Below are 138,611 nucleotides of genomic sequence, written 5' to 3'. Positions count from 1 at the left end.
CGGGTTGTTCCTCAAGATGTAGGAAAGCGGTGGAACCACGTTACTGTAGAAACGGCCTTGTTCTGCTCCTCATACCCCCAGAAAAGTCGTGAACGCTGAAGTCTGAACTCGGCTCCATCCGTTCGGTCTGACGTCGTCACCTCCTGAGATTTTGAACGTTTCCGTGACGAGTTCAGCTGGAGAGAAGCGACTTTAAACCACTGACTCACAGTGCGAGTCGTGACGGGATCACTTGGAGGTAAATCTAGAAATCAGAATAATCGGGGTTCCTTATGATGAAAAGACTCTACAGATACAACATGCAAGATTTAAGAGCCCTAAATTTAAAAAAAAAAACTCAAGTTTTTTTCAGCAGGATAAACATTGGCTGTTTTTTTTCTTCCACTGTTGAAATCCTTTCAGCTGTGTTTATCTGCTGCTATCACTGTTATAGTGACTCTGTGCCCCATCTGGTGGTCTGATCTGGTATTACAAGTCCAGGCTAGCTTCAAAAAAAAATCTCTGAATTTTGTTCAATCCTTCATTATTTGAGTTTCTTTCTAAATCTTTGAACCCTTTAATGTCCCGACGAGAAGAAAAGACCAGCATTCCTTGTCTGTTGGAGCTTTTACCGTCCAGAAATAAAGCAGGACACTGAAGGGTTCAAGTCAAATCAAATCTCACATGTTGGACCTTTTGAAAGTGACGAGGAAACTACCAGAGATGAGACAAAGACTGGCACAAAGAAGAACAAAGGTTTGGGAAGACAAAGCTGACTGTGCATCACAAAGTTATCAGAAAATAAGAAAAACATATTTTCTTTATTGAACAATAATCCAAATTCACGAAAGTCGGAGCATTTATCTGCTTCTTTGTGCTGTTTAAGGTCTTATTAGACGGATCATTTGTGTCCTCTGAGAGAAATATTGGAGGTTTTATACCTCTGTGAAATACTGAGGTCTCGCTGTGAGAAAATAAATCGGCTTTAAATTCCATTTTTTGAAGCATTATCAAAGACGTTCCAATGTAACTACTATATTTCATGGAATATAAGTCACAATTTAAGTTCTCACTTAAATTAAAAGGCAAATTATTTCCCAAAATAAATATAACTGAACTAATACTGAGAGAAAAAATGAAATCACCAAACGGAAAAAAGCATTTCATTCATCGGATCAGAGAAATACTCTGAAGTTTAGAATATTTTTAGTCATTATATGTTTCAGACTGTTTAAAAGTCTTTAAAAAATGAGATGGAATGTTAATATAGCTTGAAATATGTTTAAAACAGATCAAAATAACAGTAGTTTACAAAATTATAGTTTTGTATGGTCAGTTGCCCTATAAAGGGTTAATAATGTAAACAAAAACACTTCCATTCTGTAACAGAAAATATAGTTTCATTAAATAAAGCTAAAAATAAAAAATAAAATATTACATAAATATTAATAAAATAAAAATATTTCTTTAAAACTGATTTTATTGCTACTCTAACAGCTGCATCAGTCAGAGCGCTAATTAGAAATAGTTCCTGTGTATTAAAAATACTAAACATCTCACTGGCTGTCAAAGATGAGGCCTGTGGGCCAAATCGGGCCATCACAAGTTCCAAAAACAAAGGTTCTTTTCCAAAGACCAGTGTGGTATTTTGTTATTTACCTGACGGTTTCGGCAGCTGTCAGCTGTCTTCTTCAGAGAGTCACGTGATGTTGTTGTGACGTATCTTGTCAGCTGATTTATACAGGTTTTGGCGCTATTCTCCCAGCTGACAGCTGCCGAAAACCGTCAGGTAAATAACAAAATACCTCCCTGGTCTTTGGAAAAGAACCTTTGTTTTTGGATTATAACTTGGAAAGACCAATGAACCTTTTTGGACTATCACAAGTTCCAGTCCGGCCCTGGGATGAGCGAAGTGAGAACACGGGAGAACTAACTTTAAATTCTTAATGATTCATGACGTCCCAGTCAGCCGATCCCTAAACTCTCCTGACGTGATTCTCAGGTCGTTTCTCTAAACCTGACCTGCGGAGTGAATGAGCGAATGAGTCCAGGGTGAGCAGAGTTAATTCATACACAAACAATTCAAGTTTTTAAAAAACTATTTACAAATCAGTCAGTTCTCACACGGAGATTTGACTTGTTTCACTCTGTCACTCCTCCTGTTGTCCACCAGGAGGCAGCACTGGACCCTCTCTGTACTCTATTTATGTGACGGGTGAGAGAAATATTCTGTACTTAGGTTTCTCACTAAATGATCAGAATAGCTACAGATGTCGCGTGTCTTCTAAAAGCCTCAAACGTCCAATGTTTAACCGAAGAGGACACAGCTCATCGCCTGATGCACAGACTCCTGTGGTGAGAATGGAGGGAAAGGAAAACCAGACAAAGACATGAGGAGGAGGAAAGGCGTGAGGAGAAGGTGAAGGAGGGGGGGAAACGGTGCAGCAGTGATTTACCTCATGCAAAAGAAAGCCTAACAGTAGTTCTCAATGGTGTCAAAGAATGAAAAGTTTACAGGGAACTCTGGGCGGGTCAGAAAACACAGCAGGAGGGAGAAGAAACAGAGAGAAAGAAAATTAATTCACTTCAGCAGTTAGCAGCACGAAAGGCCGTTAGTGGCGCGGGCGGCGGGCGGCGGCCGGCTCGGGGTCGCGACCCTACCTTGCGTGGTGTTTCTGTCGTTCAGCAGCTTGGTCTGACTGTTGGGGAGGATCTTGATCTCGGGGGGGTCGGGGCTCTGGCCGACGCGAGACGCCATGAGGGCGTTCAGATACTGCAGACGGGTCACCTGCAACGCACAGGACGCCGTGACCGACCGCGTTGTTACGCTAATGGTCATGCTAACCCTGACGTTTACAATCCTCACTGACAGTGAGAAGTTTAGCTTATTACTTTACTGATTGTCGAAGATGTAGAACATATAAAAAAGATACAAAGTCAAACCAAATTCCAGATTTTAAAAGTCAAATCTTGGCATGTTCACAGCTTTTCTAGAGGTATAAGAAGCAGAATGAAGAGTGTTCTTTACAGCAGCTTGGCTCCTGGGCTGTGTCAGTTTGCTCAACTGTAGCAGAATCAGAACGATCGTTTCTACACTCACAGCTCTGATACAGATATAAAGCCGAGAAGAGTTCACAGCTTTTCTAGAGCTATGAGGAGCAGGAAAGAGGGTGTTACAGCTTTTCTACTGACATGAGGAGAATGACGCATATAAAAAGAAGACAACAGAGTTGGACAATCAAATCTTATAACAGAGGTAATACGAAAAGAAGAAAAACTCCTTAAAGTGGAGATTGCTATAAATTTAAACAGCCGTCACTGTAAAACTGAAAAACCACTTTCTTAGTTCTGTGGCTAGACGTTTAGACAGTGTTCACTATAAAACTACTTCCTACGTTCTGCTACTTCTAAGCTGAACTTACAGTGGAGCCATCACTGCACTTTTAGTTATTTTTTGCATATTATGGTGAATACAATCTCCAAGCAAGACTCTTAAGATCCCTGCAGCTCTCTGACGGATGTAACCATGGTGACAGAGTTGACAGACCCGTATCAGCTGAAGGTCGGTCAGCGCTCGGACGGTGTAGTCGGGACAGTAGCTGGACGGGCTGGTGGCCTCGCCGGACTCGAACGGGTCCCTGGGGGAGTGACGCTGGGTCGACACCGGAGACTGATGCACTGAAACCCATCAATCCATCCATCAACGCCCACACACTACGGTTCCTACCACTGCACGGGTCACGCGGGTCTGACGTTACACAAGTGTCAAAATTCATACAGCACATCTCGCTGTGTGAGCAGAGTTGTAAAAACTGAGCGTAATTTCATTTTATCATTGAGTGAAGTAAAAACACACACAAGGAAAATCTGAATTATCTTTCGAGATTTGTGGCTGCAGTTCATGAACTCACCTGAAGATGGCAGCGTCAGCGCCGACACGCCGTAGTACGTAAAAGCGCCGTTCTCAAACTTCAGCCCCTCCTTGCCGATCTCCACCTCCACGCGACCCTGAAGACGCACAAACCGCAGCACGATTTACAAAATAAAAACACTTTTGAATTATTCTGGGAGGATTCGCAGATTTCTGGAATCATTCCAACAATTAATGTTTACGTTATGATTGTGTTCGTGTTGGATTCACTTTGAAAATGATGCTTTCTTAGTTGTGCTTTCTTAATTCCGCTGCTTTAAGACAGTTACTCTGAACCCGACCGGACAGAAAAATTAGCGATGCTGTTGAACTCTGAGCCAGCGTGAAGCTCCTCCTCCCCCCCCCCCGCCCCCGCCATGACCCGGCCCGGCCCCTCCCCTCGTACCTGCAGCAGCAGGATGAAGTAGTCCACCGGGTGGTTGCGGGTGTACAGGTAGTGGCCCGCGCTCAGCCGGTTGCTGGGGTCAAAGTGGACTTCCTGGTTGACGCTGGGGTGACGCAGCAGGTGGAAGAGGACTTTCTCCGACACTCGGGCCGGACTGAAGTGCTCCACCTCTGCAGAAACAGAAGTAATGTTAAACAGCAAATCTCTCTAAAGTCTGTCTGATCACAATCAGAATCGGGTTTTAACTATAAAATGGCAAATCGTCGATATAAGCATTATCGGCACTGAAGCGACTCTGAACCGTGAGATAACGTAGCGTGTTAAATGGTCAGAAAGCGACCTCTGGAGAGGAAGCGGTGCGTGGCCAGCAGCAGCTGCGGTGACGTCCGGATCTTTGGTTCTCCTTCCGGGGGCTTGAAGAGCGAGAACTCCTCGTGGGCGCTGCGCGGCTCCAGCGGGATCTCCAGAGGGGTGAGGGGGCGCTTCACCTTCCGGTCCACTGCGGGGCGCCAGAGGAGGCGGGGTTAAAGAGGAAGAAAAGGAGGGGGCGGGGCCAAAGCCGGGGGAACAGCGGACGCTCACGGTATCCGTCGGACTCGTCCAGGATCTCCGATTTAATGATCTCCTCGATGACGTCCTCCAGGGTGACCAGACCCAGAACCTCGTAGAACGGGTCGCCCTCGCCCTCGTTGTTCACTTTCTGCACGATGGCCATGTGAGAGTTACCTGTTCAAGGTCAAAGGTCACATGCAGGATTGGTCTGGCGGTTTGATAAAGAGAAGGCGTCTCTGTTCGGGTCTTCACCGACGGCGCCGGTTCGGCTCCCACCTTTCTTGAACTCCTCCAGCATGGCGTCCAGCTTGGTGTCGTTGAAGACGAAGTGCAGCGGGTGGTTGTAGAACTTGGTGATGGTCGTCATGGGGGTGCAGTCCTCCGGATCCACCAGCGCCAAATCCTTCACGTACAGGATCTCCACAATGTTTGACCTGGAAGGAGAGGGACGGCACGGGTAGCTGCTAATCTAAAACAAGATATCTGAGGTTTAAAAATGTGCTTTTAAGAAGAAAAACAGAGGATGACAAATCTTAGCCTGAACGATTGTTATCAGCTCTTATCAGCCCCAGAGAGAGAAAAGCCCGACTGCCCTATCATCATGTGCCTCAGGCTGAAGTCTGGAAGAGACGTCATGGACCTTCACAATCAATAAGACGGACTGAATTCAGGAAGGCTGGTGAAAAACATTCCTATAAATCAATACAAGCAGTGTATGTGTTTCCCCGGCCCCGCCCCCACCAGCGGGAAACTTCACAGTGAAGCCAAACACTGAAGGATTCAGGTTCTCTGCCATGTTTATAGCAAAACATGTGTGTGTTTATTCAATACAAAAACAACCAACAACGCCAACTCGTAACCTGACATGCTAACTACATCATTCATTCCTGCATAAACCTGGAACGTTCAAGAAAAGAAATGATGCGTTTTCACTTGAAATGTGGTGAACGAAGCTTAAGTTACAAAACTTTCTCTTCTTCGCTTGTGGTGCGTCTGGACAGAACCTTCCTTTTGTCTTTGGTGTTAATTTGGTTCATTTCCGCTGAATTAAACAGTAATACCACTATTAACCTGTGGGGGCAGTGTTGCGCGGAACAGCTCACAGTAGGAATAGGAGGATCGAACACATTTTTGGGTTTTTTTTTGGTTGTTCCTGGGGGAAAGCGATGCCACCCACCTCTCCTCCTCGTAGATGGGCACCCGGGTGTATCCGCTCTGCATGATCTCGGACATGGTGGAGAAGTCGAGGACGGCCGAGCTGGGCAGCATGAAGCAGTCCTTGAGCGGCGTCAGGATGTCCTCCACCGTCTTGCTGCGCAGCGCCCCCCGGCTGAACTCCTCCTTCACGAACTCGCTGCGGGAAGCGGGACTCGTTACGTACGGAATGACTGCCGCCAACGTTTCCTCCTCTGATGCGTTTATTTAGAGATGCGACAAATCAGGCCAGGCCGAGTTCAGCCTCCTGGTTAACAACAACTCTTTCCCCTCCGCTAATGTTTAGCAGCCTGGGCAGCGACAGACCCGAAGCTCCGGTTAATATAAACAAGACGTTTAAAGTCCACTTTAACAGGACATTCAAAACTGATCCGGAGCCGGAGACGGCAGATAAAGCAGGACCGGAGCGGATCCTGAAGTCACGTCTTCCAGCAGGCCTGGTGGCTCCGGGAGGAGGAAGAACATGGAGTTCTGCTCATGTGATCTGACTGAACACATGAGGCTCAGTGTGAATTAAAAGCAGAGAACGTTTCCATCAGATCGACTGATATTTAGCTGCTCATCTATCTAAAGATGTCACAGAGAGAGAAAACAGGAACATCTGGAGGCTGGATGATGACTGTCACTGGTCATTTAGAGAGATTAGCTCACTGGGTCAGGTTCTGACGAAGACTGAAGGTATTTCTAGGAGTGTCTGTCCTGAGCCTTCCTCAGCTGCTCCTAACAGTCATCAAGGAGATCAACCAGGCTGGATCTGGCTATATTCAGAAGAGAAAAGCTCACTGTGTTAAGATGTGAAGGTCAAGGGTCAGTGTTTGTACCTGTAGGGGTCGTTGACGCTGGTGCGGATCATCTCCATGGTCCTCTCCCGGATCCCGCAGGTGCTGATGTCCCTCCTCAGGCCCAGGTCCAGGATGAGGCCCAGAGGGCAGGACAGGGGGCAGGTGAGCACCATGCAGACCTGGGCCAGCCAGGTCAGCGCCGGGGCCAGCTGGAAGCCGTAGCCGGAGCACAGGACGTGGGGGGCCAGCTCGGCCAGGAAGAAGATCAGGACGCCGCTGGTGAAGACGGCGGACAGGATGGAGCCCAGCGCCCGGTAGAGCAGGACGCCGAGGACCGAGTGTCCCAGAGCGCAGAGGAAGAGCAGGGAGCAGGCCTGGGGGGGCCGAGACAGACCACCGGGGTTTAACACCGACATCACAATAACCAGAAATCACTGAAGTCAAAGACTCTAAAAATGAGGTCTAGATGCCGAATGATAATGTCAAGTTAGGAATGAGCTCAAAGTGTCAATGAAACTGAAATAATGTCTATTTAATTTGTCATATTTAAGTGAAAATGTTGAGATTGAAGTTATACTGCTAATAAGTCTCTCTGAAAGAAAAATATAATAAATTAAATATCAATTACAATAAACCCTTGGAATGAAAGTAATGCAACTGTAATAAATTGATAGGTTTACAGCAAATTCAGTTTCAAAAATATTTTTATAACAAACTCAAAAAACTAAATAATTGACTTTAATTTAACTTATTTGCTCCAAGTAATTAACTAAACTATCAAACTTTAACTGTTAATATATAGAAGTCGAGTCCAGATGTAACAAATAACGTTGGCGTGTGAGATTTAGCTGTAAGCCAAAACCATTATTTATAAATGAATAAATAAATAAATAAATAAATAAATAAATGAAGTGAAAAAAGTAGAAGTATTGAAGTATCATGACTGAGGTTTGATCTGAATGTTATAGTTTTAGATTTTTACTTTCTCTGTGAATTACTCATTTAATTTAAGATGAAAAAAGGAAACTATTTTTCTTCCCTTAGGAAGGATGTACACCGTGATGGCCTGATCAACCCCCTGTGCTGTTACCCCCCTGTGCCGATGCCCCCCTGCACCCACCATGAAGTTGCCCCTCCTCCGGATGGGCTCCAGGCGCTTGGCGGCCCTCTTCTCCTCCTCGGAGCCGCAGCTGTGCAGCACGTACAGCTCCACCGGGTCGAGCCACAGCAGGCTGAGGTTCACGGTCCTCAGCACGGCGCACAGCAGCAGCAGCAGCACCACCAGCACGGCCAGCCCCCACGGCGGGATGTGGTCCGGGGGCGGCCCCCCGTCAGGGCTGATCCGCAGCCGGTCCGAGCCCACGGACTCCCACCTGTCTCCCCTCCGCGCGCACAGGTGGTGGTAGGTCTGCACGCCCCCCGCCGCGGGGACCCTCCCCCGCGCGACCACCACCGTCAGCAGCCCGCTGTGCGGCTCGTCCGGCACGAAGTTGCCCGTCACCCGGAAGGCGGACTCCTTGCGCGCGGACTCGTCCTCGCACGGGTCGGGCGCATCTCCGACCCCCGCGGCCGCCCCGCCGGGCGCCCCAGAGAACGCCACCCACGGCCAGCTTTCATTCAGATCCGCCACGAAGAGACGGAGCTTGAACGTGGCTCCTTCTGGCGCAGAGATGATCCGGTCCTTCATGCACACCGGACCCGCCGGGTCCTCCAGCCGCAGCCCGAGGACCTGGGTGGCCTCCTGGCCGCAGGAGCCGTACCTGATCCCGCACAACAACAATACCATCAACAGGAACCGTAGACCTGCCAAGCTGGCCACCATATTGGAATTGGTCAGCCTGGCTCCGCGCGGGTCATGTGACTGCGAGCCCAGCAGCGGGCCACGCCCACAAGGGGGCGGGACGGACACGCAACTTTGCCCGACGCTGCAACTGAGCTGCTGTGGCAGCCATTTTGGGTCAAAGCTCACCAAGCTCCCAGCGCTCGAGACGCGCCACGGTCCTCCATTTTGGGGCAGGACTGTGAATGTTTTTCTTTTTTCTGCGCCGCCTTTTCTCTAAAAGCAGCGAATCGGCGTAAAAAGCAACGATTACCGAGGAGGAGCTTAACGCCCATCTTTGTTGGAGATCACAAAAAACAAGTCATTCATCAACTCAGACCACGGCTGGAGAAACTAAAGAATTAAACCCTGATACAGTTACGGCCTGTCAGATAGAAACATTCAGTTTATTCCAAGTCAACAATCTGAATCTTAGTTTCCTCAAAAACAGAAAGCTTTGAGGGTGACACTGCCTGAATGAAACTATTATAGCTGCTATTTACTCAAACAACTAGAGGTCAAAGTGAGGTCCATATTTTTTCCATTTAAAAGAACCATGTTTATATCCACCAAATAATGCTGCATTCTGATACATCCTCAAAAATAAGATTTAACATTTCAGGTGCTCAATAATCTCAATGTCATATGAAGATCTGTCACTTATTGGGAGCTAAACATGTCATCTTTAGCACAGCTTGACTGTGCATGAAATAATAAACAGCTCATGGAAAGTAAGCTGTGGAGAGAAAAGAGCACCTATGCATGGAAATGCTCTTCCATGTCTGAACAAACCCTGTAAAGAAGAAAAGAAAAGACTTTACAGCAGGGCCACGGTGTTAAAAACAAACTATACTGTAATCTCATAATAAAAATGGAAAACAGTGTAGAATTGTTTCATTTCATAGTTAAAATACAGAATGTCCTTGCATGTGCAGTCACATTTGTCAGATCTCCCTCTGAACACTGTTTTTTCTGCTTGCCCCCCTCCTAAACAAAATACCCGAAGGAGTGGAAACTGTGAATGAATCACAGCATGGAAAATCACTAAATCTTTAACCTTCACTCAGGAGTAATCATCACACTGCAGTCCAGCCGAGAGGAGCAGCAACTCTCCAGAGAGACGAAAACAGCGTCTTCTTATCCTCAGTGAATGTCTGAGCTTATGTCATCATTTTCATTTTACAGTTATAAGAAATCCACTGGTAAAAATGTATGTTTAGTTTAAACAAATAATTTTGATATTTTTGAAAGCAGGATTTCTTCTTGAAAAAGTACAAATTCTGAAAGACAAAAGCTGTGTTGTTGTTTTTTTAATTTTAACATAACAGTCAGAAGAAATAAATTTAGGGGAAAATGCTTTTCATAAAGCACTTCATGTTTTTTCTTTCATCTTTCTTTTTTAATCAAGACTTTCTGTCAAATTATTAAATAAATGTCCCCTGAAGGTTTTTCTGAGCTCTCTGGCGCCCTCCAGAGGACTTAAATTTGAACATTTAAATGTTGTATTTCTAAGAAATTCTGTTATAAAAATGTGTTTTGATTAAGTAATTAACAGTTTTGATCTTATGTCTTCATTCATCAAGATTTCTTCTAAAAAAGCCCAACAAGGTTTGGGAAAAGGCAGCCCCCTGTCCCCCAGCACATGCTTTTTGAAGCTCTTTGGCGCACCCCAGAGGACTTTTATCATCTTCACATCACATTGATGAGTAATCAATCGGTTTTATCACATACATGTTTTATCTTCATTTGTGCCTTTTTTCCTTAATGTAAATGTTGGAAAAGAGCCAGCCCTCCATTCATGAAGAACAAAACGGCTTATCAGGTGCAGGAATTTCATTAGTTTGACTCTGCGTGAGAGACGAGGTGAGACAGAGCTGGAAGCAAGAAAGAAGCAGGAGATCGGAGGAGGAAAGTCTCACTGAGGTCCACTCTGTGCAATATTTATTGCTATGCCATGTTTCCAATGGGAATCGAACACTGTTTCCAGTTCAGCACAGTGTTTGTGGCTCCATGAAGCCACCAGGAGCTGCGTCTCACAGCTGGAAGCCCGTTTCCAACCAACTACAAACACAGTGATTCAGAAATAACACTTTACTAAGTTGGTTTTGTTTTGTTTTTTCTTTCTCTCTTCAACCGAACCAGCAGAACTTAACACTGCACCAGAGCGCCGGGCCAGCAGGCAGGTCGGAGCGCCACGGAAAACCAGGGCCACATTCACAAAACTCTGTACAACTCGGGATTTCCCAGGAAAATTCCTAAAACAAACCTTATGAAAACAGTTTTCTTTCATTTTTTACTCAAAATTTTTGTCTGTATTCATGAAAACAAAACAAATTTTTTAGAATAAAGAATAAAATTGAAAGTTGAGAGTGAAAAAGGAGTAAACTAAATTTAAAGTGAAGTGTAAATGTCTCAAATGAAAATTTAAGAAAACTTTATATTCATACTAAAAATAAAAATTTTTGAGAATAAAGCCAAATAATTACAATAAAACAACAAAAACTGATTTAAATATGATCGTAAAGTTCATTATCCCAGTTTGATTCCATTCTGTAAAACTTGTTTTGCCTCCAGCTTCCCGGTTGTATTTTGGTTTTCTGTGAATGAAGCCCTGACGTGGTTGCAATATTTGCAGCGACAGTTTTAATCCTGAAGGTAAAAAACAAATCCTGTCTCTTGTGGTTTTGGTTGGAACGATACACAAAATTCTCTGAAATCCACTGGTTGGTTAAACTGTTCTGGACATTTTTAGTTCACACAGCATTTTTAGCAGACCAGATTAAAGTTTAAAAATAAAGATTTTCACAAATGTTTATTGACTCACTGAAGTCTCCGGTGGTGACATGTAGTACTGCACCAGAAACACACAAAGTATTTTTATGTAGATTAAAAAAGAACCTTTAACTCAGTGCATTAAGCCATTCTTGCCTCAAGAGAGTTTTTTGTATCGTTACAACCGTTAGTTTAGTGTTTCGGCTCGCTGTGAGCCAATAAATCAGATTTGAAATGAGAAGTTAGCCTTCAGACGTTAACCTCAGGCGTTAACCTCCAGATGTTAGCTGCAGCGGAGCACCGATCAGCTCGATCGGTTTAATCCAGTCGCGCTGAAATCCTCATGGAAGGAGAACCTGCTTTGGAAGAGTGTCAGACTGGCGCTACGCTAACTCACAGGATCAGTGCTACAGCTTATACAGCAGTGTCTCTTCAAATAAATATCTCTCAACTGCATCGACGGCAAAATAGTTTCTTTTCTTTACAGTCACTTCAAAAATAAATAAATAAATAAATAAGGACGGGGTTTGGGGGGGTGGAGGGGGTGGGGGGTGGGGGTCAACATGCTAGCAGCTTCGTTCGTCCTCCGGCTGGATCGCTTTAGATCCGTCGCCCACTGATCGTCCTCCCAGCGCGGTCCGAGGTCCACGTGTGGAGTTCAAAGTTCAAACCCCCGGTCTGGAATAGCCGAGTGAACGAGCAGTCTGTTGAATCCAAACCGGTTTGTGCTGTGTTGGGTGGAGGTGGGGGTGGTGGGGGTGGCGGGGGTCAGCGTCCGCTTCAGCTGTCAACTGTCCGACAGTCCAGAGCGGACAGTGAAGGCAGCACAGTTCCCGGGTAAAGAGTGCCACCAGTTTCCTTCAGAGAGCAGCGGATCAGTCGATGTGGACGAAATCAGTCCGATAAAAACAAACATTCAAGACCAGACGGGCCTTTAAATTAGGTCTGAGTCACGGTCATCAAAATCCAATAAAGGCTCATTTAAGCTCAACTGAACAAAACGCTGAGCTGATCTAATGGACATGACCACCAGAGGGCGACGCTCTGGACCGGCACACTGACAAAATGCCAAAAAGAACAGTTCCTTTCCTCAGAAACAACAACAAAGTCAGATTAAACTAGAACAGGTGAGATCAGGATGTCAACACTGCCCCCCACTGACTCTGGCAGGTACTGTAATGCTACCAGGAAATGAACAGAAATACAGGCAAAGTGAGCAGAATATCGTCGAACAGATTACATTTTCTGTGCGTAATTAATCTGGAGCTTAAATGAGCCTTCACTCACAGTTCACACATTATTCCAGTAACGACAGATCATGTGCACTTCACATCTTTCAGCCCACAATCAGACTTATTTTGGAGTTTGCAGACAGGTAGTGACAACACTCAACCCTCCGGGAGGTCTTTTATTGTCACTGACGTGGTTAGCGTTAGCCGAGTTAGCATGGGAACTAGTACATGCTATAATGTTCATGTTAGCATGGGAGCTAGCAGATGTTAGCATTAGCGCTATGTTATGGAAGCAAGTGGAAGCCACAGTCTTAGCGTTAGCCATCATACTTCGGGAGCTAATACATGTTGTGACTTCAGCATTAACTGTGCTATTATGGAAGCTAGAGGATGCTACATTCTTAGCATGAACAATTTTATTATGGAAGCTCATGGATGCTACAGTCTTAGCGTTAACTGCTCTAACATGGAAGCTAGTGGATGCTACAGTCACAGTGTTATTCATCTTAATGTGAGAGCCAGTTGATTTCATGATCTTAGCATTAGCTGTTTTATCATGAGAGCTCGGAGTGTTAAGCCATCTAAATATGGAAGCTAGCGGATGTTGGGATTAGCTTGAGCGTTTGCGTCGTTGAATTTCATTTTTCATGAAATTACTCCCCGCTTCACTACAGAAGTGCTTCTTTTTCAGCTTTGCTTCATGTCATGGCTTTAGTCTCTTGTCTTCCATCACATTGTGACTTTACTTCTGTTTTCTACACATTATTTTTGGAACGCATGCAGAAAAGAATAGAATTCAGAGAACGCTCAAGAACAGATGTCGCTCAGTTATAAACTCCGGCAGCCTCTTCGCGTTCATTATTAACACTTTGAACTCAGTAGAAAATAAAGCAGTATAATGTGTAACCGGGAATTTCACTACGTGTCAGTGAACGCAGCACGCCACACGCCGCTCCTTGGGGTCGATTCTAAAGCAGTTCGACTCACAGTGAAAAAACTGATTTGGTTCGCTCCAAAGTGGAAGACATTTGTTCATAACAGCATCAAACTTTACAAAAGTAAAGGAATAAATAAACACTAAAATAGATTAAAAACAACAAACCAACACATGAGAACTCACATTTCACAAAATGAACTGACATCACTCTGAAAGTGATTTAAACCACAGCGCCCTCTGGAGGCGGAGCACCACCATCACATCTTTACCAGATAGGTTTTTTTTTTCCTTTCTTTTTTTACATTTCCGTGACATTTCTAGTGACAACCACTGGCTTTTATGCATTTCTGAAAGGTTACACGCAGACACACTGCAAAAGTGTGTCTGTGAGAAAAATAGAACAGAGTAGTGTGTGTAAAAGTATATACACATCCTCAAAAGAATTTTTAAAAAATATTTATAACATTTAAAATATCTAATTTTCCCCACAACATACAAATAATATTAGATATTTTGCAATAACAAAACTAATAATTTTTATTGATATATTTGTTTGTTTTTTTAAATATCTAAACATGTATGAGGTATTCTATAAGATATTAATGTAATAAAAAATTAACTTTTCTTTGAAGAAAATTCTTAAACGCTGGGGTTAAAAGAGTTGCTTTAACTTTCATTGCACTTCTCCCAAAATTAAATTCAAATATATTTCTATATTCTTTGTCTTAAAAAGATCGAGATTTATCCATATATACAATATTTAAAAACACATATACATTTGAAAATACTCAACAAAAAAAGTGAAATAAAGGAAAATATTTATCTTTCTGTAAAAAGTTTGACAAATTTTACTGGAAGTTTCCCAAATGTACAGAAATGAATGAAAGTCAATGGCTGTCGGAGACTTGAGGAAAACTTCTCTTTTTCCATCGGATGGATAAAAATGAGCATCATTTACCGTTAGAACATTTTGCTGGTGGCTGAAAAACGTCTAAACGCCATCACAGGTTTCAATCTTTGGAAAAAATAATACGAAGAAGAAAAAAAATAACTTCTCCTCACAGTAAACCGAGCAGCTTCAGTCGTCGTCCATTTCCATTACCGTCATCTTAAAAAGAGATACAAACAAAAAACACAAGAAGGTAGTTTCGCGTTGGTGTGCAAATAGATACTACAGCTCCAACTCAGAAATACAGTGGAGGTAAAGGGAATCCCATCGCTAATAACATGGAAAAATAGAAGAATTCAAAGAGTTTTTATGAAAGAAAAAAAAAACAGTGGAAATCATTGAATCTGTGTTAATAAAAAATTTTAAACTCAATTTTGGTCTCTAAACTAAACCAAACTCAAAATTTTCCATAAAAAATGTCAACGTTTGCAGTGTTTCAAGTTGACATCCGATGTATTTTTAAAGCAGTATTTCCAAAATACTGACTCAAAAGACCGTCGTCCTAGTGGTCAGGTGTGGTACTGCAAAGGGACGTAACACTTAGCGTTACAAATTAAATGCATGAACTATTTGAGTATTCATTTTCAACTCCAAAATAACCTTGATTTTGATACTCTCTATAATAGAATATTCACTATCTAGTTTCTTAAAAAAAATTTTTTTAAATGTAGTAACTTGAGTTTCTAAAAATCTGAGCAAATTCAAAATATTTTCTTCAATTTATACTGACTTGTTCAAGTTTTTCCTTTGCTTCTGCGTAGAATTAAAAGAAAACAGCAAGCAAACTATGACATTATTGGTGTCGGTATAACCATAAATGTAGTGTTTCGGCTTGTTTTGACCCAACTTCATTCATCAATTTCCATTAATGTCAACAAGAAATACAAAAAGGAAGTAAAAACTACAACTGTGCCTCAGAAATACAAATGGAGGTAAAGGGAAATTCATGACTAGTAATATTTAAACAAATATCAATATGGAGCCAAAGAATTTTGGAAGGGTTTTGCTGACTTTGGTCCACGGTTTCAAGAAAATGATTGCTGTGCAAAAAAGTTGGAAGCTAATAGAATTGTATATTTGTCCACTAAATGTTACTTTTAAAAGAGCAGAAGCAAACAATGTGTTTAAATAGTTGTAAATAGCAGAAAACAAAGTTTGTCAGTTCGTTTGAATTCTGCTGAATTTGGATGAGACAATGAAGGCCAATGGAATTTGATTGTAATAGCTTTAAAATAACAGAAAAGTTCAATGCCTTTTGAAAGTTCGTGTCATTTTTGCTAACAGACATTAGAAAAAGATTAACCTGAAAAACAGTGGAAACAATGTACTTGAAAACACAAAGTTTCGAGCTTATAGTGTGTGTTCTACTCAATGTTTTCAGTGAAACTGAAGTTGGATTTCTGTTTGGCGGCGTAAACTTTTGTTATTAAAGTGAATTGATACCTTTAAACCGTAGAAGTAAATGTAATTATGTCTGTCTCCTTCAAATAATACAAAATTAAACATCTAAAACTTTGGAAACCACAGAAAAAAAAACATTAAACTTGATTAGAATTCGACTGACTTTGGTCTCTGAGCTGATAGTAAAAGTGAAAAATCAATGGAGGTAAAAAGAATTCCGTTCGGTTAGGTAAGTCTACAAAAAACACTTTCAATTCTGACTTTCATCTACAAATTAAAAAAAGACAGTGGGAGTAAATGGAATTTGTGTTTGTGTCCTGAATACTTGGAAATATTAAAAAATATATATATTGAAAACTTTTTCAAACAGATAAATACTTTTTAAATAATGAATAAATAAATTTAAAATATGAATACAATAAAGTGGCTAAATTAATTAAAATAAATTAAATAGAAATTAAATACATTTAATACAGTAACTGTATTTAAATAAAATTAAATAAATGAAGTCAAAGGATTTATATTTGTGTCTTGAAAAATGCTTCTAAACATATATATTAAAAAAACAAAGAAACTTTAATTTGTAAATAAATTCAATTTTATATTCACTGTAGAATTTAGTTTTTAAGGGTTTTTTTTAAAAATAATGATTATTGAACTGGGAATACTCCTAAAAGGAGGATTTTTGTACAAATTAAACCATATTAACTAATGTAAAAGGGCCATATTATGCATTTTTCACTTTGTGAAGCGTTTCTAATAGTAGCATGTGCTGCCGTAGCCTCACTATGAGGTTCAAATTTGAAAACTGTCCGTTTCCTCCCTACCTTGCTGCACTTCATTTTGTGAAAAAGCCTACTGACACCGTCGAGTTTGAGTTTGGTCCGCTTATCCTGAAATAAGCGGACTGAACTCCTCCCCCTGACTGTGCCCCACCCTGTGTGTGTGTGTGTGTGTGTGTGTGTGAGAGAGTGGGCGTGGCCAGACGCGTTCAAGTGCATACCGGAAAGCAGGCTCAGAAACAGCCTGTTCTGAGGACGACTCGTCAGAGCCACTTTTTAGACCGCTGAAACTCCAAACAAGGGATGAATATGGGGCGAAAAAATTTAAATCCTATGTTTTCGGGCTTCTGAGTCCTATATGACGTGACTGAAAAACAGCATCATATGGGACCTTTAAGAGAAATTAATGAATTCTCCTTTATCTCCACTGCACTGAGGACATGTGAAGGTCGTTCGAACCCAGGTCCCTCTCTCACTCTGCTGGGGTCTCTGTGTGGGGGGGGGTGGGGGTGTCATGCAGGCAGGGTTTGGGTGGTCTGTGACCTGTGCTGACCCTCACACTGACAGGAACAGGAAGTTAGATGGTGCTCTCGGTGTGGGCGTGGCTGATGGTGTGTACGTGGGGGAGGGGGTGCGGGTGGGGGAGGGGGTGGCTGGGCCGGCGGGGGCCCACACAGTTCTGCTGCTCGCCGAGCAGCGAGGCGGACTCTCCGGGCCCGTTCTCGGGGCCCCCGGCAGGCTGCTGGGACTTGGAGGAGCCCAGGGGCGGGTGGGGGTTGGCGGCGCCGGCGGTGGGCGGGGCCTGGGAGAGCGCCATGTGGTTGCTGGGAGGAGCGGGAGGCGCGGCCTGCGGGAGCGACTGGCTGGGGCGGCGGGCCGAGGAGCCCGGCGGCGGGGCGGCGCGGCCGCTCGGCGGCGTCGGCTGGGCACCGGAGGGCGGGCGTTTCACAGGGGGCGTGGCCAGCGGCAGCGGGACGCGCGTCCCCGGCGGCGTCACCGGCGGCAGGGAGATGGACATGTCCAGGCGGGGGTGGCTGCCCTCGGGGGACTGCGGCGTGCTGTCCAGCCGCGACGCCAGCAGACCGTTCTGGTACTGAGCACGAGTGATCTGAGGAGGGAGAGACCACCGGAGACCTCTGACCTCTGACAGGGTTCCACCAGAAACACTGAGGCACAGAGCTCATGTCCCACATGTGATGGGGACACTTTCAATAACAAATCAATGGAAGTTAATGGTAATAACGATTAATATCAATTTATTAGTGAAAAATGTTCAATGTTACTTACATCACAGTAACTCCACTTTAAAGAACGAGCTGACGTTACCTTGACGAACTGCAGGTCGGACAGCGCCCGGACGCAGAAGTCAGGGATGTACTGGAACGGCGTTCCCGGGATCTGCGTGTTGCTCCCGCCCACCGAGCCGCTTTCCGGGCCGCGCTCGGTGCAGCTGAGCGACGCCGAGCGGTTCAGGTTCCCGCCGTGAGACGGAGAGCGGAACTCTGGGGGACGAGACAGAGCGGGGGGGGGGACGACAGCGAGACAATGAGCCGGAGCGATCACAGGAGACGCTTCACCACGGCGGAGAAACAAAGATGGAGGAAGCACCAGGCGAGTCGAGAAGAGTGCAGAAAACACGCGCCGCGGCGGCGGGTTCGGCATCTTCTGATTGGCTGCTTCCAGTGATGACATGTGGGGGGGGCGTGGCCTGTTTGAGGAGGTGTGGTCAGCTTTTAGGGGCATGATCTGTTTGAGGGGGCGTGGTCTGTTTCAGGGGGAGGAGGTTAAGTGTATTCAGTGATGTCATGTGAAGGGGGCGTGGCCTGATTGACAGGGACTATCTTAAGCGGAAACAGCCAGTCTGAAGATTCACAGCTGGGCCACCAGGGGGAGCTCATTGAACTATTATCAAACGTGAGTTTATCGTGGTCGTTTGAGCTTAAATTCAAACCTCCGAGTACATTTCATCAAATATATCAAAAGTCAACCTTTTAGGCATTTTTGCTAAAATAGATTTAAGAAAAAAAAAAGTAAGCCATTTTCAATTATTTTGTGGAATTATTTAAAATGATTTATTCTCACTTTATTATTTGTAATAATTTCTTTCATTTATTTTAATGTATAAAATAATCATTTAATAATAATAATCATAATCCTTTTCTGACAGACTCAGGAAATAATCATAATAATAGTAATTTCTGGCAGAACCCTGCAGATCAGAGAGGACTGGATATTTGCTCTTGATTACATCTGTCTGGAGATGGAGTGAGATCGTGATTAATGATGAGCATAACTCTGTGAAAGGTGAAGGCATGAGGAGGCGACAGGCTGTTTCTGTTTCCTGTGTGAAAAGAGAAAACAAACCGGCATTCTGAAGATGAGAAGTGATGATCAGAGGTCAGAGGTCAGAGGTGAAAGAGAGGTGGAAGTGACAGGATAGACAGCAGAGGGTGCTGCTCCCATCCAGCAAGTTTACAGCTTGAACTAATGTTTAAGTTACACAAACATGAACACTGATAAACTATTTTATTTTTCAAATTTATCATTGTATGATACATTCCGTTGTCTATTTATAAAAGGATTTTTGAAGTTTTTCATTATTATTTTTATTTCTTTTGATAAAGTAATTTTCAGAAAATATTTTTTTCTTTTATCTAATTATCTTATAAAGTATATTTTTATTATTTCATTGTTTTATTAAATTTTTAGAAGATCTAATTCATACACATTTTTAATACATTATTTAATCATTCTTTATTACTTAGCAAAACACTGAAAGCTATGTAACTAGCATGCTAGGCTATGACATTCACAATGGAGAACAAGGACATTCGGATGGAGATACGGTGATATAACACTGGAGTCCAGGAGAACCGGGACCAGAAGAACCTGGACTGCAGTTTGTGACACTCTGGAGGAAAATCTTGTCCTTACTGTCCATCCACTGAGCATGTGCAGAAGAACCGTTTACTACTCCCATGGTGTGCATGCGCAGCAGCAGTTTCTGAGAAGCTGCATTTTACCCCGTTTCCAAGGAGACACAGTCTGTCCCAGAAGTTCCACCTCGGGAGCTGTTTTAATAAAGTTTGCACACACAATGGAAGTTTTGCGTTTTCACCTGGAACCGCTGTGTGAACGGCGTCTCAGACTTTTGATCTTTTTGTGAAACTTGCTGGATCAGGAGAGTGAAGATGATGAGGGGAAAAAAAAGGAGGACAGGTGAGTAAATCAGACCCCTCGGAACCCCCCCACCCCTCCCCAGGGCCCCCCCGGTTTGGTTACCTGGGAAACGAGAGAAGAGAGAGAACCTCTTTAGAGAGAGGCGTCGTGGAGGGGGGGACGCCACTGAGGGGGAGAGGGGAGGGGTGACGGCTAGGGGGAGGGATCAGGTCAGGGTGGGGCACAGAGAGAAAGAGTGAGAGAGAGAGAGAGAGAGAGAGAGAGAGAGAGAGAGAGAGAGAGAGAGAGAGAGAGAGAGAGAGAGGTTTATTTGGAGGGGTTGCTTTTTTCTGCTCCAATTCAATCTTAAAATGACCTTCTCCGTCTGTTCTACTCCACATATCTGTAGAAAAACTGCGAACACTTAAAGGACAACGACTGCAGGCTCTTTCTGCTCCTCATATTTCTGGAAAAGCTGTAGATGTCACAACTTTGTTTCCCTCTAAAAATGACAGCTAATAGCAGCTCAGTTTCTGTAAGATTCACATATTTCATCAAATGCGGATTTGCATAAAGTGTCCTAATTTTAGCTAAAGTTGTTCTAATGAAGCTTGGCTTAGCATAATGTGTCCCGAGTAAGTAAAACCATTCAGATTAGTACAGAGAAAATGTGATTTAGCCAAGTTTAGAGAAGTTTTTCAGAACTTAAAGTAGCTTAGCGAAACATAATATTGCTCAATATAGCTTAACAAAATATATCCTAATATAGCTTAATCTATGGAAGCAGACCTAACATAACAACACTACAGACCTAATTTAACATAGCTTAGTTTTACTTACCATAAATCAGCTAAATTTTCTACAATTTAGCTAAAAAATAACTTAGCTTAACTTGTAGCATAGCTTAACTTAACATAGCTAATGCAAGACCTAATGACTTTCGCTTTTCTAAGCTAGGTGCTAAGCTATATAATAAGTTGAGCCATTTTCCATCCTTGTGAATCGTGCTACATCACTTTATGGAAAGTGAAGCTATGAGACTGAGCTAATATCATCCAATCTCTAATATGAGGTTTAACACAGCTAAGCTACGTAGCCTAGCATCCAGAGTTTCTCACCCAGTGACGGTGTGCTCAGAGCCATCACGCCGTAGTACGAAAACGGACCCGTTTCAAACTTCATGTTCTCGTTTCCAGCTTCCACTTCCACCCGACCCTGAAAAACACACACACACACACAGACACACACACACACAAATTCACATATATTTAAATTCTCTTTTTGAGTGACTTATTGATTACCATTAGCTGTTGTAGCTAAGTACTTACTGTTAACTATTGTAACTAACCATGTCAGCCATTGTTTTAGCTAGCTAGTGTTAGTTTGTTTTTCCCCCGTCGTGTTTAAGCCACTGTTTTATCTGAATTTTGGGGTCGGGCAGCTTCAGGTAACAGAAACACTTTGAGGTGATGTAAATAAAACATGAAGCTCCAGCTGATCTGTTTACACACACGCGCACACACACACACACACAGACACACACACACACACTGTGTAAAGGTGAAACAGGAGCGATGCGCTCAGGTTCCACTCTGAGTGTCAGCACTGACATCGTCCACACCTCGGGTGTCAACCAGCTCAGCCAACTTCTATTCCCTCCAACATACAAACATTTTACACTTGTACTGTTAAATTATCCAAAGTTACCCATTTAATGTTTTATTTATTGCAATTTATTGCATTTATAGCTCAGATTTAATGTTAGTTTTGTAGACTCATCAATGACTACAGTTATCTGAAGTTACCAAGTCTGTTAGCATGACGTTTAGTATGAACGTTAACTCACCTGCAGGATGAGCACAAAGTAGTCGACAGACTTCCCTCGCTGGTACAGGAAGTGCTGTGGCGAACGCTTGTCGTTCTCGTTGAATTTGAGCTCCTGGATGACGTCGGGATGCCGGAGGATCCTCAGCAGAACTTTCTCCGTGATGTAGAACGGCCCAAACAGGCTCACCTCTGCAGGGAATCGGGCCACGAGTGGAGCAGCGACATGAGGAAGGCACCAATATCACCAACAGCAGCAACATCAGCACTGCCACTATCCAGAGCTAGCATTAACGAAGGCTGGCTTTGTTGAGGTTAGCGTTGTTGTTTGTCCCGTGATAGCCATGCAGCGATGTAGCTAAGCTAACATAGCATGCAGCATTGCTAGTGGTGTTAGCTGACCTGTAGCCAGGAAGCGGTGGGCAGCGAGCATGAGCTGAGGAGAAATCTTCACTTTACTATCGGCGTCGTGTTTGAAGGCGGAGAAGTCGCGCTTGCTCTTGTTCGGGTCCACTTTCTTCCTGTTTCTGTTGTCAGCTGCAGGGGGAGACAGAGACGGGGCATTCAACAAGAGGCAACACTCAGGAAAGAATAACCGAGAGGGAACATTCCAGAAAATAACAATCGAGAGGACATGTTCCAGAAAAGAACAAACAAGAGGAAACGATCCAGAAAAGAACAGCTGAGAGGGATCGGCAAAGAAAATGAATCAACACAGCAGAACATTTTCATTCAGTCTGAGTTAAACTCCACCGCAGTCTGATGAAGACAAGTTACTCAAGTTCTCTCTTACTCTATTACAATGTTACTTTTCCCTATGTGATACTTTACTTTGTTACTTTATATTTCATCTTTTGTTGCTTTGTGTTGCTTTGCATTGCTTTAATTTGTGACATTATGTTTTGCTACTTTAACTTGTTATTGTTATTTTGTTACCATTTCTGTGTTACTGTTCCTGTGTAACTGTTCCCGTGTTACTGTTCCCGTGTGGCTGCAGCTGTAGCAGTAACAGTAATCTCAGTGATGGTATTTCTGTGCGTATGAGCCCCGCCGACTCACTGTAGAGGTCGGACTCGTCCAGGATTTCTGATTTGATGATCTCCTCGATCACGTCTTCCAAAGTGACCAATCCCAGAACCTCGTAGAACGGATCTCCCTCCCCCTCGTTGTTCACCTTCTGCACGATGGCCAGATGGGATTTACCTGGGGGAGGACACACAAACACAAACACGGGTTACCATGACAACGCCACCAGATCCAAAGGGGGTGGGTACCGCCGAAAGCCCAACTTCCCATCCTCTTTTATGTCCTTTTAAGACACACCAGGTCAATTCTCACAGTGATTGACATGGTTTAGAACCAATGAGGACAGGCTTTGGGGGGGGGGGGGGGGGCGTAATCAGATTAGCTCCGCCCCCTGATGCTTCCTGGCTGTGGATTTACAGGAAGGGCAGACTGTCGTCTTAATGCGGCGCAGGCTAGACAAGGAGCTTTAGAGAGGAACAGTCAGGGCGGGGTAAAAATAAACTCCTGAGCGCTCTCTAAACTGCCCCCCCACCTTCACCGGAGCACGGCGAGGTCAGCGGGACGGACGGCACCTGACAGCTACTTTAGTCTCCTCTGTGCCAGCACAAGCGTGCAACGGACACAATCAGACGATTTCAGCATTCACAGTTTTTCTACTGATGCGTGGAGCAGAAAAGAGTTTATTCCAACAGTAACTGGCCCAGTTGCACCTCCGAGACATCGGACATCATTTGCTCTTTTAGCCTCCCTGGAGCTGGAGCTGTGTTAGCAAACACACATTTTAACAACTAAAGAAGATTTAGACATCCACTGCTTTTCTGGAGATATGTGGAGCAGAAGAGAGTTTAGAACAACAGCAACTTGTGGACAACATATAGAAGTCACTATTTTTATTCTCCTGAGAGCTATGTTAGCAAACGCAGAAGCTGACAATAAACAAAGGTTTTCAGGGAGAAGATTTAGCCGATCGCAGCTTTTCCAGAGGTATGACTAGCAGAAAAGCTTGTATGAATTCCACAAACTAACAAGAGAAGATGTTTCCAGGCTGAAAGAAGCACCGACACAAGCTGCAGCATCATTAATTCATGAGCCGATCCATCTGCCGAAAGATGACTCAGCGTTTTTTCACCCACTGGGCATTATGACTCCGAGTGCACCTTCAGGAAAAAGTCTTGGGTGGGTAAAGACTAAATCAATATCCTTCTGTTTATATGTGTCTCAATATTTCCCACGCTGTTCGAGGAATTTGAGGACACTAGAATATGTTTGTGTGGAAACACTTTGGGAATAATGTTAATATTATAAGGAACGCTATAAGAGATTATAGGACTTTTACTTTAGTGTATCGGGGACAGCAGTGAGGCGTGTAGCGTTCTTTCACTGTCCCTTTAACTGTCATGTTCAGGTGTTTTATCCGAGGCGTTCACAGTATTTCAAAAGATGTCAAGAGCCCGTCGAGAGCCGTGTGTGAAGAACGAGGATGGGTTTGAGAGAAAGGCTGGTTTCTGTAGAGCGAGATTGGTTTGCAGAATGAGGCCCGTTTAAGTAGAACGAAGCTGGTTTTAGTAGAAGAAGGTTTGTTTTAGTTGAACGAGGCTGGTTTTAGGTGAATAAGGTTGGCATTAGCGTGAGGGCGGTTTCAGTGATACTGGTTTCTGGAGAGCAAGGCTGTTTTCATAAAAGTCTGGTTCCTGAAAACGAAGGCCAGTTTCTACAGAGCAGAGCTCAGTTTGGAGAGAGAGGCTGGTGTCTGTAGACCGTGGCTGGTTTTAGAGAAAAGCTGTTGTTAGAGCTGGGCTGGTACCAGTAGAATGAGGCTGGTGCAGAGTGAGCTTTGTTTTTTTGACAGAACAAGGCTGCTTTCTTCAGAGAGACTGGTTTTTATAGTCAGGCTGGTTTCTGCAGAGTGAGGCTGGTTTTATAGCGAGGCTGTTTTTGCAGAGCGAGGCTGGTTTTAGAGCAAGACAGTTTTCTGAAGAGTGAGGCTAGTTTTATAGCGAGGCTGGTTTCTGCAGAGCAAGGGTGTTTTCTACAGAGTGAGCCTGGTTTTTAGAGTGAGGTTGTTTTCTACAGAGTGAGGCTGGTTTTTAGAGTGAGGTTGTTTTCTGCAGAGTGAGGCTGTTTTCTGCAGAGTGAGGCTGTTTTCTGCAGCTATAAAAAGCCTGGGCTGCAGGTGATGCTCATTCACACTGACAGGTGAAGTTTCACTGGACCTTCTGCAGGTTTTAAGGACGCTCGCTGAGCCTCATGCACCAGCATCCTCGTGCGCCAGCATGCAGGAGCCACCCGGCAGCGGCTCTCGCATTAGCTGGGCTTCCCAGGTGTGGATGTCAGCGCTCAGATTTCCTGCATTAATCCGGCGCGCCCGAACGTGCGGCGGCTGATTCCTGCGATTAGATCCTGAAATCCTGCACACGAGCGTCGGCCACAACAAAAAGCTGGCAGCAGATTAAAGCCGACACTGAGGGAGCCACTCCACCACATCCAGCACAGAGCGGCTTCACACCACCTATCAGAGGCTCAGAACACTCAATCTGCACTTCTGAAAGCATCTCCTCCCATCTGTACATCTATTGAAGATAGTGCCTCGGTGTTGGTAGAAACTGAACTTATTAAGGATCTGGATGGGATATAATGACAGAAAACCACATTACCACCATTAAGATGTTGAAATCTGTAGATAGTTTGTATTTTATTGCTTAAAAAAAGTTGTGTTTTTAATCACATTTGAGCCTCTTAAAATGAAACACAGTATTAATATTGTATTAATTTTCTTTTTTTGTAGAAATTAAACTTAACATTAAAACAATTTTTTGGGGGGGGTTACAACATTTTGATTATAAATACATGGATTTTGAATATAATTTAAGCCTATTCTAGAACAGATCTTTAAATAGTACTTTCAAAAAAAAATAACAAAATGACACTTCTAGACGTCAAAGGTGGGAAACTTGAGTTACTGTGTCAATACAAACGTTCATAATACAAACTTTCTCTGGATCTTAGATGAAGAAATGTTTGTTTTTTCAATCAGACTTGAGCTCCTGGTGAAAAAGATTTGCTTCTTTTTTGTAGAAATTTTCTGAATCGTTTAATCTACATTAACACGCTCACTTTCATTGTGAAGACATGCTTTTAAAATCAGATTACAGTAGATTTTATTCTGTTGGAGTAAAAACTAAAGTTAAAACAGGACATAGAGCGGAAACATCGAAAGGAAAATAGATTTCTGATTTTGTAGAAATTAAATTCAATTTTATCAGAAATAATGATCAACGAAAAAAAAGGAAAAAGAGAATAATTGCAGATTTGAACTTGTTATGTGGAGGAGTTTAATTCAGACAATAAAAGAGCCGTGGATTAAAGTTAGTTTTAGTTCGATGCTGCTAGAAGACGAAAGCAAGTTGAGAAGGTTTAGTGAGGAGGAAACAGACTGGCTCCGCTCTGCTGCTCATCCCACAAATGCAGGATCCTCTCAAATCAATCAAACTACTTTCATGCTTTGGAAGATTCAATAAAGAGAACCTTCATGAACACACGACACACTTTTTCAGCGTAGTTTACTAATTTACTTATAATTGTGCATTTACAGTGTATTTTTATTTATATGATTAAATAAGTGCAGAGTTAATCTTTCATCTGTATATTGATTTACTCATTTGTATGTAACAGCTTGATTACAGAGAAAGATTATATTTTAATGTTTCTTGGAGCTGTAATTAAGAGTTTATCTCTTTCTAAAGGAAGACAATAAAAACAGCATGACTGTTCTACAGCCTTCTATTGGATTCATTCAACTAATGGTTTATTGTTTATTATTTTCTGTGCAGCTAGAAACGCTTTTCCCAGGAGGTAATTGTTTTAAATAAATAATTGATTTCCAATCTGCAATTTACACTCTACACTCAAACAATAGATGGAATCAGCCTACAGATTAAAGAGGAGTCGGATACATGCTTCATACATCCCTACATGTGGATACAGTTCCTCTGAGTTTTACGCGTGAGTCAAGTTGCGCCACCGAAGCGCTAATATAATGTTTTCTAACCACAAAAACAACAGGCGGGAATTTGAAATTCAAGGAGTATAGTTGCATATATGTAAAAGAAAAGTAAACATTAGTCCTGAACTAAAAAAAAAAAAAAGAAAAGCCCTGGATTTCAATCAATTCTCGTGCGCACATGTTAGTTTCGGTCGTTTCTTGCGTTTTTTCCAGCTTTAACCGCGCGTGGTGTCATTACTGTGCACGTGAGACGGAGGATGCAGAGTTATTAAACCCACAGAAACATTTTCCGAGCGACACTTTTGCATCGGGAGGCTGAAACGTGCGTTCCCGGCTCACAGCGCTGCGCGTAAAAGGCGCCGCCGGCTGTCGTGCGTGCGTAAAAGTGGACTGCTATGTTTCCACTGATCGATGCGTTCTGATCGATACTGATGCAGACGGGAGGGAGAGAGGGTGGAGATGGGTGGAGATGGGGGAGGGGGGGGGGGTGTTGGAGACAGGTGCACGCGGAAGAGGTTGTGGCGGGGTAAGTTGGACGCACCTTTCTTGAACTCCTCCAGCATGGCGTCCAGCTTGGTGTCGTGGAAGACGAAGTGCACCGGGTGGTTGTAGAACTTGGTGATGGTCTTCAGGGTGGTGCAGTCGTCCGGGTCCACGAAGGCCAGGTCCTTCACGTACAGGATGTCCACGATGTTGGAGCGCTCGTCGTCGTAGACCGGGATGCGCGTGTAGCCGCTCTCCATGATCTCCGACATGGTGTTGAAGTCCAGCACGGCGTCCGCCTGGATCATGAAGCAGTTGTTGAGGGGCGTCATCACGTCCTCCACGGTCTTGGTGCGCAGCTCCAGCGCGCCCTGGATCATGTTGAGCTCCTCCTTCACCAGGTCGTTGTAGGGCTCCGTCACCTTCAGCATCTCCACCAGCTTCTCCCGGTTGTACACGGTGCCGATCTCCTGGCCCAGCAGGACGTCCAGCAGCTTGCTGACCGGGTAGGACAGCGGGAAGGTGAGCAGCATGAACAGCTTGGTCACCACGATGGTGTTGGCGCCCACGGCCAGCCCGTGGCGCGAGCACAGCGCCTGGGGCACGATCTCCCCGAAGATGACGATGCCGATGGTGGAGGCGACCACGGCGCCCAGCCCGGAGCCGATCAGGTCGTCCAGCAGGATGGTGAGCGTGGTGTTGACCAGCACGTTCCCCAGCAGCAGCGAGCACAGCAGGTAGTTCCCCTTGCTGCGGATGGGCTCGATCTTCCGCGCGTACTTCTTCTCCTTGTCGGTGCCGCAGCTCTGCACGATGCGCAGCTCCATGGGGTCCAGCGCCATCAGCCCCAGGTTGAGCCCGCTGAACATGCCGGACAGCACGAGCAGGCAGGAGATGAGGATGGCCTGCAGCCACACGGGCAGGAAGGACTTCTTCTCCTCCAGCACCAGCAGCCGCCCGTCCGAGTCCCCCAGCAGCACCCAGCGCCCGCCGCCCTCCGCGCTCCGCGTGCACACCGCGTACTCCTTCCGCGGCTCGCTCTTGCGCAGCGGCTTGACGCGCAGGCTGAGCAGCCCCGACGTGCCGCGGCTGCTCACGTTCATGAACGTGCCCACCACGATGTCCTTGGTGAAGTCGGTACAAGTCCTCCCGTCCGGCGCGTCCGTCATGCCGCCGCTGCCGCCCCTGGAAGCCGCCGCAGCCTCCTCATCCTCCTCCTCCTCCTCCTCCTCTCCCTCCGTCACCTCCGAGAAGCGGATCTGCGTCCAGGCGCCCGCGTGCAGCCGCAGCCCGTAGAAGCGGAGCTGCACGGTGCTCTCCTCGGTCACCTGGATGACTCCGTCGTCATTGGTGCTGGCCGGCTTGTCGCTGCGCTCCAGCCGCATGCCGAGCACCTGACTCCCGGCGCCGCCTCTGCCGCCACCGCCGCCGCCTCCGCCTCCGCCGGACCCCGCCGCTGCCGCAGCGGCCGCCGCCGCCGCCGCCGCCCCGGCCGTCTCCGAGCGGCCGCCGACGGCGCTCCACAGGCAGATGATGACGGTGAGAGCGTAACCCTGCTGCCCGCTCCATTCTGTCGCCATGTTTGTTTCTCTGCTCGGCGACCTGGGAGCTGACGTCATTTACTCATGTCCGAGCGGCCCCGCCCCCCCGGCCGCCGCACAAACACACCCCCGGTAACCCCGCCCACCGCGCAGCGACAGGTAGGGCTAATAAACGAACACACCGCACCTCTGACGTCACCACACAAACAACTGATTATTCATTAATAATTAAGGAAAAACATCTGGAAATGAAGCTAAAGCACGATGGAATGTATTGATTCAGGACAGAAAAATACAGAAAAAGCCCGAATGATGAAATCACATTCATTCAACTTTTCTTGTAAAATGCCTAAAAAAATAAAACAAATAAAAAAAAGAAATTGAACAAATTAAAGAAAAATTTATAAAGATCAGTAAAAAAAAAAATTCACAAGTACTTAAAATATTTAAAATATAACTACAAGTAAATAAAATCTTTAGAATCATTAGAATTTACCTCCGATCAAAACTGAACTGCATGAATGTTAATATAAAAATTAAATATAAAAATACTAAAAACATGAAACAGATCTAAATGATATTAAAAAGTGATGAAACACTTTCTGACGATGAAGTTTATTTGAGATCATTTTCAGTTATTACTGTCAATAAAAATAGATATGTTATTTAGGATCACATTGTATAAATTGTTATTTATGATTGATTAAAAACAGATTCATTGTTTTGTTTGAGAAAACAAAAAGGTCACACAAAGGTCACGATGAGCTCTTTTGATCAGGACATATTAGAACATTAAATATTTCATAATTGTAATAAAAATCAGGAAAAACATGTTCACGTGTGAATAAATGAATAAATGTGGATGTGGAGAACAGCTTGGCAGAAAAAAATGACTTGAGCATCTTTTTAAGTATCCCTCCTCATCCCTCATCCTCCTTCCTCATCTTCCCTCCATCCTGCTCTTCCTCCTCCCTCCTTCATCCTCATTCCTCCTCCTCCTTCTCTTCCTCCTCCTCCCTCCTTCCCCTTGTTATTCTCTGCTGGGCACTGCGGCACACAGCAGGACGGACTCTGCTGCTGCTCCAGCGGTTTTTCATCCAATTGTGTCCGCAGCCAGCTGCTGTTATGTAAAGGCATCACGGCCCCCTCCACCCCCTCCACCCCTCCGGCCTTCATCCCTCCTCATCCTCACGCTGTCCCGGCCTGCACGCGGCTGGCAGCCGGCCGGTCTGCCGTCAGTCTCAGTGCTTTTTATTTGCAGCATTAATAATGATGAGGTGTGTTGTTGTTGTTGTTGTTGTTGTTGTTGTTGTTGTTGTTGTTGTTGTTGTTGATGATGCACAGTGAGCAGAGCTGCTGGGATGTTTTCTCACTTCACCTCACCTCACTGTGACTCTGCTCTTTGTTATTGGCTCCAACAAACTCTGATCAGCTCTTATGTAACAGCAGCAGGTTCATGACAGCGCCCCCCAGCGGACAACACACACTATACACACTGCAGAATACACAAGAAATACACAACACGTGCTCACGAGTCACACAGTTATGGTAGTTTTTTCATTTCACTTCTTAATTTGAGCCTATTTTAAAATGAAGTTTGTTTTTATTATCCTAATTCAATGTTTGTGATTTATTTTAACTATTATCATGAATTTTAGGACTTTGTGCCTTTTAACTCACAATAAAACATTGAAAAACATTTCTTTTAAATGTGTTCCTCATTTTGTTCAATATTTGTTAAATTATGTGATTTTTTAAAGCTAACTGAACATCAAAATCTCCTGTTTTACTTTTTCCCCTCACCTTAGTGGAAAAAGCTAATTTATGAGGAATAAAAAATAACACAAGGATTTTTTTAGGGGAAATATCTACTTATACACAAAAAAGTGAAGAAGGGAGAAAAACATGAAATCACATGTTTATCTTTATTACAATATTATTGTAGAAAATGAACATTACAGACAATTGTCCATAAATTAAAACAATAATCAGAATTAAACATTATTCTACATATTTGTACATAAGTCAGGCAGAATTTAAATAATCACAGTTTTAAACACAAGAAATATTTTCCTTTGAAACATCTTGTGTTTTCGATACATGTTTTTAAGCCCATTTGGCGCCATTACAGCTCAATTTGAGCTGATAAAGTGCAGTGGCTGATTTACATGTCAGTTTGTGCCTTGAATTCCTGTTTTTTTTATTACATAAAATGTTCCGCTGAGTTGGAAAATGCTCAGAGCTTTGAAGCGTTCGCAGCTTTTCTAGATGTATATGGAGGAGAAAACCAAGGGTCAGCTTAACGCTGCTCCTGAGACGTCTGCTAACAGTCCAGTGTGGAGAGTGTCGGTTCAGCTTCAGCTTGTGTTGAAAATCGGAGAAGGTGAGTTGATGTGCTGATGTTAGCATGCTAACCGGCTAGCCTCAGGCGTTGTAAACTGGTGTCTAGATGGGATTATTTCATTGAACGGACTGCGGTGCCTCACTGGCGCCACCTCATGCACAGAAGTGGTTCTGCATCACTCTGACATGCTGCACTTTCCTGAACTCAAACTGAATTCCTGTCACAATTAACCTGGATTTTATGTGTAATATAATCACACATAATCGCACACAGATCAGTCAGGCGATGTGAGGATTCATCTCGGGTTTTTTTCTTTTCTTCTTTTGAATGTTTTTGTGTTTTGGGGTCACTGCCGCCGACCGTCTCCCCGACTGCGAGCGCTCTGCGAGGCCTCGTCCACCGGGGGAAGAAGCTCCACGTTGTAGCTCACCTTCTTCGACTGCAGGATGCTGTAGCTGTTATCGAAACACAGCACGTCTGTCAGACACACACACACACACACACACACACACACACACACACACACACACACACACACACACACACACACACACACACAAACACAATTATTTTTACTTTTTGTAGCAGTTTTACTAATTATGTGAATCTAGTTGATCTAGCAGTGACCAGGTGGTGGCGCTGTGGCGCAGACTCACACACTCCGGGCTCGGTGCAGGTGAGGCAGTTATCTTCAGGGACCAGGTGAGCGTTGTAGCGCTCGCTCGGAAGAACCTGCTGCATGTCGCTCAGCTTCTGAGCGCCGCCGTCTCCGGTCCGCCGATACACCCCGAAGCCGATGTCTGCCCCGTCACTGCAGAACTGCCATCTGGGAAGGGGGCGGGGCCACACAGGTGAGGAAACGGACACTCTGCACAACGACATGTTTCCGTGTGTGAGTGTGTGTGTGTGTTGGTACCTCAGCAGGCTTCTTGCTGCCGTCACGTCGAACTCCAGCTGGAAGACGGATCCTCGGCTGATGGTCACGCTGCTGTCGTACTGAATCTTCACCGAGTCCCGAACGTAGAACGAACGGGGAACCGTGCCGCCATAGTTTATCTGCAACCACAGCAGGCTGTGAAAAACTGTGGTAAAACTCTGTAAAATGTGGTAAAACTGTGGTAAAACTGGTAACACTGAAAGTAAAATGGTAAAAAGGGTTAAGCTGTTAGTAAATCTGACTAATGGTGAAACTGGTTAAAATGTGATAAAACAGCAGGTAAGCTGTGGGTAAATGAGTCAAGCTGCAGCGGTGCGGGGTTCGAACCATGGTTCTGCAGCGGGGGTCTCCGTCCGGGTCGGTCAGCGTTCCCCCATAAGCCACCGGGAGCTGCTCAGGCTCGATGTGCTCACGCAGAACGTCCTGCCAGTTACCTGCACACGTCAAATAAATGTTAGAAAATATCAACTAAACCATCTGAAATTGGTTTAAAATGAGTAAAAATGGCTACAAAAACACATTAAACGACGCATTAATGGAAAATGAGATATAAAATGTTCAAATTTGAGGGTAAAAACAGAAAACTTGCTCTCACTTCCTAAAACGAGGATCTTGCGTCGTGTTTCGTCACACAGGAAGTGTTTGATGAGGCTGTACGCCATCGGAAATATTTTGGGAGCTGTGAAGAAAAACAGAAAAAAATGGGAAATTAACTGGAAACTAAAACCAAAAAGATTATTCAAATATCGAATAATATGATAATAGTCAAACGTATCTGCAGGATTCACCTTTGATGACAAACACACGTTTCAGCCCTTCAGGGTAGTTATCTTCAAACATGGTGAGGATCTGCAGGAGAACAGACGTAACGTTAACATACAGGTGAGTGCAGGTGTGTGTAGCAGGCAGGTGTGTGACACAGGTGTGTGTAGCGGGCAGGTGTGTGACCTCTCCATAAGTTTCTACTGCTGGTTTCCACATGTGCTTCAGTCCAAGTCCTTCACAGTCATAGATCAGAGTGATGGCCTCGATATTCTTTCCCAGCTGGCAAGAGAAGGAGGAAGAGAAGGAGGAGGAAGAAGAGGAGGAGGTGGAGGTGCAAAGAGAAGGAAAGGATAAGTTAAAAAAAAAACACATAAGTAGGATCAAATGAAGCAGTTTGACTGCGGGAACGAGGAAATGAGGAACCTTCTCCGACTGCCTCTGACACTCCCGCCGCAGCAGCTCCGTGTGGCGGATCTTGGACTTCATGAAGTCCTGCTTGGTGGACGACAGCAGGAGGCCTTTCGGGTCCAGAGGACCAATCACATCGTACCAGACGGGGCTGCCCTCGCGGTCGTAACCGCACATCCCTCCGGACACGTACTTCTCGATCACCTGAGGAAGAGGAAGAGGGGGAGTGACGAAGGCCAGACACACCGCTGAGCCCGACGCCCGGAGCACGCCGTCTCACCTCCGGAGGCTTCCAGTCCGATACGAGGGTGTCCACCTTCATCTGCCGCCTGAACTCTGCGTGCTGCGGAGAACCGAAGAGGAGCGCCATCATTTGAAAGTTCAACTGGAGCTAATCTATCAAACACGAATGATATGAGCTCAGCTGGAATCGAACACGGACAATTATGGCCCACCTGTTCATGCTAGCTAGGTTAGCATGCCATCAGCTAGTCAATGTTACGTTGTATTGATCATAAATATGTGGCCACACGGTTGATCTTTGGTGAGAAGCTGCGACAATGGAACCGTTTGAGTATTGACGGTATGTACGGCACTGAGCTGTTGCCATGGCGATGGTAATAGAAACCAGGTTAACGTCACGGCTCAGGTTCAGCAGGTCATTGACGACGACCGCTGGTCATTGTTCTGGAGCTTTGTCGTCATGGTAACAGCAGATGCAGTGCAACAGCAGCTAATGGTTTCAGTCACACCACGCCCCGGTTGCCATGGCGCCAGTGTATACTACGCCTCCCCTGTCCAACAGTGTGCACTCAGATTTGTATGTTTCAGTGTTCTGGGAGCTCAGGAGGAAAAAGTGAAATCCTGGTTAAGCACAAGGTCAAAAGTCTTCAAACAAGATGGCCGCCCCCATTAAAGCTGATCCTGTTAGCGGTCTCCGATTAGAAACACAAAGTTTTTATCGTCCTTCGTTCATAAAAACACACGGGTGTCACATCGAAAACGCGACACCATTTTTATGTCTCTACTGACGGTTTTCATTTTAAGGGGGTTCGACTTTAAAAAGTTACATTCCAGGAATCTGAACGTAAAGTTAGCACACTTGGCTAACAAAAGCCAGACGGACTGGCAGAGCACCGGCCATCAAAGTGCTCAAAAATAAATGCAATCAAAACGAGAAAACGCTGTTTATGCTCTCTGGAGCTTCAACTCTGTGCCGTCAGTCTGAAAACAACTCCGATCGACAAGGATTAAATATTAACTGTTATCTGGCTGCTGACTACGAACTGGCAGCGTAGCAGTTTTATAGTTTTCACTCTGGCAGCACATTTCCGGCTGAGACAGAATATGTCCGAATAGTTTTATAAAAATCAAACTGCAGGCAGTTAGTTTCAGTGTTCGAGCGGGGAGCTGAATGTGCTTCCTTCTTTGACCGCCAGGGGTCAGAGGTCAAGGTGTGTTCACTGAACAGATCTCACCTTTCTGATCATGGCCTCGGCTTTCTCCACATTGAAGTTCCGAGCTGGGAAAAAAAAGAAGATGCATATTTTTATATTTGAGTGAACTTCTCAGATTCAAATGATGCCAAAACTACGTTTAAAGAATAAAAAAAAAAAAAAAAGAAATGGTTAATTTAAAAGAAATGACATCTGTTTAATTCTTAATTCTTCACTGAGCTGTTGCTGGCTGAAGAAATGTTGAATTTGGTTTAAAGTTCCTTTCAAATCGATTGACAGATGTTTTGAACGAGAAGTCGTCCGGTAAAAGTTCAAACCCGCATCGATCAGAAGTTCCCTGAATGCTGGACCAGTCCACAGCTGGAACTCTGCCCCACCTGGAAAACCCTCCGACCTGAACCCGCCGCATCAGTTCCACCAGATTCTGAGTCCCTGCAGGGAACCGCCGTCAAGATTCAACGCTTCTCTTCACATTTAAAGCAGAGAGAGGAACTTTCACAGGCTCTTATTTTAAAACTTCATTTTTCTGGACTAAATGTGTTTAATATCCCTTAAAATACTTTTATCTTTTGCAGTAAATCCCTTCTTTAACTTATTTTATAGACATGTTTGAAGTAAAAAATACTATTTGGTTTTCCTTCAAAGACTTTGTTGTGTGTTGTGTGTGTGTGTGTGTGTGTGTGTGTGTGTGTGTGTGTGTGTGTGTGGAATGTGAAGCATCCAGAGCGTCAGCGCGGTTCCCCCAGGACAGACTGACTCATTGTACTCAAGTAAAAGTACACATGAAGTAACTGGAACGACGACCTCTGAACTTCAGGAGGCCTGTCACTCTTACACACTTCCTGTGAAGAACTGTTGACTTTTGAATCCGACCTGATTTCACATGTTAATATTTGTTCTCTGTTGAAACTCTTGAAAAAACTTTAAAAAAAAAAATAAAAGAAAATGAAGCCTGCCAGACTCCTGCCTTCATTTAGGGAATAGCTGTTAAAAAAGCAGCATTATTCTTTCAAAATTGTTATAATCAGGTACGAAGATATAGGCTTTCTAAAAACACTTTAAATAATAAAAAAAAAATACTTTTAAAAAAGATGAAAACTGATAAATGAAAAGTTTTTAAATTACTTTCATGTTTCTTTAATAAAATCAAAGTGAAATAAATGAGATTAAATTAATTAAGGTCCCTGGAAAGCAATGTGTGCGTATGATTAATTACATTTAACGACTAATTTAATGATTAATATTAATCATAATGTCGTAATTTATATTTAAAGGCAAAAATAATTAAAAATACAAATACATGGCTGTGAAAACAATGTGCTTGTGATTCTAAAACAAACTGGAAAAACAGCAGGATCCTCAAAGTAAAACAAATAAATAAATAAATAAACTCAAGCTTTAAAATACAAAAAATTTAAATCTAAACACAAAACTGTGTTTTTGCTCCCAACTTTTCATGAGTTTAAGTCAGGATGTGGAGGTCCTGGACCTGGACCTGTTTTAGTGTCCAGCCTGACGAACACCCGATCAATGACCCTGATCAGCAGGCGGATCGGCTCCACCGGAGGAGGAAACGCTCCGCAGCACAGATTCAGATCGACTGATGAACATCTGACAGAAATTGGCCTTTTGTGTCGATGGAAAAACTCTTAGATCTTTGAATTTGCGAAAAACCAGAACGCATCGTTCAGATTTTTCACTGATTGTTGATCTAAAATGACCAACTCCTTGATTAAAAACAGTGTTTTCTTCTCTTGTTTGTGTGTGAAATGAGAATGGAACGTTTCAGAGACAGTGTGTGTGGCGTTCAGGAGCCGTGCTGCGTTCAGGGTCCAGGAATGAGCAGGCTGATCTGAATGAGCTTGGAGGCTCTGACAGGGCTGTGTTTTTCCCCTCTTTGGGCCGTTGGTCCGCCTCAGACCTGTTTGTCGGGACCCTGGGGGGGGCGGCCCCGGCCGGGCGGCCTCACCTCGGAGCCAGCGCAGGAGGTAGTGGTCGTGCTGAGCCGGCAGGTCGGGGACCAGGTCCTGGATCCGCCCCCGAAACTGGAAACAAGCGGATCTTATCAATATCACGGTATGATTAACTGAAGGGGGCCTCACACACACACACACACACACACACACACACATCTGAGAGGGAACACGGGATAATCCAGTCCAGAACCAGTCAGAAACCAGTTTAAAACCCAGTTTAAAGAGAGCAAAACAACTGCTCACAGTTCCCATGTCGGTGGAAAAGAAACAAAAAGAGAAATCTTCCATGCAAAACGTGATAAACTTGTCAGGAACTGTTTAAAAAAACGTCCAAACCGTAACATCAGTGAAGGATCCCATCAACAGTCAGAACCCAGCAGAAAACAGGTTTAAACACAGTTGAAAAACTCAGTCAGGAAACAGAGCAGAACAAGGAAAAAAATTGATCAAAGTGAGTGAACCCCTTCATGAACCACTGAAAACCTCCAGTAACCAGTGAATCTCTTCATTAACCAGTGTGAACAACGTTTAGAGATGAAAATCAGCTCAAACAGCTGCTGGAAACAAGAACAGAAACCAGTCTGGAACTCACACACACGTACAATCTACTGACATTAATGACATGAATTGGAGTTTTCGGGTTAAACTGAGGGAGTTTTGATTTAATAATGAATATTTGTCTCTATAAAAACAGGAGTTTGTTAAATCTGAGTTTCTCTGAGGGTCATGAAGCAAATCTGAAGGAAACTTCAGGCTGAAGGACTTCTGCTACTGATCTGATGTGACCTGAGGATGAGGACGGTGATGAAGATGAGGATGAAGATGGTGTGTGTGTGTGTGTGTGTGTGTTACCTGGGTTAAGGCGTCAGCCTGCCGGGGGCTCAGATCTCCCACCCGTCCGCTCATGTCTGCAAACTGTGAGTGAAGAGGAAAACAAGAGAGGCAGGAGGGGGAAGACACACTGATCCCACCCCACACACGCACACACACACACACACACACACACACACACACACACACACACACACAGGTTAAACCTGAAACTCTGAGCATGACAAAGTGCTGCGTTCACAGTCAGTAGGACGTTAGAACGTCTCCATGTTTCAGTCAAAAAAAGTTACTTGTTCAGTATTTAAGTCAAAATTTCCTTCTTTTTTACTTAGTTTTTAGATGAACAAAGTCCTTTCAGTCACTTTCAGTCCAAAACTTCTTTTTTCTTTTATCATTTCGAAACAAATGGAAAAACGAAGTTTGCCACTTCTGCACTTTAAAGGTGCTGTAGGCAGGATTTTGCTAGTCAGTGCTATTTTTTCTGTGTTTTCTTTGGATTAAATGTTAGAGTATCCATTGATAATCCTTTAGGAGTGTAGCATAATTGCACTACCGCGAGGGCGCAGCGTTTCCATCTGTCTCTGTTCTGAGCTGAAAAGGAATCTCGACAGCTCCAGGTATCTTTGACCAATCAGAAGAGCCCCTGAGGCAGTAACCATGATTGGTCGAGGGGCGTTCGTCACACGTTCTTGTGGGAGGGGCTTAACTTGCGTGAGGGCGTGATGTCAGAGAAAACAGGACAGGATTGGCTGTGCTGGGTTTCAAATCGCCATCTTGCTAAGGTAACCCTAAGCAAGATGGCGGAGATGCGGAATCCTGCCTACAGCACCTTTAACTTTAAGAAAACTGATATTTGTAACTGATATTTGATTATCAATAAAGCTCATGATTATCAAAGTTCTGTTTTTCAGAAACTGTTTCTAATTGATGGAATGTTGTGTGGAAAAATCAACATAGAATCCCAAAGGTTACATTTAGGTTTGACAAAATATTTCTGCAAAGGAAAAATTCTATTTTTATATATATATATATTGCATTCAATTCTCAAATAAGAAATATTTTGTGAAGTTTTTTGTGTGGAATACTTTTTCAATTCGATAAAAACATTAAACTTTTTTGAATTTCTTGCATGAAACATTAAAATTTGTCATTTTATTAAATGTATAAAGCTTCTTTCACGAAGAAAGTATTGATTTTCTAAACATTTATGAATAATTAACATTGTTTCATGTCAGATTTGATACAAATTAAACCAAGATTAGAAATTTGTGTCCTTCAGTTTTTCACTTTTTTATGGATTTCGATACAATATACAAAAACTGGACCACTCAATACCAATAAATGATTCAAGGAAACATTATATTAAGTGAGAGGAGCAGGAGGAGGAAGCAGACGACGGACAACATTTGTCACAAAAGTAATTTTTTATTCTTTTAAATACAGGCGCGGTTCAGAAATGAGCCCAAAATAAAGCCGCTGTCATGAATAAATAGAAGATTTACGGTAAATGACACCAAAAACCTCAAACTTCGTCTGAGGGGGAAAAAAAAAATCCTTCAGAAGACAGCCAGAAAGAAAAGTTAAAATATTCAGGATAATAATTTACCTCCTTAAAATATAAAGAGTGAAATATCTCTGGTTTCAAACTGAAAAGTGTTGGTAAAGTTCCAGTTTGAGGTTTTTAGCGCAGCAGCAGGTGCAAGTTAGTGTAGAATCTGGAGAGGCTGAGGAATCCAACGATTTTTGAGGGTCTTTGAATGCACCACAGGTGAAAAACGGACTTTTTTGGGGGGATATTTTCTCTTTAAAGGTTTTATGGTTTAAAAGGGAAAATCGTGGCAGGTTTCAGTTGTAAAATCATTCAGTTTCGTCCTCAGATGAAGCGAATAGTCACAACATTTGTCATCGTGCGCACAGAGCCAGTCGATCCGTAGAAACATGACAGGCTGCAGGTGGAGATGTTGATAAAGCGAAATCAGACGATCAGAACCGCGACAGAGAAAACAGAAATCCGCCTGACGACACGAAATCAATGAAGCCTATCAAAAATATTCACTCTCATCCTCTTTTTTTCTTTTAAACACTTTTTTATCAATGATTCCAAAAATAACTCTGCAATATTTCAACAAAAATAAAAATAAAGGAAAAGCTTGGCAGATCTCTTTAACAGGAACTGTTTTCTTTTTGGGGGCAGCAGGAGGGAACCACCTGAACTTTGACCTCTGCTAAAGTCAATTTGAGCTCCGATAAGGAGGTTTGGACATTTAGAGCAGCGTTCAGCGAGTTCACGGCGAGAAAGCTCCGGATTCAGCGTTGATGCTCGATGGCGGGTGAAAGAGCAGAAATTCTTACTATTAATTTTAATTATTTAACTTTTTCCTCTGTAGCTTTTGCTGCAATTTGTTATCTATATATTTTTTTCTTCCCAGCATGCTTAGCTGTAAGTATTTTGCTAAATGACTATTTACCTGATTGGATTAATTCAGTTGTTTTGTTTTTTTTTTTTTTTAATTTATTCATCTGGGTTTTTTTTTCTGCAGTTCTGGTAGTTAGTTTTCATCTTTTAAAATTGTCTTTTTTTTATTTCTGCTGTCATTAGCATTGAAGTGTTTTAATACATTTTTCTGCAGGTTTTAATGTTCACTTTTTTTATTTTTTTATTTTAATTTTTGCAGTTTTGCAGTTTTATCTTGTCTTCAAAATCTGTTTATTTTAATCTTTTTCAGTGTAGTTCTTTTCATTTTGATATTTTCAGTCTTTAGAGATGTTCATTTCAGATCCATATTCTTTTTTTTTTCCTGTTTAATGTCATGGAAGTTATGTTTTATCATCATTTTCATTCACTTCCTTTTTAAGTCACTTTTATATCTGATGTCCAGGTTGTAGTTATATTTTCTGTTCCATTGTTTTTTTCATCTTTTAATCGTTTCCCACAGAATTGCTTTTTTTCTGGCTCCCTATTTATTTGAACAACAAAGCTGTCAAGGTTTTGGTGGTTTTTGTCCATTTTGCTCTGAATATTGATAAAATTCAGTTTAGTTCTGGAAGAGAAACGAGACAATGTGGGTGAAGAAACCTGAACAATAAGGAAAATATTAGATAATGGGGCCTCAAGAGATGTGAAACAATGAAAAACAGACAAAAAAAAACTGAATGGATGATAAATATAATGACTGAAACACCAAAATTTAACAAACAATGAAACAAAAAAATGAGATGAAGTCAACAGGGCTGCAAACGAGGGTCCAGAAAGAAAACATGTGAAGCTATGAGAGCTATAAGAAATGAGACAAAAAAGAAGCTAAATGTTGCAACGGAAAACAAAAAACAGACAGAAATCCAAACAGGAGCCCTTCTAATGATGAAAACCAGCAAATAAAGCAGCGAATGACTGAATGAATGTGACAAAAAAAAAGACAATAAATGAGGGACAAAGACAAAAAGCAACACGAAACTCGTAAAAAGACAGAAAGTGTTTGAAAACTAACGAAGTACTGAAGAGAGGAGAGAAATCCATAAGCAACGAAAACATGAAACCTTCAATGTGACAAAACCACGACGACACGGCAGAATCTCAAGTCGAAGAAACACAACGAGAAGAGAAATGTGCAAAACTACCGAGAGGTCAGCCCGAGGTCAATCGGAGGCTCAACAAGTCAAAACCAGACGAAGAGACGCACAGAGGGAGGCGAGGAGCCGGAGAATAAAACGTCTGAAAGACGAGAAACGAACAGATGACGGATGAAAAGGTGGAATAAGAGAAAAAGGAGACTCAAAATCATCAGAGAGAAACCAGAGAGTGCAGTAAAAACATCAGCTGGGCAGCAGGAGACTGATCTACTGTCCTGCTGGGGGGTCTCCATCCGGGGGGCCCGGGGGGGGGGGGGGGGGGGGGGGGGGGGGCGCCCCTGCATCACACACTGAGCTCTTCTTCTCACTGCTAAATGCTTCAAAAAACCTCAATACTGGACGAGGCTGGTGTCAAATTACAAAGTCTTCATTCGTGTGAAGCGTGACCAGCCTGGTTGCCACGGAAACCACAGTGCTCCACAGTAACTATCAGCATCCCCCCCCCCACCCCCCCCACCCCCAAGCAAGGTGAACAGCTCAGCTAAACGAGTCGTATCGTCATGGATTCCCTGATCCGGCCGGGGTGAGGCTGGTGTCAAATTACACACAGCGCTACATGTTGAATGTCGGTTTTGAGAGACGACGGGTCGATGTGGAAAGACTACAACATTTATCAGACTTTAGTTGTTGGGAGACTGAACCGATCGGGGGAGGCTGATGTCAAATTACGAGCAGTTGATGCTACGGGTTCATTCTGCAAAACAACGTTCCAGAATTTATTTGCTCATTTTTTTTGTTTAACAGCTGAGGTCAGAATGGAATTACACTGTTACCTTATTTTCTCACGATGAAACTGGTGTCAAATTACAAGCACTGGCTTTTACTCGCCGAATGGAGGATTCCTGGGATGGGGGGCGGGCGGGGGGCACATAAAGAACCAATATCAGATCATTCAAGACTCTTCTGACTGTTCTATTTTTCAGACCATGTGACCCAATTTGGACCTGCTGGTCGCCATGGAAACCGTGGTAAACATTCGCTTTCTGAACACTGTGGAAAAACTTCACGAGCTTTGGCGTGAAACTTCGAGTTCTGTTGAGTTTCTGAAGAAAAGAGGAGGGAAAAAACAAAACCTGCTCGTGTCACAGCAGCGAGAGTCACGGGGCTGGGCCTGGCTGAGGCTGGCGTCCAATTACAAGCAGCGGCGCTGCCTGCTGGATGGAGGCTGGAGTCGGATGTGTTGATCTGCAGCCCTGTAGTGGATTCATTCATCTGGAGGCGAAGACGACGAGGCGCAGCACCCTCCACCCCCTCCCCCCTCCAGGTGGGCGGAGCAACATTCAGGGCGGAGCTCCGAGGGGAAGCTCAACAGTTGAGTTGCTTTTGGTCGTCGTCTTTCTTTTTTCTTTTTTTCCTGTTTGGCTTCGAGTGTAAAAGCAGCTTTGGTGATGAAGGTTAAAAACTCCAACAGATCGGGTTACGTCCTCGGACTCGGAGCGAGGGCCGGCGCCACGCCGGCGGCGGCGGAGCCGCCCTGGCGACCCCCCCGCGGCGGGGGGTTCAGTTCAAGCTGGGAGCGAGCCGCCGCTCCGCTAGATGACGTGCGTGATGTAGAAGGTGAACTCCATGTCCATGGCGGTCTGCGGCACGCTGGCTCCGCCCCCGTGGATGACCGGGATCAGAGCGCTGTCCATCTCGTTCATGTAGCGCTGCGGGAGGAGGCGGCCGCCGGAGCCGGCCTGGTACTCCACCTGCACACACACAGGACAGCGGGATGAGGAGGCGGGGTTGGGGGCGGGGCCGGGGCCGCGGATGGGCGGGGCCTCACCATGTCGGCCTGCGTGGAGACGCGCAGCGACAGCGAGTTGATGCCGCTGCAGGTGAGAACGGACAGGTGAGGAGTCAGAGCGCTGCAGGTCGCCACCGCCATCTCCTTCTGGAACACGCCGCAGGACGCCAGCACCGAGGGCAGGCTGCTGTCCGCAGACTTCAGCTGGTAGAACACCTGCACACACACACACATGCACGCGCACACACACGCGCAGTGAGCCGCTGCAGCCCCTCAGCTGCAGCTGCAGCAGATGTTCGGAGCCTCACCTCGGTGCAGCGGATCGATCGGCCGTTGCTCTCAAACTCGGCGTCCTGCTGCATCCGGACGCTGTGGACTCCATCCAGAGACCTGCCGTCCACGCCACTGCTCCTCCTACACACACACACACACACAGAACTCAGCTCTGTGTCTGTGCATTTGTCACACGTGTGTGTGCATGGTTATGTGTGCTTGGGTGATTTTTAAATGTGTATCTGTTATACTTGTTCATGTAAATGATTGTATGATTGTATGATTGTGTGTGTGTGTGTGTGTGTGTGTGTGTGTGTGTGTTACCCCGTGTTGGTCTCCGGTTTCCAGTCCACCCAGCGCACGGTGACGTTCTCTCGGAGCTCGCCGCCGTCGTTCTTCCCACAGGGGATGGTGAAGTGGTTCTGCTCTCTCAGCGCCGCCCGCAGAGCCTCCATGGTCTCAGGGGGGATTTGAACCATCAACCCATCTGACACACACACACACACACACACACACACACACACAGATCAGTATCCTCCAGCAGGTCTGTGATGAAGTGAAGGTTGTTGTTTTTTTACCTTCTACGATGCTGGACTTGGCGATGAAGCCTGACGAGGCCTTCAGGGCGCCGTTAAACACCACGAAGCTGGCTCCGGTCACTGCACACACACACACACACACACACACACACACACACACATATACACATACATACACACATGGTGCATTCAAGGACAACTCAAGGGGTGGCTATCTGTGTGATGTTGATTTTAGCGGGGCGTTCAGGGGCGATTCTGAACGTCCGTCATCCTGCCGCTCTGCGATTTCAATGACTCTGAGGAGGCGTTTAAGGACACTTTCAGGAGTGGGAAATCTGTGATTTTGTAGATGTTGATGAGGCATTTAAAGACCGTCATCACAGTGGGTCATCCTGACTTTAACCATCCTGGCGAGGCGTTCAATGACAGTTCCGAGTGTCAGTTTTCAGAAAACGCAGTCTGGTTAGATAAGTGTGATTTATAAAATGAATCATTTCAGAAAAGCACGGTACTGGTGGTGCTGGGGGCCGGGGAGGGGTCCCACCTGTGCGCGTCTTCCCCGGCATGCTGCTGGCCTGCGTCTGGTAGTTTCCCTCCTCGTTCTGGAAACACACCAGGTGGGAGTCGGCGGCGGAGCTGAAGCTGGCGCCGACGCTGATCACGTGCTCGTTGGACGAGTTGACCACCTTCTGCATCTGGAGGAACGGACGTCAGGGATGGGGTGAGCGCTCCGAGCCGAGCGGACTCGAACCACAGACCCAGACGGCGGCTGATCCGGCGCTCTCACCTCGCTGAAGCTGCTCTTGGGGATGTCGATGTAGCTGTGGCCCATCTCCATGTGGATCCGCAGACCCTCCACCACCGGCAGGCTGTACTGGTAGTTCCTCAGGTCCTGCAGGGCAGCAAGAGGTCATAGAGCATCTTCCTCCTCTAACATCCAGATTATAGAGCATCTTCCTCTCTTTTCGTGATGCAACATTTCTGTCTTGGTGTTTGTGTCTCTCATTCCCACCCTGAGGCGTCCGGGTATGAGATAATCAGAGCGGCGAGCAGAGTCCACTCCGCCGCTGGTTTGGGGGCTCGGACTCATTGTTATTCTGCTCCTCCAGCTGCTGTGGACTCAAACACTGACTCATGGCGTCCTGAAGGAGGCCGACTCGCCCGCTGCGGTGCAGCCACAGTCCGACGGAGTTTAACTCTACATTCGTTCCATCACGGTCGAGGATCAGGGAGCAACTCCGTCACGCCGAGTGTTTAACTTTCAGCTGAAAGCTTCTGTTTCTGTTTGGAGCTGTGAAAACGGACCTCATGGAGGTTCGGCGGTACTCACAGCCAGTAAATTCATGATGGTGTGGCCCGTCTCTCGATACACCGAGTCCCGGAAGCGGATGCTCATCACAGCAGTGGGATACACTGGGAGAGAAATTAAAAGGGAAAATATGATTTGAGGCAGAAGCACGAACCTCGACAGAGTCAAGCAACACTAACACAGTAAGAGCATCAGCAATAATAGATCATATGACAACCAATATTTCCACTTTATACATTTATTCTATGAGAAATTTTGTTTTTAAAATATAATTATTTCAGCAGTTTGTATTATTTTCATGTCTTATTTGATTATATTCTTTAACTATGATACATATTTATGATCACAGAAAGCTTTAAAATGTTTCAATTAAATTATTAAATATTTTTTAATCATAATTAAATGTAATAAAATATTTTGTAATTATTTAAATTAAAATGTCATTAAATATTTCAGTAATTCTTTCATGTTCATGTATTTTTTTTGTTGTACATTTGGTATTTTTGTTTTGTTTTTCTTAGACTTTTTTGGGGGAATTTCCAAAGTTAATCACTTCAAAACACAAAGATATTTTTCTGCCATTGCACAGTTCTTTGTTTTCCCTCTTGGACACTTGCTTGTAATGAACTTGTCAGATTGACTAAGACTTTATAGGTTTTAATCGGATCGAAAGTTACTGAGAAAATGGGGCGGCTCTTCAGACCTCCGTCCCCCGGAGGGCGCCCTCACCCTGGTACTGCGCTCCGAGCCGCAGCAGCAGCCTGAGCGGGAACACCTTGGCCCAGGGGACCTCCAGCTTCTGGACCAGCAGGCCCAGCAGGAAGGGCGGCGGGGGGAGGGCCAGGCCGTCCAGCGGCTGGCAGCTGGGGGAGAAGAACAGCATCCCGCCGTGGTCCTTGCTGCCCAGGAAGCTGCTGGTGAACGTCACGTTGTCCAGCTCGCCCACGAACCGCCCTGAAAGCGTCACACATTCACCGCACTGAAGCCACACCCCTCTGTCACTTCCTGCGGTTCCCTGTCATTTAAAGGCGGAGCACCTTTCAGGGCGTCCTGGTAAACGGTGAGGTACAGAGTGAAGAGGTCTCTGGGCAGCGTCTTCTCCTCGGGGAGACACTCCAACACAAACACCAGCTCCTTCTGCCCCAGAGCCTGGAGCCCGACGGAGCCGAAGCACCAGCAGGGTCTGCTGCAGTCTGCAGACAGGGGGCGCCGCAGAGCTCGGGTCAAAGGTCAACCCGATCAAAACAAACTCTGGGATTCAGCTACATGACAGGCTATCATTCTCCGACACAGACACACGCTCACATGTGACCAGCTTGACGTTGACCAGCAGGTTGGCGTTGAGGACGAAGGTCAGAGGTCGAGGGCCGCCTTCCTCCAGGAGGTGCAGGATTTGACAGGGGGCGGGGCTTTCCGCCACCAGGACGTCTGAACAGGAAGCAGAGAGGACAGGAGGCCTCAGTGACAATCTGACAGAGCGACTCACCTCTACAGAGGAAACCATACAGATCATATCCAGAGGCAAGCGAAACATCCCAACAGCATAGAGGGCCAAACACGTACCGCCTCCTCCTCCTCCTCCTCCTCCGTCATCATCCTCCTCTCCCGTGGTGATGAGCAGAGGCGGAAGCTCGTCCTCGTTCTCCGGCAGGAGGCTGGGAACCCGGTTCACCAGAGAGCCGATCCCAGCGAGCAGCGCGTAATCCCAGGGGCCCGACACCGGGGCCCTCACCACCTCCGCCGTCCCAGAAGCCTCGGGGGCAGAGGGACCACCGAGCCCAACCGCTGAGCCGGGCTGCAAAGAGAAGGCTGGCTTTAAAAAAAAAAAATGTTGGCCGTCTTTATTTTGTGGAATGTAAAAGTGTTTATTATGATTATGATTCTAAAGTTCCGAACTCTGGTGTCCATATTTAGGAGATAACTGAGGCATTCACATGCCAGCGGGAGTGTCGGCCATTGACCGCGGTTGGGAAGTCTTACCGCTGACGGGTCTGGAGAGACGCCGCCGAACTCCTGGGAGCTCCGGCGGCTCGCCACCGACAGCCGGCTGGTGTCCGCCACCTCCCCGTTGGGCAGGATGCCGTCGGCAAACCACACTCGCTTCTGCTCCCGGGGGCAACCTGACGACACACAGAGAGGCGGGCGGGTCAACGGGAGCCGACGGCTCGGCTCAGACTGAGGACGGAGGGCGAGAGGAGCCGTACTGTCGTTGTTGGGGTGCTTGAGAACGGACACGGGCACCATGACGGTGGGCGGCGGGGAGTTGAGCGTGCCGGCGGCTCGCGCCTGCTGCAGAGGGGGGATGGTGCTGCAGTACTCAGATGGGACGTTGGGGTTCGGGCTGGGACCCGTTGGACTCATCATCCGCTCCAGGGCCTGAGCTGCAGGGAGAGAGACGTCCTTTCAGCTTCAGTCAGATTCAACCGTCTAAAAGCCGGCTTAACCATTCTGGCGATCCTCCGACTTCGACGGCAACGCCTGAAGGTTGGGCTTTCGGTCAAAGGTGACAATGGGCCGGAACGTCTTCACACTGACCTCCGAACCCTCTGAAGGCCCGTCTACGGTCAACGCTAAATACACAGATGGGGATGTCTGTGTTGACGGTGCCGTTTGGTTCACATCCAGGGAGCTTCAGAGAGCAAACACAGTAATACCACTGATGGCCTGTGGGGGCAGCGGTGAACAGCACAGCTCATGTGCAAAAAAGCCAAAGGAACAAAGAAGGCAACCGATGTGACGAAAGACTGAAGGTATTCTTGGTTTTGGTTCATGCGATGGTACATTGGTGACTGAAGGGATGAACAGAAGACTGGTTGCGTTTCAGTTGTTCATTTAAACAACAGTTGCACTGTGAGTTAATCCCGTTGCAGTGCTCCGTCTCCGAGGAAGAAGGAAAACAGGTTTCATGTGAAACGATCCGTACCAACACCGCCGTCCGGACATTTCAGGCTGAACAAGAAACGTTTTGAAACAGAACCGATGTCGGTTCGAGCTGACCGTTGTAAACAGACTGCACTGCCCAGCAGTGCTTGGAATTACTAAGTACTAAAAAACAAAACCACTAAATGCTGTGCTGGCAAAAGAACAGTGTTCAATCGGCTGCCACACTGAAATCTCAGACAAAACTCCAAGAGACAGAAGAAATCTTCAAGAAGTTTGGATTCAGACTCTCCAACAAGACGTCACGTCAGAGAGGCAGCTTGTGGACGATCACATCGTCACAGTGAGGAACTGAGTCTGCCACAGAAGAAAGATGACAGAAATTCCTTCAAGAATCCATGAAATACAGAAGTGATGGTTGCTTTCAGCAATGAATCCATACTTTCAAGTTAACACGGCATGAATGGGATTTAATCTGAGCCCCCACAGGAATGTGTTGAATCAGGATGCAAAGCAGGGTTGGTCCAATCTTCTCGTTTCCAGTTTGCATCCTCGTTGGACTCCGATCAGCAGTCCCATGAACAGATCATACTGTAAATGTTGACGGTATTATGATGCCAACGCAACCGACATCCCGGAACAGATACCCTGGAACCAGACTGGCAACGATTCAGCAACCCGGTGCTGCTCTGGTCAGAGGCAGAGATGAGGGAGCTCCTGATGATCCGTGAGGAGGAAGAGGTTTGTCGGTAAATCAAGTCAAACGAGAACAGCAAACTGGAGTCATGTGACGTGGCATTGAGAAGTTTGTGAACTGGCTTCCAGAGTGTTCTGCAAGTAAAGAAAGAAAACACAACTTTCTGGAACGCCCATGAGCATTGCGCTTGTAGTAAACAGTACTTGTAGGGAGTATATTCACAGTGGGATTCACAGTGTTTGTGCTGCTCACGCTTCAGATATTAGCAACAAGCTCTTCAGTGTGCCAGCCAGTGGTTTAATGCCACCAGACGTAGATGAGACAAAACGAGATGGAAAGCAGTCCTGAAGGTCAGTACAACGCCCAGTTTCTCAGCCGTCTAAAAACAGGAAGCACAGGAAGCACCCTTTCAGAACCGAGTTCAAATACAAGGCAGAACGGAAGTCAGCACCAATCAGAAACCACAGGGAGACCCTTCCAGAAAATCATCTGAATCCCAGCAGGGAACCAGTCTCACACCAAGTTTTCACATTCAAGACCAGCTGCCAACTTTTGAAACACGGATCCATACAAAAAAAAAAACAAAACATCAATCTATAACCAATCTGAGACAAGTCCAAAACGCACTTTAAGCTAGCCTTCATGCAGTCTGGAAGCAACAGAAAACCACAAACAGCCAATGAGAAGCCGCCAGTGTTTCGTTCAAATAACAGTTAAGAACCTGAAATCTGAATTGGATGCAACTTTTTTGACTGAAGTATTCAAGCAAAACTCCACACATTGGAAACAATCCCAAAGCAGGATCGTTTAAAAAGCACAGCCACACTGAAAAAAGAACAGTTAAGCTAATCAGAAGTCAGTAAATCTAAATACCAGAGTCACGCAGAGACGTCAAACCAGCCTGACAGCGGAACCGCGAGGAGCAACAGTCCTGCTTCCATGCAGGTTGATAAATAAATGCCGAGCATGGCGTTGAGTTGTGTATCTCAGAGACACGTTATGACGTCTAGACGCCCATTTTCCATGACCTCACTGAGGACTACTGGGTTGGAGCCAACAGCTGACAATGAAAACAACAAATGAGAACCAAACGTCTGGCATTAGCTTGGATAAACCCCTAGCTGCTTCTGCTAGCGGTGCTAGCTTAGTCACGCTCGTGCCAGTTTTGACACCATTTACCCAGAGACGCTGATCCCCAACAGTTTGACAAGATGAGCGGACCCAAACCTTATCGTCGCCACTTGCAGCTTATAGCAGACAGGATACACAACCTTGGACAGATTTACTTTGCCGAGTCATCACACGGACCAGACTGTACCCTGTTCTGGGCCACTTTTGGTCCCCGGGTCGCATTTTTGCCACCCTGGCTGCGGACTGAGGGGCTCCAGAAAAGATGAAACACTTCAAAAATCGACAGAAGGAACTGTTTCGAGGTTATCTGGAAGAAAATATCTCAAAGCACATCATGAAGGAAGAGTTTATGCTGAATCGTATCATTCTACTTGTTTAAATGATGCCATGTTCAAACCAGAAACGTCTCTTCTGGAGGAAAGAGACTTCACAGGTAGGAGGTTTCCCCTCTGGCGTTCCGTTTCACTGTTTACTGCGTTCTGCTGAGGAGGCAGCAAACAGCTGAATGAAGGACAGACGTGAGCCGTTACTCTGAGGGGAGGCTGCTCCGGGGAGGAGAGCTGACGCAGCGCCCGTCCACATTACATTGATTAAGCATCATGGGAGCCGATCGATCGGCCGCGTGCGGGAGGCAGCCGACGGCGTGGCGAGCACAAACCGCAAACAGACGTCCCACCAGTGGTTTTTTTAACCTTGCTGTGCGAGGAAAGGATGACACGGCATTAAAAAAAAAGAAGAATAAGTCATCCAGGGCTTCGGGCTGATTACCGAGAGCTAATTCCAGGAGCGACTCTCTGTCCAGAGCACACACACACACACCAAACACACACCAAACACACACCAAACACAGCAGGAAAGTTAGCATCTTACCTCCTCCTCATCCTCATCATGTCCTCCTCTGAGACTCCACCAGTCCACATCCTCACACTGACCCCAGACCAGCTCACCCAAGCTGCTGCTCACTTTCTCCCCTGATCGCCGCTGTGTGTGTGTGTGCGCGTGTGTGTGTGTCTATGTGTGCGATGTCAGAGGAGGAGGAGCGAAGCGAGAAAGAGAGAGAGAGGTAGAGAGAGAGAGAGAGGCGCATGGGCATCTGCACCCCTCAAAGTGGACGTCCTCTTTTTCTTCTTAATTTAGACGGTGTGTGAGCGTCACATGTGTCCACACACACACACACACACACACACACACGCACACAAAATCAAGGACAAACGGCAGCGTCCTGCCCCGACTCTCCTCCTCCCTCCCTCCGCTATCGCCATCCATCCATTTCACCCCCTCCTCCCCCCATATCCCTGCTGCAGTCTTTAATAGGAACATACTGCCTCTATTCATCAAACTGAGCCGAACGCCTGGTGTTCATCAGGACACTGAAACACACACCAGTGTGCGAGAGCCGAAGCCCGCGAGCCGCTCTGAGTCTTTCAGCCTATTGTGCCTTAAATATTCATAAAGCGCAGAGTTAAAAAAAAAAAAAAAAAAAACGTTATCAAGTTTTAATGTGGAGCGGAGAGTTCGGCCTATTTTAAGACTTAAAGGCACGATGTGGGATTTTTTTTTTTTTTAATCTGTGAAATTATAAAAATACTCAAACTCAACTATCAGACGAGCAGAAAACAAAACCAAAACAAGGTCTGGGCGATGGAAGCAGCGTGTTTGTTTTGCTCGAACGTCATCGGCCTATTTTTACCCCGGATATTTTCAGGCTGCAGCTGCAGCGGGGGACTAATGAGACTTCCGGAGGTCTGCGTCCCCGTGCGAGTGTCCTCTGGACGGCGAGGCGAGGCGAGGCGTGTGCGGCGAGGCGGGCATCCTTACCTTTGTGTATGGACTCGAAGCAGGTGACGCACACGCGGGCCTCCTTCTCCAGGTACTTCAGTTTGCACTTCCTGTTGCAGCAGCCGGCGCAGTAAACCTGTGGCGGGACAGACGGAGAGAGGACGGACGGCGAATCGATTACGGCGAGAAACTGATGGAAGCGCCGTGCGCCACCTGCGTGACGCAGCACAACGGCCACGCGTCCCAAACGGAGCGCTCTAATTCGGCTCTTTAAAGGACTTATCTCCGGCTTTAGGCTCAGCGGAGATCTGCGAGGAGCTGGAAAAAGAAGTGCTGACTCATGCTCTCTGCTCCCATCAAGCCACAGAGCTGCTTACAGCGGCCGGGATCTGCTCCACTGGATCGCAACATTTACTCAAAGACCCAGAATCAAAAACAAGTCTCTCAAAGTTTTAAGTTTGAACAGAGTCATGTAAGATATTGATGATAATAACAGAATAAAGAAATGTTATTTTTTATTATTTGATGAGAGTTTTAACACAGAGACATCCTGAGGTATCAGAACAGGCCGTGTTTGTTTGTCTTCTGGCTCTGAGAAGCTGCAGAGGCAACATGTGAGCAAATCTGAGAGAATCAAAGCATGAACCCCTGAGAGGAGACGGTCTGGAGCTAATGCTAATCAGAGATCTGTTACAAAACATTCCCTCTCTCTACTGCGGTCAGTGCTCTATCACACACACACACACACACACACACACACACACACAAACACACACACACACACACACACACACACACGCGTACCTTCCCACAGGCCCGGCAGTGGTGCCTCCTCCTGGTGAAGGTGAATCTCTGCTCGCAGTTCATGCAGTTGGGCGCGTCGGCGTCGGGGACCCACTCCGGCTGCCTGCTCCCCGGCTCCTCCTCCGCCGGCCCCTCCCCCCTCAGGGAGTCGGCGGCGGCGGCGGTGGGGGGGTCGGGCTCCCCGGGGTACGGCGGGGGCTCGGAGAGTTCGTCGTAGGCCGGGCTGCAGTCGGGCAGCTCCTCGGCGGGGGCGGGGCCGGCCTGAGGAGCCTCCTGGTTGTCGAGTCCACCGGGCGCTGCTGTGGAGCCCCCCTCCCCCTCCTCCTCCTCCTCCTCCTCCCCTTCCTCCCCCCCTGCTGGCGGGGGCGTGGCTGTGTGGCAGTGGGGCTGTTTGGGTCTGGCCCCTCCGTAGGGGGGCGGCTGACGGGGGCCGCCGCTGTGCTGGGGCGAGGACTGCGACCCCGCGGCGGGGTCGGGGCACACGGCGTTCCGCTCGCTCTCCGGACAGGACAGAGCCTCGGGGTCCTCGTGGCCCCCCCCCGACAGGGCCTCGGGCTGCGAGCTGCAGCGGGGGGCGTGGCGCTCCGCCTCCACGTGGGCCTGCAGGAAGGCGTCCAGCTCCTCGTCCGTCACCAGCAGCTCCGCCTGGTCGCTCTCGGGGAGATACTCGAAGCCAAACTCCGGGGGGTCGGGCGGGCTGGGCTGGGCGGGGTCCACCGGACAGCCCCCCCTCCCCTCAGGAGACGATCGGCCCCCGGCGGGCTCGGGGGAAGCGTCTCTGATCGCCTCCGCCCTGGACTCCACCTCTCTGGAGTCTGCGGCGTCGGCCTCGGTGCTCTCCGACACCTCGGCCTCCTCCACCCCCTCCCCTCTCTCCTCCTCCCCCCTCTCCTCCGCCTCGTCCCGCCGCTCTTCCACTTCCTCCCTCCTCTCCTCCACTTCCTCCCGCTGCTCCTCCGCCTCCTCCGACTCTCCTGCGGCGGCGCTTTGCTTCACCAGAGCGCCGCACATGGACACGGCCATGGGCAGGCAGGACAGGCCCACCGCGGCGCCGTGCGAGGGTCCGGGAGACTCCGCCTCCTCCGAGCGCTCCTCCTCTTTGCTCTCAGGAGGTTCTGGAGTCTCCTCCGAACCGCCCACAGACTCGGACGGGTTCCCAGAGTCCTCCACCTGGTCGTGCTCCTCCACATCCGGGGGGCCGCCCGCCGTCGGCGGAACCCCCGCCGGCTCGCCGCCTCTTTCCACAGCTGCCGGGAGAATGACGTCCAGCAGGCTGAGGGGGGCCGAGGACCCCGGGTGCAGAGCCAGCAGCCCTGCCGAGGTGGCGCTCTGCTCCACCGGGCTGTCGAAGTCCACCAGCAGCGCCTCCCGCACCCCCTCCCCCGCCCCCCCCTCCTCCCCCGCCTGCTGCTCCTCCTCCAGCCGCCTCTCCGCGGCGTCCAGCTCGCCGAAGGCGTCGTGGCTGTCGGCCCGCACCAGGATGGCCGAGCTGGCGTCGTTCACCAGGTCGCACACCGGCTTCAGGGCGCGGTCCGGGCACGGGGGGGCCGAGCTCTTGGCGGCGCCCCGGTCCACCGAGGAGAGCAGGTCCACCCCGGTGAGCGGCCGGGCGGCGGCGGCCTCCCGCTCCTCCGCCTCCCGCTGCTGCGAGCCGCCGCTGGTGGAGCCATAGTGCAGGGCGTTGAGGTCCGGCAGGCCGGGGGGGGCGTCGGGGGGCAAACACTGAGGGCCCAGGGAGGAGAAGGGGTACGAGGGGGGCTTCAGGAAGACGGCTTTACATTCCAGCTCCTCTGCAAGAAACAACAAATACTTTAAATTATAACAGGAAAGAAGAATTGATATTAAACTTTAACGATGAATAAATCAGGTCAAAAACTGTGAAAATATTTTCACGCACGGCCACTAGAGGGTGCTGTGGTGTGTGTTTGCAATGAAACTACACAGGACAATGGACGAACAGACATTAACAATGAGTGAACACAGAAAACCTGACACTTCAGATGCGAGTCTGTCAGCAGTCATCACAGAACCGAGCTTAAGATCTAAATTAAGGCACTTTCCAAATATAAATGAGCTAAATTTAACTCAAACGTGGATCACATTACAGATTTCTCTGGTGTGTGTTTTTTTTTCTTTTCAAATTGATAAGATTTTCTAAAAGCGATGCTGGAGTGTTTGATCTCACCGGTGTTGAGCTCGAAGTCGTCGAGCAGTTTGTCCAGATCGCATACAGCCGCCTTGAAGAAGCTGTCCATGCTGTGCCGGAACAGAAGGGCCTCAGACCTCCTCCACTTCCTGTCCACACACAGGGACAAAGTAGGTCACCTGTTGACTCATTAACTCGCCAAGACGCTCCCGTTTCCCGGTCAGACTGGAAGCTATCGCACCGCTCAGACGACAGAAACTCCAGCGAAACCGCAAAATGTCGATCGTCTTTAAAACCTGAACCACCGTATGGTCAACACACACAGTCTGTCACAACAGTCTTTCACAACAGAACATTCTAAAGTTCTAGATCTCAGAAATGACTTAAAATAACTGCAATAAAAAATACATTTAATTTAAAATTGAAGCTAAAAGAATCTTAAAATCTGAATTACACTCTGGAGTTAAACTGATCAGAAACTTTAGACGTAGAAAGAATAACATGCAGAGATGAACATCATGTCAGTGAAGCACTATTAATGCATTTTTTTAATCTTTCCTGCCGCGTCACACACCAGGCTGGGCAGTCACAGAAAGGAGGAAGTCAGTCATGCTAGAAGTTGTGCATAGCCACAGAACATGAGGGTGATTTTCCACGTGACACAACAAAACATTCCCCGTGGTCAGGTGACTGGCTGAAGACGTCCAACTGGTACAAATACTGGATCAACCAGTTCCACCGTCTTTTAGAAATGCAGGGTTTTCCATAATAAAGTGCAAAGAAAAGAAGCATTCTAAATACAAAAACAAAAGCAGACAAAAATTACTGCAATTCCAAATATTCAGGCATCTTCTATAATCATCAAGAGTCCATTGTTACATTTTTAAATGGAAATACCTGTTTAAAGCATTTATAAGTGTCAAATTACAAATAAATACAAAAATATACTGTTAGTTTACAGGTGGAATTACTGAATAAGTGAACAGGCAAAAAATAGTGCCACGTTGGATTTTTTTGTTGTTGAAGTTTGCTCCAGTTTAAAAACTCGGAATGATAAAGGACCCAGAACAAAACTAGGAATACACCTAGAAGACACTGGGAAGGCACAATGAAAATAGCAGGAACGCACTCAGAAGGCACCTTGAATGAGCGAAACTGGGAACTGAAGCAGGAATTAAACTGGGAATTCACCAGGAACTAAACTGGCAACATACTGGGAACAATAGCAGGAACTGAAGTGGGAACAAAACTAGGAAAGCATCAGGAACTGAAAAAGAAATGCACAGGGTATAGAACCAGACACAAATCTGGGAATGTATTGGAAACAAAACCAAGAACAACACAGCAATGTAGAGACATGCAGCATCCAGAACCCACAGGAAACATACTGGGATGTAAACTGGGAAATGCACCCGGAATGTGCGAGGAACACAGTAGTTTAGGAAAAAATAAACTGGAAGACACTGTCCTCTTGAGTGAGCTCTGGATTTCTGCAGTCTGGAGGGTCATTTAATTTATTTGTCATTTATCATTTAATTCAACAAAATTACAATAAAAAACGACAGCAGTGGTGGGGATAGAAGTGCTTTTTATGGCTGTCTTTTTTACTTTGTGAGTTTAAAACCTGTAAACTCAGCATGTTTTAACCAGAAGGACAAACAGACCTGTTTACAGCTGAAAGTCACACAATCTGAAGGAAGGCAGAATTCTCCATAACACCTGTGACATCTTAAACTCAACTAATGCCATCAAACACTTTATTAAATCTCCAGGGATTTAAAAAATATGTTAAGTGTCACAACCTTGTAACTTCCGCTCGACGAGAATAAGATAAGTGGGTGTTTATAAGCGTCAGAGTGGAAACTTAACTTCTGCGCTGTTTAGAAATAATTAGCTATCGAGCTAATCGTTAGCAGCTAGCAATAGCTACATTTCACCACAACAAAGCCGTAAAACAAACACATATTAAGAGTTTTAAACGCAGTGGTTCCAAAGGGACTGGTGCTCCGTGCTCCATGTCATGTTCCGATGTGTGACCCGCTGTCTGTCAGTGGGATTTAACGCGATTACCGCCGGTGTGTGGCTGCAGTTAGCCTTTAGCATCGCTAGCCTGGCTAGCTTGTGTGTTCCTTACCAGCTCCGGTTTTATTCCATGACCGCGAGGAGAACGTCAGGCTCCCGGTTCGAAACCGCACGGACCGCCCCCGTGGTACCGGCTACTGGCTCCAGGGAGACGCGGTACGGGTGGGGGGGAGCAGCTGGGTTAGTCTGGGACACAGACCTGCAGCCGGATCCGCTCACTCGGCCATCTTCGATCGGGCTGTCGGAGGTCACAGGGCCGAGTGAAGCCTTATGGAGCTGGGATGGAGAACTGGTTCGATACTGGTCAGTGGGTGTTTGGGGTCATTGTATCATCCGATCAGAAAAGGATATTGAAAAACGATTGGTTTTCGTTTGATTTTTATTTTAATATTTAAAAAAAAATAAATAAGAATTTTTTTAAATTGAATTTCAAGGCATTTTTCTTTATTGTTGCCAATGCGGGATAAGCAAAACTTTGAAAACCGGTTGTTTTTTATTTTCTGTTTCTAAAAACAAAAAATAAAATGGTTTTGAGACCGAAACAGGAGAAAAATTAATATATAATTTCCTTCCATATTGTGCCATTGGAAGTTGACAGATGTGCAAATTCAGACGTCTCTTATTTTGAAATGCCACAGCAGACTGGGACTTCATTGTTGATGCACAAAATGGGATGTGACAGATGCCCACACCACTGGACAAGATAAAGTACCTTTGTTAGTTTGTTTTTCTGTTGAAATTGACAAAACCAGATTCCAGAAATGGGTCCTTTCTCTTTTTTTTTTTTTTTTTTGCTGTTTTAGTCCAACAACGACAAAAAATTGTTTCATCGTTTCTTCCATCCTGAATGACAAAATGGATTTAGAACTCAATGTCTCCTTTTTGACAGGTGGTCGTTGCTCATCCCAACATTTACTCTTTGTTGTCAATAATTTTCCTCCCAGTCAGCTCACCTGGCTGTTGCTTTTGACTGTAATACCACAGCTTTGCCACCAGATGGCAGCCCCAACTTTTTTTTTTTTTTTTTTTTTTTTTACATTTTTTATCCTGGCATTGTCAAATGAAGAACATTTTGAAACAAAAATAGCTGACGTGAGTTTTATAACACTGATTTTTGTCACCAACACCATTCACAGCTCCAGCACAGAATTACACTTCAGCAAACAGTTTTTGGTAACATGCAGAGATGAAGAAGTGATAGATAAACGGGGACTTCCAGCTTCCAGCAGATAAACAGGGACTTCCAGTGTTAGCAAAAAAAAAAAAAAAAAAAAAATTAGTGAGGCAGTGAGGCCACCTGCAGACTCTGAAGTTGGTGATGTGCTGTCATGAAACTCAAACCATATCAGGACACACTCCCGTGGGGAAAACTCTTCATTCATTAACGTCAGTCAATACTGAACTTGAAAAAATTTTCAGAAAAAGATAATTCAAGACAGTGTTGCTTGGCTTCGTTCAGCCTGGATTAAGTGTGGATTGAAGACTGTGAAGGGGCTGAAGATGGAGTGTTGACTGTTGAGGCTGCAGGGCAGCAGGAAGCTTGTTGATGAAACTTCACCATCATGGCTCAGGAGCCTGGCACTCAGGGGGAAATAAGGACTGAAGTGCTATCACTGAGAGTTTTTGTCTTTACTTTCCTGAAATTCTACTCATGTAAAAGTAAAAGCATCCACCTAAAGCTCCTCCATGCAAGGACAACAAACCATAAATCCAATCCAACATTAGTTAGTTTTGATCCGGAGCTGATTTTCTGAGCAGATCTGGGCTCGTTTCATTATAATGAACAAATCAACAGAGCTCAAGAAATTACACAGGTGTGCTCACCTGTTAGTTTCTGTTTTTTCCCTTCATTTCATTGTTTGTTTGTTTTTTTTTTTTTTTTTGTTTTTTTGTAACAGGAGGATTTCCAACGTAAATAAATTACTTGGGTCAAAATGGACTTGAGTAAAAGTAAAATTGCTTATTTCAAAAACTACTTCAAAATGAAAAATTAATCAAAAAATATTTGTCGATTTCAGTAAAGTGAGTAAATGTAATCCGTTAAATCAAAGACACAAATCCATCCTTGATCCCATCTTTTTCATAGTATTTTCTTTCCTCCTGGTGTGTAGTAGCAGCGTTTTGCCGCTAGGAGGAGCATTTTACAGTAAACCAGACGTAAACTTCAACATTAACCTCTTATTTGTGAGTATTTATTTCTGGTTTTATGGAAAAATAATGACACTGAATGAACTTCCATTATATTATCTCGTAATTTAAACCACTGATTGAACTAGTATTTGCCAGCAAATTGATTTAACTGAGAAGTCATTTCACAAATAGCATTTTTTAACAACGCAGTTCTGTCAGCTGCACTTTGTGTCTTATTACCTCGGTTATATTCGTTAACTTTTCGGAGACTAATATCCCTGAATTTAAGGTTAAGACACTAATTTCAAAGAATAAAAAAAAAAAAATCGTATCTCAATCAAGTTCTGATTGGTTCCTCTGGTTCCTGCACTAGTGAGAGCCAAATATACTGAAAATCCTTTGATAGGTTTTTAATGCAATACATAAATAAATATCGGGATTAACAGGTAAACAGTACATGAAGTATTGAAAGCTTCAAATCAAATTATTAATCACTTTTTCAATTGAGGTTTTGGTAATAAAAAGTGATTTCTAATATAAATGAAATCTTCAGTCAGTTGAGAAACAAAGTTGTTTTCAAAGAAGGTTTGGCAACAAACAAGTTTAGTTGAAAATATATGTAAAAATACCGATAAAAACATCTCATGAAATTTAAATCAATAAAAAACTGAAATCAAGTAAATTAAAGAACAACACCACTTATAAAAAAAAAACCCAGATGACCTAAAAGAAGAAATAAAGTTGGCAAGGTAATTTTATTTCTATAGCACTATTCAGACACAAGGCCATTCACAGTGCTTCACGGGGACAAACATTAAAACTACTCTACAAAAATTTCCCTTTGGGATTAATAAAGTATTATTCTATTCTATTTATAAAAGAAGTCCAAAAATGGAGCCTTCAGTATATGCAAATTAAAAGTACGAATTAATTGCATTAGGGGGCAAGAACTTCTATTAAACACAAAAAAATAGATTACAATTTTCAAGTGTGTGTTTAGTTTCATTTCGTTTGTTTACTTTTGATCGATTACTTCCCTGAGGGGTGGCGACTGTGTGGCTGCAGAACATCTTCCAGCTCTACAGAGGGCGCCGGTGAGGCAGGACTCCGGAACCTTCCACATCACCTGAAGAAGAAGTGGAGGCGGAAGGAGGAGAACCAGGAAGACGAAGAAGAAGAAGAAAAGAAAGTCGGCACCACAATGGCTGCAAGCAGGAGACTAGGCAAGGTAAAAAAAATAATATCAAAAACCCTCTATCCAACCTTTTTATCCCACTTTCGGCGGCTTTAAATTACTCGATTCGGTTGTATGACGGTAGCTACGTAGCTGCGAAGCGGTTGAAAACATCCGTGTGTTTCGGTTTAGTAAAAAGAAAGCGACAATCCCACTAGCGAGCACCGACGGTTCAGCAGTTGGTGAGTTCGAGCCGCCGGCGGGCCGTGATTCAGCACTTCCACCGGGTCTGGCAGCGGCCCCGCCGGGTCCCGCGACACGACCGGGTCCGAGGAGACCGGGGGGTCCGCGGTGACCCGGGGCGGGGCTCCGGAGCCGCGGCGTCCGAGGGAAAAAAAATAATCAGAAAAGAAAAGATGGAGACTTTTAGGGCTGTGACGTGACGTCACTCATCTTGACGGGATGACGTCACGGAACCGGAACTTGATGATTAATCGAATAACACGAATTACGGTTTGATTTGTCACACCAGTAGATATTAATATTTTCTAATGTTAGGCAGTTTATAAAAAGTCACAATATCTAATCTTTTGAATTTAAAATTATTGCTGAATTAATTATTAAGGAAGCAAAAATACTCAACACCGTGATCTGGGGTTGAAACTACAGCTAAATGATGTATCACAAAAATATAATGATCTCGATACAACCATACCAATTATGTATATTGAACTGACAGAATTTTTCAAAAGTGATAAATAGTGGTGAATTCATAAAGAACTTAATTAATAGGGCTGCATGAAATAGAAGAAATGTTTAGTATTAGTACTGGTTAGACACAATAAATAAGGTAACAGCGTTATTAAGATAATGGCAATAAAGTAAAATGTATTGTTTGAATTAAAACAATGGGCAAATAATGTTATAAAGCCTGATTTTAAAGGATTGTGTTAGCCACGTGTGTTTATGGCTACCTGTTGATGCTGCTGTTTTTTGTTTGTTTTTTTTTAAATGAAACCACACACATACATAGTGAATATGGAATATTACCAACGTGGAGAACATGGATGTTTGTATGGACAGACGGTCAAGTTGGTTTGCTGTTACAGTGACTGTCCACTCTAGAACCATCAAGTCCAGGAGAATGTGGACTGGGAGTCATGACACGCTGGAGGAAAATGTTATTGTCCATCTACTGAGCGTGCAGAAGAACGATTTGCTGCGGCCGTGGTGTGCATGTGCAGTAGCAGTGTTTCGGGAACGTTGCATTTCCTCCTGTTTCCATGGAGACGGAGTTGGAAGCCTTCCCTAAAAGTTTAGTTCTCAGTGGCTCCGAGCATCGTTGTGGTGTAAACAGAACCCCAGAAGGCAATGAAAGTTTTCTATTTTCACTTGAGAACGATGTTATGGAAACAGAGGCTCAGTTTTTTTCTTTCTTAAATGCTTGGTTGCTGTTTGGTTTTTTTGGGGGGGAGGTGTTTTACCGTATTGGCCCGAATATAAGACGACTCCGATTATAACACGACCCCTATTTTTCAAAGATCATTTTGTGAAAAAAAAAAAAAAATGCTGATGACAGTAAGGTCACTCATAAAACAACTTTTCATTATACAATTATTATAAACTCAAAAACTCACAACTGAGATAACATTTCACGAGATATAAAATGAAAAAATAAGAAACATCAAGGGGTCCAAACTGCAAAAATGATGTAAATAACTTTCCAGTGCCTTCAGCTGAATCAGGCTCTGGTGGTGGGCATTCTATCTTTCCGTTTTTCAGAGACGTATTCACTCACCCTTCTATCAGTCTCTCTGAAGCGTCGCTCTCAGGACCACAGAAAGCTTTTCTCATAGCGTTAGCATCTGTAGGCGTTTTTTCTGTGCTCTCCACTCTGCTACACCAGATCTCCTGGCGGCTTGGCAGTTGTTTGATGACTCTGCTGCGTTGATCACCATCAGTTTAAAGTTGGTATCATAACTTCGCCTCTGCTGTTTGCTCAGTTGTCCAGCGTTCAGCCCCTTTGTTCCAGATGATCCGCCATTTTTCATCAGATCATTTGATCTCGTTTCATCGTTCCACTCGCTCTCTGGTCAGTGATACTTTGGCTCCATCTGGCGGGGCGGATGTGTATTGACCGTCTACCGTAAGTCCGCGATTATAACACGACCCCACTTTTTAGGATGCAATTTCTGGAAAAAAAAAAACATCGTCTTATATTCGGGCCAATACGGTAATTTACCTTTTAGTCACCTGTATCTTCAGGATATCAAATAATGTAATTTTTTATCTTTTCTTCAGTTAATCCCATAATTTCACAAATTATCAAATTATTTGTGATAAATTGCACATTACTATAAGACTTGTAAGATTTGCAGAGCTTGATTGCACAGTAGAATTGTTGACTGATTAGTTTTTGTCAATTATCCTGGTGCATTAGTTTTTTTTTTTTTGTTGTTTTTTTTCTGTGATATGTTATGATCAGCTTAATCTTTAAAGCGGGCTTATTTTAGATTTAATGAAATGGAAAAAACACAAGCTGAAATACAGCATTCGGTTATCGTGTTCATCGAAAGTCTCCACACTAAAACACATGCCACCTAGTCCCCAGATATGTGATGAGAATTAAATCTCACCACATATCTGAAGGTAGCGTCACGCGTTTTGTGGACCGGACTCATATGGGATGCAGAGTTTTTGAAAACCCTGAACGAGGAGCGGGACATAGCAGGCAGAGTCGGCCGTTGCTGCAGACATGGCCTCCAGCATGTGTCACCGTCACCAGGATGTTGCATTTGAAACTCGTAGCACACACATCTCTTTTGGCCGGGCAGAGCGAGCTGAAGCTCGCTGCAGTCACATGTCTGCTGGGAAGAGTGAAGTGAATCACAGACTCGCATTGTTCACGGAGACTAGAAGCACTTTATTGTTCTGTTTTTTCAGTCTGTATGTGTGATCTCTAGCATTAATCAGCTGAGTTTTCAAATGTTTCACCAATGTCATGATATAGCTGCTTAATACAAGATTAATACCCAGTCCTAATCGAAAGATTAAAGGAAGATCTCTCTTTACTTTCATTTTCTTTCTGACACTTTGTTTTCATCTCTATGAGGGGATTTCCATTTCCCTGAACTGAAAGCCAGTGATCTCTCCTCCCACAGTGCAGAGGAACAGAAGTGACGCTGCAGGTTTATACTGAAGGCTCCCGTCTGCTCTCTGGAACTAATTTATCAGAGAATCAATCAGTAAACAACCTGGGAAGGTTATTTCAACTGAAGTTATTATGCTCAGAGGGACTTTCTATGACTCTTCAAGCTGAGTCAATAAATATTGGTTTGAGTGAGTGAATCATGGTAATCGATTGGATTTCACTTCCTTATTTCAACATTGCCTCAAACCTGCTGAGAAGCACAAAAACACAAGAAAAACTACCTAAAACAATGTATTCTTTAAATTTTCCCCCCTTTCGAAATATATGTTATATTTATTCCTACTTTGAAACCAAAGCTCCTATTGACAAACAAAACAAAACATAAAATACTTTAAAAATAAAAAAAAAAAAGTTATTGTTGAGCGTTTAGCGACTGCCTGTTTGAAATGCCTGGAGTGCTTCTGCTAAGATAGCACTGAGAGGCTCCTCCATTCTTCCCTCTCAGGAGATAAAGAAGAAAACAATTCCTCAGTCTCTGAACCTCAGCAAGGCCAATAGGAGTCAAGATAATCTGCCTGTTTCAACTGGGAGCAAACGGTTCTCATTACCACAACGATCACAGTGATTACCGCGGTATTGTTTAGTTTCAAAATGTACATAAAATTCTGATACACACTCTGAAAACATTTAACTAGGTTTCATTTTGGGGAAAAAAACACAATGATAAACACAAAGGGATTTCTGTTGGCAGAAACATTCAGACATCAAACATGTGCGTTAAGGATGGCGCCTTATCGCCATCAGCAGTAACTGCACTCTGTGCAAACTGTAGATAAGTTCCGAAACAGCTTCTCTTGAAATTCAGTACTCAAGATCAGATCTAGTCCAACAGGTTTAAGAAGAACTGGTACAGAAAGAACTCTTCACTGCTCCCGTACCTCAGGTTGAAATCAAATGTGCAAAGTAATGTGGCAGAAACATTAACATAATACTTTAAATGAATAAAAGTAAATGTGCAGTAAAGATGGCACCTGCTGATCATAAGAGGTAACTGCACTCTGGGCTCGAACCGGAGCAGCGACCGTCCGTCTGGCTGAGTTCTGGAGCAGCATCGACGAGCGTCAGAGGATTTAAGGAAGTTACTGGCCAGATTGTACTAACATGCAAAAGCTACCAAGAGCCAAGCAGCGACCAGCGACAAGGCAAAGGGCCGACGGTTTCAGAACAGACATTTTGAGCCAAGAAGGTTTCCATCAGGGACCGAGGTGCCTGAACTCGAATCAAGACGCTTTTCTTTTCCTCGGCCAAAAAAGTAAAGGGAGGATTTCTGGCCCGGATTTTCAGTTGGTTTTTTTTTTTACTGATGCCTGTCTGTTTGCAGGAGCTGGATGACTTTCTGAAGGGAGGAATGAAGCAGTTCCGCAACATCCACGTGGACGAAACAAATATTTTTACCTGGCAAGGACTCATCGTTCCTGTAAGTACTGGAGAGTCGGGATTCAGCTGAGGAAGGTCACGTTTCTTTCTTTTAAAAATAGAACAAAAAAAGTTACAAGTCTGTGTCCCTGCAGGACTGTCCTCCGTACGATAAAGGAGCCTTTCGGATCGAGATCGTCTTCCCGGCGGAGTACCCCTTCAAGCCCCCCAAGATCACCTTCAAGACAAAGATTTACCACCCCAACATCGACGAGAAGGGGCAGGTGTGCCTGCCCATCATCAGCGTGGACAACTGGAAGCCCGCCACGAAAACCAACAATGGTGAGGAGAGACCGGCGGCGCAGGAGAAAACATGTTCAGATTAACCGAGACGTGCACAGAATGATCCAAAACAATCCAAGTGGAAAATAATCACCGAGCAATTTAACTCTGTTCTGCCTTTTTTTGTTATATACATATGTGTTTTTAAAGTTACTGCTTAGTTGGTCAGCAAGTCTCAGCTCTGACAGTCGGAGGAAGTGGAGCTCGGCCCACAGACGAGGTACTCATGACGGTGTCTTCTGCCCCGCAGTCATCCAGTGCCTGGTGGCCCTGGTGAACCTGCCCCAGCCGGAGCACCCGCTGCGGGCCGACCTGGCCGAGGAGTACACTAAAGACCGCGCCAAGTTCATGAAGAACGCCGAGGAGTTCACAAAGAAACACAGCGAGAAGCGGCCCGTAGACTGATGGCGCGACGACACTGACCCCACCTGCCACGACCCCCCCACCCCCACCCCGACCCTCCTCCCCCCCACCCCACAGAGTTCTGCCTGCATTGTTTAGCACTCTCCAACCACTCCTTCCTAGAGGCTCATGTTTTGTTTGACTTTGCCAAAAAAAAAAAAGAAGAGAAAAAAAAACAAAAAAAGAGGGGAAAAAATAGGAAAAAATGACTTAAAAAGCAGGACTTTTTGGGTGAACGTCCAGGCTCCGGCCTCCAGGTGTCACCTTTAGCTTGTTTTTGACTTCTTTCTACTGATTTCTTTTTAAAAAAAAAAATTATTAATCTCAGAAAAAAGGTCGGAGGAGGCTTAAAAAAAGAGAAGTGCTGTTCCGCTGGAATGTTTCTGCAGTCTTTGGTTTGTGCAGGCCTGTTTACGGAGTTTTGTTTTATAGCATCTGATGCTGTTGTTCTGGATCTTCTCCCCCCTCCCGTCCCCCCTCCCACCCCCCCCCTCTCAGATACACTGTAGTCTGTGAAAGCACTTGTTGGCAGCACACAGCCGAGTCCACATGTAACGTCGGCCGTGGATGGAAACGCAACTGCGACCACTCGTCATTCAGCGGTTTTGTATTTTGAGAAGAAGAAGAAAAAAAAAAAGCTTATTATTAAAGTTATTCCACCTCTTGTCGGCCTCCTGGGAAAGTGTGTGTGGCTCCTGTTTGATCCGCGAAAGAAACATGAAACGGCAACAAAATGAGAGCCGAACAACCGCCAGTCATCTCAAAGTAAAACCACCGAACAAAACTCATCCCGAAAACAATCTCGCGTGGTGAAATCGTCAGAAACCAGACACAAAGGTATTAAAACATGACCAGAAATGACTGGATCAGGATGTTTTTTGATAGAATTGACAGAACGAAGAAGACAGGAACACAGACCAGTCAGAGGACCAAGGTTTCATGTAGGTGGTTTTATTGACTTCAGGGTTACAGGTAACCTGAGGTAGAAGTTTCCCCTGAACTGCAGATCAAGTCTACAATCATCTTACTTCAAGGTTTTTGGGTAGAACAAGGGGGACTCAAGAGGGTCTACAGGTCAGAGGCTTTTTGTCTCAACATCTAAAAGTTTGAGTTTCTAAAGCTCCTGGTCTTTAAGTCTTGGAGGATCAAACCTTCAGAAGCTTTAGATCTAAGAGTCTGAGGCGCTGCGTCTGCCTGGGGGGGTTAATAAGAGGGTTCAAACATTCACAGTCGAGAGTCGACAGTCAAGTGTCAGAGAGTCAGACTCTCAGACCCTCTGAGGATCTTCATGTCAGAGGGTCTTTAAAGCTCCCAGTCTTCAAGTCTTTGGACAAGTCGGGAGGTCAGAGGCTTTGAGTCTCTGAGGGTCATGGAGTCTGGAGCTTCGGGTCTGGACAGGCTCTGAGTCGTAAAGTGTCTGACGGTTCAGAGTCTGGGTCTGAGTTTGTGATGGACAGATCTCTCTGGGTCTGCAAGGGTCCTGGAGTCCTCAAGGGTCAAAGGTTCAACGAGACCAACAACAGTAGATCCAAGTCTCAGAGGGTCTAAGTGTCTGTGGCTCCAAGGCAACGAGTACCTGAACGTTTGAGCTTCAAGGACTCAGAGCAGCTCTGAAGCTCTGAGACTCGCAGGGTTTCAGGGTCCGAGCCTCAGAGATCCAAAGACCAGGATTCTGAGGTCCGAGGCTCCAAAGTTACAGAGTTCCCGAGGCTTGGAGGGTTAGAGCATCTGAGACTCGAGTGCGGGATTGAGAGTCTCTCAGTCTACGGGTGTCTGAGTCTTTGGGTCTGAGGCGGCTCGGCGTGGGAGGAAAGCGGCGCCGCCGTCCGACCGTCCTGCTTTCACTTCCTGAACTGAGCGAGGGGAGCGGGGATTTTGATATCCTGACCTCGCTCCAGCCTCTTCTCACACTCCACCAGGTAGTTCACCCCGTCCACCACCAGCTGCACCAGCTCCACCTGGTGGACACACACACACACACACACACACACACACACACACACACACATATGAAAAACAGCCACAAAATGTGTATCACACAATCTTTTAAAAATTTCTGGTTAAACAGTTTTAGGAGTTTTTAAGTAGTTTTTAGTATTTAAAACATGAGAATTTAAAACAACAGACTGTCAGAATGCGTCACCTCAGATTTGCCCAGACGGTCGAGGTTGGAGATGTCGAAGGTGTCTCCGGTGGCGGCCGTGTCCACGCCGCCGGTTCCTCTCTTCTGCAGCCGCAGGTTGTCCAGGATTTTGGAGAAACGTGGGTCCTGCAGAGACAAGTCGCTTGTTTCTGACACGCTTTAACATCCGTTAAAAAAAAGAAAACTACCTGTGTGTGTGTGTGTGTGTGTGTGTGTGTGTGTGTGTGTGTTACCTTGCTGAGCTTTGGCAGGCGGACGTGCACACCTGCCCGCAGGCCGGTGCCCAGGTTGGACGGACAGGTGAGGACGTATCCCAGATGTTCATTCCACATGAACTCCCATCCTCGCTCCTGGATCAGCTGCTCCACCTGAAACACAACCAAAGTCAAATCATATAAATACTGAAGTAACGATTTTTTAAAAGGATAGTGGAAGTGTTTTGTGTGTGTGTTACCTGCTGCAGTCCTCTGCAGAACCTCTCGAACACCCTCTTCATGTTGCCGCCCTTCTCCATGGAGATGACCCTGGTGTGGTCCTCCTCATTGATCCAGATCAGGAAGGTCTTCTCGTTGTTGTGCCTGCAGAGGAACAGCTGAAGACACTGAATAAAGAGCTCCAAAGACAAAATGAGTAATCAGGTGGAAGTGGAAACACATGGAGGGATTATTAATTGAACTGGAACGAAGCCGAGTTACCCACAAACAGTCGGAAAAAAAAACTTATAATAACAACAAAGACTCAAAACAACCCCAAAGAAAGTCAAGATAACAAGAAGACAAAAAAAAAAAAAACATCAATGAGGCTCCAAACAGCAAAAACACATTTAAGTTTCAAATTTAAAAAATGAATGAAAAAAACTAAATTCTCAAAACACACCTGCTTTCCAAGTTAGTTGGAAAGCAGGACTTGATGTGTCTTCCTCAGTTCTGCTGACGTTACTACTGCTCATGAGCACATCGACTGTAAAACCAAATCAAGGCTCAGCGCACATCGTGCACGAGGAAAACACACAGCAGCCACATGCACAGCGTACCAGATCCCTCTGGCGTCCGGCCAGTCTCTGGCCATGAAGGCACAGGTCAACAGGGGAGAGACGGGCTTGTCAAACAGGAAGTGGTCCTAAGGGGAGGGGGGGCACATCAAACTGCCATCAACACAGAGGGTTCCTAGAAAGGCTAAACAGGAGGAAGGGCCTCGACATTTTCAAATTTCAGGTTTCATTGTAAACGTTAAGTTAGGTGAATTTTGAACATTTTGTGTTTACTTCATTCTAGTTTTACTCGAGTTTCAGAAGGTTAGTTTTGTCTAAACAGTCGACTGCTTTTAAACTGGTTTTTAAACAGTTTCAGTTAAAATATTTGAGGCCAATTTAATAATCCCTTTTATCCTGCTCGGAGCTCACTTCATACTCAGTACTGAGTGGTCCAGATTTGAACTTGATTGTACTCGTCAAAATGCAGATGATACTCTACTCTACAGTCAAATATCCAGCTGACTTTTAAAAGTTGAACATATCAAATGGTTTGGCTGAAACCCTGAAATATTAAAGTCTCTTGTCTGAACAGTTAAAAAATTATTGAATTTGGATATTTTTGAGCTGCAAGCTACTCATAAAATCTCCACATCTTAAGAAATAATAACAGATCCATGCTTGGACCATTACACACTGAGCTACGAAGTTAATGGAACCATGAATAAATGAACTGATTCTTGATGACCTTGAAAACCTTTTTCTGTGGGAGAACAGACAGCCTGAATGGGAGGGACACTAGATAACACTTCCAGCCACTGGACGGCGCAGTCCTTACCAGATGCCCCTGGCATCGGGCCAGTCTCGGGCCATGAAGGCCGAGGTGAGTAACGGAGACACGGGCTTGTCAAAGAGAAAGTGATCCTTAATGCGGCGCGGCGTGAAACGTGAGAGCAGAAACGTCAGTGAATGGAAGTTACTGCGGACGATTTGAAAGCTTCAAATCAGTACGGTCTGTCCAGTGTAGTTTTTTTCAGTGTCAACTCCAAAATGTCATGTTTGTGGTAAAAATACATGGTGTAATTATGTAAATATCAAACTCACAGTAGTGTGACTTTCTTTTTTTTAAACCGTTGAAGTAGCAGAAAGTAAAAGTAGTAATAAATCTGGCTTGTTCATGAATAATTCATGAGAGCATAAATAGAACCAAACAGGGATAGTGTGTTCTTTTACGTTGGATTTTAGCTTCAACAGGGTCACAGATAAAAAGCAGACTCAAACTTTTAAAGATGATGAAAGTGGAAGTTTTGTGGTGTTCTCTGGTCGTCGGTGACTCACGTCGATGAGCTGCTGCTGCTCCTTCTCCGTCATGTCCCCCAGGCTGTAGTAGCGCCCGGCCAGGTCGCCCTTCAGGCCGGCCAGGGCCGTCACCGCCACGCGCTCCACCTCCCGGCGCTCCGCCCGGGAGCAGGCCGGCGGCAGACTCAGCCCTCGGATGCTGCGGCCGGTACGGACGCGCGAGGACAGGACGTAGTTCTCGTCGAACATCCCGTTGGTCACCTGGAGGCGAAGGCGTCGGTTATTATCGCATCGTTGAAATTTTGCTCAGAGATCGACAGAAGGTCACAGATGTGTTGCTACCTTGGAGGCATCCAGGTCAGTGGGGTGTTTCATGGTTTTGGGGTTGTAACCGTTGTGTCGGTCCTTGATGACGGGGTCAAAAAGGTCAGCAAACACCTGCGGGTGAGACAGTGAAGACATGGTGATGGTGAAACGGAGCATAATGGGTTTTATTGGTGGTAAGAAGGTAAAACTGGGTGTCATCAGCGTATTTGAATGTCCTGTAATTGATAGACAATATTTCTATTGAAGAGGAGATTTATTGTCATTATTCAAGCATTCAAACCTTTGGGAAGTATTGGAAAACTTGTCATTTAGTGTTTAAATATCCTCTCAGATCAATTAACTTTTTAAAAAGCCCCTCCCCCGCAGTTTCTGTTGAAGCCGACAGCAGGGAGAAGTATACTGGTGTGTGTCAGTGAGTCTTTTTGGAACGATACCAGCACAGTATCCCCCAGATCGAGGCAAAAGGGGATAAAGAATGATAGGAACACTATGACTATCGAGGCGAGAGCCTACTAAAGCATACCAGTCAATGAGAAACTCAAAGAAACTCCACGACGTTTGCCTCAAATGCAACGAGCACAGCGTTGTGGTGCAGCCATGTTCCTGCACTGCTGGGTAAGTTCTCTTATGTTAGCTATCGCTATGGCGTTAGCCTTACGTTGGAGCAGGCGTATCTATGCCTGTTTATTTTGGTGACATTTAGCTGGGAGTGGAGTCTTCAGCACCGCTTGATCCACTGTAGCATCGCTCCTGTTTTGTCTTTGGCTTTGGGAAGGGAAAGAACACGACTACTGTCTCATTTACAAACACAAAAGGCACATCGCTTCACCAGTTTGCTTGTCGGACCTCATTTACATAGGGTGCTAGGATGTGTGATTGGATAATGCCTGTTTGGGGGCGGGGTTTGAGAAAGGTCAATTAAGTCTTCCTGACATTGATCCCTGAAGAACTCCTTGGATAACTTGGTCCAAATTATGTCCAGTTGAAAGAGATCAAAACGCTTGTATCACCACAAGGGAAAATATTCCCAAGAGTGCCAGGATGAATATGATGAATTAAACTGCTCCCAATAATGATCCCTGTGGAACACATCCGTTAAAATCGACGGTTCAGCTTGACTTGATTGGACAGCAAAGCTGGAGCAATGAGGTGTTGCTGAAGAAATCAATGAAAATGAACATACTGCTTTCTGTTGTCATACGGAGACGTCTAGTGGTCACAGACAGGATGTCCTGTATAAGTTGACTCAACAGAGGTCACATGAGCAGATAGTCTTGGTCCTGGGGTGGAACCAGCTGTGCTGTGTTAGGCGCGTTCACCTCGTAGCTCTCCTCGTCTCCGGCCACGCAGCCCACCGTCTTGATGAACGGGTGTCCCGGGTTGTCCACGCCGGTCTGGATGCACTGGTCCAGGGTCCAGTTGTTGGGGGTCACCCGGTCCCTCAGTTTGGCGTAAATGGCCGGAGTCAGAGCCGAGGCCATGCAGTTGTTGTGTTTCCTCAGGTCGGGGAAGTCTGAGCTGTGAAGCAGAGAATTGAAAGATCTGGAGGCTGCAGAACATTTCCCACATGACAGGCAGGTTTTCACTGGATGTCTTCTGACTCACTGGACTTCTGCTCCTCTGTGTTCTTACTTCCTTAAAAGTTCCCATTGATGTAACTTATTACATATTGTATGAAACTTAACAAAAAGATAATGTATCATTAGTTTTAAAAATATGAGCATGAAAATAAGATCTAAATGTTAAAAATAATGAAAGCAAAATTCAATTATTAAGAAAAAGATCATTTGTAAAAACATCAACTGAATTTTGTCATTTAACCAACATAAGTTGTACTCAGATCCGTCATGTTTTGAAATATTGACAAGAATGAGACTGAAAAACTGGAAAAAGTTTTTAAAAAGTATAATATAAAGCAAAAAGTCAAAGACTGAAACTATTAAACTAATTAAACTATTGAAATTAACTTGAACATAATTGTAATAGATGTGATTAATGGGAAGTTCTAAAACGGAGCAGTAGAAAACAAAAACAAAAAAAGGGACTTTAAGCCAAAAAAGTTTACAATGAATATTACAAATGTAAAAGTTTGGTTTGTTAAACAGAAACAAACCAAAAGAAACTAAAATAAGCTGAGAAGGTGAGTAGAAAGTGAAAATAAAGTCAAATTGGGAAGAATCAATTAAAATAAAGAATGTGGAAAATAAAATCTTAATTTTTGGAAGAAAAATCCTCCGTATGAAAGTCCTCTAGTGTTGGAGAATGTCATCAGAATGTTGAAAATTAATTTCAGACAGCACAAATAAAGTGGAAACATGAAGAAGAAAGCTAAAATATTTATGAATATTAACAGTTTACTAGTCTGAAAAACAGTTATTTAAAACTGAAAATGATTACTTTGTCCTTATAAAATGTTTTCTAACTCAGTCAATCTCAGTTTTTTTTTCTGAAAATGCTAATTTTGTGCCACTCAATCAGTCTTTCTAATCACACAAAAAAAAAAAAAAAAAAAAACAACAACCCAGAAAACCAGATCGATCTGCATTGAATCATCTGGAAGAAAACAAAAACTCCTCAAAGTCAGAGGAAGCTGTGAAGCAGAGAGTGAGTCAAAGGTCGCGCAGATGAAACCGGAGAACGTGGCTGATCCGGTGGATCCTGGCTGACCTCAGACGTCCTCTCACACACTCACCGACGGTCACGCTGATCACCGGCACCACGTGTTTCTCCCCCTCAAACACGTCTGCTGCGACGCTCCAGAAAATTATTCCAGGGTGGAAAACTTCAGAGGATCTGAGCCCGAATGCCAACCCGGAGGTAATACCACACTCCGCCACTGGGGGCAGTCAGCTATTCTTACTATTTATTACAAACATAGAGCTACAGTATAAAAAAAATTTTGTGTAAAATGAGTATACCGGGTGCCCCCCTCCCCGTCTGGTTACCTGGGAGGGTACAGCTTCTTCTTGGCCTCGGCGGCCAGCGAGCCGCCGTCGCTCAGCAGGAAGCCGGTGGTGAGGGTTCCGGCGCCCAGGCTGGCCAGCAGCACGGCCGTGTTCCGGCCTGAGATCAGACGTGTGAAAGAGCCTGCCATCGCTCCGCTCGCCGGTTCAACTCCTCCAGAAAGTCAGTCCAGAAATACTCAGCTGGGAGGAAACGGTTCAGCAGAGACGTCAGAGTCTGATCGATCAACATCTTCACAATGATTACTTTTTACTTTACACCTCAAAATGTGAACAGAAACAATATAGGACACTTTTATGGATTACTTCTCAACAGAACTTTGTAAACTCTACAATAAAATGTCTTTTGTTGGATTGAATGAAACATAATAAGAGGTTTTTTGTGACTTTTCTGGTGATTTTCATGGTTTTGACCCGCTTTTCCTTTGCTGAAATGTAACTCAGAGTTGTGGATATTTGCTTTTTTTCAGTGCCTTTGTTTGATTTACCCTCACGTGTAATTTCTTTGTCTCTCTTTGCATCAGCAGATTGATAAACTGACGTTATTAACCGTTTTTGTACTTTGTTGAGCTCTTGTACCTAATTCAGAGCCGTGAACAGTCCAGTATCATCTGCGTACATCTACATCTCTCATGTTCAATATCAGCGTGAACACAAAGCAAACTGTAAAAAAACATATCTTTTCTCCTTTTTTTGCCTGAGTTGACTCATATTAAAGCAGCAGCATGAGTGTGACGGCAGAGCGACCTGCTGGAGGGTCAGGCTGTTTGAACCCGACAGTAACGAGCTTAAGGCAGGAGGGGGTCTTAGCAGATGCTCTTAGCCTCTTAGCATTATCACAGTTCCCCCCCGCAGACGACCACTAATACCCCCGCGGCCAGCGTTTGACCAGACCTCAGAGTGTCGCCGAAGGCGGTCTTCACTAAAGTGAGCCGGTCTTCCTGATCCAGGCTGGCGGGGAGAGCTGGACTCCCGGGACCACATGGTGCTGGTCACAGTTTGGGTCAGTGGGGGACTTATTTATAGATGAGAGGGAGGAGGCCGGCCGCGGTGCCAAAGATCAGGCGCCAGGACCCGACTGTGATCTGGCTCGGATTCAGAGCCACATAGTGAAGTGGTCACAAGACTCCCCGCCCCCCCAGAGCGCCACAGACTGGGGGGCAAAGACAGGTAAAGGGCAAAATAATCCAGGGATTCAGGGCGCTCTCCTCACAGAACCTGTGGATCCTGTGGTCTTACAGTCGGTGCTGGAGGGGAGGATTACATCAAAACCTCCCCACCTTCCCACTCCAGCCTGACCTTTGTGACCTTTTAACTCCTCGGGATGAAGAGCAGCTTCGTCCTCTGGAGAGGACGCCGGAGTGTCTCCAGCTAAACGCAGCTAAATTAAGAAGTTCCTGCAGTCCTGTCCAGCTCCCCTCCGACTCCCCAGGTTCAGCTTTACACACTTTTCAAGCTCACGCTCAGATAAAACCCTTCAGATCAGCGCTGAACGACAGAAATGAGCAGAAAACTGTTACAGCGGATCGTTTGTCTCCCTGAAGCTGCTCAGGACTTCCAGTGACGCGAGTGTCGGATAAAGGAAGGTAAAAGGTACGTTACCTGAAGAGCCGCTGTCGCTTCTCTGAAGGTCTCGGCGTAAAGAGCTTTTCAGTCCCCTCTGTGGGGGGGCTCCTCCTCCTCATGGGGGATTAAAAAACCCTCGGACCAATCGTCGCATCGCAGACGCACCGGTTCGAGCCAATGGAGGCGCGGAGCCAGTGACCATGACCGCCGAGGGTCCGGTATCAGGGTCCGGTTTGACCTTGATATTTTAATTCGATCCAACTCCCAGGACACACACACGCACACACAAACACACACACACAGACACAGACACAAAGGACAAACTAAAATTGGACTTTTCTGCCCATCGAAACGTCACATAAAGATTCAGATTGGAAAAGTTCAAATAATCCAGAAGTTTGAACAGAGTCAGATTCTGCCTTCATTAAATCTGAATCAATGTAAAATATTGACTATACTGTTGATTTACTTGAGAGATTAGATTAGATTATATTTCTGTTTTTGGCAGTTTTGGTTTTTAAAGCGACACTAAGTAACTTCTCAACCTTAAAACATTTTAATATCTTTTGTGATGATACATCGACTTACAACTAGATGAATGACCCTCTGTCACGGCCTGAGGGCGTCAGTATTGCTTTCACTTGGACTAAGCAGCTGTGAGGAGGGTGGTAGGAACCCTGCACACTAAAAAACTCCACATGTGCAGACTGCTTTACGGCATGCGTCACATCATGATATGACATTGTTTAGCCACCATTAGACTCATTACCTCGTCGTTCTCCATCCTTCACACAGCCACTGGAAACAAATGAAGGCGAGTTCAGTCCGACAGCACGCCACCGGGAGCAGCATTTTACGACGCCACGCGCTAGGCCTCATGGGAACTGTAGTATTCATTCAGGCAAAACACTACCGCTTTGGTCCACTGGCGCCGCCAAAATCAACGAAAACTGAAAGTTCCTTAGTGTCGCTTAAAGCGAAAACTGAAAGTTCCTTAGAGTCGCTTGCCGTAAAGCAGTCCTCACATGTGGAGTTTTTTAGTGTGCAGGGTTCCTACCACCCTCCTCACAGCTGCTTAGTCCAAGTGAAAGAAATACTGACGTCCTCAAGCCGTGACAGAGGGTCATTCAACTAGTTGTAAGTCGATGTATCATCACAAAAGATATTAAAATGTTTTATTAAGGTTGAAAAGTTCCTTAGTGTCGCTTTAAGAAGTAGTTTTTATTTTCTCCAATTGCTTATTTCTGTCATTTACAGTGTTTTATTTAAAAAAAAAAATCAGATACGTTTTTGTAATTTTAAGACATCCATTTTTTTATTTTGCTTTTCCCATTTACTTCTATTTCTATTTCATTTTTGTGAATTATTGTTCATTTTGCAAGTCCATCTTTCCTTTCCTCAGTTTTTGCTGCATGTTTCTAAATTTTAGTTTTTTTTTTTTTTGCAATTGAACCGGTAAAAAAAAAACACCTTTTTTGACTAAACATCCCATCACAGTGAACCTTTCCTGAGAATTTCATTGAGAATTTCAGTTCTTCCTAAATTTAGCATGATTTTTTTCTTAAAGATATTTGTATGTTGCGTATTTCCATAAAGAACAAACTATTTTTTTAACCGTATGTTCAGCAAGTTCTTTTAATATCTGGAAAAACAAAAGATGTGCACGTTTCACTCCCATTCGTACAGATTTATCATCACGACTATTTATGCCGTTTTTTGCATTTTTATTTTCCAGCCTGGAGTGTAAATATCTGTACATCATCACAGAGAAATGGAAAAAAACAATCAGTTGAGGTGAGTGTAAGAAAGCAGAGGACTGTGAACATCAGAGCAGAAAAGCTTTTAAAAGATTCCCGAAGGCAGATAAACTACACTATTAAAAAAAAGCTTCATTAAGTCACTACGAATGGAGCTGAAGGTGAGCGGATACAATCAGGCTAATTCATGCTAGAAACAACTGGAGTCTATTGACATTCTTCAGAAACAGTGCTATCACAGTCAGTGGGATTCAAACATGAACAGGAACTAATAATCATGAAGATTCACAAAAGAAAATGTAACTGAACCCTTTTGAAGCCAATTCTCTTTAAAAAAACAAACAAACAACAACTTATGTACAACATGATGAGTATTAAAAAAAACTGAAAATCTGATCTGATTGTCAGGAAACGCCTTAAGTTTGAGTAAACTACCAGAAACTTCCAGAGGACGATTCCTTGGAGCACCGCGGAGGAACAGACGAGTCCGTCGGCACCAAACGTCTCGACTGAACCCCCGATGTTTTGGAAAAGCTCATCCTGGACCCTGCTGACCCCGGGGTCACCGTGTGACCCCTGTCTGGATTGACAATCAGCTGATCTGGAGAAGAACCACCGTAGTCGACTCTTCACTCTGCCTGATTTTCTGAGATGAATCACTCATATTTCCCGAGGATTTTTATTCCCTTATCTTTTCCTACTTTCTCCACACGAGGGCGCTGCAAAACGAGGAATTAAAAGTGGCTGAAACCTCAATCCTGGAGACGTTACCCAGAACACTGAGGGACAGAAGCTGGACTTTGTTGAAACTGGCTGCTGTTGATCGATCTCTAATGGGAAAATATTAAAAAGTAGCTCAATCTCTGGAAGTGGAGGAGAAGCAGCTCCACTAAAACTCATTTTGGCCGCTGGTTTCTGCATCTCGTAGGGCTGCACGATTCCGGAAAAAATTAAAATCACAATTTTTTTTGCTTAGGATTGCGACCACGATTCTCTCACGATTTTTTCTTTTTTTTCAAATTTAAATATTTATTGCACTCAGTCACCGTCATACTGAGATGCACCCAAGGCATTGTGGGTAATGTAGTAAGTGTTCTGAGTTTTTTTTTTTAATTAAAAGAACATATACAAACTCGACAAACGGAAAACAAACTGAGTTTTCATCCAACGGCCCGTCCATGCTTCACATGTCCGCCTGGGTGCGCGTTGCGCATTAGTCGGCGTGACGTAAAAATCGTCACCATTGAGAAATGAGATCGCATCGATGTATGAATCGAGATCGCGTTTTTTTTTTTACGACTAATTGTGCAGCCCTACATCTCAGGCTTGTGATCATGAGCCAAAATCACAGTTTTCTGCTTCCCTTTCGTATTTTCAGATGCTTCTCATCAAGAACAGAATCTGTTTGGCTGCTTCTAAACTTGACGTTCAGTCACAGTTTCCTCTGCCGCGTCCTGATCCAGAGTTTACCCAGAAGGCCCAGGAGTTGTTACGATCAGGAAGATGCAGAAGAATCTGCTGAAAGAATCCATTCAGAATGGAAAATTTGAGGCTCTTACTTCTTGATCTTTGAGGAGCAGCGACTTCCTGCTGCCACCTAGTGGACAAAAGCTGTTTGTTTAAAATCCTGCACCTTTAAAGCTGGAGCTACCAGCACATTCTGTCAGTGCAAACCGGGTTTCAGCCCTGAACTGCCTCAACTGCTCCTTCTTCAAACGTCTGAATCCTGACGGCAGTAAACGGGCTGAGCGGAGGTCAGCGGGTCAGAATCCGCCTGACTGATGAGACAGACGATCAGACTGAGGGTGTGGGAGCGCGACACCCAGGAGGCAGACTGTTTCCAGTATTTACAGAGCGGCAGACGGCCGCAGCCGGTTACTTTCAGGTGGCCAGCGTCTGAACAGACATCACTGCTGGGCGAGGCGGGACCGTTTACAAAAGCTCTTCAGATGTTCATTCAGCAAGGCACAGTTTCCCCTGAGTTTATGAGGACGAGGACGACCTGGACGACCCGGAGCCGGTCCTCAGCCGGGGGGAACCCGGGGCTCGATCTTCAGAGAGAGCTCGTAGAGCGTGTCTTCATCCATCACCAGGGATTTATCCAGCAGGAACTGAGTCACCTGGAGGGACGACGACACACGACACACTCTGAGAGCCCGTTACCGCGACGTCAGGAAACTTTCAGTCGGCTTTTAAATCAGAAAAAAGTAAATTCACATTAGTGTCCATATTCTATTTAAATTTAGAAGATTTAAAAAGTGCGTTTCCTCTTATCTTATTTTTTCTTTCGTCACATGACTTGGATGTCTATCAAAAATTAGGATTTTGATTACTGCACAGGAAAAAGCTTTTTGGAGAAACTAATAACATCCCAGTTTTTGATGACACTCATTTTTCCTATAAGTTTACTTGTTTGTTTCTTTTTTCATATATTACCGACCTTTGGCTGGTGTTCTATTCTGTACGGCGCCTGCTGAAACTGACGAATCTCCCGGATGATGTGAGAAATCTGGGAAAAGAAAGACACAAGACGAAATATATCTATGATCACCACTAATGTCAAAAACAGTCATTATTTCTCAGCCTGATCATTAATCCCAAGCACGTTTTAAAAACTTCCAGACAGCAGAAGATGAATTCAGTTCGACTAATTCAAGAAGAAAATAGTAAAAGTAGATAAAGTAATAATAATAAGTGTGTGACTGCTTCTCTCTCTCACCATCCTCATCTTGGAGAAGTTGACCAGCCCCTCCTCGGTGAAGTTTGGGGTTCCCTCCTCGATGAAGGCCAGGTCAGTGAGGTACATGCCCAGGTAGGGAACACACGGAGGGTTACAGCTGCAGACACACACACACACACACACAGTCGCCGTCAGACGCTTCAGGAAGTCACGTCCTCACGTATTCATCACGTCTCTGCAGCTGGACTCACTTTTTTAACGTCTCTCTGAGGTTCTTGAATCTCCCCTCTGAAGACACCGTCTTCTGCAGGCGGTCCATCAGCGCCTTCGTCTGAAACCACAGCAGAAACAAAGGGTTAAAAAACAAACAAAATAGTAGGTGTTTCGTACATTCAGTCCTGCAGGAAACATCTCCCTGCTTCAACACACGGGACTGTAATGAGTGACGACTTTCAGACTGTCTCTCAATATGTAGAAGGATGGAGGAGCATGCTGGAGCAAACTACAGAAAACTACCAAAAAAAACTCCAAGGAATCGAAGAAAAGTACAGAGAATTACCAAAAAGTAGAATAAACTACCGACAACAAAAACAGGAAAGTCATAAAAACTACACAGTATTATAAGAAGCTACAGAGAATGATAATAAACCACACAAAACTACTGGGAACTACAATAAATGAAAGAAAACTACATAATACTGCAGGGAAACCACAGAAAACTACAGAGAATGAAGCTACATAGTGTTACAGGAAGCAATGGGAGACTGTCATGAACTACAGAAAACTACATGGAGCTACAGGAGACTATAACAAACTACATAAAGGTAAAAAGAATGGTACAGGAAGCCAAAGGACTAAAATACATAACAGAAATTCATAGGGATAAACTACAGAAAACTACTTGGAGCAACAGGAGACTGTAATACACTACAGAAAACTACACAGAGCTGCAGGGAACTACAAGAAATGATGAGATTTTAAAGGAAGCTACAAGGAACTATAACAAGTGCAAGTGTCCTGGGCGCGTAACGTCAATAATTAATTCTTAACGAGGTCATTTAGTACATTTTAAGAGCTCAAACAGGGCTCTCTGGTACAGCTTAGGTGCATGTCTGCGTGCGCACCCTGAACTACGGAAGCCACGGCAGACCAAGCAACACGCTTGCGCGCTTTCAGCGACTACTTTTCTAAATTGCAAGCGTAGAAGAAGAAGTTCCGCTGTTTGTATTCTGCTGTGAGTGATCGAGCTGTGGACAATCACAAAAGTGATTGGCTACTGTTTTAAAGCTTTGAATTCGGTGTCCTGCTGAAAGGGCACAAGCGTGTTGCTTGGTCTGCCGCGGTTTCCGTAGTTCAGGGTGCGCGTGCAGACATGCAATGGAGCTGTATGAGAGCGCCCTGTTTGGGCTCTTAAAATGTACTAAATGACCTCGTTAAGAATTAATTATGGACGTTACACGCTCAGGACACTTGGATTACAGCGGACGAGCAGTATGAAGGAAAATGGGAACATTTTGTGGACTTTATGGACCATTGTTTGTCGGGCTCTGTCGGTCCCTGTTTGTTGACCACGAAAATCCCCAAACATCTCCAACTGCATTTGAAACGTCAAAAAAGTGCTCCAGAGTGTTTCTCAGCATGAGGGTGAGTAGAAAATGAGGCCAAATCGTTTTTTGGGTGGAGTATTCCTTTAATTAAAAATCATTGTAGCAGCTTGATTAACAGCTACAGTACAAGAAGCTACAGAAAACTACAGCGAACTACAGGGAACTACAGGGGGTGACAGACGTAGTAACTGGGAGGTCCCCGGAAGCCCCGCCCCCTGAGGACCAGGACCCCTCCCGGGCCTGCAGCACACGGACCTGCTTGCAGACCTTGGCCCAGGTCTTCTTCAGCCGGTAGACGGCGCTGCGGTTCAGCGCCGAGGTGATCTCCAGCACGCCGTTGTAGTTGTTGAGGCAGCGGCAGATGTCGGCCACCGCCAGCCACTTCTCGATGGAGCTGGCCCGGGAGCCCACGTCGGTGTGGGCCAGGATCTGGGACGCCACCAGGTTACTCATCTGAGGGAGGACGAGAGACATGAGCCCGTCAAACTCTCTCCACAGCTTCAGGTTTTGGCTCTGAATAACTCCTGAGCTGATGAAAACGACACCGAGCAGCTTGAAACGCTTCCTCCTCATGAATGAAAAACCTACAACAACCATTTAATCTGTATTTTAAAATGTTTTGGAAAGATTTTCAACGTCTGTCCATCACGTCTAACCAGCACTGTTCACCACAGTGCAGCTACTTCCTGCTCCTCTGTGTGTGTCTCCCTCTAGTGGACACAGCGTGAAGCTGCTGCTGCGCTCACGTCGTTGAAGTGCTGGCTGGTCTTCATGATGTACGGCGTCCTCTCGCTTTTGTCCACCTTCATCCAGCCCTGACCCAGGAACTCCCTGCAGGACAGCGCAGAGGTCAGCGGGAGAAGTGCACGGCGTTCGGACAGCGCACGTGACGCGCGCGGCGTCGGGACGGACTCACTCGTAGGGGATGCTCCGGAACACGATGTGGTCCAGCAGCGTGATCTGCTCGGCCAGCTCCATCGCAGACAGGGACTCGAAGCACTCCGCCTTCGGACTCTCCGCCTTCAACACACAACAGGAAACACACACTTTACCTCAACCTCCAGGAGAGACACGCTGAAAATCCACCAATGAAGGAGAGAGATTCTTCACTGTGGGGACTTGTTGGCTTTAATTTGTCTTTTGTGGGTACATTTTTAACTCCAGGTGGCGCCGGTATGGCTTATTCTGAGCTGGTTTTATAAAGCGGCTATGTCAGAGTTCTGTAATGTCAGTGAACAAATAAATATTGTTTTCATCTCTGTTTTATTTGCATTCAGTAATGATTTTTAAAAATAGTGTAATCTCAGTTTAAAACCAGATAATTAAGGTGAAACAGTTAAAACACCCACAAAAGCTAGAATTGCTAAAAAGTGATTAAATGTGATGGCTAAAACTACAAAAAAAAAACCATGGAAAAAGTCAAATTAAAAATAAGTTTAAAAAGAAAAAGGAGAAAAAAAGGAAAAAATTAAGAAAAATAAAAATATTAAAAAGAGAGAAAAGAAAAAGTGAACAACAAAGTGAAAAACAGAAAATGCTAAAAACAAAAATGAAAACAATGGAGAAATTAAATTTAAAAAAGGAAAAAAAAACCCCGATTAAAGATCTGTAACCATTTGAAAACTCAAAGCGACTGATGACTTAAAGGGGGAAAATCCGTGAAAATTAAAATCTCTGAAAATGGCTACAACAGCTACAAACATAATAAAACCCATCTGAGCTGTTCTGCTGACACTGCTTGAATAAGTCAGTTTTTACTTCCAGTGATTTTGAAAAGATTTTTGGTAACACTTTACTTGAAGCACCTGGTATAACACATTATAAGTTGTTATAAACACTCATAAATGATCACAATGCTTTATAACCCACTATACAGAACAGGGTTAGGGTTAGGTCCTGATGCTATAAAGCATTGTGATCTTTTATGAGTGTTCATAACTATAGTTATACAGCACTATAATGTACTTATAATGTGTTATACAGGGGTGCTTCAAGTAAAGTGTTACCAAAGTTTTTCTTCATATCAGACAATTATCATGTTTTGCAACTCCGGGATAATTTTATCGGACGCTGGAGAAGACGGCTCTTTTGTTCATAAAGAGGCTTCATGCTGCTTGACGTCCTGTTTAACAGTAGAAAATATCAGGATTTAATGTTTGACATCTGAGCTGCTTTGGCTCTGAGGTTTAGTCAGAAGGTGACAGTGATTCTGGAGAGATGATGAGAATTTACCATCGTATAGCGCCACCTGCAGTCAGGATCCAGAAGCTATTAAAGCCAAAAAGTCTTGAGTTTGTTTCAAAGGTGGGAAGTTCATCGTAACATCAGTCTTACCACGATGAAGTGAAGCAGCGGGCAGCTTTTCTGTTCCGCAACCGGGAGACAAAACGTCAGTTCTTCGTTACATTCCGGTAAAAAACCACCAGGTGTGAGGTGAGCTGGTTTAAATACTGACCATCTGTAAAATGTCCTCTATCCTCAGCTGAGCGTCGTCTTGCTCTTCTTGAGAAAGTGCACTGCAGAGAGACAGTCGGCGCTGTTGAGTTTGTGTGTGACTGAGCGGAGACGGACTGACCGCCCGGCGTCTTTCGCGCCACCTTAATATGTTGGTCGTTGCTTTCCTCTCCTGCGGCAGCAGGTCCGGGTCTCGAAGCACCTCCTCCAGCAGGTTGATCACCCCCATCTTCAACACGCTGTTCATCTCAAAGTCCTGCAGGAGAAACAACGGGGAGGATTCTCAGCATATCACTGGGAAAGTGGCGAGACATGTTCTCCGGTCGGCCCACTGAGCTGCTTTGAACAATAATAGTTCCAAACACCGACAGAAGTTCACTTTCCAGCATCCAGCCGGGGAAACGGGCTCTTATGTAAGGCTGAGTGGAGACGGCCGTCCTGCCAGTCCCCCGGGGACGAGGCTGACCTTTCAGAGCGAAGACACGCCGAGCAAAGAGCGCCTCCGCCACAGAACCCAGCCAGAGAGCGAGACGCCGGGCGGCCAGGACGCTCGTCTCCCCCGGCGCCAAACAACCCGCCGACCAGCCGACTCTAGCGAGCCGGGCGTCAACAGGAAGTGGGTTCAGGGAGGCAGCGGCGGCGGCGGACTCACCTGGGAGTGTTTGGAGACCCAGTGTCGCAGCACGTTGAGAACCCTGTTGGTCGCGGCTCTGCGGATGATGAACTCTTTATCACAGGTTTTCTCAGAGTTGGCAAAAGCTGCAAATGAAGTAGAAATAAAGATCAGACGACTTTCAAACAGAACTGCAGCAGAATGTCAATGAATTAGATTTAAAAACGACAAACCTCAAACTAAAAAAGTACAATAATGTATCTCTAAATATGTTGTCTTCAGCCTTTCAACTGGACTGATTCAGACTGGCAGGGAAGTTTTCTGCCACTTCCTCAAGTCTGAATAAAACTGCAGATTCACTGTCTTGACAGCTTTGGTGAAATCTGATTGAAAGGGGCAGATAATCTTATGTAATGTGAAACTCATCTGAAATGACCAGACACTGTTTGGCCTTTACTGCTGTTCAAGTGTTTCACAGCTTTCTTATGTTTATTGACCTCCGATTAAAACTAGCGAACTAAAGAAATAACAGCAAAGAAAAACAAATGATCTTGTTAGTTTGCATCAACAGATGAAGGTTATAGATACACAGTCATAGCTTTTAAATTAAACTGTCAAAACATCACTGGGTTTTGAATACAGTATTTGTATTTTAATCATTTCAGATTCAGCGTGTATTTCCTATATCGGGATCTGCATTCTTTATGACCAAAAGAGTCATTTGTTTGTTGTTGTTGTTGTTCTGGAGTTTCACCTTTATAAAGCTGCCTCTTTATATTTCTAATTAGCCTAATTTCAAAGTTTCATGCATTTTATAAACTGTACCTTATGATGCATTTATAAATGTTTAAGTACAGTTCAGAATAGTGAACCACATTTAGCCTGTTTCTTTAACCTGTTTTTAACAGTTTTGCTCCTCTTTCCAAGCGTTTTTTGAAGACGATTTTGATATTTTAGCTGTTTAAACGAATCCATCGTTTTTGAAGCAGTTTCGCATGCTTTTTTTCCAACCATATTTAATTTTCTTGTTTCAGAAATTTAAGGCATTTCAGGTTTTTTAAGGTGTTCCATCACACCTCCCCCAATTTCTTGTGCTTTTACCTATTTTTTCCAATTGCAATTGAACCACTTTTTGAATCCCTTTTGAACCGAGACAGACAAATCATCTTGAAGAGTAACTATGATAAAAATACGTTCAATGTTTATGTCTCATCTTGTGAAAGCTGCATGGAGCCGCTACAGAGGGACGAAAGAGCCACAGGCTGCAGACTGCTGCCTTATGTTGATGATCGCTGCGATTCCTGGGCTGCTTTAGAGACAGAATTTCTCCACTTTTGTCTTTTCATTTTGACGGTTTCAAAGCTTTTTCTTTTGCTCTTCTCGTCACTGCAGCCACCCGGTAAGTAGCCCTCTGAAAACTTTGTTGGTGATTTAATGTCGTTCGTGCTAAAAGTTCCCTCCGCTGACCGCGAGTCGCTTGACCTTCACGCCGTGCCGCGCTCACCCTGGGAGCTGCTGTGTCCGGCGGCGGCGGTGGCGATGGCGAACGCCGAGGCCGGCGACATGGCGCAGCGGGAGTTCTCCCCCGAGGCGGCTGCGAGGGACCAGAGACATTTAAAAACAGCGTGACGGCGCCGCTCGGCACATTTCCTACGAGCGGCGGAGCGTCAGAGCGCCTCCTACCTCCCGTCTGACGGTAGCGGAGGTGACGCGGCGTGGAGGGCGAGCGGCAGGGAGACAAGTCGCCCGGCTCGCTGATGGACGGGGACTCGGGGATGAACTTGTCCAGCGAAACAGACTCCAGGACGGCTGGTTGAACACAGAAAGACAATTCAGACATGTTAGAGAAGCGAAGAAAAGGAGGACCTGAAAAGATTAATTTAAGGAGAGTTTTTTTATGCAAACTATTAATTTCCAGGTTATAAGTCACATCTGGAAGAACAAATCTAGTAGCAGAAAGAGGATTACATCATCCACATTAACATCCAGATTCCACCATAACAACTTTATGATTTCATTTTTTATTATTTCAGCCTTCTTTGTTTTCTTCATCGCGATAAGTTTCTCTACTTCTGACAGTCTGAATTCTTTCTGCTGCTCCTCTCCTCTTCAGGTTACTTCCGCTTGGAGACGTTTTTCTTGCTCTGCTGTTAAAATGCAGCAGTAATGGACTTTCTTTTTCTGTGGTGCTGTAGCAGCTTTCTGTTGTCATACAGTGACATCTGGTGGTCAAAGATGGTACTTTCATACTGAGTTGTATACAAAGCCATACGTTAAAAAAAACCCCTAAAGTTATCTTTTTAGGCACATTCACCATTTGACAGCTGAGTAACATTCATATACAATAAGAGAGCAGAACATTGATGTAGAAGTCAATCGATATGTGATGTCTGATTAAATATATTCTGTACTTGCTCAAATTGCAGTAACTATTTATTTCATATTTGACTGTATTCCTCTAAAAAAATATAAAAAACAGTGAAGAAAGCTTGAGTTGAAGAGACGTGGCGCTGCAGGAGCGAGCGCGGCATTCATACTTATGTTTGAACTGTCTATCTATTCTAGGCCCGGTTTAGAGCTTTCCCGCTCCTTCAGTTTCATTTTCCTCTCCGGAGAGGCTCACCAACAGCGGCCCTTTTTTCTTCCTCTCCTCTCGGCCTTGTTGTGGGAGATTTTCTGACCCGGTGCTCCGACGCTGTTTTCATGGTGAGCGAGCTGTCGGCTGCAGCCAGATGGTCTAAGAGCACGATTATTCCTCTGTTGGGTAACGCTGACCCATTTCTGTCTTCCACTCCTGGGCGAGCAAGAACGGGAGAGGTACCGCCGCCGCCTCAGCGATCAAATATTCAGATTTCAGTGACTAAAAAAAACACGTCTGTAGTGTAACGCCGATATATTTTAAATAAAACCAACATTCACTTGTGTACTGAGGAGTGGTGACCCTTCACAGTGAATCACGATTTCAGAAAGATGAACTGGTAAAAAGCTCAATAATCCAGTTTGCCTGTTTACACGATGATTAAAAACATAACTGTGTGTAAATTGGATTTCTGACACTGAGTTCACGACAGTTAACTCATGATCTGAATGAAATCAGATTACTGGATCAGTATTTTTCATTCCTGTTGGAGGAAACAAATGTGAATTTGACACTTCTACTACTTCGCGATACTTTTTCTTGTTCCCGCCAAACATCGCCTTGTTTCTATGACAACAGAGAATGACGACACATTAAGTGTGGACGGAACATCGTAACATGAGGAGCGTCATGTTTCCATAGGGGCTGCCAACGATTGGTCGGCACAATCGACGACATCGGCGTAAAAACTTAAGTGGTCGATGCATCATGTTGTTGTTTTAAGTTGCTGAAGCCGCTTTGTGCTCATCTGTCACTGCAGTTCACTACAGGAAGTACAGGGGGCAGCAGCGCTCGCTGGTTAAACACGCAAGGAAGTGGAGGAAGACCACTTGTTTAGGATCAAAATGAAACACGTGAAATGCCAAGTGTGAAGCTCAACTCTCATTCAATGACGGCCAACACTTTAAAGCCCGACACCCCGGAGTCGCTGGATCATCACAGACCACAAAGAACAGATCATCATATAATAAGATAATCGGATAATTGAGATATTTGTGAACAACAAAAATAATCATAAGTTGCAGGTTTTCACGACTACCTAACAAGATGATGTGGGGATCGCCGTGTTTCTGTGACTGCCACGTGAAATATCAGTTTCAGACAAACATGTTGGACTCGCTCACTGTCTGACGACAAATCCACACAGTTTAGACGGGAAGTTAGTGGAATAACACACTCTGTTCTCCTCCACATAGCTCTGGAAAAGCTGTAAACAAGCTGGTTAAAATTACAGCAAGAAAACGTTTCAACGTAACAAGAGAGTTTCTTGATATTTTGACTGAGTTTTGAGCGACTTGGGTTTGAAACCTGGTGTTTGCAAACAAGATTCTCCAGATTCATTTGCCATGAAAAAGACAATAAGTTATGAATCTGAAAATCGACCTGGAAATAAAACTGTATCATCGGCATAAAACTCAACTTTTCATTGGATCACATTAGGCCTTAAAATGTAACCACATCTTCAAGTTACTGACTGGAAATGTAAAATGGTGACAAAGACTTTCAAACCAACTTTGAGAGGAAACCTACTTCCATAAAAGTTGGGACCCTTCATGGAAAAACATTTAACATCTGTACATCCTTCCGCTGTGTTTCAGGGACTCACCCCGGCGGATGCTTCGCCTCAGCTTCCCGCAGAAGGCGTCGATGCGGGGCAACTCCCCGCTGACGTCCTCCCCGCCGGCCGGGCCCAGCTCGGGGGAGCTGGGACCGCGGCTCAGGTCAAGCGGCGCCTTCGTGGACACGGGCGGCGGCGAGCACACCCCCGAGGCCTGGGGGAGGCTGGGCGAGCGCGTGGCGGTGGGCGGCGGCGAGGAGAAGCCCGAGGACGCGGGCCTGGTGGAGCCCGGAGGCGGGGAGGAGATGGAGGGGCTGTGGGTGGAGGTGGGGGAGTTGGCGGCGGAGGAGGACGGGGTGGCGGACAGGTCCAGGACGCCCGTCTTCATGCCGACGGGCGAGCTCAGGGACAGCTTGCGGCAGTGGACCGGGGAGGAGGTGCGGGACGGGATGGAGAGGGGCGGGGGCGAGGAGAACTTGCGGCACAGACGGGGGGACTTGTTGTTCAGGGGGTCGGTGCCCCAGGCGCCCTGGTTGGTGGCGAAGAAGAGCTCCAAAGACCTGAGGAAGAGGAGACGAGCGGACCTGAAGCTCTGACGCTAACAGAGAGGAATGAGAATCGGCAGCCAGGCTCGCGCTCATTACTTGGACTGGTCCAGCGCCAGCTGGGTGATCTTCAGACTGTAGTCGGGACAGAGGGACATGATGGACAGACGGTCGCATGAATGCTGCTCGATCCTGAGGCGGCGACGGTGAGGGCGAGGAGGATGAGAGGGAGATGAGGATGGAGTGAGGACAAGCAGTGAAGCAGCCATGCAGGACAGACGATGAGGAAAGACACATCCGGACATGATCGGCCCTCCAGCTATCGACTTCAACTCAACACAGACGTGACTGAACATCCGCCGAGATCGAGGCTCGGCTCATCTATGCGATGAGGACTATTTTATTTTAATGACAGATGACGTTACGGTATCAGCGTCGTCTGAGTCGCAGATGTAACTGTTGATAATCTTCATCCATCAGCTGCTGTTCGTGAACCTTTAGTGAATTTCTTCCTCATAATTAACCTCATTTTTATGCTTTTCTCTCACACACTGAGGTCTTTCTGTTTTCTGATGCAGGTTTTAGCTCTTATTTTTTAACCATTAATTCTGGTTTGCTAAGCTTTTCTTTTGGGGGAAAATTCTTCATATTTCAGGTTTTTCTGCATCCTGTTGTCCTACAGTGACATCTGGTGGTAGATTTCAGTATATAATTCGCTTCTCAATACAAGCCAAACAAGCAGCCGAACAACTAAAAACAGAAAGGACGAATGACGTATTGTCTGAAATTTGGAGTGCACTACAACTGGAGTTAAAAGTAAATTGTAGTTTATTTACTCCACTTGGCACTACTCTGTATCACGTGGGTTTGCAGCAGGTGTTTTATAATAGGACTGGCGTAGCTGATTCTTAGGAGTGTGACTTGTAACTTCTCCTGGCCTCTCAGGTCCCGCGGAGGTTTTTTTCCTGTTCCTACCTCACGGGGATGGAGGTGAACGGCTTCTTGTAGATGTCGGCCAGCTTGTCGATGACCACGGCGGCCGTGGTGAAGATCCGGTAGGTGTGGAGGAAGGTGTTGAGGAAATCTATGGAGAGGAAGCGCAGGTCGGTCAGGCGCTCCAGGAGGCGCTCCACGCTGGCGTAGCGGATCTGCGGGACTTTGCAGGAGTTGAGCGTCTTGCTGAAGCAGATGTCCACGTCGTCCTTGTGCAGCCGGGCGTCCGACCTTTGGTAGGCACACAACATAGTTCAGTCAGGAGGTGAAGAAGGTTATTCTTCTTCTGACGGACGGCCTCAGACACTCATTGCGTTCCTCACTGACTCCTCTTACTTGATCATGTGTGGCACAGAGACCTTGGAGTTCTCCTCAAACACGCTGGTCATCAGGCCGTTGCAGCGGATGTTGTCGATGCACTGAAACAGAAACGGGACATCGTGAGACCTGGTCGCCCTTTGGGCGACTTCAAACTCTCCGTCCGACCTTTGGCCTCCTACCTGACTGATATCGCTGGTCCAGGCGGCCTTTTCCTGACGAGACGGAGCCAAGAGGACGACGGAGAAGCTCTGACCATCGGGAGGCTCCACCACAATCTTAAACTGAAGGTGGTTGAAGCCTTGACCAGCGGCGTTGTCTGGAGGACGGGACAGAAAGGAAAGAGTCAGGCGGCTGAAGACAGGCGGCGGTACGACGACTGAAAGACGAACGATACTCACAGTCCTCATCGTTGGCGTCCAGCTCCTCGATCAGGGTGCACTCGATCAGGGACAGCGTTCCTCCTTGCTGTTAATGGAGAGAAACAACACAGAATAAATCAATTACGTTCATGATGGACGTAAAGATGAACATTCAAGCTGAGAGCAGCCTCATCTGCAGAGAAGCCGGTGACTTTCCGCAGTGCAGGAGTCCTCATTGCTTCTATCTTGATAACTGTGGCCTCCAGAGGGTGTTATCAATCACTTTGGTCTTTGGTCAAGAGCTAAATAAAAACCATCAGCGCACAGGTGGGGCTCACCTTGAGGAGGTGGAGTTTCCCTCCAGACGTTCGTGTGCAGATGAGGAAGTGTTTGGTGAAGAGGAAACACTGACGCTCTCCTTCTTTCCTGAGCGACAGCGAGCCGAGGCGGACCTTGCTCAGCATGCCCCGCTCACTGCTGGACGGCAGCTGGACGAGGGAGCCTGCCAACACACACGGCGGTGAGGGAGAGGTGGAACGCCGACCTGACCTGGCGGTTAAGATCCGGGGGGGGGCAGACGCTCACCTTGGCGGACGAAGGTCTGGCTCGTGTCCAGCAGGATGTCGCAGCCCTCCACGATCATCCGCTCGATGGCCAGATTCTTCCTGATGTTCTCTGTGTCGCTCACCTCATCGTGCATCATCCTGACAAGAGATTTTCACAATAAGACAGGGTCCAATTTGTTTATGTTAATGACTATTCAGCTGTGACTAAAGCTAAACCTGGAGTTCCACAGGGTTCTGTCTTAGGACCTCTACTCTTCACATTATACATGCTTCCTGTGGGGAATATTGTCATGAGACTGACTTCCATTGTTACGCAGATGAAACACAAATCTGATTATCTATGAAATGAAAGCAGCTGACATTGATCAACTTGTCAAATTAAAAGTTTGTCTGACGGTAACAATCCAGCAAGTCATTGAAACTTGTACCACAGACCTAACTTTGAACATCAGAATGGCGGAAGGTGTGGCGGTGTTTTTATTATTGGTGGATGCCGATGCACTTACTTTGAGAGTTCCTCCAGTTTGGATTTGGCAAACTCCAAACTCTTGCGCTCCACGTGCTCGTGAGGCGTGTGCGCCAGCAGCTCGTGGAGAGTGATGATGTAGCGTGGGATCTGAAACAGACACGGACAAGATTAGTGCAACAAATAATAAACAAAAAAGCGAAGCACCTCAGAAGCATCTGATACTGTGTCCATATTATTACAGAGGTACCTCAGGGAAAATGACTGGGGCCACTTTTGTTTTTCAATTTTTTCCAAACAGTTTTTAGAAATATCACTTATTACGACACTACAAGTAAGAAAAGACGCTAAAGGAAAAATACTGGCCGCTCTGAGGCGCAGGAGGTCTGAATGAGCGTGCAGCACCTGGAACATGGGGTAGGTGAGGAACGTCTCCAGCATGCGGCCCTCGCAGGCGGCGTTGGACTCGTACTGTTTGAGCAGCTTGTCGAAGTCCCTGTTCTGCTTGCAGTTGGCCAGAACCTGCAGGCTGTACTGGTGGTTCCGGACAAACTCCTGGTAAATGTTCAGCATCGGCAGCAGGATGTCGAACAGGTCGGCTGGAAACGACACAAGCTCGTCAGAAGGTGGAAAGACGATCTGATGTTGTAATTTGTACTCAAGTAAAAGTCCAAGTTAAAAAAAAAAAACATGTCATGGTGAAAATTGTAACTATGAGTAAAATTTCACACTCAATGAACATTACTTGGTATAAATTGTGCTGAAGTTATTTCCTAATTTTAGGTGGTTTTCAGGTTTGTAAAACAATGTAAATTTTGAATTATTTACAGCATAAATGCTGCTATCATCACTTTTTCAGTATAAACTGTGAATTTATTTACCTCATAAAAGTCAGCAATGTGAAGTGAGCTTATCTTATGAAATCATTTTTAGGTTGGATTCAATGAAGTTCTCATTGCATTTTCTGTTCCAAACTGAGATATTTGATCAAAAACAGGAAATTCACACGACTTCAGTCCACATCGATGCTCATTCCAGCTCTTTGTGGAAAACTTGGATCTTATAGTGTCGCAATCCGTGTGAAGCTTGTCTTTTGGGAGTGAAACATGCAGACTGCGTGATATACAGATGGAAAGGTGAGCTTTGCTGAACTCACCGAGGACCAGAGTGGGCCAGTTGGCGATGCGAGCCTTCAGGCCTTGGTGGAAGATCTCATGTAGAAACATGATCGTCTCACTGTCGAGCACAAGACCTCATTCTATTATTACAGAATCGACTGTTTGGCAACGGACCTGCGAAAATAACTCAACATCTGTTTGCATGTGGAATGATGAAAATAATAAACCTGCCATGTCCTGTCCTGGTTAGTGCGATATCTGCATGCGAGGCATTTAGGGAACACGTGTTCAAGTACAGCATCTGCTGAGAGGCTAAATGTGAGGCGTTCAGGAAACTCCTGTAAATTGAAACATCTGCCTTTGTCCTGCATGTCAGGGTAAAATGGGTAAAACATAGAATCTGCTGAAAAACGTGTTTGGCCCAAATCCACAAACTGCAGCATTATGTGCAGGTGAGGCATTCAGGGACATGTGGAAATTGCAGGAACATGTTTTAAGACGAATTAAATGAATTAAATGAATTTCTTATCTCAAGCATTTAACTCATGCAGGAGCCAGTGGACATACACTTCATGAGAGGTGTTCAGGAAATTTATCAGAAACAAATTAACATTAACTAACAAATTAACTAACAAATTAATGTATGTGATGCATTCATGGACCATATGTCAATCGAAGCAACTACTCATAGTCAGCATGTGAGGTATTTAAAGAACACAGTATCTACTAACAGTCTAAATGTGAGTTGTTATGGAAACCTTAGTAATTTTAAGCATTTCATGAATGAGTGAGAGGTGTCACAGCACCGACATACGCATAGGAGCTGTTCAGCAGATTTATCAACGAACTGCAGCATCAAGCATCTTTCTACAAGCGAGACATTCAGGATTTAGTATTAATTCGTAGTAAGAAGCGGAATATCGTCTCAGGAATTCCTTTGAATCGTAGAGTTTTACTACAAGTTCAACCTGAACCATCAAACTCAGTGTGACGGGAGCTCGGCGCTGCACCTGTTGAGGAAGATGCTGCTGACGTCGTCGTGGCTGATGGGGGGCTTCTTGGAGCTGGCGGCCATGCGCAGCGGCCGCAGGAAGCAGTTGACCAGGATGGAGAGCTGGTGGACGTACTCCGTCTCCGCCTCCACCATGGTGAAGACGATCTGGTTCCTCTTCCTCATGCTCTCGGCGTGAGGCGAGCAGATGTAGTCCTGGACGATGATCTTCCACTTCCTCCGGCAGAGCCAGCCACGCATGAAGCTCTGCACCTGCGGGACGTGAACGCACCACGCCCTTTGACCTTTCATTTCTAAGCCCCGGCTGTGCAACTGATTCTTAAAAATTTGGGGGTTTTACCATTTCATGAATCAGGCCTTGTGTGAGGCCTTCAGGAACATCGGTAAATTTCAACATTCATACACTCATTTAAGGTTTTTACAGGCTATAGTAAATAGCAACTATTTAATGCTTTTCTGAGGTGTTCAGGGACATCTGTAAATCGCAGAACTTACAGTATATTTGATGTTTGAGAGGTGTCTGGGAACAGCTCTAAATTGCAACTCTTTTATGCTCATGTGAGATGTTTAGGGGCATCTGTAAAATGCAGAACCTACAGTATATTTGATCTGTTTTTGAGGTGTTTGCTGAGATCTGTACATTGCAGTTCTTTTATACTCAAGTGAGGTGTTTAGGGACATCTGTAAAACCACAGAAACTACGGTGTACTTGATCAATTTGCGAGGTTTGTCAGGACTTCTGTTAATTGTAGATTTATCAACTTTACGTGATCTTGGTGGTTAAAAAGAAGCGATAATATATTCATATGAGGCGCTCAGAAGGGTCTGTAAATTGTACACATATTGTGCCTGTATGACGTTTTTTTTTTCTCTCATGTTTTTTTTTTGCGTTTCTTTGTTTGTTTGTTTTTTGCCATCCTCGGTTTACCTTCTTGATCTTCTTGATATCCGGGTCCTCCTCCTCCTGGTTGTTCTGGTACGGCCGCATCCTCTCCTTGGTTTTATTCAACACAACAATCTGCAACAACAACATCAACAGCCTCCACATGAGCGTCTGAAATATTCATCAGGCCGCTTAAAAAAAAGAAAGAAACGGAGCCGTGGCAGGAAGAGGGAGCGGCGGCGTCTGCAGCTCGCTGGAGTCCCGCTGCGCTTCGGCCTAAGTGCGTTTTCTCATCACGCCACAACAATCTGCAAGCTTTGATCTGCAGCTGAGGGCCGCCATGCATATGAGTGTGTGTGTGTGTGTGTGTGTGTGTGTGTGTGTGTGTGTGTGTGTGTGTGTGTGTGTGTGTGTGTGTGTGTGTGTGTGTGGAGGCGCTCACGCGCACCTCGGCTTTGAGCCTCTCGATCTCGGTGTCCTGGTCCTCCAGCTGAGTGCGCAGCTGATTGGCGGCGATCTTCTCGGTCTCCATGATCTGCACCAGGTGGATGTACTTCTGCATGAGGATCTCGCGCTCGATGATGACGTCCGAGTAGCTGAGAGACGACAGAACATCAAACACGTCAAACGCTGCAGAACTGGGTCAGTTCTGAAACCTTCTGGAGGGGAAACATTCAGTCCTGGAATTTTATCATAATATTAAAATTTTGCAAGAATGAAAGTGTTTCTGATTTAAAAAAAAAAAAAGGCAGCTGATCTATTTCCACTGCAAAATGTTCACTCGGCACGTCGACACATCTTTCCAGTAGGATGGAGCTCTACTGACCCAGATTATTTCACAGAGGGAAAACTGCGCTGTTGTTTTACAGTTTCATCTCCAGCAGTGTTTCCATTCAGACGCTGCTGTGAGTTTAAGTGAATGCGAACGTCCTAAAAGATTTCACAGGGTCGAAGCTTCAGTTTTAGTTGTGGATCTGATTCCAGGTGATGATCGGTAAAGGAAGGCTCCATCACAGTCCGAACGGAGGGGTTTGGACAAACTGGTGAAAACTTCAAAAACACCGATCAGCCGTAACATTTGATCCGGTTGGAGTTGGAGTTTCGACTCACGTTCACACGGCAGACTGATGGAGGTTATATTTAAAATGTTGTGTGAATGATCACGCAAAAGAAAAAAAATCAAATTTCAGCAACAAATCGGAATTGAGCACCAAGACCTGCAGTGTGAACGCAGCCACAAACAGCACCTACTAGTGGAGGGTCCTGCAAACTGCAGCGTTTTCAGCCTGAAACTTCTCTGAAACCAGCAGAAAAATGCTGCCGGTTCGGTTCCAGGACTGACGAGGCTAAACTCCTTCAGCTACGACCATCTTTGTGTAAAACTAACAGAAGGCTCGGAGAGAGGCAGCAGCTCTGCAACTGGCTTCTCAAAACTAATTCTACAATATTCTGTTAGAAAAAAGTCCAAGGAAGACAATGAAAACCACTCAGAGTTTTTGATGTTGCTCCATAGAGACGCTTGATGACAGTTGTCAACATTTGTCCCCAGAGTCTGAGAGCCTCATCTGATGCATCTTCCCCGTGTTATTTGCACATTTTGTCTCACATCTGAGCGAGTGTTGTTGTGTGTTTGCGCTCGCAGCGGTTCACATGTAGGTCACACTGGTGCCGTATCGCCGCGCTGGTTACATCACCGGCTGCATCTCCACCGCCGGTCCTGCACTGCTCTCCTCATGTGAAACCCGGTGAAAAAAAAATAAACACTAATACAACGGAGACAATGACCATGCAGAACCTCTGCATCGACTTATTTTAACCAAACCGTTTCGAAGCTGCTGCTGTTTCAGCAAGAATCATGATTTTGATGGGAATTCAATGAAGTTAGTTTTTATGGCAGGTCTTTAGGTGGATTTGATTTAACATGTAGAAGACAATGTAAGAGAGAACTGAAAGTAAAAGAGAAAGGACAAAAGAAGGTAGAAGACAAAAATGAGTAGAAAAACAAAAAAGGGAAGTGAAAAAAGGCAAAAATGAAGCAAAAGTCAAAATGAATAATAAAACGACAAAAAATACAGAACATTAAAAGAATGTAGATATATTAGGAAGAGAAGAAGATGGAGCAGAGAAAGGTGAAGAAGGAGAAACCAAGGAGGAAAAGTCTAAATCGTTGCGACTGGTGTGTTGTCTCCCCTTTACCTGGCCTGCTGGATGAACTCCACCCACTCGTTACAGTCCGACTCTTCTTCTGTCCGCAGCTCCAGAGGTTTCTGTCCATCGTGGCCAAAAACCACCAGGAAGTAGTGCTGCGTTCAGGGGAAAAGGAAAAGTAGGAGAGGTCAACATCTTCTGCCGCCTGCTATTTACTGTAAATCCCTCTGTGTCATTAAGAGGCTTTATAACCTGCAGTATCAGCTTCACCTAGAAACAGCTTCAGGGCCTTTTTTGTTACATAATTTGTATTAATGTAAACTAACTGGTTTTTCTGAGGCGCTGTAGCAGCTTTCTGTGGTCATACAGTGACCTCTCGTGGTCACAGATGGTATCAACTGTACATTTTGAGATGCAATTTTATTTTAAATATAAATAACATAAGAAGGCAAACACGTAAAATCCTGAAAATACGGTACATCACAATCTACGTGGGCAAAACATTTACTGTTACATTCTGGTCCATGATGTACCTTCCACAAATCGAACCACTTCATTCATTCATTTATTCTCTGAACACATTCATTCAGTTCATTAAAAAAAAGTAAAAAAAGCCAACACCTCACGCCATAGCCCCGCCCCCTGCTCCCTCTCAGCCAATCGCCTGCTAACTCACTCTTAAAGGTGCATTCAGGTAACCCAAAAGTGTAGGAAACTACAGAACATCATTAACTTTACACAACGTTAAAATAACAGCAGAGACGTTACGAACATGTTCCAAACGTCAAGCATACCTGAGCAAGGGAAAGAGGAGGACGAGGAGGAGAGGACAGAGGAGCCATGACCAATGCTAATGCTAATGCTAATGCTGAGCTAACGAACGAATTGAAAAAGAGGCTGTGGTGATTTATTTGGTGCTTTCAGGAGGACTGGATGTTCACATCCTTAAAGGAATACTCCACCCAAAAAACGATGTGGCCTCATTTTCTACTCACCCTCATGCTGAGAAACACTCTGGAGCACTTTTTTGACGCTTCAAATGCAGCTGGAGATGTTTGGGGATTTTCGTTGTCAACAAACAGGGACCGACAGAGCCCGACAGAAAAAATGGTCCATAAAGTCTACAAAACGTTCCCATTTTCCTTCATACTGCTCGTCCGCTGTAATCCAAGTGTCCTGAGCGCGTAACGTCCATAATTAATTCTTAACGAGGTCATTTAGTACATTTTAAGAGCCCAAACAGGGCGCTCTCGTACAGCTCCATTGCATGTCTGCACGCGCACCCTTAACTACGGAAGCCGCGGCAGACCAAGCCAGACGCTTGCGCGCTTTCAGCGACTACTTTTCTAAATTGCAAGCGTAGAAGAAGAAGTTCCGCTGTTTATATTCTGCTGTGAGTGACCGAGCTGTGGACAATCACAAAAGTGATTGGCTACTGTTTTAAAGCTTTGAATTCGGTGTCCTGCTGAAAGGGCACAAGCGTGTTGTTTGGTCTGCCGCGGCTTCCGTAGTTCAGGGTGCGCGTGCAGACATGCAATGGAGCTGTACGAGAGCGCACTGTTTGGGCTCTTAAAATGTACTAAATGACCTCGTTAAGAATTAATTAGGGACGTTACTCAGGCCACTTGGACTACAGCAGACGAGCAGTATGAAGGAAAATGGGAACGTTTTGTAGACTTGATGGACCGTTTTTTCTGTCGGGCTCTGTCGGTCCCTGTTTGTTGACCATGAAAATCCCCAAACATCTCCAACTGCATTTGAAATATCAAAAAAGTGCTCCAGAGTGTTTCTCAGCATGAGGGTGAGTAGAAAATGAGGCCAAATCGTTTTTTGGGTGGAGTATTCCTTTAATGTGACAAATTTCACTTTGACTGACAGGTGCTTATTCATGAAGAGTTCCTAGTTTAAGGTAAAGATCAGCAACTATCCGTCAATTCATTCATTAATTTCTTGTTTCCATTTTTTTTCTGCTCAAACTTCTCAAATCTCAGCTTTAGCAGGAAAAGCAGTTATGAACTGATTTTAAATTACCTTTTTTTAATCACTTTTCCATTCAAATGAGAACAAAAATCACCAGAAACATCATAGAACCGACAGTCATTGTTTCTATTTCCAGCTTCCTCGTGTCAGTTTCTGCCCGCCGCCCCTGAATCACCCCCGCAGCCTCCAAACAGCGCTCAGAGAAATATCAGATTATGGAAGCAGGTGATAATTAGGCCGTTTTGACTGATGTCTGTTTCAAAGAATAGAAGGGAAAAGCTTCAGCTCTGAAACTATTCAGGTACGGAGATGACAGCCGGCAGCATTCAACCTTCTTTAAGATGTTTTATTTATTGTTCATACATTTTAAATAAATACACTTTTACATGTGACATAAAACCCAGTGTGTAATGTGAGATGCAGCAACTTCACTTATTCATCAAACTCGCATTAATAACTTATTTTGCATATCTGCAATGAGCTTTATACAGAGATCATCACCGCAGTGAGCTAAGACTAAACGGTTAGCGGTCAACTCACATCTCACCGGGTAAAAATATCATTCATTGAGATAAATGTCAGGTTTTTCAGAGTTCTGACTGTGCTGCAGAATGTAGAAGTGAAATTAACAAGATAACAAACTAGCCTCATGTCGTCAAACACATTGTAATACCATTTTCTACCACAAGGTGGTGTCCCGAGTCAATGTGAAACCAGGTTGGTTTTTAGGCCACAACGAAGCAGAAGGAAGCAACAGACGACAAATAACAAAAATAACTCTATGAACTCTACGAACCTGTGCCCATCACACTGGTGAAAAAAATATATGAAATTTTCTTCTTTGAGAAACCCCAAAAAAGCCAAAATAACATTAAAATGCAGCATGAATTGGTTTGCTGAGAATTTTAACTGAAATGATCAAGCTAACAAACCTTCGACTACAAGGTAGTGTTGCGTTCTCAGTGAAAATGAAAAGGAGTCGACTCAAATAAACGCACCACTGCCACCAAATGGTCAATAGTGGTATTACACCAATCTCGCAAACTACCTTTGTCAGTTTGCTGATCAGCCAGTTGTGCTAACGTTTGCCAGTTGGAAGTTCCTGAGTGTTAAAACTTGAGTTTTTCTTTCATCAAAAAGGATTTCTAAGAGGTTTTTTTCCCTCCCTTCTCCAGAATAAATAGAATTCGGCCTTGTAGATATAACTTGTCGAATCTGATTGGAAACATACAGCCAAAAAGCTTTTCCCTGCAAATCAGGAGAACCTCCAGTTGAGCAGCGCTGTGTCAGGGTCACACCATCCTTTACTGTCAAAACTTCTGCAGCCAGCTCATCTTCACAGCATCACATCAAAACACCCTAACCCCCCCACAAAGCTCACAGCAAACAGCGACCAGAGGAAATGACCACCGCCAGCAGACCTGACGGAGCCGGGTTCAGGCTGGATCCCAGGAGAAGTTGTGCCGCTTCGCAGAGACGCACTCAGCAGCGACGGCTGATAGATTCAAACTCATGTTTACATGTGTAAACGGATAATCTGCATGTGAGGCTAAAAAAAGACAGCGTTCGGGGTCAGAAGTGATATAATGTGACGCTGGATGTTTATCTGGGTCAACAAAAATAACACAGAAAGGAAATGAAAAAGTCAAAATGTGTCAGGGGAAAAAGCCCAAAATGTAAATTTTAAACATGTGCATGAAATGAACAGATGGAGGGCCGACCCTTCCGGTCTCTAATAAAGATGGGATTTCCCCTTTTGTTGAATTTGTTTCAAACATAGAGGAGGGGGTAAAAGCCGTCATACTTCTGAAGCGATTCAAATCGTGTGACATGCCTCAGAAATTGTAAAGTAAAGGCAGCATCCAGGTTAAATGCCGTTTATCCTCGCAATACCACTGCCCACCACCAGGTGGGGTCATGAGTCCCTTTAGGATCACAGAGGCAGCAGAAAACAGGCGTCCACACAAAAATAACACAGCGACTGAAGCTTTGACCAAACCTTAAGGTCCAAACGACGACCAAAACCAAATTCAAAGACATGTTGACATGTCGGTATTTCAGATAATCTGAAATAAAGACGTTCTAAAATAAAGACAGTTTGGGGTCATAAACGACACGTGTGTCTGGATCTTTATCTGGGTCAACAAAAATAACACAGAAAGGAAAAGAAAGTCTAAAATTATGTCAGAAAGAGAGGAAAAAAGTGATTTTTCTGTCCTCACGTGCAGATTTGAATGTTAGATAAACTCTGAACTCACTCTCACCCAGCTGTTATCGCCCCACTTTGGAAGCTTGATTCAGCACCACACACCCTGTTTCTCACTTCAGAGGTTGTTGCTGTTAATATTGAGCAGAACGATGTATAGATTAAGAGAATTATTCATGCCTCCACTGTAATATTCAGTATCAAGGCTCAACAGGGACCTATGTGTATTTTCTATCTGCATTCAGAGCAAACACATTATTTAAAAAATAAAAAGACAGTGTTTTAAACATTAACGGTTGTCAATGCTCGCCGGTGTTTTCCTCATCGTGACACTTCACTGAGACACACAAACACACAAAAGCAACCATGTGGGTTTTTTTTTTTAATGGACTAAAAGCTGAATATATTAACGTTACATTAATATTTGATGATTCTCCCGGTTGTTCTCCTAATTGGGAGTCATTATGTTTTCATGATGAGCGCCGGGCCTCCATCGCTCCGCCGGGCTGAGAGGACGGAGAGCAGGTCCGTATCGTAATGATGTAACCACGAGCGGGTGAGAGACACTCGCTAGCGTGTGCCGGCCACAGACCAGAGAGGCTTAAGGGCTTGTGTGTGTGTGTGTGTGTGTGTGTCGGGGGGGTTGGGAGGGTTTACATAACCGTGGAGGCTTGTACAGCTTCTTGCATTGCTAATGCGGCTTCCCCGACCGCGAGCCGGGTTTAAGCTGGAGGATAACAATGAGGGAGAAAGACAGACGATTAAACTCCGCGTCGGCGCCCAACTTCGCGTTGGTTGCATCATCCCGGCCCGCGGCGCGAGCGGCGTCCTCCGTCCCGGTCGAGCAAGGGCCCACCTTTGCCGCCCTGCACTGTGCAGAGCGGTCGTGCCACTTGGGTCATCCTCCGCCGCCACGCGGTGGGAAGTCACCGCCACGCATCCACCTGGATGGTCCCACGTCATCCTACGCCGCCCTACCCCGGCCCACGTCCCAGCATTCTGCGTTAAAGCTGCGTTCCCATGATGCATCACTGCTGTGTTCCCAACTGCTTTACCGAGAGCTGCTACAAAAACTGCTTTGGTGCTCATATTCTTTAGTATTTGCTCATTTTGAAGTCAATTTTCACCATTTTATGGTCTATTTAAATCTTTTAGAGCTCTTCTCTCATCCTGTTATATTTTATTTATTATACTTTAATTTTATTTTAAGTTTTAACCAATTTTCCATCATCTTTCATCACCGTTTTATTACGAGATGATTTCAAACAACCACACAGTATCTATGTTTTCCCAATTTGTCGATATTTGTTTGCATTTTTTCCTGGATAAAAGCACCCGTTTAATTCCTGCCGCTGGTTTTCTACTTCTCTCCGTTTCATAAGCTCTTTTTTAGCTCCCAGTCGGGACTGAAATCGCCACATTAATCCCGCGAGTGCATCCAGCTTAGCGGACGGCGGCGGCGAAGTTAGAAAACTTTATTTTTTCAAGATTAACGTGTTCGATATGTTGAAAGTCGACATTCTGCGTCTTTATGACAAAACCCCGATGAGCGCGACGTCTGTGGAGCTCGCTCTATAGATCTTCTTATAGAAAAGCCAGCGGGATGCTGGAGGCTCGGAGTCACGGCCGCCGCAGGTTCTGCTTCACGTGTTAAAGGGATGAAATATTCAGTTTGTAGAAACCCGAACAAAACGCCATTTAAATGTGTTCAATGTTAATTTGTGATGTTTGTTTTGTGGTCTTTCATTATTTTGTGATTGATCTCTTTCCACATGTGGTTTATTTACTGGTCGATTTTTGTCCTCTAAAGTTTTACTGTTAACTTCATGTTGTTTATGTCCAGATTTTTTTTTGGACTAAATCTCCTGTTATTTCAGTCGGTTTCTAATTGTTGGCACTTAATGATCACTTTCATCATTTATTCTGTCTTCTGTCATCTTATGATTTGCAGCTTTTTTAGTTATTTAGTTTTTAGGGTCTAGTTACGTCTTAAAAAAACAAAACAAAACATTTAGTTTGGTTTATTGCCTGTTTTTGGGTCATCTTGTCTTATTAGTGGTATAATTTAGTTCATTTCTGTCCGTTTCTAATACTGTACGATCCATTTACTTTATTACTTACATTTGATCGTGGTTTTTTTTTTTTTACATTTCTAGGAATAATCACATAATTTTTAAAACCATTTTCTATTCTGCTTTGTAAATTTGCCGAGTTTTGGTCATTTTATGTTCCTATTCCCTTTCATTTATTTTCAAGAAATTTGTGATTTAATTGCTTTCTGTCACGTTCTGCTCTTATTTGGAACATAATTGCTTATTTCGATATGTTTTTTTTTTTTGTTAGATTTTGTTAATTTGTGGTTAATTTCGTGAGTTTCTGGTAAACCTTTTCATTTTGGACTTCTTGTCATAGGATGTTAGCTTGTTAAATTTGTGCCGTTTTTGTTGTCCCTGTGAGTGTTTTTCTATAGTTTTTTTTTATTATTATTATTATTAAGAGGCTCTGAAAAAAGATTAATAATCTCATCAGTTTCCAAACATAATCTGGAAGAATTAAAACACCTTTCACATCTGGGTTTACAAGAGAGGATGGGAAGTTCTGCAGAATTTGCTCAATAAGTTGAGTTTATTACTAGTGTCTCAGGTTAAGTCATGCTCACAGAAAAGAAACTAGTCCAGATTCTCCAGGACCAGGACCAGAGAGTCTGACCTGGAACCAGGACCAGGACCAAGTCCAGGAGAACCAGGCCCTCTGGAGGAGAACCTTGTTCTTATTGTCCGTCTCCTGTGGATGTGAACTCAGTTACAGCTGTTCAGAAAAGTTGCGTTTCCCCGCCCGTTTCCACGGAAACGGAGCGTCGTTTACCTCTCGGCACTCAAAGCGAGACCAAAGTTTTCCGTGTTCACTCGAAGACATTATCGTGTAAACTGGTTTAAATATGCACATCAGTATGGGGATTTTCCACACACTCCTGAGAAACAACAGACGGATCAGTGTGTGTGTGTGTGTGTGTGTGTGTGTGTGTGTGTGTGTGTGTGTGTGAGTGTGTGTGTGAGTGTGTGGTGTTCAGACTGTGGGCTGCAGGCTACAGGACCAGCTAGCACGCTATTCTTAGCGGGACACAGCCGCCTCCCACACGTCCGACACGGACAGACCCCCCACCCCACCCCTCCAACCGTCACCTGGTCGCCATGGAAACACGCCAGTGGGCCAGGTGGGCCGTCTGAGGAGGCTGAAGCCACCGATCCGGTCTCTCCGGGGAGGAAACGTTTCAGGAGACGCCCGATATTCACATCTCAGGAAATATAATTAATTCATAGCAGAAAAGATGCCGTTGTACGTTTTCCTGCATATTACTTATTCAAGAACAGACAAAATAAAACAACAATCTCATATAAATCTCTCATCTTTACACGCATGAAGCTCCCAATAACATAATTATTACATTACTTACTGTTTGATATAAATTGGATATAAAATTAGGCTTTATCACATTCAAAATAGCCAAAAGAACACCAAAATTATTGTTGTGTATTTTGTTATTATGGGATGTTACACAGACATTTATGGATTGACAAAATATTGATACGACCTTTGCTCTTGTCTCACTGTGCATCAGTTCAAGACGTGAAGAGCATCACAGTTTCAGTTACTGAAGTTACCTGAAGTTACTGACTTTAGCAAGTTTACGTAACAAAGAAACAACCTTCACGGGCAAACCAACACACACACACACACACACACACACACACACGTCCTTCGTTCAGCCGAGCTTTCAGCTTAAATATTTCTACTTCATTACTCTGTAATCACAGCGATGAATTTTAATCTGACCCAGTGTTGTTGGTATTTATTTGCCTGTTCGCCTCCTCTGGCTCTAATCTCATTACCGCGGTGCGTTCACTGACCACCGCACAGGGTCGGGACGTTTCGTCGGCTCCATGCAAATGAAACACTTCACGAAACGATTGACAGGAACACTGATTTAATGAGGAAGAGCAACTTGAAAAATCTGCATCATTTTTGAGTTTCAGAGACGTTCGTCATTTCAGATGTTTTCGTGCTGATCTATACATTTCTATATATTTCTATATGTGTGTTTGCAGCTTTTGCAGTGAAGACGGGGTAGAATGCGGCTCGTTGTGATTCCACTGATCACAGCGCTGCTGATGAATGAGGCTACTGTGGCGGAGGCCGGCGATTGGATGAATGGCGAGTGCCGTTCACATCAAACAGGAGGAGTTCTGAATGGGAGCAGAAGCTTTGATGTCCTCTGATGTTGGACCGAGACGGTTGTCCATCAGAAACCTGCGGGACGCCGGCGCCCGCCATCAGGAGATCAAACAGGAACGCTTCCGTCCTCAACCTGCTTCTGGATGCTTTCCATTCTCCGCAGCGCATTAAAGGTGCTGTAGGCAGGATTTTGCTAGTCAATGCTAATTTTTCTGTGTTTTCTTTGCATTAAATGTTAGAGTATCCATTGATAATCCTTTAGGAGTGTAGCATAATTGCACTACTGCCAGGGTGCAGCGTTTCCATCTGTCTCTGTTCTGAGCTGAAAAGGAATCTCGACAGCTCCAGGTATCTTTGACCAATCAGAGAAGCCCATGAGGCTCTAACCGTGATTGGTCGAGGGGCGATCGTCGCACGTTCTTTTGGGAGGGGCTTAACTTGTGTAAGGGCGTGATGTCAGAGAAAACAGGACAGGATTGGCTGTGCTGGGTTTCAAATCGCCATCCTTGTTGGGTCAAATCGCCATCTTGCTTAGGTAACCCTAAGCAAGATGGCGGAGATGCGGAATCCTTCCTACAGCACCTTTAAGGAAAAATCCAAATCTGCTTTCTTTTCTTCTTTTTTAAATTAAATGTATGCATTTTATTTAGGTTTCTATAAACGGATTAAAGATTTAAATACATTTTTTCAACAATTCAATGAAAAACTACAACAGGGTTAGACCTGTGGTGTGCCTCAGGGTGCAATTCTGGGTCCCATTTGTTATCTATAAGCCTTTATTTATTCTGGGATTAATAAAGAACTCTATACTCTCTAACTTTAACTTTAGCCAAACTTACATCAGTTAGAGGGAGGAAAGATGCTCTACACTCTTTTTATTCCCCTATAAATCCAAATAAAGACTAATTCCTCTCTAAAATGACCATGTAAACGCTAGAAAACTTTATTTGGAATTAAGTTTAAATCCGAATAGACCGGTGGTTTTTTCTTCTTTGGAAGCAGAACTATATGCTACTTGGGTGCAACTTCATTCTGGTAGTTCTGTGCACGCTCCGTGTGAATTTTCACGTGTTGCAATTTTCCAAGATGGCGGCCCGCAGCCCACGTTTTGACTCGTATGGAGATGATTTATTTAACGGCAGCTTTAAGAGAATTGGATATAATGAAACGAGTGGATCGACGGGCGCTTGGCAACGCGGACTTTGTCAAAGCTGTGGTGTCGAAGTCAATCGAGAAAGAAAGTCGAGAAAAAACCTTGTTTACTTCCGGGAGACATCAGTACTTCAGGGCCGGCCCGTCCAATCAGAACGCTCCGCAGACCCCGGCGGGAGAGAGGATCTAATCCGTCATTTTTCCCCATGTAAACATGACACTTAATTCAGAATAAACCCAATTCCTAATTAAAAACATCATGTAAGCACACTAAATCTGTACGACAGTGGCGGAAGATGCTCTATAATCTGGGTGTTATTCATGATACAACAGCTGAGGTTTAGGTGCATCTTGATCTCGTGGTTTATTCCCACACTGAGCTTCAGCTCGTTGTTTCCACTCTGAAAGCTGTGAAGAACTGCTTCACGTTTTCGCCGCTAAAAACAGACGGTGTGATTCACAGGAAGCAGCAAGGTGACAGATTCACCTGCAGATCAGCCGATGCCGTCAACAACCTGCAGCCAACAGGCGGAGACCTTCAGGAACTCTGTGATGAAGGAACTTCACTGCCAGCAGCAGAAAAAAGAATGTGGGTCATTTAAATTTAGCTTTATAGATCAAATATTAGGAGAAGTCACATTACTGGCACTGAAATGCAAAATGTTAGGGATGAAATCTTCCTCTTAAAACAGCTTTAACTCAGCTGTAATGTTATTTTCTTCACCGTCTCTGACGACTCGCTCACCAGACAAAGATATCAAGTGAAAATGGAAAAACCTTTAGGGTGCCAGTTGTGTTTCGGTGCTCTTTGAAAACGCTCTGACCTTGTCCTTGAGGAAAAAAATGCAACTTTTCTTATCTTTCCATGAAAATTCACCTACATTTTTAAAAGAAGGGAAACTGAAGTCAAACCTAAACAAAAAGGAGCGTCTTTCAGTTTAGATCAAACTGTTCAAATCCACTGCTAAAGAAGAAAAACTGCTGCACAAATACAGTGAAATTAAATTCATCTGGTTAAATACATGAAAAACTATTTTATTGTTTATAAAAAAAAAACTGTTTTGGTATTTATAATCTTTTTCTTCACCTGTTGAAGCCTGACCCCTTCTCAAACTTTCATTTGTCCATGAAAAACGCTTGAAATCTAAACGTTTCGAGCATCTTTTGTAGTTTCTATTAGTGCTGTTTGACTGTGAAGCATCAGAACTTTATTGAAAAGCTTCATAAAAACTGAAGAGCTCACTATCACAGTAACCCACTGACTGTAATCTGACAAAACGCTGATTAGAATAAAATGAATTAATGATACGTTTAGATTATTCTGAGAAAGGTTACTTGTACTTTATTTCCAAGGTAACAGTGATGGGAAGATCTGATGGATACGAGGAGTAAAATAGAGAAACGTTGCTCCTGTGCTGAGAGCATTTGCTTCGCCGAGTGCAGAAATCAGAAAGTGTGGAGAAGCCAGGCTGAATTAAAGGTCTGATTTTCCATTGTGGCTACTTAGTGAGAAACCATCCAGCCAGCAGCGTCAATAATGAGCCGTACAACACAAACTGAGCTTCCAACACTCACATGAGACAGAATCAAGCAGTCAATAAAAAGAGAAATGCTGAGAAAAGTGAAACACTCTTAGAATCTGTAAAACTGTGATACACTATTATTATTCAAACATAAAAATATTTGGCACACAGATATTTGAGGGGTTATTGTGTCAGGTCAAAAGCTAAAATCCTCCCTTTTCTTCTATTTTGCAACTGTGTTTGATCATTTTAGCATGCTTTTGATTTACATCTCGTTTGTGTTCATTTGCATCACATTTTAGTAACTTTGCATCTCTGTGTTCATTATGCCTCAACATTGAGGTTACTGATTCTCTCTCCTCTCATTTTCATCTTGTTCTGGTCATTTTACATTAACTGGAATCTTTTCACTCTAGTATTTTCATTGTTCATCAGATTTAGGTCATTTTCATACCTTTCATTGACCAGTCATCCAACCACTTAACCGCAATTATCATTCACTTTCATCATTTTTTTCTCCTTAAAAAAAATAAATTTTAATACTGACAGAAACATTTGTAAGCTGATTTTAACTTGAGTAGAAAAGTTCAAACGACTAAAAGTCAGAGAGGTGTGGCTGAACTCTCCTCACCTGCTGTTTCTCCATCGGCTCCTTGCTGACCGCGGACACCTTGGGCGCCGGCGCGCGCTCGCACGTGCATCCCTCCAGCAGGTAGATGCCGGAGGGCCTCGTGCTCTGCTCGTTCTCGAAGTAGAAGAGCACGTTCTGGTAGAGCGCGAAGTACTTCTCGGCCCAGCGGCTGTTCTCCGTGGTCTTCTTGCTCAGGAAGCCGCGCTTGGTTCCCTCTTTGCGCGCGACCCCGGACAGGTAGAGCGCGTGGCCCTCGTTGTAACGCACGCTCTTCTGCATGTTACGCCGATATTCCTCTTTATTCTTGGTTATTATTTTTAATTTTTTTGGTTTATCTCCGACTTCAGAGCGGAGCCCTCACATCGCTCCGGTGGCGTTTAGCTCACGCGCGCCGCGGTGAACGCGGTGAACATGTCGGTCTGCGCGAGGCGGTAATCCGGGCTTATACCATGGTCGGAAAAGTTGGAGCGTCCGCGGCGCAGCGCGCATCGGCCTCCGCACACCGGGGCGGCCCCCCCCCGTCCCGCCTCACCACGGCTCCATGACGGGAACTCGGTCCAGAACTTTCCCCGCGCGCGCCGGGGCTCCTCTGCACGGCACGGAACGCGTCGCGCGGCCGCAACAGACCCGCGGGACAGACGGCGAAAACGGAATCACGGCGGAGATCAGCGCTAATCGGCTTTGACACCAACTTAAAGAGACAGGTCGCTGCAGCCGCGCCGCGCGCGCTGCTGTCTGTCTGTCTGTCTGTCTGCACCCGCTGCGCACGAGGCGCACCGCTTCCCCCGTGCGCGCGTGAGCGGCGGCAGGACCCGGGTGAAGGGGGCAGAGAGGAGCAGGAGGTGTTTCTAATGAAGGTTTAGAGGCTGCAGGTGTGGAGTTTGCACATTCTCCCTGTACATGTTTTTCCAAAAACACGCACGTGAGGGTAATTTGTGGTTTGGTTTACTTTTTTGTTTGTTTGTTTGTTTGTTTGTTTGTTTGTTTGTTTGTTTGTTTGTTTGTTTGTTTGTTTGGTTTGACCGCAGCGCTCCAGACATTTACATACATCTGTCTCTGAGAGTGTTTCACTGCAGCGGCTGCCAGGTGGAAAAAAAGCAGAAGTTTCTATTTGTGTGAAGCGCTGATGTGCATCAGGAGGGCAAACAGATGGACTCGATCAAGCTTTCTGATTGGCTGAGGACAGCAGGGAGACAGCGGATACAGTCTGACTCCAATAGGCTGAAAATAGTTCATTATTTAAATCTAACAAAATGGATGCATCCGATTTCAACTAAATTATTTTCATTGTGAGAAAAAAAATCAAATAAAACATGAAATGTTTTTGACATCAGCTCCTTCATATGACGTCTCCTTTTTACTTACAGCATCAGTTTGCAGTACAGAGTGCATGCATTTAAAGTGGACTAAAACTTTAAGTGAACGGTAATCTAAAGAAGAAGGGTTTAAGCTGCTTTTTACACAAGAACACAACTTTATGTGGAGCTGATTGTATTAAAACCTGCATGTTTAAGAGTGTTGGGGGGGTGGAGGGGGGTGGAGGGGGATAAACCCTGAGAGACCTCCCTGTGACCTCCAGCTGGACATGAGTGAAAAAGAAACCATGAAACAGTAAAACACTCCCGGTTTTTACACACACACACACACACACACACACACACACACACACACACACACACACACACACACACACCACTGCCTCAGGAGACACAGAGAGACAGAGAGCAGCCGCTCCATTATATAAATGCCAATACTGGGTTCAGCTGACTCTACATATTTCTGGACTGTAAGTTGCACTTTTTCTTTCTTTTTTTTAAGTTACTTGTTTCCTCTATCAAACTCAGCATTCTGGTAATATTAGAACTAATAGATACAGCTTTGTGTTCTCAGGAGTTGTTGTGGGAGACAGGAGGAGTCTGGGAGCTGGAGGGAGTCAGACTGACTCTTTCGTTTGTTTCAGAAGTCAAGGCTGAATCTGCAACATGATTCTGGATTAAAACCTCCACAGCGTGTGAGAGCTGAGGAGAGCGTGAGGAGTTTGATCCATTTCCTGATGGAAATCACAGAATGACGTGTTGTGGAATTTAGCCGAAACATTGTGTGAACAGACCTGAGACTGTGAAGGACGATCAAACCCAGCAAAAACCCAGCCACGATATTTTGTTTTGTTCTCATCTGAGAAACTCACAAAAATGAAGGAAAAAATAATTATTTCAGTCAGATTTAGAGAAATATTTATAAAAAGAACAAAAAAAATTACACTGTAGAGACATTTATAATGTTTCTGTTGTTTAATCTTGATGATGAACTTGAGAAAACACTTCTTCATTTATCTGTTTTTTTTTTCCTTTTTTCTATAACTTGCACAGAGCAGAGCGTGATGGGTGGTCCTGGGTGGGGCCATAAGGGGCTTTAATACACACACACACACTCTCTCATCTGTAGATGTATCCAGAGGATTACTGAGGATTACTATTACTGTCTGCTACACACTAATCACACAATAAAACTCACTGCCAGCTCCTTTCTTTCTCACTCTAAACTCAGGGTTTTTTTCCCTGCTTTGTGCTTTAATGTAGATTATAATTCTACTAGTAGTGATAATGTGATAATCTAAATCTTGGGTGAATTATCTAAAGTCTGGTATGGACAGGAGATTAAACTTTAGATTTAATAATATATGTGAAGGGAAAACACACACACACACACACACCACACAATAAGAGGAGTTTGAGTATGTAGGCGAGGTAAAAATACACAATATTATATAAACATTTACAGACTTACAGGGTCCAGTTATTTGAATTGTGATAGTTTTTAGCATGAATTACTTTTATAGTTAAATTAGTGGTGAAATAGGGTTGTTAATATATTCATCAACCTGTCGTGTTTGAGAGAAAATAAAGGATTACGGATAATAAAGTAATCATATTATGTTTAGATTTAATAAGATATAGGCTATCAGCACAGTAAAGCTAATAAAAGTCTATTCATCGTTCAGTTCCTCATTATGGTTTCATTGGAACGTATTCTTTAAAGTCACAGTGCTGTGCTGCCACCTGGTGGTGGACTAGTGAACTGCACAGAGTTTCTATTGTAAACCAATAAACTGGATTTTATTGTTAGAAGACAAACAAGAGAACATAAAGTACAAATCCAAGTGAACCACACAGAACTACGTAAGATATATTACATACTTACAGAACTGACGGCATGAAAACTTTTAGACAATTTAAATAAATAGAGAGTCAGGTGTGTCAGTCAGGGAGCAATAATATCAATAGGTACATTCGGGGTAATTCTTTTTTGTAAATAATTGAAAAACTTAACAGATTTTTGGTCATTTGATAAAATGAGTGATCTGAATAAAGATTCCTGCTCAAGAAGAAAAAGAAGGAATGTGTGGTGTGTTTTGGAAAATTAGTGTTTGTGGATGAAAAATCTTCCATCGAGCAAAATAAAATTAATAATTAGTCAAAGGGAGCAAAAAAGGAAAAAGTGAGAAGCTACATCAGTCCAAAACGTTTGGGCTTTCTCACAATCCAAAAATAAAAGAGAAATTATTTCTCTGTTTGATACTCAAAACGTTCAGGAGGAACTAATGTCTGTGAATTCAGCATTAAGACAGAGGGATGTATTTTACGTCAAACGTTAAAGTGCACTTCTGTAGCCTCATTTCAGATCCAGTATTTATCAGGTAAACGTCAAACTCCTCAACAACAATATCCCTGTCAAGCAGAAAGGACTCAGTGGAGTCAAGCCACCACACAAGTGATCCTGAGGGAAGACGGAACAACTTAGTGAAGTTTCAGATTTCTCGGTTGAAAGGAAGCAGTTCTACCAGCTGAAGACGCTGGGGGGAATCGAGGATCAAATCCAGTCAAATTCATCCAATAAGAGTAAAGGTTGAGTTTTCTTTTTCAAGATGAATTATTCCATTTGGAACCGAACCAGGAACAGACTCTGACAGGACCTGATGAAGTGCGAGCAGACATCAGCTGACAGCAGAACCATGCCAGAGAGATCTTTGATCTCTCTATGGAAACAACTGGGGAAGAATAAAGATTAGTTCCTGATCAGTTAAGACATGGAACTGATGACTTTTCAGTAACTCGACTGATTAATCTGTTTGGAAAAAGATTACATGTTTAAAGAAAAGACAAATCTCCAAATGTGTTAGAAATGGGATGAGGGATGAAATTTCAGATTGCGTTTGGATTTTTAAGGCATTTTTTAACCAAAGAACTTTAAAGGTATTAACTGATTAATCTACCAAATAGAGGACCTCCAGGTCATTGATTCCTTTTTTTTTTCATTGAAAATGATTCTTTCACTCATAAACAGATCTAAACTCCGTCTTGACTTTAAATCACCTTCAATTAAAGGAATACCATTTACAATAAAAAATCTTTTTCATTAAATTCAGATCATTTTTCATCATAATCCACGACTGAAGTCTGACTGGAGGTGAGAGATGATTATATGAAGTGTAAAGAGAGTGTTGTAAGTGTGTGTTTTAGCGAGTAAAGCGAGTCTCGTGGAGGGCGGCGTGAGAGAAACGCTCAGGAAGGAGCAGCTGCTGAGAAAACCAACCGCAGCGTCCGGATAATCTGGGGACAAACGTGAGCAGAGATTTTAATTTCTGGACCGAAGACAAAACTCAGTGCTCCAGCTGTTCGCGGGAGGGCAGCCATTTCCGGATGCACGTGCACACACACTGGGAGTGTATGGTGGATTATGAGGCAGGGAATGATAGTATACCTGCAGAGCAGCAGGCGGCTGTGGTGACACGGTCACTTGGAAAATTTCAGGGTGCAAAAATGTGGTCAGAAGGAAAGCAGAAGTTGAAATATCTGAAACAAAGAAGGCTGGATTTGACTCTTCTGCTGTGCTTTTACTGGGCGGAATCATCCTGATCTTGAGGAGAGAGCTGGTAAACTACTGACACCAAGATTATCATGAATACCATCTGGCCGTCCCCCTGCGGAGGCGCGGCGTCGGCGTCAGAGCCGGAGCTGCTGCTGTCCGGCCGAGTGGGAGACGCTCTCACCGCGCCGTCTGCAACCACACCCGTCCGCTGGACAAACGACAAGCAAACAAACACATCAGAACGACCGCTGCATGTTTCTTCTTCTCGCTGGAGCCTGATGGGAAAACGCCTGAACGCAGCGCGGCGGACTCCGTCCTCACTGACCTGCTGCGAGCGCGAGCCGAAGCTGCTCCGCCTGCTGCGGGCCGATTGCTCGCTGTGGACGCTGCACCAGTCCAAGTCGTCGCCGTACACCTCGTCCCAGTCGTCCTGAAAACTGGCGCCGCAGCAGGGACAGTACCGCCACTGGTCTCCGTCGCCCTCCTTCCTGAGAGGTGGAACGCATGAAATCAGCACCATTCCTCCATGTCTGATTCTGATTTCCCTGATTACTGTAAAGCTTTGCTACACAGCCTCATCTGCCTGAAGCCAAATGTAAAACACACATTCCAAGCAGACAGAGAGTGAGTGTGTGTACCTGGGAGGATACATGTGCTGATTATAGTAGGGGTCTCTTGCTCTGTAGGCTTCATCATAACTGGACCAGTAGGACTGATCGTAGTATCCTCTGTATCGGGGGTCATACTGTCCATAGTTGTATGCTTCTCACACACACAAATAAGACAAAGAGTGTGTTAGATACAATTAAACAGGAATTTGTTTGCATTTTTTTTAAACCAATGATTTGAAAATAAATGTAAAAGATTGTGTCAGAAAGTAAACAACTTTAATTGAGTGGTTCGTACCGCTGTAATCATAGTGCTTGGGATAATCTGCATAATAATCACTGTAGGCACTTCGGTTTGCTCTGTGGTATTCGTCAGAATAGCCTTGTCTACGGAAGAAAGAATACAAGATGTTAGGAGTCAAAACTATTAAAACCACCTGGACATAATGACAAAACCGTTTTATACAGACAAAACTTGTAGCATCATCAGTTTAGGTTGTGTGAGACGGTGATGAAGAGCTGAACTAACCTGGACGAAGGTCTGTCAGAGTACTGACTGGTTCGGGAGCTGGGCCGTTCTGGCTGCGGTTCTCTGTACGGGTAGTTTGGATCTCGGTAAGCTTGATTCTGACCGTCGTATCTGCCGTACCACGGATCTCCTCTGGCCCTGTACGAAGCATCCTGAAAAACAGACGGCGCACGACGCTCTGTTTAGCACTGTGGATGGTAGATTTTCTAAAGAAAATGAAAAGATAAACATTTGAAAACAGGTGCAGTAAGAAATGACTTGATACTTACTGGATAATAAGCCTGTGCCCTGGGATCCCGGGGTGGAGGGGGGTACTGAGGACCAGGATACGGCGCTCTGCCGTCTGGGTATTCTCCATAATTCCCATAATAGGCGCCGTACATCTGTGGAGCATAACAGTGGCAGCTGCCCGGAGGCGGCGGTCCTCGAGGCCCTGGAGGGTCGGCAGAGGCAGGAGCGGGGTGGCCAGCGCCTCCTGCAGGAGGCCCCGGGGGTGGAGCTGAATACTGGCCTCGGGGAGGCTGTGCTCCACCCGCAGGGCCAGGAGGAGCAGCTCTTGGACCCTGAGGATCTGGAGCTTTAGGAGGTTCATTCAAGGACTGCTGGGTGTTTGGAGCTGCTTGCAAAGGTGTTGGTGGCCCCTGTGGACCAGGTGAAGCAACCGAGGTCTGGACAGGGGCAGTTCCTTCTGCTCTTGCCCCCTGCTGAGCATCTTTGGTGACCTGTAGGTTGAATCCATGTGGGTTGGCTTTGAGCTTGTGATTGGTGCACATAAAAGTCAAGCACAGGGGATGGTCTTTTTCTGTCACAACTTGATCATTTTTTCACATTTTGGTAATTTTGCATCTCTGCATTCATTTCCGTTCTCTCATGTCTCACTCCTGTCATATAATTACATTTCATATGACAAGTTGCATGACAGTTTATACTGCATTGTCATTTCGTATCTGATTTTAATTATTTTCTTACCTTTTCTTGACCGGTAATTCAACTATTTAAACTGAAATTTTGATTTAATTTCAGCATTTTATGTCCTATACAGTGAAATAAAAACTTTTTTGACCTAGATACAAACAGTTGAGACATTTAATCGGCTTTAACTTGAGTACAAAAGTTGAAATTCATGATAAAAGTGTGTGAATCGTGAGCCTGAGCCGCGGCTGATTCTCCTCACCTGCTGTTCCTCCATCGGCTCCTTGCTGACGGCGAACTGTGGCGTGAATGTAGGGATTTAAAAAAAAATAATAATCTTTTTGTTTGTAAAAAGAAAAAAAATACAAGCAACCGGCTTTCAATGCAAACGGCGCGCGCTGTCTGCGTGCCCGGCGTCTCTGTCTGCGTAGTGACGTACAACGTGCGCATCCCGTAAAAAGAAATTGATCTGTAACAATAACTTGCAGCAAATGATTTGTAGGATTTAAGAAAAAACGATTTTTATTTGTGGAAAAAAAAAGTTGTTTTTTTTTGTTTTTTTTTTACGGTTGTGAATTTCGGCCCCGTCTCGACACCTCTCTCTGATTGGATAGCGGAAAAAGCCACTGTCCAATCAAGGAGCAGAAGGCTTTCTGTCGTCCCGCCCCTGGAGGAATCCACCTGAGACTCAGGTGGGTCATAATTCATGATGTTGTGGGAAATAAAGTAATCAGTTGGTTTTTTGTTTTCGAATGGTTCAACAGTCTTACTATCCATCCGCTGTTGCACTTATTTTTGTCAGACTTTTAAAAGGTAATCAGACTGAAATTATATATGAATCCCAGACATGCAAAAGACATGTAACAATAGACTGATTTTCGAAGTTCTGGATTACTCTGATTATGCTGAATCACAGCTGATTTATCTGTTTTATGGTAGAATCCTTTTAACCAAGGCTGAGGGCATCTCAAGACTTATCCTGTCACTTTATGTTCACGACTGTACGCCTTAACTTATTCTGACAACTCTAATTGGTAAATTTAACATTCATGAATGCAGATTGGCAAATATGAATTTGAAATGAAATTTTGTTCTTTATTGAATCTGAAGAACACAAGACATTAAATCTGAACAAAAATAAAAGTATCAAAACTATAAAACTGTTTAAAGAACTATTCCAAAAAGAACAATGTCACTCTGCTCCTCTCGCCCACTTTATATTTAAGTTTATCCTGAAATTATCTTTGCAAAGCTTAGTTATTTTTCATTCAACAGTTAATTTTTTATTCCATGTTCAAAGTTTTTTGTTTTTTTTAAAAAAAAGGTAAAGAGGAAGAAACCACAACAGCTTTCAGTGAGGAATAAAACGAGGAGACGTCTCTTTCAAAGTGCTACAAAGCGCAAAAAAATACCTTTTATTACCTTTTGTTTCTACCTTTTTTTGTATTCACCGTTCCATGTCAAGGAAATCAAAATCATCGGAAACAAAAGGGAACCGTTCAAGATCATAAACTGAAGTCTAAAAAAAAACCAATAACGATCAGACATGTTGGGATGACAGACGGCTAAATTAAAAACCACATCGTTGTGAATTGAAAGTGTTTGGAAATACGATTAGCTCTCAGTGCACAATTTAGACACAGATTTATTTTTCTGCTTAAGCGGCCGTTACAATCAGAATATGGGTCTTTTTCATCTCATCAATCGTAAATGCATTTAGTCAAAGCTTACCAGAGGAAAAATTAGTTGCTCTCCACACACGCACACACACACACACAAACACACTTTTATGTCTACAGCTCATAAATACAATCAATCTGATATACAAATATTTGGATAGATTCATTTAAAATGCGGTTTCCATCGTGATTCCTGCTGCTCTGGAGACTGTGATTCAGCCTCTGAGGAGAAACCGGAGACGAGGAAAACCCCCGACGCATCCTGGAAAGAGAAGGAGTGACGGGCAGGAGGACTTTTTAATAAATATCTGAAAACAGCAGCATTGCTTCGCTGCAGCCTTCTCTCTCTCTCTCTCCTGTCATCCAACATGATTCCTTCACGGCAGGGCGACTGGGGGAAACGCAAACAACACGAATCGCGAGCGACGCGACTCGTCCTCGCGCTCCAGTCGACAAGAGGGAACAGCCGAGAGCTGCTGTACGAGTTCACAACAGGGAGTCAGAAAGGTGCGGCGCTCTCCTTCCATCCGGGCGGGGGACGGGCGGGGCGTGAGCGTTCTGCTGACGGCCGACAGAGTGTGTGTGAACGCGTCCACGGGCGAGTGCCGCGGATCTACATGCGTTTGGATGCATGAGCCCTTCGAGGAAACACGGTTAGAAAATTAAAATAAAAAAAAGAAAAAGTTCTTGAACTGAAGAGACAGAAACGAGTGGTTAGGCTGGAGAGCGACGCGACGGGGAACTGATGGCGCTCTTCTCGCTTCGCAGGCAGAAAGAAAAAAGGTCCTTAAGACGGAGAGCGGGTCGTCCATGTGCTTCATCGGCTCCCGGGCGGCAGGGCGGGGTCCGGGTGGGAGGAGCTTCACTTCATCACGGGGTACTGCCGCTGGCCGCCCAGGCGTCCCGGCCGGACGCCGCCTTTCGACGGCGCGGTCGTCTGAGGAGCACAGAGACAGGCGTGAGTCCGCCGCCGCCGCGTTCAGGGTCGGCTCGGGGCCGCCGCTCGGCTCACCTGTGCAAACTGTGCAGGGTTGTAGAAGGTGACGCCTCCGGCGGGCGGGGCTCCCTGGGCGGGGTGATTCTGTCCGGGGACAAACAGAGTGAGTGCGGCCGGCGCGGCGCGGCGCGGCGCCGGGAATCGACAACACAATCAGGAACGAGCAGTGGAAAACCGCTGCGGCGAGGAGTTTAGTGGCGGTGCAAGCTGTGTGATGGGTTAATGAAGCTGTGAGGTCCTGCAGCCGTCTCCAGCACGTGTATGTGTGTGTGTGTGCGTGTGTGTGTGTGTGTGTGTGTGTGTGTGTGTGTGTGTGTGTGTGTGTGTGTGTGTGTGTGTGTGTGTGTGTGTGTGTGGATAAATCTGCTCTGAGGTTTTCAGACGGGGGTGCTGGAGACAGCCGGCAGGCCGTGAGCAGGCAAGCGTCCTGCTGTTAAACAGACTGTGTGCACGGAGGACGGAGGAGCATGCTGCTGGTGATGTGGTTAGCCGGTGGGTGGGGTGGGGGCGGAGTGAGGGGGGTGAGGTGGGGGTGGAGGTGTGTGGGGTGGGGGGGTCAGGCGGTGGTGAGAGCGGACCGTTTTCAGGCCCAGTTAGAGGTACCTGGTTTAAATGCTGACTCACTTCGCGTGATAAAGAACTCATTGAGCTAGAACGTGAGAGCTGAGGACAGCAGGAGGGAGAACAAACAGCAGACACACACAGAAAGACACACACACACACACACAAACCACAAACCCAGATTATTAAACCTCCCATGCACTGGATTAAATCAACCACTTTCTAGCAGTTCTGAATGGAAATGAATAAACCGGCGTTAGGAAATTATGGCTCCTGAAAACAGACATGAGAGAAACTCTCCTGCAGCAGCAGGACCCGACAGACTCCCGTCCTGGACACGAGGCATGCGAGCGCTCTGATGGCCTTCTGGCGGTTCTAGTGACCGCCGTGAGAGCGGACCATACGTGCTGGCTGTTAGCTGTCGCGTCTCGGTGGCGGCGTTAAAGGAGCGCCGTGCGGAGCCGGCGGGGGGGCGGCTGGTCTTACCTCCCCTGACTGGGAGCCGTCGGGCACCGGGGCGCCGTCGGGGGCCGGCGGCAGCAGCGTGGGGTTGAACATCTAGAACAGAGACGGGAAACTCAGTTTAGCCCACTGATAAAGCATCCACCGTAAACACGTCCTGATAGTCGATCTCGGAGGGGATTTCTCTCCAGCGGAGCGCAGCGAGTACCTGCTGAGCAGCACTCGCTGTGGGGGAGTTCTGCTGCTGAGTCCCTCCTTCGCTGCCTTCCAGAGGCTGTTTGTCGTCAGGAGCTGCACCGGAAAAAAGCGTTTTAATTCAATCTGACAAACCAGAATCACTGAACGGCCTGCTCCAGCTCGCAGTTACAGTTTCAGAGCACGTCACACTGCGGTGCTGCGACACACACCTGAATTGGGCACGAACAGGTTGGCGGTCATCGCCATCGGCGCCAGAGGAGCGAAGAGATCCGCCGGGGCCGGGGCCAGGCCGCTGGGCTTGGCCGCCCGGCTGGGGTTCAGGACGTCCACGTATCTGCTCTTCGTGCCTGAGGACACAGAAACACGTCTGCTTTGACCAGTGCCACTCAGGGCATCATGGGAAAATGAATGAATATCACACAATTCAGAATTCTGTAGCATCAGTGATTCGACACACGGCCTAAATCACGCAGTTTTCTCAGTATTCTAGGTATTTCATTGAAGCTTTTTCTTATTTTCTGAGTTACCAGCTTTCCTGGAGAACATGTTGACAGGAGGACCGCCGCCGGGGGGCGCAGAAAGCCCACCGGGGCCTCCGGGGCCGGGCATCGGAGCCATCTTCGGGAAGCCAGATGGAGGCGGAGGCGGCGGCTTACTCTGACAACGTTTAAAGAGAGAACAACAAACCAAAACATCCGAAGTGAGGAATCTGTCGAGCTTCACTGCTGGTTGAGGACGGTAATGCGGCGGCGGCGGCGGCGGTTCAGACCTCCTCCTCAGGCTCGTTCATGTCGACCCATCTCTGCTTCTGCTCGTCCCAAACAATCTGGCAGGAGAGAGCAGAGTGAGCTGACACCGTACCTGACCGGGAACCGGAGGAGAGAACATGCAGCTCCGACGTACCGATTTGTTTTTGTCGTCCGGCAGGTGAGCCTCGTTCTTTCCTTTCCCGTAGATCCAACTCAGATTGAGCCAGCCGCGGCCGCCGCTCTGCTGGCAGGAACAGGAAAAAAAAAAAAAAAAAAAAATGAAGAGTGATGAAAATGGAATCGCAGCTCGAAGGTTTGATGGTTTCAGGGAGAATGTGGACCTTTTTGGGGGAGTCCTTCTTGGCCTTCTTGGCCTCTTCTTTGCGGGGCTGCTCGGGAATGGGGGGCGGGGGAGGGGAGACCTGCTTGATGGCGGAGTTGCTGCGTTCTCTCCCTGCAGAGTGAGTGGAAGACTCCGAGGTCGTACGAGAGCGCCGCCCTGGTGCCTGAGCAGCAGAAAACAGCGACACGTCTGGTCTGGTCTGATCTGATCCGTCTCTCAGGAAAAGACTCAAACGGTTACGAATGACACACCAACGCACCATGTGCACTGAAGACTGCGAGGTCGTCCGCGATCTGCCGGGACCCTGCGGAGCCACAAAGAGCAGGCGGTGAGCACGACTCTCCGCGGCGCTCACTAACGACACGGCGCGCTCGGCCACTGACCATGTGAGCCATGTGGTCGTAGAAGTCCATCTGGTGAGTGAGGGAGCTCCTGCGCGGCGACGTCGACAGCGGCGGGGGCATCTGCATCTCTGCTGGAGCCTGCGGCGGCGGCGGCGGGTCTGCGGGCGCCATGTGCCCGGGGGACGGAGGCACGTGCTGGGCCGGGCTCAGCTGCACGGGCGAGTGCGCCACCTGGGGGAGCATGTTGGGCGACATCTGGCCCATGTGCGGCGGCGGGCAGGAGCCCGGGTACAGCTCGGCCTGCTCGGGCTGAGGCTGGAAGGCGGGGGGCGCGTAGCCCGGGTCGTGCGGGGGGTAGACCGAGCCGGGAATCGGACCCGGCGGTCCGCTGGGGGGCACTGGGTAGAAATCGTTTGGGGGTAAGTGCTGAGGAGGGGCCATCCCATCTTGGAGTATCGAGGTGGGAGCTAAAAGAAAGGAGATTATTACACTCAACGCTTTTAGCATCATTTCCCAGAGACGACGGCCGAACACGTCCACACACCCGGAGGCATCAGCTGGACTGCCTGCGGCGGCGGGCCGGGCAGCAGGGAGCTCATCAGAGGGTTGTCGGGGGTCTGCCCGTCCACCTCCGCGGACATGGAGTAGGGCTCAGGAGGACTGGGCTGCTCCATGTCCGAGCTGGGGCTGCTGCAGTCGAACTGCGTGGGAGTCGTTCGCACCGCGCTGTAGGTGATCACCCCCGTCTGCACGACAAACACCAACAAAAACCCTTCAGAACAACTGCTGCGGGTGGACGGCGTCCATCTGAAGCGAAGACACTGTTCTGTCTTCAGGTACATTCAAAGTGACAATTCAAGCCGAAACCTGAAATATCTGTTTCTATTCATTAGGACGACGGAGAACAGAGTTTCCGCTCACCCTGAGCTGTCCATCCAGCTGTCTGAGGTGAATCAGCCACTCGGGCTCGTTGAACAGCTCCTGCTCTGGCTTCTCCTTCAGTTGCGGATCAAAGAACCGCAGCTTCTCAGACATCTGTCGACAATAGACGACAACAAAAGACAAATGACACGCGTGCAGCGGGATTCTCCATGTTCACACATCTGTAGGAGTGGCTGCACACCTGGATAACCTGGCTGATGAACACGGGGGAGTAGTAGGCAGGCTGCATGAGGACGGTCCTGGAGATGACTTCACAGTAGTGGAAGGCCTGAGCGCTCAGGCCAGCTTCAGCCAGACGACACGCATAGATCAGCTTGAACACCTGGTGGGAGGCAAACAGCAAGGAGCATTTCATCACCGAGTAGTAACATCTGTACTGCACTGCCTGACTGATACGGCTCAATAACCAATTCAAACTTCTCTCATTCTTGGATTTCTGCAGATTAAAGTAAACTGTAACCGGAAAGACTGAACAGATAATGAAAATAATCTTTGCAGCTCTAATTAACATCGCTGTCGCCACGTGGTAAACGACAGAACTGCAGATTAAACGCCTCCTTCGGAGAGCGGTACCAGTTACCGGTGAGTGTTACCTGGAAATTGGGCAGTGAACAGGGATGGGAACCAAGGGACTGAGCGTACTCGTAGGCCTCCGTTCTTTGGATTGCTTCATTGGTCGCAAACTGGTTGAATGGCAAACTGAAGATAAGGAAGGAAGACAATGTTTCACGTGTGTTTTCTTTTCTGTAGACGTACGTAAACATAAGATCTTCTCAAAAAGCGTGTTGGACCGATGTGTTGCTCTGTCTCTGTTGCTGACCTGTGGTTGGAGCCGATCAAAACCATTTTGGTGCTCTTCTTTGTGAAAACCCCCAGACCGACCTGAGCCATCAGGTAGCAGAAGTGCGCGGCGTCCATCAGCCCCTTGGATGCTGGAACGAGATAGTTGAGAGAACACTGAGCGTCGCCGTGGCGTCGAGTCGAACAGAGATCGGGTGTGAGGTGATGAATGTCCCACCGAGAGTGTCTCCCATGGTGGTAATTGTGCGAGTGTCCAGATCCAGCGTGTGGGTGAGGTTGGACAGCACCATGGCCAGGTGGGGGCGCCAGTCGCCCCACTTCTCTTCTCCGCAGCACTGAAGGAAGACGGGAAGTGGCTCAGCCAGAGGCGGCAACAGAAACATGCCGGTTAAATTGGACAGTGCGAGAACTCACAGTGGCAGAGGCCGGCATCCTCCCCGACATCAGCTGGTAAACCGTCTGCAGGGGATCGTTGATGGGTAAACTGTTGGCAAACCTAAAGAAAACAAAAACAAACATGTTTGTAGCAGCAATTCCTAGAAGCTGCAGATCCTCCTGTTTATCGCCGTCACTTCACCTCGTCATCACGCGAGCGTGCGTCCTGTTGTCCATCTTACTGGCCAACAGCAGCGCGTGACCCCAGAGGCCTCCCTTCATGGCGGCTTCCAGCGCGTCCTGCCACCCGGACGAAGACACAAACACATCAAGTCTCGTCTCGTCTCCTGGGTTTAACTGAAACCACTCCGGCCTGGCGCCGTGACGATATCCTACCTTCTTGCGGCCAAACAGCAGAAGCTCCCTGAAGCGCTCTGTTTCCTTCCCAACGTTTTCGGGGACGGTCATGAAAGTGTCGGACAGAAGGGACAGCGGTCCGGCTCCCGGCTCCTCCTCCGCCCGGGCCAGCGGCTCGTTGTTGAAGTCGATCAGGTTGGCTTCGTTGGGGCTTTTCCCCGGGAGCCAGACGGAGCGGTGCTCCTTCAGCAGCAGGTCGGCGATGTCCGTCCCCACCACGGTCTGGAGAAACAAACATCTCGGCAGTGAGCGGATAGAAAGACGTCCTGGGGATCACGGCGGTGCGGGAGCGTACCCCGTTCTGCCTGCAGAGCAGCATGATGAAGTCCCACAGCAGGCGGGCAGAGTCCCTGTCCAGGAGGCTGGTATCGCGAGAGCACTCCAGCGCTTTGTTCTGGGAGAACTTGATCACGTCCACTTTGTGGGTCTCCTCCCTGAGGACGCGGCGAGACGAGAGACAGGAGACACGACTCGGTAAACCAACAAATGCAGGTGCCTCGAAACCTAATTTGTCTTTAATCTAAATGGAGCTGATCTGGTTAACGAAGAATTCTTATGTCTGAATTCTTGCTTGTGTTGTACGTCGCTTTAGACAAAAGCGTCTGCTAAATGAAATTGTAGAATTGCAGTAGAAGCACAACACACTTACTTGACAAGCGGTCCAGGAAAAGATCTCAGCTCTGCCTGGTCCTGCGTGTCTTGCAGCATAGTCTGAAAATACCAAAAACATTAAACTTCCACTGAACCCATCTTATACACTGTTTATTAAATTCTCAGATGAATTTGTTACCCTGCATTTATTACATCTATTTACTGAATCAGCTGATTCAACTTCAGACAACAAAATAATGTTTAAAAAGTCTGATCCTGAAAGCTTCGTTTTTAAGAGCGAGAACCAGAGAAACATGGGTTTGTTGGACCAGTACCTCCAAGTTGTGGATATCGACCAGAGCGGGCTGTCCTGCTGAGGGGAGGTTGGGCAGGACTTGGACCAGGTGACCGCCGGGTCCGAAGCGAGCGCAGCGGTGGGGCATGGTGAACTTCTCCGGGGTCGCGGGTCGTGGCGGAGCTGCGGGCGAAATAACCGTGAGAATCTGAACGTTTAAAGCACCTGATGCCGGAGGGTGAGAACTGGAGATTGAGCACTGACGCTGCTCCGGGGCGATCCAGGTGCTGTCTGCAGGGTATTCGGAGGCGTAGGGGTACTGGCTGTAGTTCTGGGAGGCGTCGGTCTGATTGGGGTACTGCCCGTACGAGTAGTCCACGGCCAGAGTGGAGGAAGTGGTGTCGTAAACCGCTGACACCAGGTCGGGCTGGCTCCTGTATCCTTGGCTCTGCATCAACCAGTCGACAAGAGAAACCATGAAAGCAACAGAAACAACTTGTTTGTATGAAAACTAGTTTTACTGCTGTACGTTTCTAATAAATATCATTGGTTTGGAGGCCAGTCATAATGGTGAAAAGAGCTTCAGGGGGACTCCAGTGCTGGAGGAAATTCAGAAACTGAGTTACCGTTTACGCAACAACGGTTCAGGTGAACGACCAAAACACAACGGCTGTTTTGGGTTTTCACTTGAAAACAGTGTGGAGTGAACGGATCCAGAAATCAGCGCAGGTGGTTCCATCTTTAGGTCTGAGTGCTTCAGATGTGGAGTGTTTACAAACATGATGCAACAAAACATGTGAGACTTCGCTCCGGTAGGCAAGAAGCAACGGGAGAAGACAATGAAGAGAACTGCTCTGAAATCCTGAAATCCCTTCAATTATCGGATTGTGACGATACTTCCTGTCGAGTTTATCAGTAACTCCAGAGCACACAGTGAAAGCTTGGATTTCTCAGTGTTAGAATTCACATTTTAAAGACACGTGGAAAACAAATACACCGGTGTCTTGAATGTCGTTTACTGCACTTGTGACAAAGCTTGATGTCTACCGGACGTTTCTACAGACCAGCTGATCGCAGCGCGTGACGTCAGGCTGCAGCACTGACCTGCTGTGAGCGCGAGCTGAAGCTGCTCCGTCTGCTGTGGTGACTGTGGGAGCTGCGCACGCTGTGGGCCGACTGCTCGCTGTGGACGCTGCGCCGGTCGAAGTCGTCGCCGTACATCTCGCCCCGCCGGCGGTAGTCGTCGTCAAAACTGGCGTCGTAGCCGGGGTAGTACCGCCACTGGTCTTCGTAGCCCTCTTTCCTGAGAGGTGGAGAGTCGAACGCATGAAATCAACACCATTACTCCATGTCTGATCCTAATTTCCCTTGTTTTCCCTGAACTGACAGAATTTACAACCACCATCTGGCAGATTACTGTAACGCTTTGCTACACAGCCTCATCTGCCTGAAGCCAAATGTAAAACACACATTCCAAGCAGACAGAGAGTGAGTGTGTGTACCTGGGAGGATACATGTGCTGATTATAGTAGGGGTCTCTTGCTCTGTAGGCTTCATCATAACTGGACCAGTAGGACTGATCGTAGTATCCTCTGTATCGGGGGTCATACTGTCCATAGTTGTATGCTACACACACACACAAATAAGACAAAGAGTGTGTTAGATACAATTAAACAGGAACTTGTATTTTTTTAAACCGATGATTTGAAAATAAATGTAAAAGATTGTGTCAGAAAGTAAACAACTTTAATTGAGTGGTTCGTACCGCTGTAATCATAGTGCTTGGGATAATCTGCATAATAATCACTGTAGGCACTTCGGTTTGCTCTGTGGTATTCGTCAGAATAGCCTTGTCTACGGAAGAAAGAATACAAGATGTTAGGAGTCAAAACTATTAAAACCACCTGGACAAAATGGCAAAACCGTTTTATACAGACAAAACTTGTAGCATCATCAGTTTAGGTTGTGTGAGACGGTGATGAAGAGCTGAACTAACCTGGATGAAGGTCTGTCAGAGTACTGACTGGTTCGGGAGCTGGGCCGTTCTGGCTGCGGTTCTCTGTACGGGTAGTTTGGATCTCGGTAAGCTTGATTCTGACCGTCGTATCTGCCGTACCACGGATCTCCTCTGGCCCTGTACGAAGCATCCTGAGAGAGAGACAGAGAGGGAGAGGGAGGGAGAGAGAGAGAGAGAGAGAGAGAGAGAGAGAGAGAGAGAGAGAGAGAGAGAGCAAGAATTCATTTAAATTCAACTATATTTATATAGCAGTGTTTAGAGATAACAGTCATTTCTCAGAACTTTTACAGAGAAAATCCAACAGTTCCACATGAGCAAGAATAAGTTACTATGGAATGGAAAAACTCCCTTTAAAAAGGGAGAAACCTACAGATCTGGGCTCAGAGGTGGAGGCTTTCTGCTATTCCGGTTGGGGTTTAAGATAGAAAGAAAAGGATAAGACAGACAGACTGATTTTCTGGACCAGGAGGGAGAGAGTTCATAGACGAGAAGAGAGACGGTGGTTAATGACTCGTAGCAGTGAAACGTTGAGTGAGAAAAGGAGAGAAGAGAAGCTCGGTGTGGGTCCTTCAGAGGTCTTAACCTACAACAACTTCAGTAAGAAAACGGTCCAGGAGAGCCTGAACCAGCCCTAACTGTAAGCTTTACTAAACAGAAAGGTCTTCAGCCTAGCCTTCAACCTGAATTGTTAGTTAATCCTGATAACAGCAAATTACAACAGTCTGGAGGTAAAAAAATGCATGGATTAATTTCTCTGAGTCACACTGAGACAACATGTTCCTGATTTTAGAAATATTCTGCAGGTGAAAGTAGGAGGTCCTGCAGACCTGTTTAATGCGGGAGATGAAGGATAAGTCCTGGTCAAAGGTCGCTCCCAGGTTCCTCACAGGGTTATTTGGGTTTAAAGTAACACCACCCAGAGTCGGTATTTGTTTGGATAAGTTCTGGGCCAAATGTAACAACTTCTGTTTTATCTGAATTTAGGACGACAAAACTATGACTCATGCAGGTTTTAATGTTTTTAAGGCAAACTTCTAGTGTGACAAGTTGATCAGCGTCATCCGACTTCATAAATAAGTAGATCTGTATATCATCTGCTTAACTAAAAAAAAAACAAACAAAAAAAAAAATTAATGATCCCCTCTCCAGCACTGTGGATGGTTGATATGCAAACGAAAATATAGACAGACATTTGAAAACAGGTGCAGTAAGAAATGACTTGACACTTACTTGATAATAAGCCTGTGCTCGTGGGTCCCCGGGTGGAGGGGGGTACTGAGGACCAGGATACGGCGCTCTGCCGTCTGGGTATTCTCCATAATTCCCGTAATAGGCGCCGTACATCTGCCCCGGTGCGGGCGGAGGAGCGTAACCGTGGCTGCTGCCTGCAGCAGAAGGTGGTCGAGGCGGATCCGTCGGAGCTGGATGGGGAGCGCCCGGAGGCGGCGGCCCTCGAGGTCCTGGAGGGTAGGCAGAGGCAGGAGCGGGGTGGCCAGCGCCTCCTGCAGGAGGCCCCGGGGGTGGAGCTGAATACTGGCCTTGGGGAGGCTGTGCTCCACCCGCAGGGCCAGGAGGAGCATCTTTTGGACCCTGTGGTGCAGCCTGAGGATCTGGAGCTTTAGGAGGTTCATTCGAGGACTGCTGGGTGTTTGGAGCTGCTTGCAAAGGTGTTGGTGGCCCCTGTGGACCAGGTGAAGCAACAGAGGTCTGGACAGGGGCAGTTCCTTCTGCTCTTGCCCCCTGTTGAGCATCTTTGGTGACCTGTAGGTAAAATCCATTACTAGACTGCGGAGACTCGTGGAGAGAGGAAAGCGGGCCAGAGGGTTGGCTTTGAGCTTGTGATTGGTGCATAGAAAAGTCAAGCAGTTCATAATTTGATGGCTGATTATGATTCGAAGCAGTAGGAGTCACAGGTGACGCTTGTGAATTAACTTGGAGAGCAGCGTGACTGTCACTACTTTGTGACTGACCCCTGGAAAGAGGAGGGTGGGCCTGCTGCGAGAGCGGCTGAGCTGCGAGTTCAGGTGCTGAAGCTGCAACGCTTTCTCGAGTCAGATTGAGCGGACCCTGGGTCGAAGCTGATGGAGCGAAGCCCACAGGTCCAGGAGCAAAAAGTGGACTTTGATTAGAGGAAACTTGGGAGGCACTGGAACCCTGTGCCAGTGGTCTCACGGGTGGTGTCGTTTCCCGAAGGCTGCTTTGATTGGCTGCTTGAGGAGGAGTACTGGGGGAAATCACGCTGTAATTCGACACAGGCGGCGCAATCAAAACAGGCTGCTGGAGGGAGCTCGACACGAGGAGAGAGGCGTAGCCCAGGTTGCCTTGAGAGTCGGACGGCTCGGGCTCACTCACCTCTGGTGGATTCTCCAGGTTTTCTGAGTGCTGCTGAGCAGCGGGCTGCGAAGGGTGCAGGTCCAGCGGGCCGTCCTCGGGAGGCTGGATCACGTCGGCACTGGGCTCTCGCAAAGGGGCGAGAACAGTCGGGGCTGCAGGGGCCAGGAGGATGTTAGCGCCCAAGCTTGAGGGGTCGTTCTGAGCCCACAGAGTCGTGGCGGGGCTCTCACAGGGCCGACTAGCCCCAAACGCACGGGAAGAGGGTCGAGAGTGCGAGTGTACCACCGGGTGCGGCAGGTGGGGCGTTCCACCAGCAGCCCCACTGGGCAAAGGGTGCCCAGAGCCGTAAATGTTCTCTATGTTATCTGGTGGCTGCTCCATGTTACCAGGTGCACAATCTGCAACCCCTTCAGCTACCATTTTAGCCTTATCCACCTCAGCTGGACGCACTCCAACTCCATGTGAGCGCACGGGCTCAAACGAGCTATTGGCACTGGCCTGAAAAATGCCAGTTGGTTTGGGAGGGCTGGGCGTGGGAGGCCACATCTGCTCAGCCGGGCTCGGCTGCACGCCCACATCTCCGGCCGGAGAAGTGTCAATCTGTTCAAAGTAGCCTCCAGCGGCAGCAGACAGGGTGGCTTCATCGGCGAGGCGGGGGCTTTCCTGCTGAATGAAAGTACCCATGACCCCCTGGTGCCGACGAGGGCCAGTTCCACTTCCATGGCTAATATTGCTATAGTTCGATGACACGCTGGCAGATCTGATCGGTCTTGGAATTGAATCTGGAGTCTCCAGGTTGGGCCCAGTTTCGAACTGGTCCACTGCATGAGGCGCAGCGGCGGCCGAGCTGCAGGGGGCTTCACTGGGTAACACTTCCTGGTTTGGGACACACTCCAAATTCTCCACATGATCAAACTGGGAATCCAGAGGTTTTTGGGCAGTTACCTGCAACTGATGACTGCCATCATTCATGTAAGGTAAGTTCGCGTGATCTTGAAGAGGAGGAGCGCCGCCATGATAATCCAAAGAAACATCGGCGTGGCCACTGGGGGCTTGTGGGTTGCTGTGATGCTGAAAAGGCCCGGGAATACCATTAACGGCCTTATTTCTCTCTCCTGCCAGTGTTTCCTCGTTCTCCACGTCGTTATCTTTGAAGAACATCGAGAGTGTACCAGATTCCTGAGCGTATGGAACTGGAGCGGGGGTAGAACTGGGCCCTGGACCAGTGCTGGATGCATGCTGTGATCCAGACGGATCTGGTTGGGGCTGAGAGTGACCATGCCCAGTGCTCATTTGGTGGTAGCCCGAGTCTTGTGGAACTTGGCTAAGCCACGAGTCTTGGGGTGCAGAGGTCTGACTGAAGTAACTCTGCGTTTGCAAATGAGAATTATGCTGTGGGGGTGCATTTGGGTCTGGCCATTGTGAGCCGGGGGCATTTACAGGGTTCTGAGGAGGGAACGGACCCTGATTCTGCAGGTGCCCTGGATGAATTGGTGGGGTGGGGGTGCCGTGATGTGGGGATGGGCTGTGCGAGGGGTACATCTGAGTCTGTGGAGGGGCAGCGTACGGCTGTGGTTGAGGGTCACTCGTTGGCTGGAAATAGTTCTGAACAGATGGCGGTCGACTTCCGTGATCTGGGGCCCACTGAGAAGGAGAGGAGGTGGGAGGCATTGGCTGGAAGGGCGCAGCGAGAGGAGGGGGCTGTCCATGATACTCCTGGTTAAAAGGTATCTGATTATGCACAGAGGGTGGGGCTGCAGGCGGTGGTTCTGAGGACATGGATGGTGCCGGCTCACCCGAATTGAAATAGCCCTGCTCAGTATTTGGGGTGGCAAACGCAGGACCTGGTGCTGGGAAACCACCCAGAGGTGCTGCATTGTGGGGATTAAACAAGGTCACCCCTGGTAGAGCGGATGGTGGGGGGCCAAGAGGGACACCTGGGATGCCCGCCGACGCCTGTGGTTCTGGTGGCAGCCCCGGGCCAGGTTGGGAGTACATGGGATTAGATGGGGCTTGCGACGGTGGAGCGCTGCTGTTTGGTATTGTTGGGAGACCACCTGAAGGCATCTGGGGAGGAGCTCGACCAAAAGCAAAAGGGTCTGTCATGGGCTGAGTAACAGGCGGCATTGCAGCAGCAGCTGCTGATGCGTGCTTGTGGGGCCTGGTCCTGCGGAACATATTGGGTCCAGAGGGAGGAGGAGGTCCAGAAGCTCCTGGAGGTCCAGTCCGAGGAGGGGGCTGCATGTCTGCAGATCAACAGGCCTGAGGACCTGGTCACACTTGTGGATATCACTGAAGATCCTAAAGTCTGGCGGAGCTGGATATAAAGAGGAAAAGAGGGAGTGGTTAAAGAACGGTACACATCTCTGATGGATTTCACCACACCTCTATTTGTACTGTAGTCTGAGCTCCGAGATTAAATCCATGGTACAACGTGGCAACTTTACCATCACCCGTGAAGAACAGTGTCAGAAAAACACATAACACTTCCTAAAACAAACACGACTGTAGCAATCTGAAACCTCTATTCATGTCTGAACTATGTAAAACCTAAGGCTGTGTTAGCTTCTATCCCATTACAGCTGTTATATCGCATTGACCATGTGCTTTTCTGCAGATCATGCTAAATCTCATCTGTCACCAGATGAATCAATCGCAAAAGAACTACTTACAAGCTGCAGGTTTAGTATGCAGAGTGAATCAAAACATGATTACATGACTATGGAGATTAACTTTCAGTTTGAGATAAGATAAAATGGAATTAGATTTCAAGAAACAGCATAGAAATGTTTACAGTGTTTACATGGACATAACAAGCGTGTCAGTGAACTTATATTGGAAAGTTCCTCTTCAGAGTAGTTTTATTATAGGATGAGTTAGTTTTGTTCGTGACAACAGTTTCCGTTAAAGAAGTGCTGAAATGAAAAGATAAAATGTGTTGCATTCAGGAACTACCACAATTACAACCATCTATATTATTAAACCCTGAGGGACATAATGTCATCAATGGGACGCACATATATGCCAGACAGATCAATAACAAAGCTGGAGCAGTGTGGGTCAGATGACCTGCTCCACCAACGTGATCCCGGATCTCTCAACCGGTCGCGGTTATAAATTTCATCCACAGCGGCAGAAACAGAAGCCGTGCAGGCTAACGTTAGCGCTGCCAACTTAACAAAGTCACAAAGTTAGCTCGTCTCGCATCGACACGCCAACTTCCAGTCGATCGCTGAAAAACTCTGACGCTCCACCGAGCGTGTGGCTCTCCCAGATCTGGCTCGACCAGAAGGTTATAATTTAAGCCGACTGTGAGGTGAAAGGTCCGGGGAGCTGGGAGCCGACAGCTAACGGCTACACGTCCTGGAAACGCCACAGCGAGCAAAACACTGACTAGCCAAAGTCACCTGGTTTCTCTCCCCCGACGCCGGTAATGTGATATAAAGTCAGGATAAGGCTTCGGACTAAGCCCCGACAGGAGATCCCGCGGCTGGGTTACAGCTGGCCGCTCATCGAGCATAATTTAACAGGTTCACTGCCTGGTCAGTTAGCATTAGCATCGCTCAGCTAGCACTGCCAGCTAACTAGCCCGAGCTAACTCCAGGGTTAACAGTTCAAAGGCGGCGCCAGACAGCGGATTTAAGCACTCGGAGTGCGGCACGGTCAGCTCTGTTGTGTACTCAGTCTTACCCGGAGTCGGAAATGTGTAAAGATATGAGTAAATTCTTACAAATGTCTTGGACAGCGAGCCTGACACACCGCCACCATCTTCAATGAACACATCCTACTAGGCTACGTGTACAAGCAGCGTCAAAGGCAAACAACGGTGACGTCGAGGGGCGGGGCTTAGCTCAGGCTAATCTGCTCCTTTCCCCCCCTAAACTTCATGTACACAAATAAAAATACACTCCAGAAAGACAAGAAGAAGCACATGAGCACATTTTTTATAATGGTCTTACATGAAATCTCCCCATCAATAAACAGTAATATAATGGATATAAAAACAATTTAACATAAATATAACCACATCTCCTGCCTGGAAACAAAAAGGGGTGTCTTCCAAGATTAAACAAAATAATAAACCTAAAATTCACCTCACAAATAAATCATTTGAATAACTGAAGTAAGTTTCATGACAGTGCCTGTGACACTGCATGTTTTAATCAATGTTCTCTTGTCTGCACTGTCTATTATTCCCTTATTCTGTGAAATGATACCACCTTCACCTTCTGGTACATTTCCAGTCCCTCCACACAAAAAAAAAGAAAAAAGAAAAAACAAGAAATGGCGTGTCAATATGTCAGAGTCAATATATTTTTAATAATATCCGACTGACTCTGTTGAGTGTAGACCAGCTCTAACTGCAGTGCTAAAAGTCAGTGTAAAGGTCTGCAGACATGCAGTGAAGAAATGATGAAGAAATGAAGCTCTGAACATGATGATGTTGTTCCAGCTGATCCTCCTCTCAGAGACCATCAGGTCCACGCTGGGGCTGATCCGTAGCATGACTCTCATGTCCTCCTTAACGTCCTGATCAGCAGCAGGATACCTTCAGCAACACACTCATAACAACACACTGCAGTCCAGCATTGCAGGAAATCCTTCCTTCCTGTTGCAATGCGACTCTATAGCTCCTCCCTGTAAATAATGCTTGACATTATTTTATCCTTTCTGTACTAAGATTAAGTTAATCCTTGTTCATATTGATTTTTTAAATCACTCCTTTACATTTGATCCTGTTTGGGTTTTTTTTCTCGATTTTCAACTTTCTTTCTAGTTAATCTGTGTATTATATTCTGTGTGGAGCAATGCTTAAATTAAATTCCCTCTGGGATTAATAAAGTGTTTCTATTCTGTGCTGTGATCATGTAAGAATGGAAAATAATGTTACATCTATTGTCTCGTTTGCATTATTGGTACAGTTTTTAATGTATTTAATGCTTATTAATTATTGCTTGTATTCACCACAAATGTTAATTCCACTGAGCTGATGGTCCACTGAGGGAACTACTTCTTGTCAACCATGTAAACAAAGTCATCATGGCTACCACTTCCACATACAGTATACCACAAATATGTTTGTCTATTACAATAATAATAATAATAATAATAATAATAATAATAATAATAATAATAATAATAATAATAAAATTGACCCCTTGAATTTCAACAGTCCACAAATGAATTAAAAGGCAGGTTAACACTCATCCACTGGGAGGCGCTGTGGGATAATTAACTGCTGAGCCATTGTACCTCAGTTGGACCTCAGTTGGTCTGGTGATGGGTGAACTTTGTAACCACAGAGAAGGAACAGTACACCATGTTTAAATGCGTCTGTTTCCTCATGCAGTCCTTGTTTCTATCAAGAAATCACCACTTTGGTGTAATTTCAGATGATGCTCTATTGTAATTTTTGAAGATTTGTGACATTATTTCACAGGTATGGGGAGTTTCAATCAAAATGTAATGATATTATTAAAATGAAAGATAATTTATGGCCCACATTTACTCTGCATCCTGAAATATAGAGGCATTTAAGGTGGATGAAGACGAGCGATCTGTAAATGAAACATAAATTCGAATGTGTAATGATTCCGGGAAAATAAATGTAAGTTAGTAAGTAAGCGTGTTTTCAAACTGGTGCATGGATTTGTCACCAGAGGACTTGAAGTTTGTCAAAATGAAACCTGCAAAATGTTTTTCACTGAGCACTTTTCCACTGCTTGAGAAGTTCAGAAAGCATTGGTACATTGATAGTCACATTGACCCATTCACACACACATTCACACACCAGCGGAGGCCGCTGCCATGCAAGGAGCTCAGACCGTCAGATTCAAGCAGTTTGGGGTTCAGAGTCTTGCTCAAGGACGCTTCAACATGTGGTCGGGGAGAGATAGGGAATCGAACCTGCATCCTTCCAATCAAGAGACGACCACTGCCAAGGAGTCACAGCCGCTGTGATATTAGTGCCGTAACAACTGAAGCTGAAAGTTTTTATTTGTTTTGACACAAAAATACATGTTAAGAAAATGTAAATAATTTCAATAAAGTTTAAACCAAACAGTGACTACAGATTAAATACCTACAATCTCAACTTAAAGACAATTTTAGAGTGAAATGTAAAAAACAAACAAACAAACAAGAAAACGTTTACATTATGTTGCATTATGGGAGCTCATAATGACCTGAAACAGGCACATCCTGCAAGTGAAACACTTATAAAGTTCAGATTTTTGGATTTTGTTTGAATTTACTTTGTTTATTTGCACATAACTGACACAAAATATAAACTATTTAAAAGACTTGCCATTTGTATTTTTTCATGTTTTTCAAAGCCTCAGTATGACACATTTCTCTCACTGTTGTTGAAGTCGTGCAACAGCCTGCAGCTGCACAGGAGGCTTCAAATCCTCAGTTTAGACGAAAATGAGAGTCCTGCCTGAAAAGCAGTGCAGTCAAGTCACAGAAATGAGAGAAACCCCCCACCCCTACACACACACACACACACACACACACACACACACACACACACACACACACACACAGCTCAGTGTTCAAACACTTTGCAGCTACGCCTTGTTCACACACCTCCTCTTCCTCCACTTTCGCTCAGACTTGTCAACCGAAACCCGCCCTGCTCCCAGCAGACTGTGTGTGGAGACGCGGGGCCACGGGGCAGGTTGGAACAGACCACGCCGTTTCCACCTGAAACCCCCCGGCTTCAGCTCTCACGTTGCCTAATCCTCCACCGCTGTGAGACACGAGCTGCTGAGACGGCAACAGGCTGGCAAACGGAGTTCAGTTATCTCGGGGAAAACGGGAGGAGTGCGTTATAAATCCCACCGGCTGCAGTGAGGGTTTCATAGCGTGTGAGAAATTTGTGATCAATAAGAAAAATTCAAGTCTTTGTTCAAATTAAGAAGTCGTCGTTATTATCACAACATCTGTTTGTGTGTTTTTGTTGGTAACTTCAGTAGAAACTTCTACTGCAGACATCCGTCCATCCGTCCATCCATCCATCCATCCATCCACCTCCTACAGCATTTCATCCATTCAGGGTCACAGGAGCTGAATTTGTGCAAATAAATTCACACACACACACGCATACCAGGGGAACATGCAAACTCTGTCATTTTCCACAGTTATTGTTTGGTTCAGCTAAAATATAGATAGTTTTGTCACGCACACCCTGCACCACGACAAAGACAAAGTCTACAGTTTAAACTGGGAAAAGCACTGGACTTGTTCTAAATTCTTCTTAAAATGGGAAAAATGAATAAGATCTTCTGATAAAGGCCACATACCCAGAAACACTGCTTAATTAGAATGATGTTAGTCTTTAACTCAGTCTTAAATTCATTTCCAACTCTGATTAAATGACAAACAAGGCTTTACAACACAATTATTGACAACACCAAACTACATACAGTATTACACTTCCTCCATCTTTTTGCAGGCGTACACTAAATAGATAACAAAATTATATATATATATATATATATATATATATGTGTGTGTGTGTGTGTGTATGTATATATATATATATATATATATATATATATATATATATATATATATATATATATATACATATTATATAAATATTATTTACCTTCATATATTTATAATACTATTTTTAATTATACCATATTACTCATATTTTATTTTAATTTTTACTTAGTAAATTGTAGAACAAACTTACAGTATTTTGAATATGTCCATTATTTCATATATAATTTAATAAAAAAAAATCTGGTCATTTTTTTACATATGAAGGTAAGAATGATCCAACTTTATTTTGTGATACAATCCATTGAATGACCACCTAAAATGCTACATATGAAGTCTAACTGAACAACTCTGAATGTGATGTTGTCCTTGTTTGTCAAGTTTTATTGTGCACAGCTTCTTATAAATGCAGACAACGCCTCCATCTGCATCAACGATGCACGTGGCAAAGTATGCAAATATCTTTGAACACATCTCAATCGATTCCAAATTCTAAATATGATCGTACGATTGATGGAATAGTTCATAATCATGAAATCAGCAGTGGAGATTACACCTTAACCAGCCTCTCTGCAGACAGAAACACTGGATGAGGCTGATCTGGTCGTCACGTCTTGCGGGCAGACAGCGGTTGTCACACCGCCGCTGTTTGTCCCGGGAGACTCGGCCTGCCCTGTCATTAAGGTGGTGTTTGCAGGAAACGGCGGTGGAGTGGGGAATGTTTGGTTAACCACCGTCTAAACTCCTGATAAGCCCCCCGAACGCCAACCTGAGGCCTGCGGTTTGCTAATGGCACCGGGTCTCCAGATAATCAGAGTGGAGTGAGTTCATCCCTGCTGAGGCACGTATGCTGCTGCTCAGCTGTCAGGTTCGGCAGGTGTGTGATGATTAAGATAGACGCTAAGTACACAGATAAGTTTTGAGTAGGCGCAGAACAGAATAACAAATATTTAGGTTGAGGCTCCTCGTCATCCTGGTTCCTTGTTCCCCCTCTTCCTTCCTCTTCCTCCTTCTGACTGAACACTCACATTAACAAGACAGCTTAAAACCTAACCTCAACCCTAAAACTGAATAACAAACACACACATCTCACACACCGGCGCTTGCGGTTAATGAAGTGACAGTGCAGATTACATGGGCAGGTGTGGGCTTGGTTTCCTACAGCAGGATGAGCAGATTAAGATGATAGTCGAGCATCCTATCCGAAAATCTCACACATCCCTTCACAATAAACCGAGTTCCAGCTCCGACCGCAGGAGAGGCACATCAAGCTGCTCCACACCTCACACCTCGCACATCCTGAAGTTTCTAAAGACTCTATTATATTGATGTTTCTTGAAACTGGAGTCACTTGAGTTTTGGGAGACTTTTCACATCAGTTCGTTTGAATTCATTTGGCCTTAATGGAAAAAGAATTACTCTGATCTTTTTTCAACGAAAGGAAGAATGCAAAACAAAAGGACTTTCTCAGGTCGGCTCTACATTGTAGAAAGCATCTTTTTTTTTATTTTAATTTCTGTGCGAGTTTGGTTTTCTGCTAAAAATGCAGCTCACCCTTTGAAAGCGGGTCCCAGACATTAATTCATGGATTACGTCTGAATGCATCTCACTACAGTAGAGATGAACTGTGGCACTGTTGTTATAGTTACTGTACTTATTATAAAGAAATCATATCTGCTTTTACTTGTATTTCAGCATCTTAGCAAGCGCTAACCTCCGCTGGTAAAACATGAAGATAATGCGGAAGTGCAGAAAAGCTGTAATACCAGGGAAATTCCAGCAGGGGGCGATGATGTTGGTTTCAAAAAGGGCAAAGTGCCGATTTTCAGAGTGCAAATAAACATATAAAGCGCCTGGTTTCAGAACATGTTCTGCTCTCTGTCACTAGTTTCAACAACCGTGTAGTCTTGACCAGACTCTGATTTTCATGTAAATCATCTGTTGATTTTATTTTATGAGTTAATTTTTTTTTTTGCATAATCGCCCTATCACAGCGCCTCCTCTGTCCACGTGTACGGTCACGCGACAGGATCAACCAATCACATTTACATCCGGCTTCATTCAACATGGAGACATCCCGCTCAAATCAATACACGGGATTTCAGAACGCCATGAGGGATGCCACAATCTGTAAGTTTTGTCTATTTTTATGAACAGATGTTCAGCAAAAAATGAGCCGAGAATCCCTGAAGATTTATCCCAATTCAGATAATAACTTTATGATTTATATGGTTTACCCAAAGGGGTGTGAACTGAGTGGTTTCAGATTTCAATCACATTTTAGAAGTTTAAATGTCACACAGACTCTTTTTCCCACTTTCCAAGCAGTTTCACCATCGCCACTTAACTTCCGAAACATTTCTGGTTGCACAGGTAGAACATTCAGACTCCACACAGCCTCCGCTGGAGTCAGCTGAGAATATATTTACTGTGTGACACTAGAGAAAACCAGGAGCGGGACTCTGAGGTGAACGAGGGAAATGAAGAGACCCAACACTCATAGGGTGTACACTCATGTAGAAAACACAGAGAAAATATTTTTTATAAATATTTTTTCCTCCCTTAGTTGATTCTTTCTCAGTTCATTCATCATATTGTCCAAAGGTTTATTCACAATGTTCATAAACTCTATGTGCCTACTTGTCGATTATATATAAGTAATAACTGACAAATGACAGCACATCTCATTCTGAGATGGAGCAGATATAAAAATTGCTTCCCAATCCCTGTAAAATCCCAAATCCTTATTAGAAGTAAACTCCACTCATGTCTTCTGATGAAGAGTTGAGTATAATATTGTTCTTTTATATCACTCAATTTAGAAAACTGCCAACATTATAGTTTCATAATCTTTGGATTTCAACATCGATCAGAAGTCACCAGCTGTGTTTTGTCCTCTGATCTACTTTCATGAAGGATTTTCACAGTAAACCGACGGAGCGGCAGCAGACTCCAAACTGAGCGTCAGAACGCACCAGTGAGGGGCGTTGTTGTTCAGGTGTTCAAGCGAAGGTGCGTTCAGCTGACTTTTCAAGAGCTCCATACAGAAAGAGCGGAATGAAAACGCTCATGCTGAGAGGTGTGACTGTATCTCTCTCCTGCTGCTCTTCAATCTCTTCAGTTTAGTCAGAACAAGTCAACACTTCAGGTTATTAAGCTCATTTTATTGTGCGTTCAGCGGCGTGTTAAGTGAACCGCAACAACAGCTTGAAGGGCATTTTACTCGATTACCCCAACGGCTCTGTATCACATCCAACCATCAAT

General features: G+C 45.4%; 8 protein-coding genes and 1 long non-coding RNA gene across 21 annotated transcripts in view; 1 reads left to right on the top strand and 8 right to left on the bottom strand.

The window, feature by feature from the left end:
* cnnm3 (cyclin and CBS domain divalent metal cation transport mediator 3) overlaps positions 1–8,702 on the bottom strand; it is a 9,921-nt gene extending 1,219 nt beyond the window's left edge. The window contains exons 1-11 of one of the 2 annotated variants that reach the window (XM_030084869.1): positions 7,965–8,702; positions 6,884–7,218; positions 6,025–6,201; positions 5,124–5,281; positions 4,878–5,021; positions 4,636–4,794; positions 4,296–4,465; positions 3,891–3,987; positions 3,527–3,657; positions 2,641–2,767; positions 2,436–2,502 (exon numbers count right to left, since the gene is read on the bottom strand). In XM_030084869.1, coding sequence (XP_029940729.1) covers positions 2,453–2,502; positions 2,641–2,767; positions 3,527–3,657; positions 3,891–3,987; positions 4,296–4,465; positions 4,636–4,794; positions 4,878–5,021; positions 5,124–5,281; positions 6,025–6,201; positions 6,884–7,218; positions 7,965–8,666 — 2,250 coding nt within the window. In that variant the 5' untranslated portion in view covers positions 8,667–8,702 and the 3' untranslated portion in view covers positions 2,436–2,452. The remainder of the gene's footprint in view (positions 1–2,435; positions 2,503–2,640; positions 2,768–3,526; positions 3,658–3,890; positions 3,988–4,295; positions 4,466–4,635; positions 4,795–4,877; positions 5,022–5,123; positions 5,282–6,024; positions 6,202–6,883; positions 7,219–7,964) is intronic. The other variant, XM_030084867.1, reaches the window with a different exon arrangement.
* An 8,403-nt stretch (positions 8,703–17,105) lies between these two features.
* LOC115383100 (metal transporter CNNM4) lies at positions 17,106–28,850 on the bottom strand. 2 transcript variants are annotated; one of them, XM_030085150.1, is made up of 8 exons: positions 27,290–28,850; positions 22,779–22,922; positions 22,122–22,256; positions 21,742–21,911; positions 21,014–21,110; positions 20,019–20,108; positions 18,063–18,238; positions 17,106–17,844 (listed from the first exon to the last, which is right to left on the bottom strand). In XM_030085150.1, exons 1-8 carry the CDS (start codon positions 28,848–28,850, stop codon positions 17,314–17,316), a joined length of 2,904 nt encoding a protein of 967 aa, XP_029941010.1. In that variant the 3' UTR covers positions 17,106–17,313. The 2 variants fall into 2 exon arrangements, with proteins under 2 accessions (XP_029941010.1, XP_029941011.1); XM_030085151.1 differs by lacking the exon at positions 20,019–20,108 and having other exon boundaries at positions 17,108–17,844; positions 27,290–28,644.
* Positions 28,851–30,807: 1,957 nt separating this feature from the next.
* Positions 30,808–37,611, bottom strand: sec14l7 (SEC14-like lipid binding 7). The gene is made up of 11 exons (XM_030085152.1): positions 37,512–37,611; positions 36,653–36,728; positions 34,705–34,748; positions 33,507–33,569; positions 33,242–33,430; positions 32,842–33,097; positions 32,649–32,732; positions 32,381–32,487; positions 32,033–32,172; positions 31,773–31,942; positions 30,808–31,593 (listed from the first exon to the last, which is right to left on the bottom strand). Exons 1-11 carry the CDS (start codon positions 37,563–37,565, stop codon positions 31,463–31,465), a joined length of 1,314 nt encoding a protein of 437 aa, XP_029941012.1. The 5' UTR covers positions 37,566–37,611; the 3' UTR covers positions 30,808–31,462.
* A 2,583-nt stretch (positions 37,612–40,194) lies between these two features.
* zfyve16 (zinc finger, FYVE domain containing 16) lies at positions 40,195–57,532 on the bottom strand. Of its 3 annotated transcripts, none has more exons than XM_030084878.1 (18): positions 56,542–56,904; positions 54,447–54,556; positions 52,262–54,051; positions 51,497–51,593; positions 47,175–47,351; positions 46,951–47,090; positions 46,537–46,765; positions 46,276–46,398; positions 46,008–46,163; positions 45,700–45,924; positions 44,992–45,074; positions 44,449–44,553; positions 44,206–44,356; positions 43,701–43,781; positions 43,447–43,609; positions 43,158–43,263; positions 42,889–43,065; positions 40,195–42,811 (listed from the first exon to the last, which is right to left on the bottom strand). In XM_030084878.1, exons 2-18 carry the CDS (start codon positions 54,514–54,516, stop codon positions 42,653–42,655), a joined length of 4,032 nt encoding a protein of 1,343 aa, XP_029940738.1. In that variant the 5' UTR covers positions 54,517–54,556; positions 56,542–56,904; the 3' UTR covers positions 40,195–42,652. The 3 variants fall into 3 exon arrangements, with proteins under 3 accessions (XP_029940738.1, XP_029940737.1, XP_029940739.1); XM_030084877.1 differs by having other exon boundaries at positions 46,534–46,765; positions 56,542–56,901; XM_030084879.1 differs by lacking the exon at positions 47,175–47,351 and having other exon boundaries at positions 46,534–46,765; positions 56,542–57,532.
* Positions 57,533–59,731: 2,199 nt separating this feature from the next.
* On the top strand, positions 59,732–65,451 carry LOC115382753 (ubiquitin-conjugating enzyme E2 L3-like). The gene is made up of 4 exons (XM_030084623.1): positions 59,732–59,847; positions 64,326–64,421; positions 64,516–64,702; positions 64,953–65,451. Exons 1-4 carry the CDS (start codon positions 59,821–59,823, stop codon positions 65,105–65,107), a joined length of 465 nt encoding a protein of 154 aa, XP_029940483.1. The 5' UTR covers positions 59,732–59,820; the 3' UTR covers positions 65,108–65,451.
* Positions 65,452–66,036: 585 nt separating this feature from the next.
* On the bottom strand, positions 66,037–74,460 carry ckmt2a (creatine kinase, mitochondrial 2a (sarcomeric)). Its single transcript, XM_030084621.1, has 10 exons — positions 74,409–74,460; positions 72,789–72,989; positions 71,163–71,361; positions 69,859–69,954; positions 69,556–69,777; positions 68,281–68,366; positions 67,702–67,825; positions 67,481–67,615; positions 67,248–67,373; positions 66,037–67,062 (listed from the first exon to the last, which is right to left on the bottom strand). The coding sequence occupies exons 2-10, from the start codon at positions 72,935–72,937 to the stop codon at positions 66,946–66,948; spliced, it is 1,254 nt and encodes a 417-aa protein (XP_029940481.1). The 5' UTR covers positions 72,938–72,989; positions 74,409–74,460; the 3' UTR covers positions 66,037–66,945.
* Positions 74,461–76,086: 1,626 nt separating this feature from the next.
* rasgrf2a (Ras protein-specific guanine nucleotide-releasing factor 2a) lies at positions 76,087–108,319 on the bottom strand. 5 transcript variants are annotated; one of them, XM_030085352.1, is made up of 29 exons: positions 107,816–108,319; positions 96,139–96,245; positions 94,391–94,538; positions 93,988–94,077; positions 93,058–93,311; positions 92,086–92,165; positions 91,335–91,528; positions 90,970–91,079; positions 90,483–90,601; positions 90,236–90,399; positions 89,937–90,003; positions 89,718–89,854; positions 89,554–89,636; positions 89,200–89,448; positions 88,324–88,416; positions 87,728–88,239; positions 85,167–85,292; positions 84,988–85,077; positions 83,523–83,629; positions 83,014–83,126; positions 82,872–82,932; positions 82,751–82,780; positions 81,333–81,436; positions 81,163–81,247; positions 80,672–80,869; positions 79,061–79,140; positions 78,849–78,966; positions 78,570–78,638; positions 76,087–78,249 (listed from the first exon to the last, which is right to left on the bottom strand). In XM_030085352.1, the coding sequence occupies exons 1-29, from the start codon at positions 108,092–108,094 to the stop codon at positions 78,154–78,156; spliced, it is 3,963 nt and encodes a 1,320-aa protein (XP_029941212.1). In that variant the 5' UTR covers positions 108,095–108,319; the 3' UTR covers positions 76,087–78,153. The 5 variants fall into 5 exon arrangements, with proteins under 5 accessions (XP_029941212.1, XP_029941214.1, XP_029941213.1 ...); XM_030085354.1 differs by having other exon boundaries at positions 88,324–88,359; XM_030085353.1 differs by lacking the exon at positions 82,751–82,780.
* Positions 108,320–113,321: 5,002 nt separating this feature from the next.
* On the bottom strand, positions 113,322–113,971 carry LOC115382745 (uncharacterized). Its single transcript, XR_003930595.1, has 3 exons — positions 113,822–113,971; positions 113,591–113,679; positions 113,322–113,446 (listed from the first exon to the last, which is right to left on the bottom strand). It is a non-coding gene; the product is annotated as an uncharacterized LOC115382745 (long non-coding RNA).
* Positions 113,972–115,852: 1,881 nt separating this feature from the next.
* On the bottom strand, positions 115,853–131,629 carry sec16a (SEC16 homolog A, endoplasmic reticulum export factor). Of its 5 annotated transcripts, XM_030084611.1 has the most exons (32): positions 131,569–131,629; positions 127,857–130,155; positions 126,735–127,265; positions 125,484–125,635; positions 125,253–125,341; positions 124,990–125,113; positions 124,592–124,790; positions 123,752–123,935; positions 123,528–123,670; positions 123,251–123,312; positions 122,897–123,035; positions 122,581–122,823; positions 122,387–122,484; positions 122,224–122,305; positions 122,027–122,144; positions 121,829–121,940; positions 121,602–121,707; positions 121,190–121,330; positions 120,988–121,101; positions 120,611–120,812; positions 120,106–120,533; positions 119,982–120,026; positions 119,721–119,885; positions 119,534–119,620; positions 119,400–119,456; positions 119,158–119,287; positions 118,840–118,977; positions 118,641–118,723; positions 118,457–118,528; positions 118,013–118,072; positions 117,425–117,493; positions 115,854–117,349 (listed from the first exon to the last, which is right to left on the bottom strand). In XM_030084611.1, the coding sequence occupies exons 2-32, from the start codon at positions 130,080–130,082 to the stop codon at positions 117,275–117,277; spliced, it is 6,474 nt and encodes a 2,157-aa protein (XP_029940471.1). In that variant the 5' UTR covers positions 130,083–130,155; positions 131,569–131,629; the 3' UTR covers positions 115,854–117,274. The 5 variants fall into 5 exon arrangements, with proteins under 5 accessions (XP_029940466.1, XP_029940468.1, XP_029940471.1 ...); XM_030084607.1 differs by having other exon boundaries at positions 126,735–130,155; XM_030084606.1 differs by lacking the exon at positions 131,569–131,629 and having other exon boundaries at positions 115,853–117,349; positions 126,735–130,082.
* Positions 131,630–138,611: the final 6,982 nt, after the last annotated feature.

This window comes from Salarias fasciatus, assembly GCF_902148845.1.
Source record: "Salarias fasciatus chromosome 7 unlocalized genomic scaffold, fSalaFa1.1 super_scaffold_4, whole genome shotgun sequence".
NCBI lineage: Eukaryota > Metazoa > Chordata > Actinopteri > Blenniiformes > Blenniidae > Salarias > Salarias fasciatus.
Note: the sequence above shows the minus strand (reverse complement) of the source record. Positions and strands in the feature narration are given on the sequence as shown.

Bases quoted from the DNA above. Each gene is read 5' to 3' on its own strand.
- LOC115382753 (XM_030084623.1), top strand. From the start codon at position 59,821: ATGGCTGCAAGCAGGAGACTAGGCAAG. The intron at 59,848-64,325 runs GTAAAAAAAATA...GTCTGTTTGCAG, and splicing joins CAAGCAGGAGACTAGGCAAG to GAGCTGGATGACTTTCTGAA. The intron at 64,703-64,952 runs GTGAGGAGAGAC...TCTGCCCCGCAG, and splicing joins CGCCACGAAAACCAACAATG to TCATCCAGTGCCTGGTGGCC.
- LOC115383100 (XM_030085150.1), bottom strand. From the start codon at position 28,850: ATGACGTCAGCTCCCAGGTCGCCGAGCAGAGAAACAAACATGGCGACA. The intron at 22,923-27,289 runs GTGCGTCCAACT...GTCCTCCCCCAG, and splicing joins GCTGGAGGAGTTCAAGAAAG to GTAAATCCCATCTGGCCATC. The intron at 17,845-18,062 runs GTAACGTCAGCT...CTCCCTCCTCAG, and splicing joins CCGACCTGCAGTTCGTCAAG to ATCACTCGTGCTCAGTACCA.
- ckmt2a (XM_030084621.1), bottom strand. From the start codon at position 72,937: ATGGCAGGCTCTTTCACACGTCTGATCTCAGGCCGGAACACGGCCGTG. The intron at 67,826-68,280 runs GTACGCTGTGCA...GTTCCTCTGCAG, and splicing joins CCGGACGCCAGAGGGATCTG to GCACAACAACGAGAAGACCT. The intron at 67,616-67,701 runs GTAACACACACA...GTTGTGTTTCAG, and splicing joins TCTGCAGAGGACTGCAGCAG to GTGGAGCAGCTGATCCAGGA.
- sec14l7 (XM_030085152.1), bottom strand. From the start codon at position 37,565: ATGAGCGGACGGGTGGGAGATCTGAGCCCCCGGCAGGCTGACGCCTTA. The intron at 33,431-33,506 runs GTGAGACGGCGT...CCTCTTCCTCAG, and splicing joins CGGACTGGAAGCCTCCGGAG to GTGATCGAGAAGTACGTGTC. The intron at 31,943-32,032 runs GTACCAACACAC...CCCCCTTCCCAG, and splicing joins GCAGCAAGAAGCCTGCTGAG to ATGGCAGTTCTGCAGTGACG.
- zfyve16 (XM_030084877.1), bottom strand. From the start codon at position 54,516: ATGGACAGCTTCTTCAAGGCGGCTGTATGCGATCTGGACAAACTGCTC. The intron at 47,091-47,174 runs GTACGGCTCCTC...GTGTGTCGTCAG, and splicing joins CAAGCACCCCAACAACGACA to GTTGCCCCCGGGAGCAGAAG. The intron at 43,782-44,205 runs GTGGGACCCCTC...GTGTGTGTGCAG, and splicing joins GCCGGGGAAGACGCGCACAG to TGACCGGAGCCAGCTTCGTG.
- sec16a (XM_030084607.1), bottom strand. From the start codon at position 130,082: ATGCAGCCCCCTCCTCGGACTGGACCTCCAGGAGCTTCTGGACCTCCT. The intron at 122,306-122,386 runs GTGAAGTGACGG...TGTTTTCTTTAG, and splicing joins CACGCTCGCGTGATGACGAG to GTTTGCCAACAGTTTACCCA. The intron at 121,941-122,026 runs GTGGGACATTCA...ATCTCGTTCCAG, and splicing joins CACCATGGGAGACACTCTCG to CATCCAAGGGGCTGATGGAC.
- rasgrf2a (XM_030085352.1), bottom strand. From the start codon at position 108,094: ATGCAGAAGAGCGTGCGTTACAACGAGGGCCACGCGCTCTACCTGTCC. The intron at 90,004-90,235 runs GTGAGCCCCACC...CTCCATTAACAG, and splicing joins GGAAACTCCACCTCCTCAAG to CAAGGAGGAACGCTGTCCCT. The intron at 82,933-83,013 runs GTGGCGCGAAAG...GTCTCTCTGCAG, and splicing joins GCAACGACCAACATATTAAG to TGCACTTTCTCAAGAAGAGC.